The sequence below is a fragment of the Python bivittatus genome, unplaced genomic scaffold (assembly GCF_059951505.1).
Source record: "Python bivittatus isolate LINGU-HERP-01145 unplaced genomic scaffold, Pbiv_v1 ctg000580_np1212, whole genome shotgun sequence".
NCBI classification, from domain to species: Eukaryota; Metazoa; Chordata; class Lepidosauria; order Squamata; family Pythonidae; genus Python; species Python bivittatus.
Genome location: NW_028277087.1, coordinates 16,634,179 through 16,778,357, shown reverse-complemented (window position 1 = coordinate 16,778,357; position 144,179 = coordinate 16,634,179). Strand labels below are relative to the sequence as shown.

General features: G+C 40.9%; 1 protein-coding gene across 1 annotated transcript; it reads left to right on the top strand.

Moving 5' to 3' along the window:
* Positions 1-50,641: 50,641 nt before the first annotated feature.
* On the top strand, positions 50,642-116,937 carry MROH2B (maestro heat like repeat family member 2B). Its single transcript, XM_025168946.2, has 43 exons — positions 50,642-50,684; positions 57,104-57,240; positions 57,881-58,043; positions 58,973-59,071; positions 63,467-63,618; positions 65,010-65,150; positions 65,326-65,418; positions 65,897-66,025; positions 67,200-67,269; positions 68,313-68,429; positions 69,390-69,463; positions 70,706-70,828; positions 72,333-72,443; positions 73,305-73,443; positions 75,449-75,489; positions 76,547-76,679; positions 78,202-78,248; positions 79,587-79,694; positions 80,170-80,289; positions 83,050-83,175; positions 84,214-84,366; positions 85,008-85,034; positions 86,575-86,697; positions 87,748-87,827; positions 89,669-89,804; positions 90,598-90,693; positions 92,712-92,813; positions 94,411-94,534; positions 95,157-95,266; positions 95,951-96,103; positions 97,474-97,628; positions 98,244-98,406; positions 100,822-101,012; positions 101,220-101,357; positions 102,381-102,492; positions 103,681-103,827; positions 105,021-105,194; positions 105,934-106,089; positions 109,460-109,591; positions 111,108-111,213; positions 111,558-111,623; positions 112,878-113,050; positions 116,866-116,937. Exons 1-43 carry the CDS (start codon positions 50,642-50,644, stop codon positions 116,935-116,937), a joined length of 5,055 nt encoding a protein of 1,684 aa, XP_025024714.2.
* The last annotated feature ends 27,242 nt before the right edge of the window (positions 116,938-144,179 follow it).

Below are 144,179 nucleotides of genomic sequence, written 5' to 3'. Positions count from 1 at the left end.
AGGAAAAGCATTTTTCTTTATATCATCCAAAGAGTTTACCACTAATTTTTACAGCTGTCGTGCTTTTATCTTGCTATTTCAATGAATCTGTTGTTGGAGCGTTTATTATATTTTTATCCTTAAACTCCTCGTATCATTGTATAAAATAAAACTCCATTAGATCAAGGCGGGAGAGCCAGTTTGGAGCACTGGTTAAGGCACCAGGCTAGAAACCTGGAGACCGGGAGTTCTAGTCCCACCTTAGGCATGAAGCCGGCTGAGTGACCTTGGGCCAGTCGCTCTCTCTCAACTCTAGGAAGGAGGCAATGGCAAACCACTTCCGAAAAATCTTGCCAAGAAAACTGCAGGGGCTTGTCCAGCCAGCAGTCAAGACTGTCTTGAAGGCACCAAAAAAAAAAAAAAGGACAGCCAAGAGTCTCATGCAGCTTCAGCCAACTTTCAAAACCCCAATGCAAAACCCCAGGGCTGATTGGGAGGGAACCTTGGAAGTGTCAGAAAAAGTGCAGTGTCAGAGAGAATGAATATTCCTACCCACTTTTGGCTCTGGCTACCCCACTTTTTGCTTTGCACTTTTTCCTGGGCATCAGGAACCCTAACCTGGGCATCAACCCTAACCCTTTCCTGGGCATCAACCCTAACCCTAACCCTCAACAGATTACCTGAACAGAAAAAAAATGTGCATAGTGCATCTATGAGTGACAAAATGACTAAGATTCTGAGGAGCATTTACGCCCTTTTCCTGGTACGCCCCTAATCTCTGCCTTCTTTGAACTCTGTTGATGACTCTTGGATCCTTGATTTAAAAGAGCAATATTTTATCGCAGAAGGTGTACATATTGCAATTTCCAACCTGCAGAACCAAAGGAGAGGAAGAAGCATGTTGGTAAGCGATGGTGGGGGCTGTAGTCCAGCAGCATAACTGAACAGCTCCAGCTTGGAAAAAGGCTGTTGTAACCGTTTAACCTTCAAAATAACGGGGTCCCTCCCCTAACAAGTTGTAGCCACTGGTTTTCAGCCACAACACACCCAGGGACCCAGGTGGCTGCAATGCACCTGCTTGCAACTCAGATCCTTGTTGAGCAATCTTTTCCACCTGCCAGAAGAGGGCGAGTGGGAATAGCATGCCATGCCAGCCACAAATGCTTCTGTGCAAGTTCTTCAGCCTCTTAACTACTGCACGGTGTTTTCCTGTCTCCACCTGCTGGCTGGTCAGGCATATTACATGCACCACCTGGGCCGTGAGACTCTTCACGTGTGGCGTCTCTGCCAAAACTGTTGTTTTTATTGTTGTTTCTTTACAGTGTTTCTACTGTTGCAGAAGAATTCTGGGGAATTCAAAAGTTAGCTCACTTCTGGCTTATTTTTACTGGTTTACACCAATAAAGGCTGGCTATGATTCAAGATTTGCATTTACGGATTGTTTCTGATGGAGAGAAACGATTTTCTGTTTTGGGGATGGTTTTTTTTTTAAATTACCAGTTATCTCTAAAGCCCTTCATGGCATAGGGCCTGGTTCTCTGGGGAACTGCCTATCTCCAATTGTTTCTGCCTCTTCGGTGCATTTGGGCAGTGTGTGTGTGTGTGTGTGTTCCTGGTCCCCTCAATTAAACATTGTTATCTTGAGGGACCGAGGAAGCGTATCTTCTCTGTCACAGTCCCTGCCCTCTGGAATAGCATCCCCCCCAGAGACACATTTGGTGCCCTTAAGATCTGGCTGTGTGCCCAGGCCTGGGGTTAATCTCTTTGTGGAGCCCCCATCATGTTTTTGACTCTTATGACTGTTTTTTGTCCAGGCTATTATGTTGTGCTGCTATGTTTTTACCTGTTTTAATTGTACGTTTTGATATGTCGTGAGCTGTCCTGAGACCTTTGGAGTAAGTGGCCATAATAAATTTAATAATATAAATAAATAAAGCAGACGCCCCGTTGCCAGTTCCTGAGCTAGCCCGTGAGAAGTGCTTGCTTCTTTTCTATCTATCTAAAGCGTGGGCTTGCTTGAGCTAATGGCCAGTATCATCCCGGCCTGCTCAGTGAATTAATGGACTTGGCCACCTGGCCCTTGTCATCTGCCAATAGGCTTTTCTCTGATAGTGTTGCAATATCAGTATTGGGAATGAGCTCTGTATGGTTTCCCGGTGAACGGTGCCCTGGGATGTTTTCACAATTGTAGGTCCTGAACTGTAGCATGTGGGCATTGCACAATGATCAGCATCTGCGCGGCTTTATTTTCCAGCTGGCAAAATCCTCCAGAAAGCAGGCCCAGAAAGTTGTTGTAGATTCCTTCGAAATGCTTAGCAAAATGCTCTCGGCCACCTCAGCAATTTGATCCAAGACCTAACGAGAAATTAGTCTAAGCTGTTAATATTTCTGCCTCGCTGAATTAGCCAAAATCACCCCTGGAGGCTGGGCTGTTCAGCTGTTGTTGTTCTAGTCAGGATTTCTTCACACCGGATAAATGGAAGATGATTGCCACCCGTATCAGCTAAAATGGGGAAAGAGTGCATGTGATTCAAGTCTGTGTTAATGTGGGTCATGGCAGATAGTAATGTCTTTAATTTCAGGTTGCAATCCTTTCTTTTGGACAGGGTGAATTTGGGGTGGGGCAGGGAGGGGGGACACAACATGCTATTCTTATGCGTACTGCAAATCAGAGTGGCCTCTGGATTCTTCATTGCACAATTAATTTGTATTCTAATTAGTATTATTACTAGAAAGGAATAGTGTGAAGGTACTGTTAAGACCCAGAGTTACCACATGAGCAAATTGTGACGAGAGTCTGTAGGAAGGCTGGGGCAGGAATGGAGGGGAGAGTAGACATCAGCAATCAAGAGATAGAAGGTGAGTCTGATGGTAGCTTATTTTGTAAGTGGAACTCCATTCTGGTGGCAAGAAACCTAGGGAGAAACATTTGAACTCATTCCAAGAGACTCTCCCTTGTAAACTCACTATAAACAAAAGTTGGAAATTCCTCTTAGAGTTTCCAAGACGCTATAGTTACTCCAGACGAACGTTAGTGATATCTGTGTCATTCTTGCTTCCTTGAACTTGCCCAGCTGAGTATTATTTTATTCGTTTATTTTAAACATTTATATGGCCGCCCATCTTAAACCAAACTCTGGGCAGTTTGCAACCCAAGGATAGAAACTATATATATATATATATATATATATATATATATATATATATATATATAAACAATAAAAGAAAAAGAGTAGAGCTTGATGGCTGCCTAACCCCATTGCATCTAGCCATGGCATAAGGCCTGGTTACTTGAGGGACTGCCTGTCCCCCATAGAATCTGCCAAATTGGTTCAATCTAGCAGGGTTGGCACGCCCCGGGTTCCACTGATTAAACGATGCCACCTATCGGGACCCTGGAAGCGCATCTTCTCTGCAGCAGCGCCTGCCCTCTGAAATGAGGCTCCCCAAAATCTGAATGGCCCCCACCCTACTGGTGTTTCGAAGGGCCCTGAAGACCTGGCTCTTTGCCCAGGCCTTTGGAGAGGACAATGGATGCCCCTGTTTTCCTCTCTGTTCTCCTCTGGGTTTATTTTCTTTGCCATCGTTGTCCCTTTGTCTTGTGCTGTTTTGTGTTTGTTGTATTGTTCTCTGTTTTTTAAAGGTTTTAACAACTGTAAACTGCCCAGAGTGCTGGGACCAGAAATTCTCACACACTGCATTACAATGGGTGCAATCATGGCCACCACGGAAATGGCTGCCCACCCAGATACCAGGGCCTACCTTAATAATTTTAGACTCTAAATGTAATGTGGGAGGCCCATTAGGCGGCCAAGCATCTTTCTGGAGGAATAAGCAGTTTTCTTTTATGAAAGAATAACAAAAGTAAAAACATAATAAAAGCCCTTAGTACAAGAAGGCAAATATGATTTAATAGGTATAACAGCGAAATGGTGGTGCTTTGGCTGAGTATGGCAATTAAAGGATACAACTTGTACAAAAGGAACAGAAGATGTAGAAAGGGAGGAGGAGTTGCAGTGGTTGTTAAAAATGTCTATTCCTGTTCAGAAATCCAAGTGAATCCATTTATCAATGCTATAAAGAGCATCTGTATTAAAATAAGTGGGTTGTCTGTTCTTGCCAACCCACAGAAGGAGAAGATCTGGGCATTCCTTCAAAAAGCCAACTGCAGATCTTTCAAAGCGTGAAAGATCAAAGTATGAAGGAATAGTGGTAGGAGAGCTTTGTTATCCTGACATCTGTTGGGAGGCAAACTCTGTCAAGCCCGGTCCTTCCAGAAAGTTCCTGACTTCCTCTGCTGGCAGTTTTATCCCTCAGATGGTGGGAGAAGGCACAACAGGATCACTTGGCCTTGAAGTGATACTAGTCAGAAGGAAGACTTAGTTGAGAGGACACGGAAGTAAGCAGGAACGCTGGGGGGAAATGACCGGATCATGCTGCAGCTTTGCATTTAAGGGAAACTAAAACTGAGCATAGTTAATAATGCATCTTGGACTTCAAAATGAGGATTTTTATAAATTCAGAGCAATGTCAAGTAGGTTTCCATGGCAGGAGAAGCTAATGGGAAAAGGAGTTCAAAATGAAGAGAAACTCCTCAAAATGACACTAAAAGCACAGTTGCAAACAAATCCAAGGAGTGGGGGGTGGGGTGGAGAAATCAGCAGAAAATTGTGGTTAAAAAGTTAAAGGAAGATCTGAAAACAGGACACAAAACTGCCCAGAGTCACTGGAAGTCAGGTGGCACATAAATTGTCGTCATCATTATTATTGGCAGAAAGTGATTGGGATTCACCGAAAGTAGCATGGAACTGTAAAGATGGTCTTAGGAAAATTAAAGTTCAGAATGAACTAAGGTTGGCTATGGATGCTAAGTATAACAACAGGAGTTTAGATATTTTCAAAATAAAAAGAATAACAAAAAATGAAGATAGCAAAATGCTAACAGAGAAAAGGCAGGGCTACTCAGCCACTGTTTTGGTCCAGTCTTTTTCAAGGAAGTATACCTCCCAGCAGGAAATTGTGAAAAACAGGACAAAAGGGCAGGGTTGAAGCTTGATGGAAACATGGACAGGGAATACCTGATTACTTCAGATGACTTTAAATCTTAAGGACCAAACTGATTGCATTGTAAGGTACTGAAGGAACTAGTCAATGGTCTGGCTAGATTTTTATGTATAATCTTTCCAAAATCCTGGTGAAGTGCTAGGCAGTTGGAGGAGAGCAAATGTCTTTATCTTCAGAAAAGGGGAAAATGATGTTCCAGAAAACTACAGATTAATCAGTGTGACACTGATAGCTGAAAAGATTCTACTTGAGATCATAAAGGGACTGATCTGTCAGGAACCCGAAGACAATGCAGTACAGGTAGTCCTCAGTTAACAACAGCAGTTGGGACCAGAATTGCCATTGCTAAGCAATGCAGTCATAAAGCACAACATCACGTGACTTGCCCCTTGGCAATGGCAATTCCAGCACTTCTGGTTGCCATCGTTAAGCAAATCCCATGCCATCGTTAAGTGAGGACATCATGTCACATTTGCAACCTCCTGCCAGCTTCACCACTGACTTTGCTTGTTGGAAGCTGGCAAAGAAGGTTGCAGATGGTGACCACATGACTGCGGGATGCTGCGACAGCCAAAACTTCAAGGACCAGTCTGTTCAGTGCCGTTGCAAGTTTGAATGGTTGCTGAACAAGTGGTTGTTAAGCGAAGACCACCTGTAATCATTAAAAGTCAGTGTAGACTGTCAAGAACATCTTGAAGGCTAACCTGATCACAATTATTATTATGTTTGGGTAATCTACAGATAGATTCACAGTCTAAGACTGGTGGAAACTTAATAATTCAAGTCCTAACCAAGGACCTAAGAATTATTAAGGTAGCATCTAAGAATATAGGCAGTTCCAAGCAGGGTGGTTTTTTGTAAAATTAGGGTGTTCAGATCCAATAAATTCAATATTTCCAGATACCGAGGGAGTCCTTTAGGTATTGCTCCAAGGGCTGCAATCACAATTGGTATAACAGCAGATTTTTTTTCCCCACAAGTGTACAACTTCGATCTGCAAGTCCCGGTATTTTGTAACTTTTTCAGATTGCTTTTCCTCAATCCTAGCATCACCCACTATAGCAACATCAGTGAACCAGACTTTCTTCTTTTCAATGACTGTTATATCAGGCATGTCATGAACAAGATACCTGTCTGTTTGGATCTTAAAGTCCCATAAGATCTTAACCTCTCATTTTCCAAAACCTTCTCAACTTGATGGCCCCAGTATTTTTACTACATTCAAATCCAAACCTCTGGCAAAGTTTCCAATGAATAATTTTGATAACGTGGTCATAACGCTGCTTGTAACTAGTTTGTGAAATTTTGCTGCAGTCACTGATCAAATGGTCAACTGTTTCATCCTTTTCACTACAAAAGCAACATTTGCTGTTGTTTGTTACATGTTGAATTTTCGCTTTCATGAAATTAAAGGGTCTGTTTCTATAGCCTGACTTTTTAATTAATTAATTAATTATAATTTATTAGTTATTTTAATTTAAAAATTAAAATTTTAAAAAATTTAAAATTAATTAATTTAGTTAATTTTAATTAATTAATATGGGTATTTATTTTTTTAACTGTTTGTGAGTTTTACTTTAATTGTGAGCCGCCCAGAGTCACCTGCTGGGGGAGATGGGTAGCATACAAATTTAATAAATAAATAAGTTGGCAAAGCTTGTTTTTCAGCTGCTAAAATAACCTCCAGTTTCTTTCTTTAACACTCCTGATCTTAACCAACTGTGGGGTTTTTATCAGCTTTTCCTTCTATCTCCTTCAAGCAGTGACCATGCATTGGCTTGTTCTTCCAACTAACAGATCAGTTTTCAATTGCTTCTTTTTTATACTCAGCCTTCACCTTTGTTGTTTTCAAGAGCTTTCCTTGATTGACGTCTTTCAGCAAGAGTTCTTGGCTTTTCTTAATGTAGTCATTCAGGCCATGCTTTTCTTCCTCCATAGTTTGTTTCACCTGTAGGAGTCCTCTATCCCCTTCAGCTCTTGGCAAATACAGCCAATCAATATCACTTTTAAGCATGGTGCACTGTCATCAGTTTTCTTGTCTTCTGATCCAAGTTATCAAGTTCCATCTGGATCCAGTCAACTATTTCTACTATACATCGAATAACGAGGACTGCTCAAATATTAATTGCTTTAATGATGTTTCCATGTTTAGCTTGATTTCAACATTTTCCAAACTCATTGGATATATTTGGTAGACATATTTTCTTTGACTTGATTCTTTAATAAATAGAAGTTACCCAAACTCCCAAATATTTGTAGCCTTCTTCAGGTGCTACTGCCTTTATCAAACCTTCATTGTGAAGCTGTATTTCATCATCTTCAGCAATTTTGCCTGCCTTATGGCTATGGTTGCACACTTGTCGATGCCAAATTGCATTTGAATATCTTTACTGAATTCTTGTGTGTTTTTTAATAAGGGATCTAGTTCAGCCTTCATTTTTCCAAATAAATTTAAATCATCCAAGAGAATGCAAAATGTTTACTCCTTTTTTGGCCAAGTCATATCCATAGTTTGTCTTGTTCAAAATTGTTGTCAGTAGGGCCATCGATAGTATAAAGAGTAAAGGTGATAATGAGTCACCCTGGAAAATTCCACATTTGACATACCAGGCAGTACAGCCAAACAGAGTTGGGAGAACAGCTAGAACAGAACAGAACAGAACAGAACAGAATGCTGGAGCTACCTGAAGCCCTTCAGAGCATCTGCCATTTAGAAGACATTCAGCTTCACCTTCCCTCCGTTAGTCCATTAAATCAAGGGTTTATTGTAATGTTGGAGTTTCTATGCAGTGAGTTCCATTTATATAGAATAAGTGTCCAGCGTTAATGATAAGACTTTACCACATTCCCCTGCATTTGGAAAGTTCTCCACAGAGAGGCACAAATTCAGCTTCCTCTTTGACATCAAGTACTATACAGATCTAATCTAGGCAGTGTTTATGAACTGCACAGACAGTTCTTTCTTTGGCATCAAGTGAGAACCTTTTAAATTTGACCAAACTTTCTTACATAAGCTGACATTGGTTTGTAACTATTGTTTTGCTGTTTTCATCACATTGCATTAACCTTCTGTACCTTATTGTTCATGCAGTTTTAACATTCCAACACTGTGGTTAGATTTCTAGTATTACATGGTATTGCTCTGTGAGAAATACTCCTAAGAGTTCATCTTGTTTTAATTGAAGAAAATCATAGAAATAGTCTGAGTAATACATAAAATCAGTTCTGCTTTTGCACTGAAAACAGCCCAAGTTTCCACTGTGATGGGATGAGTACTCCTAGCTTCTCTAAGGCTGAGCAGAACATTTGTAGTTTTGGAGATGGCATGGAATTGAGCCTTAAATAGCAGTTTATTGCAAGGGAAGTAGTAATTTCTGGAAAAACACTTTTGTGCTGCATTAACCATGTGGTTCCCTTTCATGCCCTGTGGTGCCCAGTTCTCTCCAACTACCCTTTCTTTCTCCTTCCTGGATTAGTCACATGGCTGATCACAGCCAATCAAGAATCTTGTAGTGAATAGCGCAACATATCACAATATTATGAAGTCAGATTAAACTGGCAGATGAGAATGAAAAACAAAACGAGGGGCAAACCATAAATAAGTATTGAAAGACAGTCGCTCATGTCCTTCAGAAAAGGTGCTTCCAAATTTGTAGGACTTGCATACATATACAAAGCAACCGTTTTCTAGGGCTACTAGATCTGGGCTGCAAAAATCCAGATGGGAATAGGTCCCAGCAAAGAGTTACAGTTTTCCTTATCATTTTGCTGTCATATAGTGATCATCCAGATTTTTGAAGCCCCAATCTGTAGCTATATCTTTTTTCCACCATTAAAATAGCCAGTTCTTCCAAGTTTGCATGGCTGTTTTGGAGCTGCTCCTGGTTTTGAACTGTTAAAGCAACAATTAAAACTGTAAAGCTCATGAGGCTGCTTCAGAAGATGCTTCCAGCTGCAGCTCCAGAGGCAGCTTCTGAAGCAGCTGTGAGAGTCTAGAAAAAGATATGGCTGCTTGGAGTGTTTCAGCACATTGCAAAGCCTCTCCTTCAAAGGCTTTGCAAAGACCTATGATGAAGTAGTTGTGTTTTAGCTCATACAGTCATAGGAATGTCTAACCCGTTAGTGGGGAGGTCAAAACTTACTAAGAGAAGATGTGTTTTTGAATGCACAAAAGTCTACCTTCAGGTGCCAGCATCTCCAGGCAGGAATGGCAAACACTGTTGACTGAAACACTGAAAAAGTACATGGACCAGCGTGTGGACTCAATATTGGGGAGTTTTCCTGTGTTTCATCACAGAAGGAATGGGATCATTAGTGGTGCCAAGTGACAGCAACATCAGGGCGAAGGAGTATGAGAAGCTGGAGAAGTACCAGGGCCTGAAGCTGGAAAGTAAAAGCCAAAGTGGTCCCAGTGGTGGTAGGAGCACTTGGGGCTGTGACTCCTAAGCTGGGAGAGTGGCTCCAACAGATCCCAGGAAAAACATCAGAGCTCCCTGTCCAGAAGAGTGCAGTGCTAGGAACAGCTAAGATACTGCGCAGAACCCTCAAATTCCCAGTACTCTGGTAGAGGACCTGAGATTGAGGAAGATACATACCACCCATAGGGGTGAGAGGGGAATTTTTTAGATGAAAGTGCCTTCTTTTATTCTTTGTTAACACCTTGGAGAGCTATCTTTGTATTGCTAAAAAAAGGTGGGGAAAAATGTGGAAATAATTACTATTTAAGCAGAAATGCAATTTGGAATAGGGAAGATTGTGAAAGTTTATCTGTGTTCCTGATATTCAGTCTGTTATCCAGATTTTCTGCCATGGGTAGGCAGTTACAAGCTGGCCTCCTTCAATCTCTTTTATAGGTCTTTATTATAAAAGTAGACTTGGAACCGGACCTTGAAACAGAAGGACTTTTCTCTGGTTGGTCTTCAGATGGGACATCTGAGGATAGAGGGACAAAAATTATGGTTACAATGCATGTGCGACACATGTAAAATAGGGGTGGGGCTATGCTTACATGATCATGGCCACCATTTTGACTTTTTGGACTCCTCTACAAATGCTCCTGATACAGGGCCTTAAAGTTGCCACTTTTACTGTATGATTCCCTCAAATTCTGAAAGTCATCTCTGCCCCATGGCAGACAAGCTTTGCTTCAACACAAAGTTTAGATATTTAGAATCACAACATGCTATCCCACAGAGGAGACACAGATCTGAATTGGGACAACTTTCAGCAGAGGCTTATCTAGATGGCATATTTTATTTTGACTTTAAAAAGTGAAAATGTACAGATAGCTATCTCCTGTCAACCAGTCAACTACTACAATGTATCATCTTTTCACTCATTGTCCATTCTAGTAGTTGACTGGTTGACAGGAGATAGCTATCTGTACGTTTTTATTCCAAGTCCATTCATTTGCTAAATAACTTATCCCTCTCTTTTATCATGACTGTACCCAAACTTTAGCAACAATCTTGATTGGAATGAAAGCTTATGAGAAATACCAGAGTCAAGGCCTTCTCTCCTTCTTCTTCTTCTTCTTCTCCTGGACAGTATGCAAAACACTATTCATTTTGGAATGCTTTAAAATAAGTAGAGGAACAGAAATGGTTTAAATAATTAATACCCATCTCTTTTCTGGCCTTAAGGAAGTTTTTAAATACCTCTTTATTACAGATTGTATTTGATTAAACATTAGTATGCTCTGTTTTAAACTAAAATGATATCTATCTAATTTTATTTCTTATTTTAATTATTTACATATTACATTACATTTATTATTTACATATTACATACTTAGTCCCTTTCACACCTAAACACAACACTCATCCATCCAAAAAATTCTGCCACAAAAGTTTTAAAATTCTTTAGCTGAGATGGGCAACCTATGCCTAGTATCCATACTGGTTCAGACCACAGGTAAAGGATTATGTGATGAAATGCGTTCTGTGTAATGTAATGTAGTGCAAATACACACACACACACACACACATATATATATATACATATACACACACACACACACACACACATATATTTTGCTTAGAAAAATGCTTTCTCAAAGAGAAGGATTCAATCTTACCTTTCTCCCTGACAAAGTAGATGGTGTGTATGAAGGATTTTTTTACTTAGACACATTCTATATTTTTAACTCCCACCTGAGGTCTGAAATAATACACACATATACACAGAAACGCTCTAGTAGGACCAGTGTTTCTCCACACTGTGCCCTTCTGATATGTCAGAATACAACTCCCATTAGTCCATTAAGCATAGCAAGGGGATTTTACTCAAGCACCCCTGGGCAACAAATTTTGGGGAGGCTCATTTAGATCTGGGCAGGGTATGCAACTGGAGGGTCACCTGTGGCTTTCATCTGTCATGTTAGGCCCAGACTCCAAAGACTGGCAGAATAAAGGACAAGACTAGTCCTAATTTCATCAAAATTAAGTTGATCAAGTTCAGTTGATATGATTATTCCCCCTGACTTTAACGGTTTCACCTTTCTGTAATATTAAAGAACACAAATCAGAGGCAACTTTAACAAGTCCAAGCAGGGGCACCTTTGTCTTAGTGGAGTACATTGTATGTCCCTACTTCAGACGGTGGGCCGATAGCTGTTCCTAGGTGTAGCTGTATACGCTTGTATGCATGCATGTTTGTGAAGCGCTGAAAGAAAATATTAGACACTGGAGAGATATAAAAAACACCAGCCACACAATGGCAGCAGGGTAAAAGACCTCACGTTCTCGGGCGTCTCTCCTCTGTCTGAGAGACTGGTGAGATTATAACATCAGCCGGCAGGGAATGCCGTGACAGGTCCATTTGCTGTCCAGAGAACACAAATCCAGAGTCAATTAGGTCTTCCTTTCTCTCGCTGTCCACCTCCGTGTTTCCCCTCCCCTTCCCACCCCCAATTAAATGAAAATCCCTGTAATCCAACAGAAAAGGGTCATTACGCCATGGCGGGCGGCCAGGGGAGGAGGAATGAGCCATTGTGAATCCTCTCAGCTTTTGTCTCTCTCTGAAGGGCTATTAAGTGACCTGGGGTGGCTGTAGAGAGATACCTGCAAACAAAAGGATCAAGGCGAGGGAGCACAAAAGCTGCCCCCCAGCACACACACTGCTCCTGCAGGTGCAGGAGACATAGACCAGGTGGCTGAAAAGCTCCTTTTGTCTGAAGCTGTCAGGAAGGAGAAACCGATTCATCTCCTGCCCGATTCCTAGACTCTCTTTCAGCTGTGTCAAGACATCTCTCACTCTTCATCCCCCACTCCACCCACCCCAAATGGCCCAATCAGGAAGTTGGCAATGGCACGCCTATATACTAAGCTCCATTAATGTGGTCCAAGGTTTAAACACTTCACGTTGAAAGTGGATAATTGCTGTTGGTGAGGTTTAAAGGCTGACACAGGTGCCTTTGAGAAAAGGTCAGAAGTCAAGTGTCTCTCTCCTGGAGAGACTCTTTCTGGTTTGGTGCCCCCCCACCCCCATCCTTCATTTTTTCTCTTTTCCTAAAAGAGAACAGCTTTCTTTTTATCATCAAGAGGCCCCTGTGGGGCTTGTAAAAACTGTTATTCATTTGGACGTGCATGTTCTGAATAAAAGGGAAAAATGATACCACATGTACACCCGGTCCCTTGAAGCAACGCCCCTTCCCCAGTGAACTTGCACCATGGTTATATAGATTGTCACCCCAGCACTCTGCAGGCCCTGTTAATTAAGTCATCCACTTTTCAGCCAAAGCAAAGATGGGAGGAGAGTTCATTTCAGGGTAAAAGGGCTCCCCAAAGCAGGGGGTGGAGAAGCAGCACTTTGAAAATCTCTGATGTTTTCTGGCAGGGATAGACCCAAACCAGCAGCTGGTCGATTAAAGTCTGCAACAGGTTGCATCACCCCATGTCTGGTCTTTTATACCAAATGCTTAGATACTGCATGCCAAATTCATCCAGTTCTAGAATTTAGAGTTTGAAGGAGTTGCACAGGACATCTAGGGAAACATCTTGCTCTAGGCAAGAATCCACACCAAAGATAGGTAAGCAAGTGCCCTCTAGACTTTTAGGGATAGATTTCCCACAGTCCCTTGCCTTTGACCATTTTGTCTGGACCTGATGGATGATGCCAACAAAACAATTAGAAAGCTGCTTAGCCCTGACCTAGCGTCTCTGGGAGATAGCTATCCAACCTGTTAACTATTTCCAGCAAAGAACTTCCAAGGCAGTCTGTTCCATTTTCAAGCAACTCTTTGCAGCTCTTAAACAATAACTTCCCAAGTGTCCAGACACTGATTTTAATCTTTCCCTGTGATGCTGTATTAAAGATGTTCTGTATGACTGCCCTTAAGCTATCTGAAGACTGATATCAAATCCTTCTCCTTAATCCTTGGCCAAATCCTTTTTAGTTGGAATTTAGACCCAGGCATGGGATAGAAACAGCATTAGTCACCCTAGTCAAATTACCTTTATCAGGACCTGAGTGGGGGAGAGTGGATCCCCCTGGGTTCTATTGGAGCTTTCAGTGGTAATTTGTCATGATGTCCATCTGGACCATCTCTGGGAGGGGGCTTTGAAGGCCCTTGAGTGGATGGTTCTAACTGGTAGTTGTGGAGGATGGGTGATTGAGCTCATGGCTATTCCAGGGTGGGGTACCATAGGGTTCAAGTTCTCTTCCTAATGCTGTATAATATCTATATAAGGCTACTGGGAAAGGTCATTTCAGGGTGAAGTATCATCAGTATGATGACAATATTTAATTGTATATCACCTCCCCATGTCATGTTGGAGATGCTGTGAAAGTCTTGAGCTAATTAGAGACTGTTAGAGTGTAAATTGGGAGAAACAAATTCAGAATAAATCTGAGCAAGACAGAGTTGCTGGAACATCCATTCCTAGGACATCAGCTTCAGTATTAGCTCTAGATACAACTGGACTCCCCCAAAAGAGGTCCTCCTGCACTCATGTCTGTTGCTAGAAGAAAAGGTGGAGGCAGTGCCCAGTTACATCCCTTTACAGAGCAGGAGACCTTGGCAACAGTGACTCACACCCTTATCTCTACATGTCTGGATTACAGCAACTTGCTCTACTTGGGGCTGCTCTTGAAGACAACTCAGAAGCTACCACTGGTGCAGAATGCAGGGACCAAGGTGCTTGCAAGTTGAACCTGTTATTGCAGAATGACATCTATTTAAGTTTCTGCACTGGTTTCCAGTGGACGTTTAGGCCCAGTTCATGGTGCTGGTTATTACTTATAAAATCTTACATAGCACACTGCCAGGTTACATTAGGGACTGACTTGTCCAGAATGAATTTACCTCTCTTGTCATCTAGAGGGGATCTGCTCAAAGTTTCTCCTACATGAGAAGCAAGAAGCATGTGTGCCTGAAGGCAAGCCTTCTCAGTGATTGCTTCAACACTATGCAATATGTTGTCCCAAAGATACACTTTGTACCCTCACTCTTGGCATTTAGGAAAGCACTCAACACTTTTCATTAAAGCAGGTCTTTGATGTCGAGGCCTAGCTGAAGATGTTAAGAGGCTTCTTATTTACATTATGTTAAGTGGTTGCTTATCAGTGGGTGGAAATATGTGTTTTGGAGGGATTTGTTTTTTAATTATGTATGCTGCCCAGAATCATGTGTTCTGGGTAGTATAAAAATGTTACATATTTATTTATTAGCATGTTTCCCCCCCTTTCCTTAGAATACTGGATTTTCTGATTCTTCACCATTTTTCTGTAGAAGCTTGGTTGCCCCTGCCAATCTATCTGTGAGGTTGATTAGATTTTTTTAACGGCATTGCTTTAACACTTTTTTCCCACAAAGTTTTAAAGGTAATAAAAGAAGAAGGAATATTCTGACCCTGAAATGGACCTATTCCAAACGTTCTGGAACTAGTTCAACAGCCAATTCTAGGGTAGGTCCACATCCAGAACATTCAGAATGTGGTCAAAAACTAGTATTTCTGAAGAATGTTCTACCCTGTAAAGTTTGATCTCTGTAGCAAATAACTTGTGAGTTTGGATAAGGTTATCGCTCTTTGGGGAACTGCAAGAAAGAAAGGAAGCATGTCAGGGGTAGACATTGTCCTTGCCTTCACTGGGATGTGCATCCCACTTCTAAGTTTCCAAGTAGTTTGCTGAGGGCTTTGCATGTACCATCACCAAGGTTTTTCTCCTTCAACAATAAGTAAATTGCATCAAGTCAGACAGAAATAATATTGAGCTGCACCAGCACAGCTACAGCATGAAGGTTAGAAATAATACCAACCAGGTCACGGCAGCATCCTTGCCAGTATTTATGCTAGCTTTCCTCCAAGATCTTTAGAGCTGCTACTCCGCAAAGGCTTGAGGGCTACTCAGGTGCTGAACTTCCGAAAAGTCTGGAGTGGGAGAGATAGAAGAGAGCCATCTTACACATTTTAGAAGCTAAATGCAACCTCTGCCCAACCCTGCTTACAAGTTTTTTGTTTTGATTTGTTTTTTCCTAGGGAACTACAAGTACTAGTTGGACTTTCAACTCACCATGAATCTACTGGTGTAAACAACAGAGATTCACTCTTAGCAGGATCCGGGCTGGAATTCTTTTAATTATCTGAGCATGGAAGCAAATAGCTGTGGCTTACTTTGCCTCCTAAAACTCCTAAATGGCTAAAGCCATTTGATTAATGTTCATATGGTAGCATTCCTCCTAGTGTTTTCCTTAAAGCTTTTGCCCCTCTGCTTCCTGTTATTCACAGTGTAATGGGGACCATCACAGTCCTTAACTTAATTTCATTTCTGGAGGAGCAAAAAGTTGGTCCAGATGGGGTGCTTCTCCACTTGCTGCTGGTCCTGCCCTATGACAGACTGACATTAGCCATGCAGAATCCTGAATAACTTGATGGGCCACAACTTGCCAGACATCTAAACTGCAGGCATATGTTTGTGTGGTACTGAGTTTGTCTGACCCCTTAAATTAGTGCCACCTGGATGAGCCTCAAATGTAGCACTTGGCAGCATGTCAGAGAAACTATCCTATTGTTTATGGTCTCTCTCTTCTAAAAGGGAAGATAAAGTTTTCTGAGTGTAAAGTGTCAAGTTCTGCCTTTAAGAAAGAAAAGAAAGGAGGCTGCCTTTGACAGAATTGATAAGGCTCCCTCTCCAGGTTTCAAAAACATTTGACCGTGTTTTCTGCCAGCACCTCATTTGTCTCATCCTTTTATCATTATCTCACTTGTCCGCTTGCTCATCAGCTCAGCTTGTTTTAACAGTCAAACCTCAGAAAAGCTCTCTGGGTCAGATTCATGAGAGCTGCTATGATGGAAGGTGGGAAACTTCTGCCACCTGAAACGGTTAATTAAAGCAGACAAATTGTACCATGGTGATTATATGGTAGCCTCTGTAGTGCAGAGCTGTGATGTTTTCTAGCTGGAGCTCTGGGCCATGCATAGCCCTCCTTAAAGCCTTGGGCAAAGCCCCAGGGACTCTCCACTAGTTGTCACGATTATAATAGCAAGTGGGACAGAAGGGGATAACTATTAAACCCATGGGGAATATTTATTTATTTGTTTGTTTGTTTGTTTATTTATTTATTTATTTATTTGGTAGATGTATATTCCACATTCCATTCAAGACAGTGCATTTAGTGCTTCTTCTTCCCATTTTTCCCTACAACAAGAACCCTATCAAGTAGGTTGGGCTGAGAGAATGATTGGCCCAAAGTCATTTAGTGAGCTTTTGTGCTTGAGAGTGGACTAGAACCTGGTTCACCCTACTTCTCCTCCAACACCTTAACCCAGTGTTTCTCAACCTTGGCCACTTTAAAATGGGTGGACTTCAATTCCCAGAATGCTGACTGGAGAATTCTGGGAGTTGAAGTCCACCCATCTTAAAGTGGCCAAGGTTGAGAAACACTGGTCTAGAGAGATGGAGCTGTTATAATGTTATGCCTTCATACTGGAGGTTTCATGACTCCCTCACCCCAGTGGAGGAGACTATTTCAGTATGCATTCCTGTGGTTTTATGCACTACTTGACCACCAGGAGGTAGGTTCTGGTTTCATTTTTATTGGGACTCATCAGGTACACACAGTATTATACTGTAGTTAGTATAGATCTTATGTATGAGGTAATAACATAATAACCACTCTCTCTCTCTCTCTAGCTGAGAGCTCATATAAAGGAAGGTATACACTAAATTGTCCATATATCTCCCTTCCTGCCAACCTAGACCACCAAAGCCATTATAGCTCATCGAATTGGTGCACTGAAAAAAGCATAATGGCTTGTAAGTTTCAATTCCCGGAAAGGGATTTGAGGCACATAAGATCCATGTAGCTGTTCCTACACTTTCTCTCCTTACCTAACCCTTTAATTCAGCACAGTTTTCACTCTTGCTACCTGAAGATGAGCAAAAGGTCTTTTACTCCCGGCAAGGGTGTTTTTTGGTATCTCTCTCTTGTGTACAAATGCATCTTGCTTGACCTCACCAAGCACCTACAGCTTGATGGAAAGGAAGGCTGACTTAAGGGACCACATCCTGAATGCTTTTTAATGCCACTGACATTATGGACTGACTTTCCCATCATCCATTGGGCATAATGGGTCAGCGTTCTGGGAGTTGGAATTCAACAATGCTGGAGGACCACACGTTGTGCGTTTTAGCATAAGGATAAGTGGCGTAGGTTCTCTAACTACTTTGTCAAGAAGGAACTGTACACCTCTTGAAGGCCCCCGGTTTTTGTCAGAGCTTGTTTACTTGTTGTTGGTGGTGCTCTTGTTTTGTTTTCTAGTGATGTGTTGATCTCCCCCTCCAACAGTCTGTCTCCCTCTCTCATTTTCTAAGAAAAGGAAACTTTTTTTAAAATACCTTAACAACTGGTAATGAATGAATCATTTCCTTGGGTACTTTTTTTTTCTTCTTGTAAAGAGAAAATATATTTTTAGACTTTATTGACCAAGGAACTGTTCTGACTTACATTAGGTTCTTTGCCTGCTTGTGAGTAATGGCCTCAGAAAACATGATCTCCCTTCATTTCTCAACCAGCGGCACTCAAACCACAGGTCAAACCAACTTTATAAACATCCTTTGGCAGCCAAGATCTTTCTCCAAGAGCAATGGACGAAATGAAATCTCCCTTAAGTTTTTATCTGATGCTTAGCCCCGATTTGTCCCCTTTTATTCCGCACAGAAGATTCTCTCTCTCATCTGCAAAATGATCTCATTTGGCCGATGCGCAAAAATTAGCTAGTGAGGAATGTGGACTGAAATCTCATTCACAAATGTCTGCTGTTCCTCTTTGCACAATACAAGGAGCAAGGATCGCCCAATAAAAAAATTATACCCCAAGAAAAAGAGGATTATGTCTCTTCTTCTTTTAGCTACATAGAGAATACGTGTTAAATGGGAAGGTGTATATCAGAAGTCAGCAGCCATGGCTCTGAAGCTCCCTCCAGCTGTACAACCAGAGAAAATGCTGGTCTTCTCCCTACATACTGTTCAGGGCAGACCCCAGTCCCTAAAAGAATAGCCATCTTTGCCATATAGTTGGGATAAATATGAAGGACAAAGAAATAAACCCACTGATGTTTTTCTCCCCACCCACCATAAAACTAGTAGAGCTTTTCCAAATGACATGACATCCACAGCACCTTCACTATAGCTTAAACCAGTGTTTTTCAAACTTGGCAACTTTAAGATGTGTGGACTTCAACTCCCAGAATTCCCTAGCCACACATCTTAAAGTTGCCAAGTTTGAAAAACACTGATTTAAACCAAACTAAAAAAAAGGGGGGGGGAGGGGACCTAGTCAATTTTAATGAATACATTGTCTTTTCTGTGAGTTACATTCCACGCTAGCCAGTGGACTCAGAACAAAGATGTTCTCCTTGCCACTCCTCTGCCAAATGTTAATTATTCTGCTTATGTTAGTAAATCTGGAGGAATATAAAATCACCCCCCCACCCCCCATGTGTACTATCCTGCAAACATTAATGTCTCTTTTAAGAAAGAAGGAAGGAAGGAGCAGCCAAAATTATCAGTGGTAAGATAAAGACAGTTACAAGTTGGGCGTGACTCCTGGTTACTTGCATGGACACAAGAATGCCATTTTTTCAGCAGCTGTAGAAAACTGATTTATCTCTTCTTCTAAGATGTTCTTTTTTAAGCTTTTAAACTTTCCAGTCTTTCCAGTCTAGTCTACAGCCCTCTCATCCACCAGGAAATTCCAGGCCCAAGCCTGCTTTGCTTCTGAGCCCTAACAAAGTCAACCAAGTTCTACCACTTGTATCACATTGACAGTCAGAAAGAGGGTCTTCAAAACATCTCCAGTGTACCTACTGTTCTTTTTTATTGAGAGATTCAGGACACACAGAAGCCAATGTAAGCTTACAATTTTCACTGTTCCCTTTCGGAATTAAAGGCTCCATTCACTCATACATTCAAGCACTAGTGCACCAGTCAGTCAAAGTCTACCAGAGCAGGCAATGTTTAAATTTCTGAAGAATCAAGGCTGGACTCCCACTGTGCACAGCACCTTGTTCTAAGTAATAGCTCTGAAGTACTACAATTCCCATACACTTTCATAACTCTATTCTTTGTCACCCCCTGTCAAAAGAAACACACCTGGTTGTGTCTTCTTCTAATTCATTCTCCTCCATACACTGAATAAGCTGAAATCCTCCAGAATGAACCCTTTTTGAACTGCTTGGAGTGGGTCACAGGTAGTCTATCCTTCATACATGTCCATTCCCACAAATGCACGGTATAAAGGTGGACAATGCCACTGCTGTATGCATCATTTTATAATGATTGGTATTACATGCTACTGGAAATATATTGGCACTGATATGCATGCATGGTTAATTTATTCTAACACTTGTACCTAGGACCACATGATAAATAAGCTGAATGAAAGATCATTCCTTTTACAGGGAAGCACAGAATAAATGTCTACATATTAAAGAAATGCTACAGGGAAGAGGGAGGGACTATGGGAATGAGGAGAGAGACACACATTTATCATCAATTATGGGAAACATCTCCATTATAAGCTTTTTCCTTCCTTCCTTCCTCCCTCCCTCCCTCCCTTCCTTGTGCCTTTAAGTCAGTGCTGACTCCTGGCAACTACCTGGACAAGTCCCTGCAGTTTTTTTGACAAGATTTCAGGAGTGGTTTGCCATGGCCTTCATCTTCCTAAGGCTGAGAGAGGTCACCCAGCTGGCTTTGTGTCTAAGGCAGGGTTAGAACTCACAGTCTCCTGGTTTCTAGCTTGGTGCCTGAACCACTACACCAAACTGGTAGTATAGGATTAATTATCCATAATGGCTGCTGGAAAAAGACTGTAAAGAAGAGTAGAATACCTTCATATTGACTTATTATGTTATTGTTTAAAATCCTTAAAAGGATTCCTTCATTCTCAAGTTATAAGGTGTGAATTTGATTTGTCCATCCATAAGGACTTTAATCAGAGGACAGATTGGCTGGCTTCATACAACACACTAAATCCTGAGGTCTGGTTAACAAAGCACAATTCCTGTGTTCATGGAATGCTCAGACAAATAAACTAGCTTAGGGATTAATCTGATATCCTGGTTCACTCAACATATTAAGGCAATGGCTGCATTCCCACCACACACTGAGCCACAAACTACCCAACCCTATTTCAGTCTAGTCTAGCATTTGTGCAAACCCAGCCACAAAGTCTTTTAATGAATATGTTTATTTTCATTTAGTACAACATTTTAAAACCCAACTCCCTCCCTTCTCCCATTCCTTTCTTGCCAGTGCAAAAGTGTTAAAATAATGCACATTACTATAAACATGGAGGGCAGCACATTCAACAGACTAGTCAACTGCTGATTCTATTGTGGACACTTGCACAGGTTGTAACCAAAGCAGGCTGACACATCGCCCCAGCAGGAGTTCATGGAAGCCAGTAAGAAGCCAGAAGAAAAGAGAACTGATTGAGCTCTTTCTGCAAATCATTTGCCCTTGGATACTGTTCTGTTTCAATATATTGTTGCAGATGTAAAGTAAGAAAGGGAAATTAATAGGACTGAGTGATGCTTTCCTAGTCTGCTCTCTCTTTTTTTTCCATCAAAGGTTTCAGAGCTGCCCATAGCCAAAAATAATGATAGCACTCATACCTCCACCCCCAAGCCCTGAGATCCTGTCCTCCTCCCCTCTAATGAGGGGAATTTCTAAGATTAATTCTGCAGCTGAAGCTTGCAGTATTTTTGCTGTCATTCATAACTCATTCATTCATATTCATATTTTCTCCCCATCCCATTCTAATGTATTGTTGTATAGGATGTGCACTGATGAGATTCCACCTAAGAAGGTATTTGGATGTGATAGGAATGCCCAAAGATTCTTTCAGCAGACTCGTTTCTTGAGACAGAGTGTGGTTTTTGCACAGTACAAAAACACCACATGAAAATAATCTTAATGCAGTTCCATATATGCAAGCACGCAAAACCTTAGTGAAGCATGGTCCCAAAACAATCTTATAGGGCGTTCACCTTAATTCTCAGAGAAGAATCTTTGAGAAGACGAAGATGAAGGTGCTAATGGGATCATCAGCATTTGTCTCCAGCCCCAGCTGCACCTGCAGAAATCTGCTACCAGCGGCTTCTGGAAATGGTAAAAGGAAAGAGAAAGGCTAAAGTGAGCTAGACCAAGGGATCCATCATTCATCTCCCTGCATGGCCTCTGGATGTCCTAAGTTTTTCTCCTCCTATTGGAACCAACAGAAATATTTAAAAAAAAAAATAGGGTGGGGTTGAGGGTGGGAGAAGTTAATTCCACTGCTTTCCAGCTCCTGCTTTGGCAGAATGAACTGGCTGGGCTTTGGACATATTTACTGGATGCTTCTATTTTCCTTCAACACACTTCAGATTTGGCTATCCAGACAGATGTGTATATGAATGAACATTGTGCTTGTTTAAAACTTTTTTTTCCAACAAAAAGGAACTTCTATTTTTCTACTTTATCTTGGAGCGCTTGAGAATTTCTTGCTAATTTCTCTAATTGGGTTTTTTTTTTCATTGCTGGAGGTGGCAGAGGGTATAACTGCAGTTTTGGTTGACTTCACTGACTCACAACTGAGTGCTAGACCCTCAAATTCAACTTGAGAGAATCTCCCCCAAATACCCTATTTATTTATTTGTCATTAAATTTTATGAAGTTTCAAAACATTATAATTAACTTTTCTTTTTTTAAAAAAAGCTTAATCATTTGTGATATTGTACATAAACTACATAGCAATATAGTTTTTAGCAATATAGTACAGGTAGTCCTCACTTAATGACAGTAATTGGGACCAGCAACTCCATTGCTAAGTGACATGGTCATTAAGTGAAACATCACATGACTGTGCCTGACGTATGTCAGTTCCACTGTGGTTGTTAAACGAATCATGCACAATCATTAAGTGCAACATCATGTGACTGCAACTTGTGACTTATTGCTGGCTTCTCCATTGACTTTGCTTGTTGGAAGCTGGCTATGAATCTCGCAAATGGCAATCACGTGATTGCAGGATGCTGCAACTGTTGTAAATGCGGGTCGGTTGTGAAGTGCTCAAATGGTGATCATGTGACTGCAGGAATGCTGTGACGGTCATAACTTCGAGGACTGGTTATAAAGCTACTTTTTTCAGTGCTGTTGTAAATTTGAACAGTTACCAAACACGGCAGTTGTTAACTGAGGACCACCTATATATTATATAATACAACTAATTTTTAAGAAGAAACCTAACTGGTTACTAAGAGAGAGAAGAAAGAGAGAGTGAAGAGAAAAACAGTTGAAAAACAAAACCCTATAGTAAAAGAACAAGCAGTCAAGAAATATACAACAAACTAGCACTTGGTAAAGCAGCCATGAAGGCCTTGGAAAAGTTATACAATAATAAAAGTTAGATATGTCTATACCTACAAATATCAGGATCATGCAAGCCATGGTATTCCCTGTGACACTCTATGGAAGCAAAACTTGGACTTTGAAGAAGCAGGATAGGAAGAGTATTGACGCTTTTGAACTTTGATGTTGGAGAAGACTCCTGAGAATACAGTGGATAGCCAAGAAAACAAACCAATGGATCATCAAACAAATCAAATCAGAGTTCTCACTCGAGGCACAGATGACCAGACTCAAATTATCCTACTTCAGGCACATCATGCAAAGATCCAGCTCTCTGGAAAAAGGTCTAATGCTGGGAAAGATGGAAGGAAAGAGAAGAAGAGGACGACCAGCAGTAAGGTGGATCAGCTCAATTGCAATGGTGATGAGTACACCACTGGAAGATCTGAAAGACCAGGTTAGGGTCAGATTATCAAGGAGAAATATCTAAGTGGTTTCTAAGAGTTGAAAATGACTTGATGGCACATAATCAATCAATCATAAAAAAAAAAAAACAAGAACAAAAGCTAAAATTCATGTATTAATTGCTCTTATGTATAGATTCTGGGTGGCTTTCCAAATTAAAAGCATCAACGCAAAATCAAAATAATCCCAGACCTAAATCTCACCCTTCCCCAATGGAAATAACCTCAGAATAACCATAAATGGCTACCCATTCACTATTGGATTCATACCCAAATCCCTTGTGAAAAAGTGGATTCAGTGCCTTTCAGAATACTAGGAGCTGGGAGAAGTGGGTTCCATGTCTGCTTAAAATATAATCAGTACGGCAGATTACATTCTGATCATTAGGTGTTATGCTCGCTCTTTCTGAAAAAAAACTGTCAGGCTTTGGGCAGCCAAAGTCACTTTTTTGTTTGGCTTTGAGATTGGCTGGATAGTTAGACTGCTGTTTTATTCTGACTTTATTCTAGATGGATGGTCATTTTTTCTTTTTTAAAAAATCCCTTTGTTTTAGTTTATTATATATTGCCTTATGGAAAGACAGCTGGGAAATGATTAGAAATTGTTCTAATGCATAAATAAATTGCAACTTACAGCATGCAATCATGTGTAAAAATGGGAGAGTGGTTACTTTGCTTAAAACAGATTTCCTTCCCTCTTTCCATCCAGTTCACATGGCAATAAAGGTCACATGGCTTATAAAGAGTGGGTTCATTAAATGTAAACAAATGTAGACTTTTTCATGAAACCACTCTTGGATTCTTCTCTTGCTTTACTATAGGTATGATAATATTTTTGCTTTTCTCAAAACTGTTCCTGCTTCCCTTGAATAATAACTTCAGCAGCTGTTCAAGAATTTGATGCAAAACCTGGATGAATTCAAATGCAGATGTGTGAGATGAAAGATGAGAAGTCGAGGTTGTGTTAGAGAAATCAACTTATATATTATTGGGCTCAGTTTAAAAAAAAAAAATCTAGCACGTCTTCCTCTGTCTTTCCAAGTTATTACTGAGTCCTCAAGAAAAGAGCTTTTTTTATATGCAGATCAAAGCTGGATGGCTCTTCCTACACTGTCAGGTTTCTTCCATCTTCTCTATTTTATTTATATTCTGAAATCAGACTATCACATCTTCTTTTCTACCATTTCCTCCCAAGATTAACTTAGCAGAAATGGCTGTTTCTGTGGGAGATGATGTAACATGAACTTCTTGTGTCAAGCTAAAATTTCAGCTGGATTAATACTAACAGACCACACACTTACACACACATACATACACACAAGCACATTCAATATGCAGTGGACAGGAAGTGGAGAGGTACTAATGTGTCCTCCAGCTCACACCCAAATAGTCATAAGCTTGAATTATACTTTCTTCAACGTAATGTAATATGGGAAAGTGTTTCAAGGGGAACCGCAATGTGTAGAGTGGGAAAACTTTATTCCTCCCCAGTTGCAACTCCCTACCTCAGGTCTGTTTATTGGTTCCAAAAGAAGGCCTTTTCAGCTCTACTGGCCTGCGTAGCATCTACTGGAAGCATCCAGACCCTGACTTGGCAATCTTCTTCTTCCATTCTACCTATTTACCTAAGTATAATTTCCATTGAATGGCGCAGTGGAAATTATTTCTGAGTAGACATACAGTACATAGCACTGCTCTGCAAGACTCATAAAATAACCTGGATTCTGCTAATTGGGGCACATTTGTAGTGTCTCAACATTGGAAAGAAAGACAACTGTCAACAGTAGAAGACTAGTGAAGTATTGCAACAAACTTCTCATAAAAAATGTTGGAGGGGCAAGGAGCAACCGGAATGTGGATACATTTCTACAGTACTAGATTGTGGAAATGAACTATCTAAATTATGCAAAAGAATTATCAGAGGTAACTTAATTAATTGGTTGTAATTTGATGGATGGGATAAATGGTTAAGAATAATAGGATTTAGTTAATGACCGGTTCTGTGTTAATTTATATATTTCTGTATCATTTTTTTGAATTGCTTTTATTCTTTTCGAGAAACCAAAGTTCTGCCAAAGTTCTCAACATGGAAACTCATGTTACTTAAACAAATATGTCCAGTTTATATAGTAGAATTACTATTCTTGTTCATGGGATTCAAAATGATGGACTGAATATTCAGTGGGGGGATAACAGAAACATAGTTGTAGGACCAGACCCCCAATTACCAAATAGCCACAATCTGGTTTGCATTCTCTGAACAATAATAATGTATATTCAAACCCAGATCTGTACACTGAAGTTCTTAAAGATTATTAAAAAGCGGGGAAAAATTAAATTAAATTCTATGGAGCGTTCTACATGGGATGGCTAGCCTGTCAATAATTATCCAGCCAACGTAGGGCTAGGGATTATGGGGTGTGAAGTCCAACCTATTTGGAGTGCACCCACTTGGGAAAGATTAACGTAGGATGTTAAATAAAGAAGCCCAAAATTTGACAGAAACCTGGAAAACGCACAATTATTCAGAGGCGTGTTCTTGAACTCTAATACATCTAAATTTGGCTTCCATGAATTGCAATGAACAGAACTTCATGTGGATAATAATTATTGCTAGTAATTATATAGATGACCCATTTTACCATAAGTGGTATAGCCACAAGGATAACTGATATTGCAGCTATGTAGGTTTACCTTGGAGCCAGTCCCAAGACAGGCTCAACTTCTCACCTTTGTCCTAGGGTTATTTCCAGAATCTGAAGTTTTACTTAAAGGAGTACCGAAGCTGGAAGCTGGAGGACCTTCAGTGCTCTCTCCAAAAAGTCAGAGTCCACCTGGTTTTCTGTTGCACATATGCTTATCTATTTTGCTTGTCAGAACGACATATTTTCCCTTGATCTGCCATGGGAAACTCATTTAGACCAAGCAGGAAGGAAGTTGCATTGCAGGCAAGTGATGAAGGACTTGGCCTAAGACATCTTCCTACTCTTCCAGAGCTTTAATCAGAATTGCACCACCATTGTGAATAATGAAACCTTTTTAGTGCTGAGGTCACTAGCAGCACCCACTGCAGGACTGGATTATCCATTTGTTACAATGGGCACAGTGCCCAGGGTCGATGAAGCTCCCAGGAGTTCATGAAAACGTTTTAGAAACACACCAATTTTTAAAATTATAAATTGCAAAGCCAACACAGTCTGTCAAATACAAATAATTATCTATAGAACTTTCTTGGAGGCTTACGTAAATGAATGACCCAAGGCCTATAAAGAATTTAATCTAGTTGTCACCATAAGATGACATGAATGCCAAGTGGCTGAGATGTTGTTTGTATTTGGGCACAAGCCCAGTGCAGGTAGTCCCCAGTGTAAGAATGAGTTCTGTCCCCAAGGCATGTCCTTAAGTTGAATTTGCATGTAAGCTGGAACAGTATTATTGTATGATACCATATAAGTAGTATTGTGTAATGAACTCAAACCATTGTGTATTTAACTCGAATCATTGTGTATTTAACTCACATTTTGCTACAATAGGCTCCATTCTTAACTATGGATTGTCCTTAAACTGAGCATCCTTAACCCGGGGACTATCTGTTTGTAGACCAGCCATTAATTGTAATCCAAATGCCTGAAGCATTTCAGAGGTCGTACAGCAGAGTTTTTGCTAAGCCCCGTGGTGACGGTGATGGTGATCATGGTGATGATGTTGCTTCTAGGCCTCCCTAAAGGCATTAGCATGCTTACTTAGGTCACATAATCTGTAAGCATGTCTTCAGAATATATTTTCATGTTTGAGGCTCTGATTTTTCTCTTCCAAAGCTCTAGTAGCATATTCTGTATTTGAGTGCAATTTGCATAGTGGCTCGGCTTTGCAAGAGGAAATACAGAATCTTCCCGTCTCACAGAGAACAAGCAAGGAGGGTGTTTTTACTATCCTTAGCCTGGTAATGGAAAATTTAGATTTCACTTATAAATATGATCAGTCAAAGCATGCAACAAATGCTTATGAGTATCTCTCTCCTGGCCTTTGATTGCCTGAACTCTATGTCATTGTCCAATTATTTTGGAGGAGTAGATTACCAGGTCCTTTGCCATACTCAAGAAACACAAGGGCTGTAACCCAGAAGTGTTGTACGGAGTTCTGGAAATCATCTAATTTTCATCCTGAACAGCCAAGCTCTCACCTTGATGAATGAGAATCTCCATAATAGCTCAGTTCTGAATCATTCTGAGAGGTTGTATGTTGCTACAAGTATTGTGGAGCAATGAAACATGGCCAGGTGTTAAGAAAAGTTCAGCTACTTGTAAGAAAGCATGAATAAAGCAGGTAAAAACTTGGTGATTATTCAGAGAAACACCATGCTTGGAACCTGGCAACAATGTGCTGGTGAACCCTAGATAGATCAGCTCCAGATATGAGGGCCTCCCTGGCAAAGCATCCAGTGGTGTAGTCATCAACAGTGTTTCTGATGACCTCTCATGAAAACAGGGATTGGATGAACTTTAGTTTCAACTGTGGGAGGCTGAAGTGTTCTCTACGTGTATGAGAGGGAAAATTCCTAAATCTGGGAATATAACCTGGCCAGAAGTTAGTACCGTACAGCAGATTTTATAACTATAGCAGAGATTTATTTACAAGCAATACATTATACTGATAGGCAAAGCCTACCACTTAGCTACATCCTACCAGAAAGAGCCTCCAAGGCCGTGTTCTCTGTGAATGTGTGCTGGAAGGAAGGCAGAAGAAAGGGACCGCAGATTAGCAATCTCTTAGACCAGTGTTGTCCAAACTTGGCCACTTTAAGATGAGTGGACTTCAACTCCCAGAATTCCCCAGCCAGCCATTCTGGGGAATTCTGGGAGTTGAAGTCCACTCATCTTAAAGTGGCCAAGTTTGGACAACACTGTCTTAGACAAAGAGCAGGCAGAGCAGTAGACAGAGGGGGCACAGAGCATATCCCTAATTCTCTATCTGCCCTGTATTGCTCCTTTGTGGTCAGTAGTTGTTGCCACTGGATTTGGATCTCTAACGCTCCTACTCACTGGCTTGCGCATTGATCTGCAACTCCCCTTATCTCTCTCAAGGTTCTGTATCAATCTCTGGGCAAAGGTTTAGTGGGTTTTTCCACATCTCACCCATAATGATACTTGGTGTCTGTGTACTTTAATCTCTGCTTCTGCAATCTTTCTCCATTTGTCTCCTTCTGACGTCCTTTGGATGTCCTTTCAGGGGCAGGGTTCTTCCGTTTGCTCTCTTTTGGCCATGTAGAAAAGCCTTTCCAGTAGACCCCCTTTGACGGACCTCTTGGAATAATTGGGCCACCATGCCTCACTTTCCCCATCTGACTCTGTCATGTAGTTAACTTTGAGTATGCAATTAGAACTTCTTTTGAAGCTTATGGCGTCCACTTGCTGTTTGTTTGGACATGGGAAACAACATCGCATACTTCATCATTATTTTCTTTTTCCCTTTCATCAAAATAAGCAATGCTGTATATGTCAATGGGTTGTGTTGCAGGACCTGGGATCCTGTATTCCTTGCAGTATTGTGAGCACCCAGTCACTGCTTCTTTCTCACATCTGCAGTTCAGCTTGCTCCTCTTTTCATTTGGCACACATGTGTATCCTTTAGAACCAAATGCCTTTATGTGCCCTAGGCTGGACTACCTTTCATGCCATAGCTCACATGGTCTTGAATCTGTGGCCTGCATTGGGAGCATGTTCTACAAGTCACTGCCTATGTTAATACTGCTTCTCCCCAATCGTTATGGGTCAGTCCTGCATCTCGCAGCATGCGTCTCATCATGTCAGTCCTCTGTACCGCACCATTCTGTTCTGGGGTATAGAGCACTGTGGTTTCATGCATAGTCCTTGCTCTTTTAAATACTTTGCATGTTGCCTTATGTATATTCATTTGCATTGTTTGTGTGCAGTACTTGAGGCTTTCTCCCAAACGTATAGCTTACTAAGGCCACATATTTTTAAAAATTTCTCCAGTATCTGATTTTTTGCATTCACCAAGTAGCAACATGTGAAGGTTGTATTATCATTTATGAACGCGGTATTTACAGTATTTGTTTCCAGGATCTGGGTCTCTGTGCCCCATTCTCTGGTGCCATTTGGTTACCCAATTTTTGTGGTTGTAATTCTTTGCTGCCCTTGTTTTATCTTCTGAATAGTCTAATTTTAAATACTCTGTTTTTCTGGAAGGTGCCTTTCATAATCAATTCCCCGTTCTCAGTTACATAGCAATGGTTGCTTCTAAATCTTACTTCACATCCCTTCTCTGTGATATATTTTATTGAGAGCAGACTCGACTCCCGATCTGGGACATATAAGGCAAATTCAATTGCTAAAGTGATGTCTAATGCACAGCAGGATCTTACAAAGCCTCTCCAGACAGAGGTGATCTTTTGTTTCCTTGCCAAATAAATGGTAGATTAATGCTCATTCAGTCCAATGAATCGCTCTTTCTCTTCAGTGAAATTACAAGTTGGGGCAAAATCAAAATGGACCATTTGGTGGCTCATTTCTCTCCCCCCCCCCCATTATTGCTCTATCTCCCCTCTGGCCTTTTCATATACTGGGCTGAGGTGAGACATCACCTTGGAATCTGGTCTAGCCAGCTGGTCTTTCCTGTTTCCTAGGAAGAGTGGTCTGCAAATGCTTGAGCCATTGCATATTAAACATTTCCTTTCTTTTCTCCTGGCCTTACAAGCAAAGTCTTGATGGAGAATTGCATCTTGCTCTTGAAAATTACACAGATTACAGTCCCACAAGCAAATTATTACAAAATTAATCTCCACTTCCCTTCCCATTTCTGTTACACATATCACAGCTCAGCAACTTGGTGTTGGTTATTACCTTTAAAGCCCTACATGGCATGGGGCCAGGTTACTTGAGGGACCACCCCTTCCCCACGACTTCAACCCGTCCCACCAGATCACACAGAGAGGGCATGCTCCGGACCCCTTCGGCAAAAGAGCTCTGACTGGTGGGGTCCAGAAGGCGGGCCTTCTCTGCTGTAGCCCCCGCCCTTTGGAATATCTTGCCCCCGGAGGTGAGATTGGCCCCCTCACTCCTGGCCTTTCGGAGGGATCTGAAGACCTGGCTCTGCCATCTGGCCTGGGGCGGGGAGGGAAGTCATCAAGTGTGGGGTTGGCTAGCCCCTTAGAGGCCTGGCATTGCTGCCTTGAACCATCAGCCTCCTGGACTTTTTCCTTCATCTTTTATAACTGTGTATATAGGCTTTTAATTGTATATTTATTTATTGTTTTTAATGAGTTCTGAGCCGCCCAGAGTCCCCCACTGGGGGGAGATGGGCAGGGACAAATTTAATAAATTAATAAATTAACTTCAAGGCCATTAATTTAAAATGAAGACCACAACCATTGATTCCTTTATAGGCATGGTTTGCCTTCAAAGCTGATTCACAATATATTTGATTTCATGTAGATTCCTCCCTTTCTCCACGTGCTTGTTGTATAGTTTTCTGAAAAGATGCTGTGGACTTTTTCTCATGAGGGTCTGAGAGGGTTTTCCAAATGTCTTTGGCTTGCTTTAAATCCCTTAAATGCAGAATAATAGAGTGACTCACCACCAGGCAGAGTTATAGCTGCTCCGTCATTTGCAACATCTGAGGCTCTTTGCTCCTGCCCTGCTTCTGTGCATCCCTCTGTTCCCTGAGACTTCAGAAGCATTGTAAGTAATCTTCAATGACCAGAGGGAGAATGCTGGTACTTCCAGCTTCTCCGTGAGATGAAACTTTCCTGACTCTATTTCTGAAAATGTTCAACTTTTCTAATTCTAATCTTTTCTTTAGCTGCTTAGGACACCTCCTCTTTTTCTCTTTTTTAGGGCACTTTTTGCTGGGGGGAATTCTGGGAGTTGAAGTCCACATATCTTAAAGTTGCTAAGGTTGAGAAACACTGGTCAAGGTCATCTGCTTTTCTCTCATCTTTTTCAGTGCACAGATGCTTGTTTCCAAATGAGTGGGTACAAGACACAGCTGACGCTGGAAGCCATGTTCTAAGCCATGCTCTTTTTTGAAAGATGCCACATGTGGTCTGCGTATCTCTAGACTTTGGATTTTCCAAGTGTGACATCTTTCATCCAATTCTTCCCTCTGGCAGAGGGGAGAACATATGGCTTCCAGATTCATTTTCCACCCAAGGACAAAGCTGTGCCTCTTAATGGTCTATTTCCAGTTAAAGCCTATACTTTAAACATTATTCTGGATAGATGCTGTGGGATCTGACAGACCAAATAAATCTAAACAGCAGAGGTAAGCACTGAAAGAACTGAGAAATATGTTTGCTTCATGACCAACTGGTTAAAATGTTGGGTTAGGGAGATCCTTAGTGAAGTTGAATCTGGATCTGATCTCATCCTGCTTACAGGTAGGCAACTGTACAGAATGAGGGAGACGACCTTGAGGGAAACAGACAAATACCATTATGTAAGCAAAGAGGGTTATATAAGGGGAAGAGGAAGTAAAGCACAATCAGGTTTGCAAGATTTTGATATTATAGCCTCTTTCAGTAAAGGTAATATAGAGAGTAAGGAAAATGACCTTGATGGAAATATGCAAGAACCGTTACCTAGCCCAAAGGGGTTGAAGCATTTTTAAATCTAGAGAAATGAGATAACATTCAGAAGAGGCTCAGGCAGACACCACCCTGATTCACTGGAGTATAAGAAGGGGGAGGAGGTGCAGCACAATCAGACTTGCAAGATTCTGTTATTATAGCCAATCTCAATAAAAGTAGTTTTAGCCTTCCTACTGGAGTTGATTTCCTGGTCTGGTGTACCTAGTGGGCTGAGAGTATACTTCAGTTCTTCCAGTGAAGCCTGTTTCCTGATCTGATCTACCCCAAAGGGCTGACATCAATCTTGCAAGCCTGATTGTGCCATCCAACTGTAGAAACTTAGGCTACATCTGCATAGTTGCTTTGCCATGCTCCCTGACTGTCCCAAAGCTAGCAGGAAATTATGCTGCCCCCATGGGACACTCTTACCACATTCCAAGAATCATGATTCATGGTTCCTTTGGTTAAAATTTCATCCTCACCCAACAGCAGCCAGTGCAGGAAAAGTCTCCTCCAGTTGGCATGCATAATGCTATGGTTACTCCTTGCACTGCATTTTTTCTTTTCTTTTTCTTTTCCATGTAACATAGACCTATTGAACTTTAAAAAAAACCAAACCAACCTTGAATACATTGGCTACTCAGTGGAGCAAAGAAATTTCTCATAAAATCATAAGACTAGAAGGGACCTTGGAGTCCAAACCTCTGTCTAGGTCAGAGCATCTCAGCATCTCAGACTATCACAGACAAATGGCTGTCCAACCTTTGTTTGAAAACTTCCAGGGATGGAAACCCCATGACTCCAAGAGGTAGGCTGTTCCATTGCTTAATAGCTTCCACAGTCAGGAAATTCCTCCTTATTCTGAGTTTGGATTCCTTCTGTAAAGCTTCTCATTCTTGTCCTACCCTTGGGCTCTTTGGAGAGTCCACGCCCTGTTCCCTGTGACAGCCCTTCAAGTCTTGGAAGACTGCTACCATGTTTCCCTTGGCCTTCTCTTCTTCAGGTTAAATATATCCAGTTGTTCTCCATATTTGGCCGCCATCTAGTAGTCATCCAGATTTGTGCAGCCTCTGGTTAAGTGCTGCTGAACAGCTGGAATTTCAGAAAGGGGTTTAGCTGTGGGGTTCAGTGTGGGAGCTGTAAACCACTCTGATGTCAAGTCAGGAAACAGCAAGGATTACAGGAATCCCATTTTACTGTTCTGGGCATAAGAACAGAATGTTGAAAGACTGCCAGAGTTTCTATCTGCCAACATAGCCCCCCTCCCCCCCACCCCCATGGCAAAGATTCAAAGCAGGGTTATCTTGAGTTTCTTTCTCATATCTTCTCCTTTCCCTAATTGCATCATTTGTGTGTCGATGTTGCAAGGGTTATACTACCGGGTTGTACCTTGCAATAGATGTCTGAGCACCTATTAAACATTTTTCATTTAAACTAGCCCAGATCACTGTTGCAGAATCGTTTCTTCGGAAGACTAAGCAAGCCATAAATATAGAAACAAGCAGAGAGCAGAGAATGAGAGGTTGAGATCACACTGGGAAATAGGCCTCACTCAGTCTGACGGAGCAGCTAATCTCCTAAATTTTGAGGAAAGAGAAGATCCAAATGTTGGTAAAAGCATATTTGCCAGAAAACAGAGATGAGGACAAGCGTGAGGGTTCTCTGTGTATATGTGTATCTATCTACACACACACACACACACACACACACATTTACTCCAGTGTATAAATAACTTCATAGTCCTAGCAATTCAGAAATTATGGTAGTAATCAGTGCAGATATAGAAATCCAGGCAGACATAACTGAGTACGTGTCATATGAATTTGGTTTCCTTAGGGTCCTTCTAAAAGGTCAAAGCATCCAAAAAGCCCTGGCTTTAGGGGAATAACAGCTAGATTTACAGGTAATCTAATTAAAAGGGATGGAAAATACACTTGCAGGAACCTCTGGCCCCAGATTGCTTTTCATCAGGGAGAGACATTTGTGGATGTCTCCTACCCCTGCCCAGCAGGGTCCCCACCCATTATGTTTTATTTCTACAGAGCTGTAGGGGTGGTAGGATGGCAAAAGTTTCCATTGTTTGGCAGCTGCCACCAAGCTTCACCACCAAGACGTCTTTCCCCCGTTGGAAAGTTACTGGAGTAATTTGCACCCAGCCGCCGCCTGTCAATCCCTGTATCCAGAACAGAGCAAATACTCAGGTCGCTCAGCTAGCAAAAAAAATAGCTTGGTATTTATTTATTTATTAAACTAGCAAACACAAGAACAGTTAACTGGCAAAAATGGGCTAAAAGACAGGCAAAAGAGAGACATGAACAATTGGCAAGATACTGAGATATATTATCTAAATGTCAGTATCAAAAGGCATTGAACTTTCCAGAGCCAGTGGAAATAAGGCTGTGGGTAAGTAGCAGGAACAGTCCCAAGGGTGTGGCCTTTGGTTATTCCAGCTTTAACCCCTTTGTGTACGTAACAACAGCATGATAGAGGTGGAAAGTAGGACACCAGGTGATGCTGTATTCTTCCCTATGACAGAAAAATTTAGTGGATGGGGATGATGTATCCAACCCACAGCAGCAGTGGCTACAATTCTGCTCCTGCTGGTAAAACCCTCAGCAGAAAAAAAGATAAAATAATCTCTATTACATGCTCTTTCCAGGCTTAAAATCATATTTGAAGCAGACATTTAACTAACCCTCCCACCTAGACTACCTGAAAAAGGGTTTTCAGAGAACTTCAGAAAATCATATTAATGTTCATTTTCTGTTCTTTGGTCTGCAAGAAAACCTTGGCCAGGAATACTATTTTCCCTGCTGAGCTGTGGTGAACAAGGAGCTAAGAAGTCTCCTTTGAGGGGAGTGTGACTCCGGTGATTTTATGGATGTGAACGTTTTCTTGGCAGGAGTATGAAAGTAGTTTCCCCTTGATGTCTTCCGGGATTCTGTTTCAACTGCCCAGTGCAGGAGCAGAAGTGTTCTGTGCTTGGATAGGAATCTAACCCGACCAAGTATGAGTGCAGCAGGTTTTATAATTATAACGTTCATTCACAGGAAACACATTGTAAGGATAGGCAAAGCCTAGCACCTAATTAGCCACATCCTACCAGGAAGAGAATCCAAGACCTTGTGCTCTGTGCACATGTGCCTGGGAAGAAAGGCAGAAGAAAATTAGGGTGGTCATGAGGTGTTGAAGAATCAGTGCATTGATTTGGACCACCAACAGGTATTCTCTGGAGGTCTCTTATCCAACTATTAACAGACCCAATATGCTTAACTTCCCAACTCAAAACTTGACAAATGCTTCACCTGTAGCTCAGTGGTAGAAGGCATATTTAACATGCAGAATGTTCCTGGTTCAATCCCCAGCATGCCTTGCAAATGTCTGAAATCTCAGATCATCTCTGCTGTATGTGTAGTAGATCAGCAGCCCTCAAGGTCTCCTTCTGCATCCATGGGGCTCTCTCCAAGATCCACTGGCATAATTACTGAAAAGCAATCAGGATTTCTCCCATTTTGAGAAGGAAAGGGTTCAAAAAATGTAGCATAATCCCTAATTGGAAAGCCAGTTTGGTGTAGTGGTTAAGGCATCAGGCTAGAAACTGGGAGACCCCTTAGGCATGAAGCCAGCTGGGTGATCTTGGGCCAATCACTCTCTCTCAGCCCTAGGAAGCAGGTAATGGCAAACCACTTCCGAAAAACCTTGCCACGAAAACTGCAGGGACTAGTCCAGATACTCACCAGGAGTCAACACTGACTCAAAGGCACACACACACACACACACACACAAAATCCCTAAATTAGCTTTGCAATTTTTTTAAAAAAGAAAAATGCCCTCACCCTTGCCTTTGAAACCTGGAGCCATTTCCTAAGAAATGGGAAATAACAGCTCTGCACACGTGTGTAATGGGACAACACCTGACTTGCATCGTAATGCTACCTGCTCTCCCTGACTTTGGACATGCAAGAGATACCGTGGTGGAAGCTTCAGGGTTTCAATTTGTGACAGAAGAAAGTGGCTTATGAAATGAAGAAACAGTTACATTCCTAAACACAAGAGTTTCACGCAGCAGAAGCTATATTTTACATTTGGTGCCCATACTGAGAGCAGACTAGAAATACAAAGCATTTGGCCTGCAAGTTTAGTCCCATTTAATGGCCTCAATTTCAGTATCATCTCCACAAACACTCCACAAACACTTCATATATGCAGATTTGAAAGATGTAGAATCCTAAATATGTGATTGATTTCAGTCCCTTTAAACGGTATATTTATATCCATTACCTCAGTATTTGTGTCTGGGTCTGGGTATGGCAGAATGAGAGAAAGGAAGGGAGATAGTTTAAATTTTAAAGCACATTTTTAAAATCAGCAGTTGCTTTGGCAATCTGAATAACTCTGAAAATGTCTGCTTAAAATCTGACAGTAAGAATAGGGTTGGCTGTTTACTCATCACCCAAAATGAAAATAAAGGCCATAGATAAAGCACACACACAACACACACACACACACACACACACACACACTTTATATATAATAATTATTCATGGAAAGTATCTCACCATAGCTGGGAAGACAGTGTCAGTCCACCTGGACCAGGACACTTTTCCCATGAAAGTACCGCTGAAATGAACAGAAGGGCGTGGGCACACAAGGCAAAGATTCAGTAGGGTTGTGACATGGCCCATAGGATCAAGGCATAGCTTACCTATTTCCCTTAAATAATGCTTTTGTGACATCAGCCTTCTACCCCTGTTTTCTGTAGTATTGCCTTCAGAGTGCTTCGTAAGTGATGACATAGGAGTGGGTCTTCTCTGAGACAGCACCAGACCTGTGAAATGGCTTCTCCTCCCACAGAGGGTGTCTTCAACTCTGGATTATTTTAACCGTCTTCCACAAACACTTAATTTTGAGTTGACCATCTACAAACTGCCCTCTTGCCCCATAATATTTGATTTTTTTGAACACAGTTTATTTTTTAAAAACCCTAAATAACAAAGTAAATAAAAAGCGTAAGGCTATTTTATAATGACTGCAAACTGATTTTGGACTTTTTTTTAACATGAGAAGCACTATACAAATACCTAGAGTAAGCATGGATATAAATATATAAACACTGCAGCCCTTAATGGCACCCCAAATCCACAGCCCCAAACGGCCTCTTAGACTCACCGTCAAATTTAAAGTAATTGTTGTATGGTTTTCCCTCCACTCCTCTTCATCCTTTTCTTATCTGTAATTGATGTGCGGTATTATCAGGGCTCATCCTTGCATTTCAGTAATCAGTTCTCCTGTAAGAGAAGGAGATACTGTCCAACCTGACAAGCAACTGTTGGATATTGAAAGATGGTAAGTGCTAAAAAACATCTACTAAGAGCCTGCATGGGGTATAAGGTTTGAAATGGAAGCTGAATAGTTCAGTCCCGACCCCCTTCTGAAAGCTGATGATTAGCTGGGAGTGTAATTTCACAGTTCACGCATATGGTTATTGAATGCATTGGCTCTTGAAAGGAACTAAATGGTAAACATTTAATTGCCACAATTTAAAGCACATGCATGAAGACAAACACCCTAACCTGGCTTCTAGCATCTGCTCGCTGTCACAGTAAGAGTTTCAGCGCCACCTACCAAGATGTGCCCATCTCGTTCTTCTCTACTAGCAGGCAGGCGATGGTCTAAGTTCAGCATGTCTTCCTGTGCCTTGTTGATGTGATGGTTAAATAAACATTTGCACTAACATCTGATTAAGCATTGTCCTTGAAAGCCCATGTAATGTAATGGGTATTTAATTTGGACTGTGAAGACCTGGGTTCAAATCCTGACTCAACCATGGAGTTTCCTGGGTAACTGTCATTCTCTCTCAGCTGAAGCTACCTCCCATGGTTCTTGCTGTCGGGATGAAATGAGGGACCTTCGACTTAAACTAGCAGAGTTCTTCTTAAGTTGTATGTTGTTAATGCAAGATTAACAATGTAAGGCAAGTGGTACTAGTAGGGAGAAAAGATTTTTCCTAGTATCTTTAAGATAACATTGGTAGAACCCAAGGTCACAGGCATATGCAGGAGATTCTACAATGTGATTGTCACAGCTAAGGCCCTTGTTCTGATAGCCATGGATTCATGGCTGTACATAGAGCAGTGTTTCTCAACCTTGGCAACTTTAAGATGCGTGGACTTCAACTCCCAGAATTCCCCAGCCAGCATGCCTCCAAAACCTATTCTAATTGCTGGGCAGGTCATCTTTCAACACTCGTTGTCCATGCTTCTCTATCCTACAAAACCTAATGAACTATTTTGCTTTATAGAGCATGGCTGATACCATTACAACTTTCTTAACACTGGCCCTGGATTTGGCTGACAGGTTTTTGAAAACCATTGGATGAACAAGAGAAATGAGATTTGGGTGGGGCTCCCTTTCAAGGTTTTCCAGGGACAAACCTCGCTCGTGGAACATGTGAAATGGGTCAAAAAACAACCGGGTTCTGTTTTTCATTTAACTGGCATTTGCAGTTATTTTGTGTTATTCTTTGCAAGTGTTTTTTTCAGAATCAAATGTTTGCAGTCCCTGATCATTTTTTTCAAAGCACCCTGAACTTCGCTTTCTTTTTAAAAGACAAATTCATTTAATAATCGTAACAATTGTAGTTGCCTCGAGTATGCAATCTGAGAGGAAATGTGGCACATAAATCAAAGAAGGAAGGAAGGAAGGAAGGAAGGAAGGAAGGAAGGAAGGAAGGAAGGAAGGAAGGAAGGAAGGAAGGAAGGAAGGAAGGAAGGGCATTTTTAACGTCAAAATCCAAGCAAGACTTTCTTCTGGAAATAATAATTTGTTCCCAAGAGCTCAGAGGCCAGGAAAGGACCAGCAAAATGCTCTTCCTCTATGTGACCTTTGGGGAGATGCCAGTAGGTTGTCGCCTCTTCTGTGAAAAGAAGGCACAGAAGGAGGAAGGAGGAAGGAGACAGTCCTTTTCTGCGTGCCTTTTTTGGTAGCCAACAATGCTCCGAGCTAGCATTTAGCTCAAGGACCACCACAGTAGACAGTGGTGGCCGCAGGTACCAGCCAGAAGAAACCCAGATGTTCTCTGCTGGAAAAAATAACTAATGGATCTGGCATCTGAACCCAGCAGCTGCCAATAGGCAACTCATCTGCAGATGTTACTGTTGTAGCTGGCACGCTCCGGGGAAGGCAAGGAGTGTAGAGCAAACCTGACACCCTGAGAGGATGTGTTTTCGGCTTAGCGCAGCACATGTTTCATATGCCCTCCCAAATGCAGGGGCTGCTTAGAGGAATCCCAGATGTTTCTCAGCCCCTTAAACACGGGCCTGCTGAAAGAATTCGCTTTGTAGTGGGTTTGAAATCTGTGGCTCTTACCATGAAGCTTAGCTTACTCTACTTTTGGCTAACTCCTCTCGTCCTTCTGATTTGATTTTAAGGACTGGATAGTTGCACCTTTGCTGTGACGCTTAGTATTAATTCACTGGAGCATTTACATGCTGCTTTCCCCTTCTGAAATTGTGATATCCAAACCAGTTGGCATAATATTAAATGAAAAGGCTGGCAAGAATGAGAGTATTAACAATATTGACAATTGCACAAAAGCAGCAAAATTGGAAAGCCCAAAAGCCAGCAGACTGAAAAAGGACACTGGAAAAATGTAAGCAATAGGAAACATTAAAAGCTTGCTATATTTCTTCATGCGCATCGTTATTATTATTAATAAAGGGGGACTTGGGGAGGGGGTCATAATCCAAAATCCTTTGAATGCCACCAAAATAGAGAATGCTGACTAGTCCAATCCTTTGCAAGTTTCTCTACAATCCAATTTCATCCTAGAACTTGCAGAACTGCAGCCTGGGGGCATAACAGCATTCATCTAAATCAGTGTTTCTCAACCTTGGCAATTTTAAGATGTGTGGACTTCAACTCCCAGAATTGCTGCCTGGGGAATTCTGGGAGTTGAAGTCCACATATCCTAAAGTGGCCAAGGTTGAGAAACACTCATCTAAATGTTAGTTGAAGTGGAAGTGTCATGGTATTAGGCTGAGATCTAACTGGATGAGTTACCAGAGGGAGCTATTTGAAACACACAGTAGGCAAGATCTGTCTCCATGTGGGCAGGCCAGATGTAGACTCTGGATTTGAGATGGGTAAGAATTTCATCTGGTTCATTTTTAGAAAAGTACTTCCTCAAACTCGCAGAGTTCTTCTAAAACAGGGTGGGAAAAACACAAGAGGGAAAAAAAAGGCAAGGAGTGGGAGGGAGAGTAGAAACACATGTAAGAGAAAATAAAACTGACAGATGTGTCCATCCAGGCAAAATGCATTGAGTTTTTAACTCCTGCAAATAAAGGTTTGATTCCCAAAACATTCTGATGTGGTTTTTCCCCCCCCTCCTGGTGCCGATTTAGTGTTGCTACTTCGTACCTGCACCCAGGATCCATCTCTTCAACTTTATCAGCTGCATGCAATTCTGTGAAAAAGTATTCACAGCATACAGTATTCTGAATGTTTGCATATCTTTGCCACTGAATGTTATTTTAAATAGAAATGTTTACTGTCAACATAAAGGTGAATATTATTAAATATACAAGAAGCAACATTTTTAATCGTATTTAATTTACTTAATTTGATTTGCATGAAATTAAATTCCTTTGTCCTTCCCCCTTTCTTCTTTCTTTTGGCCTGGCATGAATTTTTAGCATGTTGCCCTTCCAAAAAGTTAAACGCAGCCTATGGCCTGAAATAGCTGTGAGGAACCTGATATAAACGACTTCTGCTTTTGCCTCACAAAAAAACCATCACCCTATTCCAAGTCATCTTAAAAAATGTCCTAAAAAACAGGTTTTGGTGAATATAGCCTCTAATTCGAAAACCCTACCTGGTGTATATATGCATTCAAAGATTTTTGCAACATGCATCAATGCACCCAATGATATCTTTCTCAGACTGTTCCAAAAAAAAAAAAAAAATCTAAATTGAGGATTAAAATCCAACACCTCCCCCTGCTGGTTCCTTTTAACGGTGACAAGAGTGAGACTTCTGAGCTCAATCTGTTCTGTAGATTTAGGAGATTAAGGAATAAATGTTCTCATTAATGATGACCAGGAGAAAAAGGGTTTGTGTGATTTGGGGCATCTCCAAAGGTCTCCTACCCCAGGGGATCCTTTGGGGGCAAGCATTAAATGCTTTGGCAAACTCAGATCTTGGTCATGTTCAGGCTATCTCCGGTGTTAGGGCGGTCATCTTTTCTTCATTCCTGCAAGGTAAATGAAGGGTTGCAGCTGGGAAATAGCCTTTATGAAATGCCTGATCTAGAAAGTTCCGCTATGAATTGAAAGCAGAAGGACATCTTGGATCAGAGATTTTAGGGGGGCAATTTAGCCTCTCCCCCAACTCTGCCATTACAAGAGGTCTCAGTTAAGTAGGCCTAACAAGAGGCCAGACAGAAAAATCAGGGCAAAAATCTATCCAGTGTCGGAAATCTTCTATTTCACTTCTTGTGACATTTATATGTGTCTCCTTTTCTGTACCAGCTAGGAATGGTTTTACTTAAAAAAAACGGATACAGAATTTTGACACCTTTTCATATATGGAAGCATTCATATACATGTTTGCCTGAATTTACTTCTTCCATAAACATTTTCCTTACATAAGCATTATTCCCAAGGAATTTTCCCCACATACTTTTAAAATGTCATTTTCCTTGATTCTAGGACCTTTTTTAATGTTGGGAACTATATTGTAAAATATGGAAAAGTATGGAAGCTGGAGTATTTGAATTCTACTGCAGGAAACGTGGATTTGGTCAATATATATTAAAATAATTGTTTTCTTTGCTCCTTATTGTGCACCTTTTTTCATCTCTGCAGTATCCTGGGATGCAGGGCGGTGGTCAGAATGTGTCAGCCCTTCAAGGTTGGCCAGTTCTAGAAAAAGACCCAGCAGGGATTCTAGGAATGTCTTTCATTGTTGTGCGGTAGTATAGCAGAATGTTAAAAGCCTATCAGGGTTTCTCTCTCCCCCATCTTATAGCAAGCAAAAGCAAAGCAGGGTTGTTCTGAATTTCTTTTTCACCCTTTCTTCTTTCTCAGAACTAATTTTCTTCTGAAAGTCCCCCCCCCCCAAGTTCTCTCATTCCATCTCCATTCCCAAGGCCAGTTCTACATTCCTTCACACCCCTCCCATGTGCAAAGACAGGCCAGGCAATTTGTAAAGGGCAATGGACATAGAATCAGTCCCCCTCCCCCTCCCCAGCAGCTCATCAAAGACAATGGACAGGTCAGGCCAAGAAGAGCTAGACCCAGCTGGAAGATGTCCTCATTCATTAATTCATTCATTCATTCATTTGACTTAGATGGGCACCCATCTTATATGTAGTACCCCTGGGTGGCCCACAACAAGAGCAATAAAAACTTAAAAAATAAAATGGTAGTAAAAAACATCAAACTTTGCCCCATACGTCGTAACAACACCATTCCAGCTACATGTTTGCTGGATTCATCTCTCATCCTAGCCCAGCGCTTGGGGGAAGAGCCAGCCCCAAAGACTCAAAGGGTAGGGTATTCTCTGGATCTCCAGTGGGGGGATGTTCCATAGGGCTGGGGCCACTACAGAGAAGGCATATCTTCTGGGCTGCCAGATGATAACATTTAAGCGAAGGAACCTAAAGCATGCCAGCCTTATCTAGCCTGGTAGGATGGGCAGATACCCTCAGGGAAAGGCAGCACTGCAAATAACCTGTGCCACTCAGAGCTTTAAAGGACTGAGGAAGGGTGCCTTCTCTCTTGCAGCCCCTGCCCTCTGGAGCAGCATCCCCCTCCCAGAGATACACACAGGTCCCACTCTCCAAGGGGGGAGGGGGAAGTCTCTTAAGATGTGGCTCTACTCCCAGGCCTGGGTTTAGGGTGTCCATTATACACATGTTGTTTAGTAGTATCTTTAACTTAAGTATTGGATGTATTGTAAGCTGCCTAGAGTCTTTCTGGAGTCAGGTGGCCTTAACAAATCTAATAATAAATAAATAAATAACCAACCTTGAGTTGCACCCAGATAGAAACTGGGATCCAGTGCAGCTCATGCAGCAGCAGTATAACATGGGCAAATTGTGAGGTGCCTAGAACCGCACACAGCACTGCATTCTGAATCAGTTGCAGCTTCTGGGTGGTCTTCAAGGGCAGCCCTATGTAGAGCCCATTAAAGTAATCTAATCAGGTAGTAACCAAGGCATGAGTGACTGTGAGCAAAGCCTCCTGGTCCAGGAATGGATACAGTTGGCCCACAAGATAGAATTGTGGGGAAAAGCCCTTGCCACAGCTGCCACCTTCTCCTAGAGGACCCTCAAATTAGACACTATCTCTGTCTAGGGGAGTGTTACCCCATCAAGAGTCAAAGATGACAACTCTCTGGATCCAGGAGGCCCAAAAACTCAGAGCCACTCCATCTTGCTAAAGTTGACTTGCAGCTGGTTCTTTCCCATCCAGACCTTCACAGCCTCCAGACACTGGGTCAGCACCTGAATGGTATCGCCGGACCAGCCAAAGGTGGAGATATGTAACTGAGTAGCATCAACATAGTAAGGATACTGCACCCCATGCCACCAAATGATCTTGCACATTTCATGTAGATGTTAAATAGGAGTGGTAAGGAACCCGAGCCCAGAGGCATCCCAGAGAGGGCCCTAGGGCTAGATCTCTTTCCCCTACCAACATTGACTGGAACTGACCCTGGAGGAAAAGGAGAACCAGCATATCACTGTGCCCTCAACTTCCAACTCCTGAAGCCTGCCCAGATACCATGGCTGATCATATCGAAAACTGTTGAGTTTAACCTGGGTCTCTCCACTCCTATAAAAATCATACATATTTGTATATCTATATCCATCTCCATATCTATACCTACATCAATTATCCAAAGGAAATACCTGCCTTCCCCCTTTTCCTCCTGCCAACCTTAGCCAGAATTGGGGGGAAGGAAGAGAAAAAATATTTGGTGGATTGAAGACTGATGGGGACATGGGGGGGGGAACAGAAAGAGTTAGTAGGAGCAGAGGTGACATGCATGAGCTCAAGAATTGCCTGATATCCTTCTCTCCCCTTTTCCATCTCTCTCTCTCTCTCTTTTTCTCTCTGTCTCCAACATGCACAGCCACACATTCTCTGCTGTTGAGCTACAGTGCTTGCTAAGCTACAGCTCTTCCTCATCCCTGGGAAAAGTTTTTCTATTTCCCTACATCATTATCTACACTAATCATAGACAAGGGTCTTTCACTAATGCTATGCTGAAATCGGGCCTTCATTTTCTCAAAAGTTTTCTTGTAATGCAAAAGAGGCTTCTGTTTTTCTATCTTTTTCTCAAAGTGGTTGAAAATTTCTTTCAGATTTTTTTCTTGATGGTGTTATGAAGCTTATTTTATTGATGGAGCACATAGAGGGTTATTTATGTGCTTACACATATCTTCATCACTATGAAGCCCCTCGGTTGCCCAAATTGAAAAACTGAAAGGGCCTAGTAGGAAGAGTTCCTTTATGCTGCCTTTCCTTGGGGTATAATGGATGTGTGACAAGCCAGGGATGCTATAGACCAGTGTTTCTCAACTGTGGCAACCTGAAGAAGTGTGAACTTCAACTCCCAGAATTCCCTAGGCAGCATACTGGCTAGAGAATTCTGGGAGTTGAAGTCCATACTTCTTCAAGTTGCCATAGTTGAGAAATACTGTTGTAGATTGTTGGAGAGATATTGTACATGGAAAGACAAGGGCCCCTTAACAATCTCATAACGGAGTAAATTTCTTTTTTATTTATTTATTTATTTATTCATTCATTCATTCATTCATTCATTCATTCATTCATTCATTCATTTATTCATTCAATTTATATAGCTGTCCATCTCACATTCGTGACTCTGCATGGCTTACAATTAAAACATAAACACGTTCCATGTATAAATTCAAGAGCACCATGTTTCATCCAGGCAAATTGCACTTAAATTCTCTTCTTCTTTGAAAGAATTTGAAAGCAAAGGTTCTTTCATCAAATTAAATAAAGAACAGTAAAGGGAAAATGCAGGAAAATTTTTCTTTGGGGCAACAGCTTTAAACACAGGGAAACCAAGTATTGTATGTGAGCTGTGATTTAAAGCACAAAGAATTCATTCAGGTGAATCAGTATTAAACCCTGTATCTACCTGTTCCTCCATAGCAATCTTCAGCTGGAAGAAAAAGATCTTTTCTACTTTTTAGCTTGAAACGTTGTGTCTTCCAGGAATTTGCAGAAATGGCAAAATCCCTGTTTGATCAGGGATAAAACAATAAGTACTTTTATAAATGATGGGAAATCCTTTGTGGACTTTTTGATGAAAATGGAAAAAAATGAGCTGGTGATTTTTGGATTTGCTGATTAAAAAGGGTTGAATATAGAAAGAAGGGAATTATCTAATGCAGTCCTAAAGGGAGAGAAGAGACAATACGTTTGTCTGTAACTGCTGTAAAGAAGAGCAGAAGTCATTTCTTTAAATATCTTTTTCTTCTTTCTTTTTCTATCTGTGCTGTTTCTTGCACTTTTGTCTTTTTTTCTTTTTCTTAATTTTCTTAATATTTTTTCATGTTTATCTTTTATTCATGTAAAAATCTTTAATAAAAATTATATCTACAAAAAAGACACTTTGTGTCTTCCAGTGCTTTTGATCCAATAACCCCAATCTTCTGAAGAGAATATATATTTATACGATAGTATTATTATTAATATTTATTTATATTCCAAGCCTATTTCCAGATCACACAGCAAATAGCATTTCTTTATGTGACAGTGATACCTTTGGATAAAGCCATTTCTTCACACTTTTTTCTCTTCCCAACCACACGGCAAAGCCCAGCACACATGAGTAATGCAAGATTCAGTGACCAACTGCTTCTCTCTAAAGACAGAGAAAAACCCATCATCTAAACTTGGAGCTCAGAACGATGACATCTGGAGAGCAGGCTAGCTCTCTGTTCAGAAGATCCACATCAAAGAATCTCAAATAACTTGCAAATACATCCCGGAGGGGACTCTGGCCTTGCAGTTCATGTGCCAGGAGACTCGTGATTCAAATGAAAGATAAGGCAGCCGCCATCTGTCTGTGAAGCTGACAAGGAGGCCCTTTGGAGAACGTTAATAGAGAATTAACACTCTGAGTCAAATGCAAAATGAAGCATTTCTCCTCGTTTGATATATCAGTCTGGGCAATTACAATCCAAGGGGGGGCATGGATCAACTTCGGGGAGTATTTCAGGCCAAAAAAAAATATACCCAGTGTTCAATTCCCCTACTAGAGGGTGCACGGTGATTAGTTGTCTCTTTCTGGCTCTTAAAACTCACAACCATGGCTCTTTTTTCCCCACAGACTACAAGCAGGATCAGGCTTGACTTTCCATACTCTTGGATAGGGATGGACAACTACAGGCCACGATCACATGGGCTGCCAATCTCATTTCAAGCATGCAGTTGGAATGCCCCAGCAAATTCCAAAATACAAAAGCTATGTTATACCAGCCTTCCTCTTCCCCTTCCTCCTCCTCTCCTTCTCCTTTTCCTTCAGCTCCTTTGAGTCAGTCCTGACTTGACTACATGGATAGGTCCCTGCAGTTTTCTTGGCAACATTTTCAGAAGTGGTTTGCCCTTGCCTTCTTCTCCCTGGGGCAGAGAGGTGATTGGCCCAAAGGCATCTAGCTGCCTTGTGCCAAAGGCGGGACTAGAACTCACAGTCTTCTGGTTTCTAGCTTGGTGCTTTTAACCACTACCTGAACCTGTCTGTCATAGACAGTTGTTAAAGATAAAGAGTTATCTACAAAAAAAAAAAAAAAATTAGGTGGCAAATCTAAGTCAGCACCACAAACATGGTTGAATATATAGAGTATCAAACCTTTCACAAAGAGGCAAGATCCTTTGCCTAAATCAGTCAGTTTCATTCTCTCATACATTTAATATGTTTAAAATGTGTAAAGTCTAAATTATTTTTCTCCCTTTTGTCAACAAACTTGCAAAATTTTGTAAGATCTTATCCAATAAAATTCTGACCCATGTATTATCTGGGAGCCATCTATAGGTCAGAATAAACTCTGGGGATCAAGTACAGTATAGGTGCTTGTCCTCTTACCTGAGAGTCTGAGCTTCAGGGAAGTGTGTGGGTGGATAGTGTCATAATATGTTCACTCATTGGGTGGCACAAGACCTGGCTTTTATACTTTTCTGCTTAGTAAACTATCCACATGCATTTGGAATCCTAATTATACATTCAGCTATCTTTCTAGGTATCATTTACATATAATGAGATATTTGTAGTCCACTTGCATTTGCATAAAAGTTATAAATTCCAATGATATTACGACCAAATAAGCATTAGCCACAGCTGTACACTCATATATAAGATAATAAATCCTGATTTTAATTTCAATGGGATCTCTATTATCATCTTAGATTAGATGCTAGTGATAATCAAATATGACTTCTTTGTTAAAATGCAGGCACTAAAATAGAGACACCTTAAACATGTTTCTTTTTTTCATAATGTGTACTGTGCCATATCATCTGTGCTTTTGAGCCTTCAAAACTGATTCCTAATGTCTTACATTAAAATGAGCAGCTTTGACAGTTTTTTATGGGATAATTTATGCATGAGTCACCCTTACTGGGCGCCACACAATATTATATGGTACAGCTGCACCGCAAATTCAATATATGGACTGTGCTGGTTATTTGGTCCTCTACTTGAGATCTAATTTTCATTCCATTATATAATCAGTGGGAGAAAAAATGTCAGTGTCACAAGATGACAGCCTGGAAGTGGAATATGGCAATTTATGAAGTAGACAGTAATCCATGAAAAAATTAATTTATAAATCTTTAATATATCTCAAGAGTCGTTGTTGTTTACACAATAATTCTACATCGCTTCCTATCTCTGGGATACATCAAAAGTCAATGAGTTGAACCCAGTGTTAGTCAGAGTAGAGGTGATGAAATCTGTAGATTTAAGTCCCTCTCATTTCAATATTTCTACTCATTATGCAGTCAGGTACAGAACCACCACACGCATATGAAATAGTTCTTAGATCAGAGTTCAGCTGTGTGAAATTTAAGCCATATGAGCTATCAACTTCTTTAATCTCTTTTGGCCTACCCACGACTTTCTGAAGGCTTACTTTGCTCAGGCATCAGGGCAACATGGCAGCTGGAGATGAAGAAGCCTGAAAGAAGGAATAGTCAAAATGCTAAATTTTACACAGGTTTGTTGGAACTAGTCCTGACAATTCAGTGGGATCTTTTCCCATATTTACATCCTGTGTAAAAAAATCATTTTAAACATCAAGTCCTAATTCCTATGAATGAATTAGTCCAAGGACGATTTCACTCAATAAAAGTTTGTAAAGGGAAATGGCATATACCACAAAACAATAAACAACATGATGATGCTGCAGGAGGCCAATAAATAACATTATTTGGATCAACAACCAATTTCATTTAGGTGTGGAATGCCTTCACTGAAGTCAAAGGATGCAAAAGGGAACATGTTCGTAAGAAATATCAAAAATCATACCCACAAGAGTGGGAAGGGTTTTAGGAGCCTTGCTAAAAATGCTCAGCTAACGCTTGATAGTGAACATATCTTTTAACAAACCTTCCTCTCCTTCAACATCAGGCTGCAGATGTGGCCTCAGTGCTTTCTTTGCTCTTTCCCATCTGCTTTATTTCCCTTTGTCCAGGAGCACACATGCAGCCCCCCCCCCCAGCTGTGCTTTCTAAAATGTGGCACTGAGCCGATGTCTTCTTTTTTGCATCTCACTTCCAATTTTCATCTTACTAAAGACATGTCCTAACTTTTAATGTGTGTAACATAAACAGTATCACAAAGGGGAAGAATGAAAACACTCTGGGGGTGAGTGTAGCTGTGAGGGCTGGGGAGTTGAGGCAAGGGGAAGGAGAAGGTGAAGGAATTTTACTGCATATTTATTTCTTTGGAGGGGGTGGTCTGATGTTCAAGAAGAACTACCACATGATTCCATTCTCTGGGATGCTTCCTGGCCCCTGGGGCTGAGCTGTGGGGAATTTTCACTTTTGTTATTCTTCTTATAAAGTTTTTAGTATTTGTCACCACCACCCCAGGCACGCATGTACGTATCTTTCTTGCCAAGCCTGCCTTGCCCATCAAAAAAGGAAGTTGGAATAGAGCTGTGGCAGAGATCTGGAGAAAGTTCACTCAGTTAAAACTTGAAACTTCTCTCCTTAACGGACCCAGACAAACCACCCCTAAGAAAGGGTTGATGGACCCCATGTTTCTGTAAACTCTCTCCAGGAAGACCACATTTCCCATGTGTTGTCAATAATGAAGCTATGAGATGGTGCAGCATTTATGAAATATTCACCCACTTCATAGGGTTCAAATCTACCCAGTTTTGGGCCACCTGTGAGCATGTGGCTCACTGAGGTATTCATGTGCTTTCAAAAACTTGTGGCATATGTGACTGATAAGCTTAATCCATTTTTGGCTTGTTTGACAGAAATAACTCCTAGCCATAGTACTAGGAATCTGGGAAGTGGGGAGTGGGGTTGGGTCTAATGTGAACTTTGGAGTACATGACTTCATTTTTAAGATTCAAAGAGTATCAGATCATGGATGTTATTAAATTTACTGTCCTTGACTTCTAAAAGGTCTTATTATTTATTCATTGAGCAGGGACCAGAAATGACTAAAATTTCCTGGTGTTTGAATTAGATCATGTTGGCCTTTGCCAATAAAAACAGCAACATGATGTTTTAATATAATGATTTAATTTGTACATTGATAGCGGAAGGCAGATGAAAAGACCCCTACAAAAATTCTTCACTCAGAACTGGCTTTTTTCCTTCTGAGTCTAGCTAGTTTCTTAGTTTTAACTGTCCCTGGGCATTCTCTGGGGCTCCTCCTCCAGCAATTCTCCAGCCAAAGCCACCCTCACCCAGCTGTTGCTGCTGATGACAACTGCTGACACACTGTCACCCATGCGGGTCCCAGTATCACCAAGGCTCTCCAACTTCATTCTTTCCTTCATGGGCCACTCACCACACCAAGGCTCTCTGTACTGCTCTTTCCTGGCAGTGGTGCAGATAGCTTCACCCCATGTAGAGGGATGGAGTGGTTTAAAGGGGAAGGATGCAACATAGGCATTTCCCTTGGTTCTGTGTCTCCTCCTGCCACACCCCACTGCCAAGTTAAAGATCTCACTGCCCATCCTCAGTGACTTGGGCTATATGTTTTTGATATATTTTTGGGTTTCTTGCTGTAAGCCACTCAGAGTCATTTGGGAGTCAGGTAGCCTATAAATAATAAAACAAGCAAGCAAGCAAGCTGCAGCCCAGCTCATTTGAAAGGCACCAGGTTAGGAAGGATTGCAATCACGCCTTGATGGTGTCAACAGTCCCAAGCTGCCTGAAGTGTCCTCATTGGCCAGTGCAAGGAGCTTTAATAAAGGATGACACCATCACCCATATCACAATAACACAACTGTTGGGTTGTTATTATCATTTTGTTTTAACTTAAGCTGTAATCTTGTATATCTTTACTTTGGAGTAAGCCCCACTGAGCTCAGCAAGATTTACATCCAAGAAAATATGCCCTGGAGTGGTTTACTAAAGTGATTAGCCAGACAGGCCAACTGTAGTTAATTCAACGGCACTGCTAGCCTGTGAAATGAGAGCGTTCCTTGGCAATGTTCATAACCGATCCATCTTTCGATTTAAAGATAAGGAAAGGTAAGTGGGACAAAGAGGTGCCAGGCCATTTTCTTGGGAGACACAGAACAAAAAAAAACTTCACCATCCCAGGAGCACAGAAAATATCTAGCTGTAGGTATTCAGGGCTGAGGGATCTCTTTTCAGCTTATGTTCAGGAACCATGTCAGTACAGAGTGGAGTGGTATTGTAGGAGACTTCAGAAATGAAGGTCATACCAAAATGCTTTCTTTTAAAAATATTTGTATAATGATTCAATAAAACAATAAGAACTTTTAATTATTATAAAAATGTCACCCAGGAATCCTTCAATCTACAATCAGTACCTGACACAGTTTTACAAATATTTTTATTAACAAAAAGACACAGAAACTCAAGGTTCTAATGAAACAAAAGAAGGAGAAAGGGGAGAATTTTCAAAGAGGCTGTAAACAAGGGAGAAAATAAAGTCATCTGCAAAAGCCTTTAACTTATACATTTCTTTTTTAATCTTTACTCCCACAATCCTCTCATCTTGTCTTATATCTCTGTTCAATATTTCAAGGACTAAAATAAACAAGAGAGGGGATAGTCGGTATCCCTGTCTTATTCCTGTTTGTATCTCACAAGGCTTTGTTAGATCTCCATTAACAGTTATTTGTGCTTTTGGCGAAGTATAAATCAATCTTACCCATTTTATAAAGTTCTCTCCAAAGTTCGTATCTTCCAAAACTTTGAACAAAAAAGCCCAGTTCAAATTGTCAAAGGCCTTCTCTGCATCTAAGAAAAACAATGTGGCTTGTTTTTCATTAAGTTGCTCCAAATATTCCAAAGTATCCAACACATTTCTAATATTGTCATTTAACTGTCTTTTAGGTAAAAACCCATATTGATCCTCATGAATAATTTCTTGCAAAATTATTTTCAGTCTATTAGCCAGAATCATTGTAAATAACTTGTAGCCATTATTCAATAATGATATCGGCCTATAGTTTCTTGTTAAAGTCAGATCTTGTCCTTCTTTAAGTATTAATGCTATATTGGCCTCTTTCCAACTCTCTGGCATCTTTCTTCCCTATAAAATAAAATTCATCGTATTTTGTAAAGGTTGTAAGTTCATCCTCAAAACATTTACAATAAGAACCTGGTAATCTGTCTGGTCCAGGCACCTTTCCTGTTTTAATCTTTTTTATAGCTTCACAAACTTCCCATATTGTTATAGGTCCATTCATAATCTGTTTCTGTTCCTCTATAATCCTCAGTAAATTTTGTTTTTTTAAGGTATTCATCTATTTTCTCCAGAGAAATGTCTTGCCCTTTACCGGTAGTCTTTGCTTAGTGGCCACAACTGGGACCAGAATTTAGGTCACTAAGCGATGTGGTTGTTAAGAGAATCATCACATGACCAGACCCAATTTTACAACCTTTTTTGTGGTGGTTGTTAAGCAAATCGCTGTGCTCATTAAGTGAATCACATGGTCATTAAGTAAATCATGCAGTTGATGATTGGTGTGGGTCTTCCGGGCTGTGTGGCCATGTTCTGGAAGTTTTGTTTCCTAACGTTTTGCCAGCACCTGTGACCGGCATCTTCAGAGTGCAGGAGCACAGACAGGAGCAGTTCTCTCTGTGCCCAGGGTGATGTGACCCTTTTGTGGGTATTTATAGAGATCTGAGGGGGGGGAGGAAATGGGGGATTGGGGGTGTGTGGGGAGGGTTGGGTTACTGAGTGGCTGCTTGTTTTGGTGTCAGAATCTGTGTGTATCTTCCTGGGGATTAGGCAGGGTTTTTTCTTCTATTGAATTGTTAACGAGGGGCTGCTGGGGGTGATTAGCAAGTTCATTGTGTGAACTGTTCACATGTCCTGGTGGTTGAGCTGACTTCGTTGACCTTTTGCAGGCTGTATTTTTCAGGATTGGTAGCCAGGTTTTGTTGATTTTTAGACTCTCCTCTTTTTTATTGAACCTGTGCTGGTGTTTGTGAATCTCAATGGCTTCTTGGTATAGCCTGGTATAGTGGCTGTTGGTGTTGTCCAGTATCTCTGTTTTCAAATAGGATTTTGTGTCCAGTGTGCTTGAGAGCATGTTCAGCTACTGCAGATTTTTCTGGTTGCTGTAGTCTGCAGTGTCTTTCGTGTTCTTTTATCCTGGTATGGATGCTGCGTTTTGTGGTCCCGATGTATACTTGCCCGCAATTGCATGGTATGCGGTATACTCCTGCGGCGGTGAGGGGATCCCTTTTGTCTTTTGCTGATTTTAGCACTTCTTTTACTTTTCTGGTGGGTCTGAAGATTGTTTGGAAATTGTGTTTTTCCATCAGTTTTCCCATGCGGTCTGTGACCCCTTTGATGTAGGGCAGAAATACTTTGTTGGTGGGTGGCTGTTTTTCTTCTTCAGTCGCATGTTGTTTTCTTGGTTTGATGGCTCTTTTTATTTCATTCTTGGAGTAGCCATTCGGTTTTAGGACCCAATTAAGGTGGTTAAGTTCAGAGTTTAGGAATTGGGTTTCGCAGATCCGATTGGCACGATCCATGAGGGTTTTGATAATGCCTCTTTTCTGACGTGGGTGGTGGTTGGAGTTTTTGTGTAGGTACCGGTCTGTGTGGGTGGGTTTTCTGTAGACTTTGTGTCCTAATTTGAGGTCTGGTTTGCGTATGACCAACGTGTCTAGAAATGGAAGTTGGCCGTCCACTTCTTTTTCCATGGTGAATTGTATATTGGGGTGGACGCTGTTTAGGTGGTTCAGGAACTTCTCTAGGTCTTCTTCATCCTGACTCCAAATTGTGTAGGTGTCATCCACAAATCGGAACCAGACTGTTGGGGTAACGGGTGTGGTTTCTAAAGCCTGTTTTTCAAAATGTTCCATGTAGAAATTTGCTACGACTGGGCTCAGGGGGCTTCCCATGGCGACATCTTCCATCTGTTCGTAGTACTCATTATCCCATAGGAAGTAACTGGTTGTTAGGCAGTGCTGAAATAAGGCTGTGATGTCTTCTGGGAAGATCTGTTTGATGAGTGCCAGGGTGTCCCTCACTGGTACCTTGGTGAACAGGGAGACCACGTCAAAGCTGACCAGTTTGTCCGTGGGGTTGAGTTTCAGGGTGCTGATTTTGTCGATGAAATGTCCTGAGTCTCTGATGTGGGCTGGAGTCTGTCCAACGTGGGTCTGTAGAAGGGTGGCCAGATGTTTGGATAATTCATATGTCGGGGAGCCAATGGCGCTTACGATGGGTCTGAGTGGGATCGAGTCTTTGTAGATTTTGGGGAGTCCGTATAGTCTGGGTGTAAGGGCCTCTGTCTTGCATACGCGTTGAAGTACGTTGGGGTGAAGGGAGGAGCTCCTCGTCAGAGTGTTGGTTTGTTTCATGATTTTGCTGGTCGGATCCCGTTTTAGTTTTCTGTATGTGGTGGGGTCTAGTAGTTCTCTAACTTTGTCTTTGTATTCATCTGTTTTCATAATTACCGTGGCGTTGCCCTTGTCAGCCAGCAGGATGATGATGTCGGGGTCTGAATTGAGGGTTTCTATGGCATTTCTCTCTTTCTTCGTTATGTTGCTGGTGGGGGGCTTTGCTCTCTGTAGGTTCCTTGCTATTTCGCCCCTTATTTCCTCTGCTTCCTCTTCAGGATGGTGGCGGATGGCTGATTCCACATTGGCGATGATATCTTCCACAGGAACTCTGGGGGGTGTGATTGTGAAGTTTCCTCCCTTGGCTAGGATGGCAGTTTCTTCTGGCGCGAGTTGGTGTTCCGTCAAATTGATGACAATGCGGGCGGGATCCAGCATTGGTTTTGGTTGACTGTTTTGGCATTTGTTAAACTTTTGCTTTTGCCTGGTTGTGTGGTCAATGATATTCTTTTCTATTTTCCTGTAGGTTAGGGTGTCAATTTTGTCCCAGTCCTGGCTTCTCATTTTCTGACTGATGCTGATGTGTGTATCAAATCATGCAGTCATTAAGTGAATCACGCCATTCCCCATTGACTTTGCTTGCCAGAAGCTGGCTGGGAAGGTTGCAAATGGTGATCATGTGACCCTGAGATGTTACAACCATCATAAGTGTGAGCTGGTTGCCAAGCACCCGGATTGTGATCACATGACTATGGGGTGCTGCAATGGTTGTAACTTCAGGCACCGGTTGTAATTCACTTTTTTCGGCATAATGTTGAACAGTCACTAAACAAATGGTCATTAAGTGAGGACAACCTGTATACAAATTGGAATATTACTGATTAAATGCTTTTTGCATGGCCCCATTATCCATTAATTATCTTCCTCTTGTAGTTTCAATATCATTATCTTTTTTTTCTTTTTGTAATTTATATGCCAACCATTTCCCTGGTTTGTTTGCAAACTCAAAGGTTTTTTGCTTTATATAGTTCATTTTTATTTCCATTTCTCTTACTGTTAATATAGATAGCTGTTGTTGTAAAAGCTTAATTTGTTGAGAAATACTTCTCTGGAAATTTCTTTAATTATTCTTCTATTCTTTTTATCTCATCCAAAATAGCTTGTGTTTTCTCTTGCCTCTTAAATTCACTATTGTGTTGTATAAAATAACCTCTGGTAAAAGTTTTGCTTGCATCCCAAACCATTCTTCAAGCAGCACCTTCATCTAAATTATTTTCAAAGAATTCTTTTAACTTCTTTTTACAATCCTCCACTATTGCTTCCTTGTGTAGCAACATTTTGTTTAGACTCCATCTAAAAGAACTGGATTTCCTTTTATAAACCAAACCCACAGGATTATGATCTGAAAAAATCTTTGGTAATATCTCTACTTTATGAACCTTGGTCGCCAAATTCTTCGAAATCCAAATTATATATATTCTTGAAAAGGATCTATGTCTTTCAGAACAATATGTATACTCTCTTGAATTGCCATTTTTTTGTCTCCATATATCAACAAGCCCTAAATTGTCCATCAAACAAATAAACAAACAAAATCTTTTGGTAATTGGCCTTCTGTAATTTGAATATTTTTCTCAGAAGTTCTATCTAGTTGTGTGGAGACCACTCCGTTCCAATCCCCCATCAAACACCAATTTTCATAAGAAAAGCCCATTAGTCTCTCTGTAGAGAGAGCAATACTTTGTCCTAATTTGGGACATAAATTCCCAATATCAGTCTTAGCCTCATGCAAATTAACTTCCACCCAACACATCTACCATGCTCATCAGTCAATACAAGTTCTGGTTTTAGTTGGGGGTTTATAAAATTACAAAATGTTCACCGTGACATCACAATGCAAGCTTACATAGTTGCATGAAATGTTGCAATGCAAGTACAAAATGGGAAGAGTTTGCATGACAATATTACAGCATGCATTTCAGTTGCCCCCTCTTGCCTGCCACCGTGCTTCCAATCAGAGGAAGGCAGAACAGGAATAAAGCAAAGAACAAAGAGGGAGTTTCTTATTGCTGTCCCTGAGGATAGATGAATCCACGCAAAAACACAACATGACCGATTTCTCCCCCAAGAACTTTTCCAAGCACTAATAGGATTTTCTGAGGCGCTATTGAAAGTGTACCTTACTTGCTACCTTCTGTAATAATGCAGGTGGTAGTGAGAAATGATCTTTTTTGGCAGTCCTGTTTGCATCCTCTGTTGGCCAATGGGCCATCTTTCTGGAAGATTACTGGAGTTAATTTACTCTGACATTACTTAGCAAGATTGCCTCTGCTGATTAAACCAGTGTTTCTCAACCGTGGCAACTTTAAGATACGTGAACTCCAACTCCCAGAATTCTCTAGCCAGCCATGCTGGCTGGGGAATTCTGGGAGCTGAAGTCCACGTATCTTAAAGTTGCTAAGGTTGAGAAACACTGGATTAAACTGAGGATGGTGCTCATGATATTTTCCTTCTCTGCTGTAATCCTGAGGAAAATCCTTGTTTTTTCTCCTTAAACTAGTATTTGGAGGTGGCATTTCAGGGGGGAATAAAATTCCATACTAAGAACAATGGAGAATTCACCCCAACGCAAATAGCATCTTGGGATATGCTTTTTATTTAACCTTACAGTAAAAGGCAAAAATATCAATATTTTATATCAACCTTCCTCAACATGAAACCCTCTGGATGTGGGTTTGAACTGAAAGCCCATTTAAATATCCCTGCAGGCTCTGACTGTGTGTCAAGATGCCAAATTAGAAAAACAAGGGTTAGTGAAAAGATACTGGCTCCGGTGGACTTACAGAAACATTGCATTATAAATGGCATCTGTAAGTCAGTTCACCATGTTCTGAAGTGAGTCATAATTCTAACAATATAAGAGAAACTGTCTAACACAGTGTTTCTCAACCATACTGGCTGGGGAATTCTGGGAGCTGAAGTCCACGCATCTTAAAATTGTCAAGGTTGAGAAACATTGGTCTGAAGCTTAAGTAGTAATACCATTATGGATCTTTGTCACAGGCAAATCAGGCCCTCATCAAGGGTGACACTCCAAATTCTTCTTTGCTACCTTTCAGAGATTTACGATTACATCTATTCCTATTTGGAATGCCTGCAGAATGCTGAACAAGCTGTTCAAGACATCAGCAAGATGGTTGGGAAGCTTAATGTCAAGTTGGCCATCAATATTTTGGCCCAGGAGATGGTAAATGAGGTAGGGCCTGTTGCATAAAATCAACACTATGGTGAGTCAAAGGCTTTATAGCACACTTTATCTGGAAAACTGTTTTCATCACCTTTGGACTGACCTTGTGCTAAAAATGCCCATGCTATACAAGATGCTTCTTCTTAGACTACAGAAAGGGTAATGGATTGCCACTGAAAATGGTAGTCCTATGTTTAGCTGCATCTTTTCTCCCACCTAGTTCATGCTGAACACACGCTCCCCATTTATTGAGAGCTAACCTCATTTTAATAGTACAGTAGAGTCTCGCTTATCCGATATAAACGGGCCAGCAGAATGTTGGATAAGCGAAAATGTCGGATAACACACAGTAACGATTGAGTGCGGTAAAAAAACCCAACAACAACCAATCCGCTGCGCCTGTTGCAATCAATTTTTGCGTTGCGGCGCCGCACCGTCAGGAGCAACAAGAAAGAGTACACTCACGCTTGCAAACAAGCGGCACACTTTTCTCGTCGCCGATTTATGCGTGTTGTTGTGTTTTTTTTAGGGGCGTCGGATAAGACAGAATGTCGGATAGGCGAAGGTCGGTTAAACGAGACTCTACTGTATTTAAGAACTAAGTGGCTGACAATAATTCCTTACTTTTTTTTTTTTTTTGCCTTCGTAGGAAGCTCCTATGAAAATCAGTGCCCATGCCAGCATGATCCTTCTAGCTCTGGCCAACTCTCATTTCAATGACGTCATGTACGAACTTCAGAGGAATATGAAGACTGGGATGCTCCCACACCACATGGTACTGATGACTCTGGGGAACCTGGCATCTCATTATGGTATAGCATTCTCCAGCAGTTCTTCCTTCATGGTTGGGTGTTTTGTTTCAAGCAGGAACTGCTCCTTTCTCTGTAAGACTAGAGGGTTAGTGATCTAATATGCTGTGCAAACTGATTCCAAGGAATGATCTGACCAAATCCTATGAGATGCAACCTAGGATGAGCCACATTTCAATAGTAACATTGAAATTTCACCTACAAAAAAAAAAAAGACTTAGCCGAATTCAGAACTACAGTATATGAAACAAATGGTTGCTCAAAGTGTAGGCAATAACAGAATTAAAATTATTTTGATTAAAATGTATTGCTACAACTAAATGTATTGATCACACATTGAAGGCAAACATGCAATGTACCAAATCAGGAGAGAAATTCTTCCACTGGTCTTTGTAATTCTTAGTGTGTTTTTCCGCTGCTGATTGCTAGAACGTTGACATCTCTTTAGTCATTTCTCTGTAGTCTTTTTATTACTTTCTATAGCCTTTTTTCCCTACAATCATTATTTTAAAAGCATTGATTCCTGGTATTTCCAGGTACTTAGTTAATTTTTTAAAAGGGATGCCAGGTAGCAACATTTGGGGAATGACCAAGAGCATCGTCAGGTTTGAGGGAGCTCTAGGCAAGGTGACACTGAGGCCTTCCAGCTCCTTTCTCCTGTTTCAGAGCAGCAAGATCACTGCTGCTGCTGCTTCTCATCTTCACTGTCACCTGTCAGCATAAAAAGAAAAGGCCATGGAACTATATATCAGTTTAAAATATACTGTATTTATGTAGCCTAGTAGTTGGCTGAATCAATTAGCAAATGTCTTGGGATGGGCAATTAGTTGGAAGGAGCTAACTGAACAAGGAGAGGCCTGCCCCACATTCCCCATGGTTGCTTCACTCATTAGTATTTAACACACATATGTGTTTTTTTTTCACTCCTGCAGCACTTAAGTGTATCCCATTTTTGTCTTTAACTTGTGTGTATATAAGAATGATTCTAAAGATGCCCATGATCAGCCATATGAAGGAAGCAGTGTGTTTTGGTAAGTGAGAAAATATTATCTTTTTTCATTTAGCCTATTAGCCAATTCTTCCTCAAAGGTTAAAGCATATCCTTTCAGATTTGGGATTCATCATTAGTGTTAATTCTCCATTTTAGTCTATTCACTCCACCAGTTTGGAAAAATAATTAATAATTTCAGTCCATGGACTCCTTCAGACTTATAGGTAAGACTGTTTTGAGTAGCAGGAGTAGAATTTGCAGAATTTAAGGAAACTAGTCTGGAAGAGAGTCTATTAGGAGGCAAGATTAAGAGTTAGGCGGGCCCATTGACGGAGGAGGATTGTTTGGTGTTGGAGGAGCAGCGGACAGGGGAGCAGCCGGACAGCATACGACGCCAACAGCCCCTGGTTCTAAGACCAGCGAACTGGGGATTAAGAATCTAGCCACCCCCATTAAGCCCCACCCCCAGGGCCAGTGGAGAACCGCAGGGTCCCTCCGGTGTGAGTCTGGGACTCCCTCCTGGGAGTGAGAGTCTGGGAGGGAGTCTGGGAGTGTGTCAGGATACTAGGATCCACCTTCTGGGTGGGAGACAGGAGGTGTGAGGGAGTGAGTCGGGTGTCCACCCTGCCGACTAGTGAGAGAGGTCGTGCAGGGTGGCAGAGGGTGTGGGGGTATGTATGGTTTGGTGGGGGTGGGTCCTGGCGGTGCCAAGAGCGTGAGCTGGTGTGCCGGGGTGACCCTCCCTCACTGGTGAGCGTTTGGGTGTGAATGAGGATGACTGATTGGAAGGAGGCACCCTTGCCTCGGATTGGGGGCCCGGGAGGTCCAGGCAGGGAGGTATTTGGGCCCAGAACCCCCGGGGGCTATGCGGTGGGCTACACCATCAAGGTGGTGACGGGCAGGGGATGTTATGGCGGGAGCTGGAGGGCAGGCCATATTCGGGGAAGACGCCCCTGGTATGTCTCACCAGTGGCGTGTTCTGGCCCTCCTGGATCATTCCCAGGTCCTGGTTAGCAGGTTCGTAGGGGCCCTGGCTTTCAGCTGCTGCTGCTTAATGCCAGGTTGGTTAACAACAAGGCCCCCCTGATATGTGACTTGATCACTGAGGAGGGGGCAGACTGGGCATGTATTACTGAGACCAGGCTGGGCCCCAAGGGGGGGTGACCCTCTCAGAAATGTGCCCAGCTGGGTTCATGGTGTGGCACCAGCCAAGATGCCAGGGCAGGGGAGGAGGGGTGGCTATTGTGATCCGGGAATCTCTAGTTCCCTTCAGGGGCATTGCTCCACAAGTTTCTGGCTGTGAGACACTGTTCATTAGGTTGGGCTCCTGCGAACAGTGGGGAGTTCTGCTATTGTACCAGCCTCCCTGCTGCGTGGCAGCCTCCCTGCCTGAGCTGCTGGAGGCCATCGCGGGGCTGGCAGTGGAGTTCCCCAGGCTTATGGTTCTGGGGGACTTCAACCTGCCATCCCTGGGGCAGTCCTCGGATGTGGCTCGGGAGTTCATGGCTACCATGGCAGCCATGGGCCTGTCGCAAATGGTGCAGGACCCAACCCGAGACAGTGGCCAAATGCCGGATTTGGTTTTCTTGTCGGAGCAATGGCAAAGTGATCTGAGGGGAGATTTACAGCTTTCCCTGTTGTCATGGTCAGATCACGTCCTGGTGACCCTGAGTTTCTCCTATGCCACCCCCCTCCACAGGGAGGCAGGACCCATGTGATTGGTCCGCCCCCCCCCCCCCCGGCGCCTGATGGACCTGTCAGGGTTTCAGAGGGAGCTGGGGGATATTCCTGTGGACTTGCTGCACGGTCCAGCAGAGGCCTTGGCTGCTGCTTGGAATAGGAAGGCGACTGGGGCCTTGGACAGGATCGCGCCCATGCAACCTCTCTTGCCACATCAGCCCCGACACTCCCCGTGGTTTACGGAGGAGTTGAGGGTGCTGAAGAGGGTCAAGAGACATCTAGAGTGCCGCTGGAGGAAAACAAAGACTGAATCCGACCGAACACAGGTTAGAGCCGCTGTTAAGGCCTACATTGTGGCAATAAGGGTGGTGAAGCATCAATACTTCTCCACCCTTATCGCGTCTGCAGAATGCCGCCCGGTGGCCCTGTTTAGGATCAGTAGGTCCCTCCTTGGCAAGGGGGATGTGGAGGTTCATTTGCAGGGCCATGCAGAGGAATTTTCAGAGCATCTGCAGGACAAAGTCGCTTGGACTCATTCCAAGTTAGACTCCGAGTGTGGGGCAGGGTCTGGGGAGATACCGGGGGACCGTTCTTACCCAGTTATCTGGGAACAGTTTTATCCTGTTGCTCCTGAGGAAGTGGACAGGGTCCTAGGGACTGTGAAGGCCACCACTTGCCATCTTGACCCATGCCTCTCCTGGCTGGTGAAAGCAGCTCAGGAGGTGACGTGGTTGGATCCAGGCGATGGTTACTACATCCTTGCAGGAGGGAGTGTTTCCGGCCGCCTTCAAGGAGGCGTTGGTGCTTCAAGAAACCCTCCCTGGATCCTACTATACTGGACAACTTTCATCCAGTCTCCCACCTCCCCTTTTTGGGGAAGGGGGTTGAGAAAGTGGGGGCTTCACAGATCCAAAGGGTTCTGGAGGAAACAGATTATCTGGACCCTTTCCAGTCAGGTTTCAGGCCCGGTTATGGAACGGAAACAGCATTGGTTGTGCTTATGGATGATCTCTGGCGGGAGCGGGATGGTGGAAGTGTGACCATCCTTGCTCTCCTTGATCTCTCAGCGGCTTTCAATACCATCAACCACTGTATCCTATTGGGACGGCTCAGGGACTTGCGGGTGGGCAGCACAGTCTTGTGCTGGTTCACCTCCTTTCTTCAGGGCCAATCCCAATCAGTGTTGATAGGGAGCGAGAGGTCCCATCCTCGGCCCCTCCTTTGTGGGGTGCCGCAGGATTCTGGGTGAGATCATCCGCCACCATGGGATGAGGTATCATCAGTACGCTGATGTTACACAATTATACATCTCCATCCCAGGTGAAGTAAGTGATGCTGTGACTGCCCTTTCTCGGTGCCTGGAGGCTGTAAGGGTCTGGATGGGGAACAACAGGCTTTGGCTGAACTCTGGTAAGACGGAGTGGCTGTGGGTTAATGGCTTCTCTGTATCCGGGACTTTGTCATCTTTGGTGCTCGATGGGGTGGCACTACCCCTGACAGACCCAGTGCGTAATCTGGGGGTCCTCCTAGACTCATGGCTCCTGCTTGAAGAGCAGGTGGCAGCCGTGGCAAGGAGGGCCTTTGCACAGCTTCGGGTTGTGCATCAGTTACGCCCTTTCCTGGATTGGGATGCCCTTCGAACAGTCACTCATGCCCTTGTTATCTCCCAGATAGACTACTGCAATGCGCTCTACATGGGGCTACCCTTGAAGAGTATCTGGAACCTACAGCTGGTCCAGAATGCGGCCACGCAGGCTATTTTTGGAGCCCCAAGAAGGGCCCATGTAACACCATTGCTCCGCGAGCTGCATTGGGTACCAGTTTGCTTCCAGGTCCAATTCAAGGTGTTGGTTATTACCTTTAAAGCCCTACATGGCATGGGGCCAGGTTACCTAAGGGACTGCCTCTCCCCTATGTCTTCAACCTGTCCCACCCAATCGCACAGAGAGGGCATGCTTCGGACCCCCTCAGTAAAAGAACTCCGATTAGCGGGGTCCAGAAGGCGGGCCTTCTCTGCGGTAGCCCCCACTCTTTGGAACATTCTGCCCCCGGAAGTGCGATTGGCCCCCTCACTCCTGGCCTTCCGAAGGGCCTTGAAGACCTGGTTCTGCCACTTGGCCTGGGGTGGGGAGGGAATACTTCAAGGAGGGGGATGGCTAGCCCCATAGTGGCCAGCTGTCCACAGCCTGATTTTCCATCTTCTTGGATTTTCCTTTTTTAGTATTGTTTTAATTCTGGATGTATTATGTGTTTTAGATATATTTATAGTTTTAATGTTTTTTGTAAGTCACCCAGAGTCCCCTATTGTGGGGGAGATGGGCGGGGGAGAAATCCAACAAATAAAAATAAAAGTAAATACCAGCATTGAACATCCATTAGCAATAGGTCCCCTGCCATTGTAGGAGCACTCCAGCAGGTTGCCCACCAGGCCAACCACTGATATACAAACAAAACACAAGGTGTTTAATTTGTGCATATGGAAATCAGAACAACAAAGATCAAAAGGTAAAATGCAAATCAGAATAAAGATATTGGAGAAAAAGAACCTTTCTGCAAGAGAAGGCAAATAGATAGTTAATAATTTAGCAGTGACATTTAATATAATTAGATTAGGAATATAAATGCAAATGTTGCAAATTACAACTAACATTTCCCTGGTCATCCTATTTTGAATGAACTACTGTACAACATAAAACTGATTTATTCCAAGATAATTGCTTCTCAGGCATTTTGCCTCTTTCTGTTTCTTTCACAGTTATGGAAACTTTCTGCACTGCCATAAACTTTTACTATAAAAACTGGAGAATGTGCTCATTCCCAAGAGAGACTGAAGCCCAGCTCTGTGCTCCTGTCATTCCCATCTATCAACATCTGGTTAGTGATTGGATGAACGACGAGGAAACAAAAGTGAGTATTATCTTTAGTTCTCACTCATTTTTTAAAATGTGCTTTAATATGCAGAGATAAAGAAAGGAAGGATAAAAAAGGAAAACAAAAGCAAAAATGAACGGGGGGAAAAGGGAAAAATGAAAAGGACCAAATAGAAAAGGCCAAAAATGTATTAGCACACATCCAGAAAAATGGCTGTTTCTAAACACAATCTTTGACTATGCAGAGTAATAAATCTTTCCTTTATATTGACTGAAAGCAAGCTCATAAACAGAGAGCAAGCACATATCAATCCAAATCTATAATTTCATAGCAGCACTGACTTTCCATTGTAATAACTCAAATGATTGTAGCACTGTACATGCATGAGAATTACATTTAGATCTAATCTAGAATCTAAAATTTGATGAAAATTTCTGGCCATAATTGTCTGATCCACAGCTACACTTAAAAGATATTCAAAATATATCCTTCTGGCCAGGATAATATACCCATTGAACTCCTTAAACAAAATTAAGCATTACCAATTGGCTTTTTTGGGGGGTGCCCTTGAGTCAGGATTGACTCCTGGCAACTACCTGTACAAGTCCCTGCAGTTTTCTTGGCAAGATTTCAGAAGTGTCTTGCCATTGCCTCCTTCCTAGGGCTGAGAGAAAGTGACTGACCCAAGGTCACCCAGCTGGCTTTGTGCCTAGGTGGGACTAGAACTCATGGTTTCTTGGTTTCTAGCCTGATGCCTTGACCACTATACCAAACTGGCTGTCTATATAGGCAATTATTTAGCTTAATTATTTAATACATCCTTAAATCCACAAGACTGGCTCATTGTACTGGATTATAGTGAAAAGGACTGATGGCTACATAGAAGAAACTTGAAATTGGAGTCATCAAGACAAACTGTGAAAATATTCCTCAACCCCAATATATGTTGTTGTTTTTTCATGCCTGTTTATTATTGGCATTTATAACTCCACTCAGCAACTGATCTTCCCCCTTGTTTCTCCTTGGGTCTGAATCTCTGATCCTAACCAATCAGAGAACAAGTTGTGACTATCAAGACCATCTGGTAGCCAGCCACAGATGGATGCATGACAATATCACAATCATGAATTAAAAATAAAGGGAGGAAGTATCGCTGTTGTTCTAAACAGATGCCAGGAGGAAGATGGACTGGGAACATTTCTGTCCCTTTATGTAGATTCAACTACTGCCCAAAAGAGGGTATACATGGATAAGGTGTAAAAAAATCATAATAGAGATTCTCACATGTATTTTGGTACACTTTTAAGTATTGTGATGAGTATAAAGTGACAGCCTGATTATGTTTTTCCAGATCTCTATGCAACAGCTCTTGCTATGATGTTCTTATTAAGATTCATGATTAGGGAATCTGTTTGTCTTTTCTGCAGGTGAAGGAGGCATCAGTGAAAGCTCAGTGGCCAATGCTAGGGGTACTGGTTCGTCGTACAGAGCAGCAAGATGAAATTATACGGAACATTCCAAAAATCCTTATGGACAGCAGAGTTCTCGACTCTTTCTACATAGCCAAAGTAAGCACTTCCAGCCGTGAGGTGACCAGGGCATGAGTGACTATCTGAAGGGCCCCCTGATCTAGGAAAGAGCACAGCTGGTGCTCCAGATGAAGCTATTAATTTTATTTTAATGGTAAAGCAATGTATCATTGTTCCATGTACGTTACTAATAGATATGGCTTCCTGTTTTTAGAGGCTTAACCTTTTTTTGGATGTCTGTGAAGAGTGTAAACCCCCCATACCAAAGAAGATATTCCAGGCCCTTTGTGACTTTGTATTCAAGCAGGTAAGAAAATGTCCTTTGACAAGGGCATTTTTTGGAATAAGGAGATATTAATCGTTATGCCCTGTCATCAGATCCAGACCATGTGGTTGGCCTTCCATGCAGCAAATGATGATGTCACCATCAAAAAAGCCAAACCAAATAGCTGGTATTCCATGCAAAGTGGCTCCCGTAAGTTTTAAATTAATTTTCCATGAGCCTTTCAGAAACATTCAGCTTGACCCACTGAATGACAAGCTAGCTTTTCATCAGCTAGACACTTCCCAGCCCTCTTTTTTTTTTCCCAGTCTTAATATTGAAGCTACTTGATCAAATTAAATTCTAAGACCCTAAAGTGAATACAGGCTGCCCAACAGAAATAACAACAACAACAACTCAATAGGTGGATAAAAATGCCAAATCCAGTCTAAACATCTGGCTAACTGTGCGACTCACAATAATAATAATGTTTTTCCTATTGATATGTCTTCCTCTGTTCTAGGTTCTACCACTCAATCTTCCACTACAGAAGAAACCCCAGATGTTTTCACGCCAGGACTGGAAACCCAACATCCAAATGACTACTATGGAAAGGCAGGATTTTGAAGGGGAATCAGCTATGTGTGATCTGGTAGGTAGTACACTGCTTTGTGGCCTGTTGAATCCGTACAAGTAGCCTGATTAAACAATTCAACCTATGTGGCCACCTCCAATTGAAAAGACTGTAATAAGCTGTATGAAAAAAAATGTTTCATAGAGAAAACCAGTTTGCGATATTTCTTCTTCTTTCCTTCTGCCACCACCTCAGAGTTCAGTGTAGATCATAAGGGAGGAGAACTCTAAATTGCACTTGGGACAGAAATAACCCCAAGCGTGCTTTTCAGATCATTCCTGAGTGTAGCCTGCTTTGCTCCAACTTCCTCTTTGTCAAAATGTGTAGCATGAACTATCAGTTGGGTGCACGGGGAAGGATTCTGGGGCAGGCTCTATCATTAAGTAAGGTCAGTCCACTGGCTAAGATGGTAGGTATTAAGGAGCAGGAACACATGGGATAGGCCACATCATTATCATGAGGCGCATCTGGGGGTAAAAACACATTTTCCCTCAATGTGGAACCTGCTGAGGAAAAAGTCATCTGCCAACTGTTGATAATCCTGAAATCACCACCAGCAGTTCAGTTAACACATCTTCTTCCCAGAAGGGTGAAGCCCTCTACCACATGTAAAAAGCGTGGCAAAACTGAGGGATGTATTTGATCTCAACCCCCACAGAAGTTGCATAAATGTACAGGGCCCCAAGAAGTCACATTGTAAAACTAGCATCTTTCTTTTCTGCAATTTGAAACCCTCTTTCACGGGGCTATGAGAGGAAAAGAAAACAGTTGGCTTTGCGGGCAGCCAGATAGCCACCTCTGAGGTCTATGGTAGAAAAAATGAACCATCAGAGGCATCTACAGGGGAGATAAAAAAAAAAAAAAAAGGTTGAGATAGTGCTTGCAACCATGTGATCAAAGCCTGAGCCCATTTGGCATGCATTGCACGCATGCATGTCAAAAAGGGATAGGCTTTGACTGCATGACCATGACTGCCATCTTGGCTACCACCCATGTCCCTGAGAACTACCTTTGTGAGGACAAATGGCAAATGCAACTGAAACAAGCAGTGGATCAAGTCAGAGTCAAATTGGTGCCTTTCAGATATCATAGACTAGAATTCTTACCGTTGCCCAGCCAGTACAGCATTTGGGACCAAACTGAATTAAATAAATAAAATAAATAAAGGCTTCTTTTTTCTTTTTTCTTACAGTCCTGTTATGAACATCAGGAGATTTGCAAAGATCATCGCTCTATGCTGATGGATGCTTTTGGTCACCTTGGTGAGGATCAAAATCATGGAAACTGTTTCTAGAAGTAGTATTTTTTTCCTGGTTTTCATCAAAGTGCCATACCTCACCTAAATGCATGGTCAGTAGTTTTCTCCAAGTGACACAATCGTTCCATGGTTACGGAGCATGTTCCGTCCTCATTGTGCTAATTCAAACATTTATTTTCTTCCCCTCTCCGCCACCACCAATAACTTGGAGACCTTTTTTTCCTTAAAATTGAACTTTTGCAAGCTTTGAGGGGGGAGGGTTTGCTCTCCTGTTATGCATGAATAATGCATTTTGACCACAAATTGTTCAGAATACAGTGGTACCTCGGTTCACGAACTTAATTCGTTCCGCGACTCTAGTCGCGACCCGAATTGGTCGTGACCCGAATCAAATTTTCCCATAAGGTTCAATGTAAATATGGTTAATCCGTTCTGACCCCTCTGAATTTGGTCGCGACCCGATTTTGGTCGCGTCCCAAATCAAATTTTCCCATAAGGTTCAATGTAATTACGGTTAATCCGTTCTGAACCATATGTTGTTGTTTTTTTAAACCACAAAAATATGACACAAAATACAGTACGAAGAGAGAGAACGCTAACCTTGCTCGACGTGACTTCTGGCGTGGAGGACAGGAAGGCGGGTGGGGAGGCGGTTATTGCTTGGAGGGAGAGTCCCCCTCCCTACAGGAAGCCACGACCATGTGTCACGGGAGGGAAAATGGCCGCGGATCCTGTTCATCACCCGATCCGGCTTTCGCAAACGGAAGCAAAATTTTGCAAACGGTGCTGTTCGTGATCTGAATTGGTCGTGAACAGAAGCGTTCATGATCCGAGGTACCACTATACTGTGTTGAAGAATTGAGTATATGTATGTTTGTATGTGTATGCATGTATCTATCGATCATCTATCTATATCTATCTATCTATCTATCTATCTATCTATCTATCTATCTATCTATCTATGAATGATGGTCAGGAGAAATTTCAAGAAGAGAGAAATGTGCATTCCCTAAAGGCCTCTCTCATTCTCTCTCTCTCATTCTTCAGTCTCCTGCTGTCCTATTGATGCACAAGACTTCTTGCAGACTCAGATGAAGGATGCTGCTGAAGATATTCGTGTTGGATTCTTGAGTAATTTAAAAATGATTGTGAGCCATGATGAGAGTAAGTAATAAGGGCTACTCTCCAAATAATTTCTTAGATATCTAAAAGAGAATGCATCACATTTATGCCAAGCCCTTTACTTTATGCATAAACAATCACTGGCCTCCAAATACAGGTAGTCCTCAACTTATGACCACAATTGGGACAGAACTTCTATCACCAAGCAATGCAATCATTAAATGAGTCACGCCTGATTTTACAACCTTTTTTGCTGCAGTCATTAAGTGAATCATCATGGTTGTTAAGTGAATCACATGGCTGTTAAGCAAAACTGGCTTCCCCCATTGACTTTACTTGTTGGAAGCTCCCTGGGAAGGTTGCAAATGGTGATCACATGACCCCGGGATGCTGCAAACATCATAAATACATGCTGGTTGCCAAGTGCCTGAATTTTGATCATGTGACCGTGGGGATGCTGCTACGGTCATAAGTGCGAGGACCAGTCGTAAGTAACTTTTCTCAGCGCTGTCATAACTTTGAACGGTCATTAAATGAATGGTCATAAGTTGAGGACTACCTGTATTGTGAGATTATTCCCAGGAGCTCTGCCAGTGTGAACAATAATGAGGGATGGTGTGAACCGTAAATCAGTAACATCTTAAAGGCCAAATCCCCAATTCTGCTTTAGAAGAAAAAGTGGACAGATGTGAAGATTTACTTGTTTTGATATCATCACCATATCAAGATCCACCAAGGAATGTAATCAGTACCTCAGAAGTTCAGCTCCAGTTATGGAACAAAATGTCTCTGCACATTAAGGTTTAACTAGGAAGTAACTGAACTAAACATATACACATTAACTGCTGCTTATCCTCCAAGCTTCCTTTATTTCTACAATTGAATGTTTGTGTGTTGTGAGTTTAGACCCTTTTGTTGCCACTGTGATTTAAACAACTGGGAGTCAAACTGCTCATGGTAAAATCTCACTTAAATTCATGGTGAATCTTTGGTAATTTTCAGTATATGAAGCAAGAAGCAGAAAACGTCCAGTTGTGGAAGCTGTTAAATGCCTTCTGGATGACCATCGTGAAACAGTAAGAAACCTATGAAAAACTATACAAGTTCAGACCAAAAGCCTATAGGAAATCACAGCTATTCATGGCAGTGTAATTCAGAAAACTGTCTTAAGTTGGTACTCTTTCTGGAAGGAAATTCCAGAGTTTACTATGTACTGTGTGAAGGTAGGACTTCCTTGGTGGTGTCCTAAATCTCTCACTGTTTAGCTATACAGGTAGTCCTCATTTAGCGACTGCCTTTTTTAGTGATTGTTTACAGTTCGGACAGTGATGAAAAAGTAACTTTGCAACTAGTCCTCGCATTTACGACCTATGCAGGTCTGTAAAGCAAAGAAAAGCTGAAGTGAGATTGTAAAATCATAATGTTTCACTTACCAACTGCTTCGCTTAATGACCGAGTTGCTGGTCCCAATTGTGGCTTGTAAACAAGGACTGCCTGTATTGATAAATACTGAGGAGGAATGGATTAATTAGGAATGGTTTATTAAGTTTACATATACTGTAGTCTTGTTTAAAAATGGGACTTTAGTGTATTTAGATGTTTTGCCAATTTTTTTGTAATTTGTATTTTGAATATATATACAGTTTATATATATATTCAGTGTGTGTGTGTGTGTGTGTGTTTGTGTATAACTTTCCCAGCATGCACAAGCACCCAGTCTGTGACCCAGGATTTCTTGTATTCTTCAAACTCTTGGCCACAGTTGAATTATAATTTTTGCCAAATTGTAATTTTTAATTTGATAGAAGGGCAAATTATTAAATTGTGGCTGGGTGATCGTACTAACTGCATTTAATTCTAATTAAGTGAAAATTAAAATTAATTAAAATGTTGTCCTTGTCCTACCCATTTCTTTTGTCCAAATCTTGCCTTCTTTTCTGAGTGTGGCCCTTGATATGCTAATCGAATGTGGCTCTTGACCCTCAAAAAATTATGTTCCCCTCATCCAAAAGAGACATTCTAGCAGTCTTCTTCCTGGTGTCCTATTATTTCTCCAGGGCAGGGAATTGCTTTACACAAGTCCTTGGTGTCCTGACTTGCATTTTGAGCTGGTTCAACCCAGACTGGTAGTCAAGGCACCTTTTGCTAACCCAGTCTTCTCAAACTACTACTCCCATTATCCCTAGTTAACATGGCTATAAACTCATCATTTGCAAAAGTTTTAGGCTACTTATGGGGGACTATAAAGATTCTGCAGCATACAAATGTAATAATTATCATCATCATCTGCATCATCATCTTCTTTCATTCTATGACAGGTGAGAAAAGCTATTCTGTGCTTTATTAAGGAACTTCTTCGCTCTCAAAGTGTTGAGGGCTGTGCAGTGTGGGAGATGGTTGACTACATCTTCAAGCAGTTTACCATGTCAGTCAGCCTGTCAGTGAGTTGAGCATTAGATAGCCAAAATATTTTTAATCTGGCAGCTACACAGCATGAGGGGGGAGGCTGTTGACTTTTTTCAGCTCTAACTTGAACCATCTAGGGACCTATTTATGGAGTTGCAAGCGCACACCTGGATCCTTCTCAGTTGCTAGGAATGGCCTGGCCCAGCTAGAACAGCCATCAACCTGCACATGACAATAAAAGCAAAGGATAATTCACAGTTTTCTATGTGAAAAACTCTTAAACAGAGACTCTCCTAAGAAATTTTCAGAGCAGTTGGAGCAGTCTATTTCTGGGATATATACTCATCCATTTTAACCATGCCAGGGTGGTCCATTTTTCACAAATTCTATTTATTACCTTTAATAAGCTGAATCAAACATGTCTGTCCCAGTGTTCCACTTTGAGCATGTTTTGTTATATATCAGTATCAGCTTCTTTTTCTCTAACATATATAGTTTGAAATCCTTGGAGGAAGCAGGACTTTTGGCTTTTTCCTTGGGATCCCTTTAGTGTTCATTGTAAAAAAACTAACCATTCCAGTTTTCGTTAGCTGAATGCAGACTTAAAGACAAGGCGACCCAGGACATTTGCTTCCTCGAGAGAGAGACAAGGTGGCATCTCCCATGTTCTTAATTCCAAAAGCTGACTAGCCTGGTAACTGAATCCGAGTGCAACACTGTCAGTTGCACTGCCACAGTTACCAACTGCCACACTGTCACTGAGGCTTCATCTTGCCCATTTAAAGAATGGTTGCCGTACAGTACTGCCAGTATGCTTAATGTAAGCAAGGAGCACAGTAATATGCACAATGCATGCTGGAGTGCATGGCCAGGGCTGGCTGCTTCCTTGGCTGCTTGCTCATTCAGTGGGCTTTCCTAGCAACAACGGGAATCATTCCTGCTCCCCTTAGAATCCACCACCTGAGCTGGCCACCTCATTCTGCCTAATGGAAGGGTCTAAATCCAGTGAAATTTTTACCCTTGCAAAGTAGTCCAGACAAGAAGCACAACCAGGAGTACTAGCTCTATCTTTATTGTAAGGTTACATTTACTGAATCTTGCAAATCTGAAAGTACCCCTACCATCCCTCACTTTTACTCTCCCCAAAACTATGGGAGGATCCCTTCTGTGACACTTTTGCCACCCCTCCTCCCTCAGACTCAATTTTCATTTATTAGACTGTTGTCTAGGCTGAGGGTCTTCCTAGCCGGGTAATGAAACGTTTGCAAGAAAAGAACCAAGCTCAGAGAACCCCAAGGACTCCACAGTTCAACCCTGAGCTACACATATTTGCCACCATTGAGGCTCTTCCTCCTGTCTCCCAAGATCATTCCCACATACTATTACAGTAATCCAGTGGCTCCAGTGTAATATATCCCAGATTAGATCCGTTTGCATCTTTCTTTAAAGCAATGGGAAGCTAATATTTGAGTTGACTTCAGGAGTCTATTAATGCATCTTCTTTGTCAAACTATTCTCTCATGCTTCTTGATATCACAGGGGAAAGACCCTGTTGCGACTCAGAAAGAAAAATTAAGAGAGGAGCATATTCAAGATATGTGCATTGATGCCTTGGAGCATGTGAACACTTCTGCAGAAGGAATGAGCAAAGTGAGTACCTTGTATGTAAATGTTCTAAGAACAAATATTCCATCTAGTTCATCCATCATGCTCTTGTAATCATTCTTAGATTATCTGCAAAATGTAGAGAAAGCAACAAGTCCCTCCTGTTCTATTTTGGATGTCTCTGCACCTTCCTGATACTTTTATATTCCAGCCTGAGCAGAGTGATTAAAATATGATCTTAACAAAATAAAAATATCACAGATGCGATTTTATTAAATTAATGAAGTTTTTAATAATATAAATGAATAGAATAGTATAAAAACATTCTTCTACATGTTTCCATATGAGCCACTCCCCTTAAGTAAGATCTTATGGAAAGGCTTTGCTTCTTGTTTAGGAGATTAATGTTGGGTCTCCAAAAAGGACCTTTTTTACACAGTAGTACCATAGCATTGGAATGCTCTTCTTCAATAGCTGCACTAAATTTGCTGACTTTTCAGTGTTAAGTATAGCTCCTGCTGTTGTTGCATTATAAATAAATAATTCTGCCAGATATGTGGGAGGTTTAGCTGCAGGGTTAATTTTATAATTTAAATCTGTTAATATTAAATGTGTACAACAGCAGAGTGAGGTCAGAATTACTGACTTCATTGAAAGTCAGCTCAGTTTTTGCTGTCTGGTGATGTTCGAAAACCAGATCAAAATGAAGGCAGCATTTCCTTCCTCACTCTGCATCTATCAGAGGAAAAATGGGCAAAACAGCCTTTGGTAAAGCATTGTCCATCCTGCCCCTTTTTGTCCAAGAATATTTGCTTTAGAATATTCAGTTTAATCCCAGAAGTCTGGTAAAACAGAACCAAGTGTGAACAGAATAAATACTGAATCCCATCTCTCTTCTTTCTGCAGGCTCTGTGGCCAAAACTCCTAGTCTTTGTGGTGCCAGCTCCTTACACTCGCACTCTGATCCCCCTCTGCAGATGTTTGAAAGAGCTGGCCATCCTTCGGCCAGACGAATCAACTCTTTTCCTTGGATCATGTAAAGGAGGTGGGTGGATGGCGGATGCTATTCTGTGTGTTTAAATTAAAATGTTGCACCAAAAGGCTGATTCTGTGCAAAGCAATGTGAAACTGCACCCTCTCCATTAGAAGGCTGCATCTGTAGGGATTAGGGTAGGAAGAACTGCCAAACAATGGCGGATGCGATGTCTCGTGTGGTGGAATAAGGATGTGACGCTCAAGGTGTAGAGGAAGCCACCAGGTAAAGAGAAAAAATTATTCAGTAACCATCACTGGATCTGCCCATAGGAGCAAATACCAACATGGGAATGCTTACAATAGATATAAACATGCACAGCACAATGTATCCATTACTCATTGGTTTATTGTATGTTTTTGCCTTACTTGGTTAAGGTTAACTTTTTTTTTTTTTTTTTGGCATATACCAAGGGACTTTGTTCAATATATGGTATTTTAAAATGCTAACTGGTCACTTCTGCATCCTGACGTGCATACTAATTTACTTCTTGGCTTCCCTGCATGCAACCTGTCCATTTAAAAACAATGGAGGAGGAGCTTTATTTCTCCCTACACTCACAACTGTAAATATCCAGATGTCCCTATCGGAATGATGTTTATGGGTGCAGGGCTTTTCCCCCCCATGGATAAGCATTTCATTTGGGGAGACATCTTGAAGGAACCTCATTCATGTAAATCAGAAGAGATATGGTGAAAGATAGGCTTACCTTCTCAGTGAGACTTAGGCTTTTGAACAACGTATTATCACTTTGTGCCTTAAATTTAAACGATAGGAGATATGGGAGATCTACCAAGACCTCACTCAGTCACTGCACTGTCAATATCAAATGGAGTCCATTAGCTTTTGTCTTCTCCAGTCAGAACTCCATATGCTAAAAGATTACATCAGAGAAAGGAAATCGCCCTGGGAAGGCTTATGCTGGGGGAAACTCCCATTTTAAAAATCATGACTTTATGAACAGGGAGAGTAATAATGAGTGATGTTTGGCAGCAAAGTTCTAGGAGGGAAAGAGTGGCTAGACCAGCTGTGTGCTGAGCTTTCTGTGTTGAAAATGTGTCTTGAATAAATATTGATTGCAAGTGATGGGTCTTGAGAGCTGCTTAGGTGCTCACTGTGTATGACTGAATGATTGGTTCCTGCTGAGAAAGCAGAGATTGCCTCAGGCAGTTTAGAAGGTATATAAGATTTGGATATGCATCAAGTGCAGCTCACTGCAATGTCTAACGAAAAAGTAGGAGGACTGGAACAATAAGTCCTGTTTGAGAAGCACTAATCTAGACTCATAGGGGAGGAGAAAAAATTCTTGTTCAGGATGGTGGAGATACTATAGCAAAAGTGAACAAAGGAGTACTTCTTAACAAGGAAGAGAGCTAAATGGAACAGCAAATATAATGAACAGATCTGATTGTGGGAGAAAGGAATTGTGAAAGATATTCTGCAGCACTAGAGCTGAAATTGTTCAGGACTTTGCAGAAGAAACTGGTATAAAAAGAGATTTTGCTGAATAGGAAGCAGGAAACTAGCCCTGAAGAGCAGATGGAATGTAAAAATCTTTTCTTAACTTTGCTACTTTGCAATTCCCTACAGCAAGAAGAAGAAACTTTATTTCAGTCATTGACCAATAAAAATACAGCAAGGAACAGAAACAAAGCACACTAATGAATCTAGTGGCTCATAAAAGGTGCTGTTCCTCATGGGCATCAATGAGTGGTGTGATAGAAAAAGCTTGCTGGTTGGGGAATTTTTGGAATTGAAGCCCACACATCTTAAAGATGCCAAGTTTGGGAAACAATGATCTAGACTCAAAGTCTGTGAATAGTGATCCCATCCTATTTATCCATATAGGTACAAACTGCTATATCACTTCAGACTTGGAAACAATTAGAAGGAAATTCATCCTTCCTGAAAGCTATCTTGGAAAGCAAACTTGGGAATTATATGAAATGAATAGCAAAACATGATTGCATTCTTTCAAAACTGCTATAACACATATTTGTTGCTGTTCTCCTTTTAGTAAACCTTCCAAGTGCCCAAGGATTGGTAGCAAGGCTTCTGGTGAGCAATGCTTACAAAAAACATATTTTCCTTTTCAAAGTTAAGTATAAATATTCATAATATACTCAATATATTAGATAAACAATATGCTACTTACAATAGTAACTTCAAAAGAGGTTTGTTATATTATTTCTTGTGTCAGACCAGACAGAAATTTTGGAAACCTGGATATTCATTTCAAATGTAAAGGGATACATAGCAAACTGAGATCAAACTGCTTCCTCTTACAAAGACTATTTCTTCATTATTGATTTCTGGTTTCATTGAATTACCCAGCCATTTTTGAAGTGATACAAATCCTGTCTTGATTACTATTATTTTGTCACAGTAAGGGCTAGATGACTCAAGAATCACTATAATCAGTCACTAGTGGGGAAATAATTGAAACATATTTGTGGAAGTATGATTTTTTAAATTTTCTTTTACGTTCATCATATTCTGGGAAGTTCTACCCTTACCCAGTCAAACATCATTCTGAAAGACAATCTTCTAAAGCAGTGTTTTTCAAACATGGCAGTTTTAAGATGTGTAGACTTCAACTCCCATGCTGGCTGGGGAATTCTGGAACTTGGTCCTCACATCTTAAAGTTGAAAAACACTGTTCTAAAGTGACATCTTATTGTTTTCAGATTATACCATCAAACACCAGAACACAAGAAAGCAATGGTGGCATTTGTATGATGACTTCATCACCGTATGTCATCATTTTGGGGGTCATCATGGTTTGCTGCAGATGCCATTGTCCTCTTTTGTATTTCAGATACTGAGGATAGGAGATTGAAATCTGACTGCTGATCTCCCAACACTTAATTCTGCTTTCTGTAATATTTATATCACCACCAAGTTCTTTGGGCAGTATGAAGGTCTACCATCATGGGAAACATTCAGATGTTTGGAGATTATGCATGAAACTCTGCTTAGTCTTAATAGGGCTTTAGTTCCAGCCCCTGTTTAAGATTTCAGTCTTCAGTCTTCATAAACCATATATTTGTGTTTTATGTTTAAAGATGACTCTGGGATTCTAATCCTGTTGCTTTGCTCCATTTTCCACCAAAAGGTCTTGGCCTCAAATCCTAATCAAAGAGGAGGTTGGGCCCTTCAACTTTTACATGTCCTCCATAGCAACATCCACCCAGCAGTCAGGAAACTGTGGGCAAAACAAGTTCCTTTTCTTTGGGAATCCTTCCAAGGTTAGTAGATGATAAAAATAAAATAAAATAAAATCTGAATGTTCCATTCTGACTGTCACCCATCCTAATCTGTTTAAATCTTACTTGTTTCACTAAAGTTCTTAGTCCCTATGGCAGGGACACAAACAGCATGGCTGAAGGCCACATGTAACTCGTCAGTAGTCCCCAGAACCCAAAGTGGGTACAACTAAAAATTCAGTCCTTCTTTGTATGGGGAGTGGGGTTAAGAGGCATAGTGGTGTCTTAAGACTTGCAGATGCATAAGACATCCATGTCATTGAAAATCCTTGAAGCCTCTACCCAAAATAGCAAGAAAATCATCTTCATCAGCAGCAGCAGCAGTAAGAAGTCATTGGGAAGATGGGGTTGGAGTGGGGGCAGCAGGCAGGCAGGCAGCACTATTATGGCAGCTATGAAAAAACTAATAGCAAGATTAGGTAGGCTCATGTAAATCAGTTTTTGCCTGATTTAAATAATACTCCTGGGAAGGCTTGATGACTACATTGTGGCCTTTGGGGTTGCATGCTGAAGACTTTAATTTCCCAGGGTTTTCAAATTTTCCAAACAGCATTTGAAATTCTTTCTACTGATTTTTTCCTATTATTAGAGTTATAACAAGAGTGATGTATTTTATATTTTATTTTATTTCTTTAAATGGCTTAAAGTTCTTAGAATGGACTTCCCCAAATTATTATAGTATGTATGTATGTATGAATATAAAATACATTTCTAGGGTGACCCAACTCCAGAATGACTCTGAGCAGCTTACAGATTTAAAAAGGATAGGATCAAAAAGACTGCAGTTGCCCAGAGGGAACAAAAAAGGCTTCTTTCCCATATAACGCCCGACCTATTGGGGCCCAACAACCACCTTAGCCCAGGGCCTGTAGGAAGAGGCCAGTTTTCAAGGCTCATTTAAAGGCAGCCCTGGAAGGGGCAATTCAAAATCCCCAACGACTATCAGCCTCAGGGTTCCCGCCACCAACCCAGCAATGGAAACAAGTCGCTCAGGCAGGGATGTTATTGCGCATCAGGGAGGGAGACTCAGCAGCAAAAACCCAACTGCTCCCTAGAGCCCAACTGCAACCACAAGGTCTCCCATTATGTAGGAATATTGTAAGCAAAGAAATAATTTGTATCTTCAAGTTATTCTTGACTCTTGGCGGCTGCATGGACAAGTCCCTGCAGTTTTCTTGGCAAGACTTTGTAAGTGGTTTGCCATTGCCTCCTTTCTAGGGCTGAGGGACTGGCCCAAGGTCACCCAGCTGCCTTTGTGTCTAAGGCAGAACTAGAACCCACGGTCTCCCAGTTGCTAGCTTGATGCCTTACCCACTACACCAAACTGGCTTTCATAAACAAATAGTACATTACTATCTATTAAAAATAAAAATAGGTATGCTGTCAGTTTCATGGTTAAAATGAAGTAATGGGTATTTCTTTTTAACTTTTGGAAGGCACACACAGAGATTATATTCAGTTGTCATAATCTGAGTGGAACAATCATTCTTATCTTTTTTTGCAGGAAGAACAGAGACCAGCAGAGACCAATGGGAGCGGAAGTTGCTGCAGGTAAGTTGCTGCTAAGTTTTCATCTGGCACAGGCCTGGGATGGAGACCTCTGGCAGCTAAACTGAAGACCTGGTTATTGGGCTGTTACCCTTTGAAGAGCTGTGAAACACTCTCCATCGTAAATGAGGAATAGCAAGCAGAATGGTGGTGGTGGTGGTGGTGGTGGAGGAGGAGGAGGAGGAGGAGGAGGAACTATATAATATCCCACAAGTTTGTTGCAGGAAAAAAATTGAATGAAGGAGTACTATGTATGTTGCCCTGGGCTCTAGAAGGAAAGACAGGATGAAAATCTAACAAACATCTTTCCTGGAGTTGTTCTGTAAGCAAAGGCAATATCTAAGATCCTAAGGGCCAATATGACATTTTTCTCAGAAAGAAAAGGTATTCTAGCTTCCATCTACTTGACCGTTATGGCTATTAAGGCAATAACCCCTTGGTCATTGGCCACTTCTAGAGAATGGCCAGGCCATTCCTGATTTTCAGATATGCTTCCTTCTAATGCTAGAAAAAATAAGTTACAAGGGAGTTTCTGGTGCCTGGACTGTAATGACTGAAGTTTTGTATACTTAGCAGTTTTTGCATTGGGATTTCCATGTTTTGGGGCCAATGGTTGGGACATGTGTTATCTGCTTTGAAGGAATAAAAGGAGAAACTGATCCTGAAACTTGAGGAAAAACATTGATCTCTAATTGTTTTTCTTTTCTTTTTTTCCTGTTAGGTAATTTATCTTTAAATAATAAAATAATGGAGATATTGGCATTCATATCAGAGATGTAAAAAGCCCTTTAAAATTATTTTCCTTTTTCTTAAAAATAACCTATTTTGTTTTTCATGTTAATCCTTCATCAACAATATACTGAGCACTAACTGTATAACTTTTGCAACTTCTCTGTCCTCTTCCTGATACTATATCTTTGTGTTATTTATTTCTTTTTCTTTCACTTGTCTGTTCTCTTTTTTAAAAAAATGATTGATTAAAAAGAAAGAAATTGGCAAAGAAGCACTCTTTCACTGGGCTTTCCATTGTCAAATGATTTTGCGACATTTTTAGTTTATGTTTTTAACTTTTCGTAGTCTGTTTTTGTTTTTTAAATTCTCTTAGCTCCTTGAGTGTTCTCCAGAGTAGAAAGGTGTGGTATAAATCTAATTAATTGTGTGATTGATGATACTGGTTAGTCAGGAATAGGTTTTTCTGCTAACTTCTAGATGCAGTAATTCCAGTGAATCTGCAAGTATTCAGGCAAAGGTAATCCAGTAACAGTACTAGATCACAGGGTTGCTTAGTCAGTCAATAACAACAATAATTCAAGTCACTTAATTGTTTGTTTTTGTCCATAGTTTCTGAGAAGATCTCTGGAAACCATTGATGATAGCATGTGGACCCAGAATCTGAGTAGAGAATTAGAAAGTCAGATGAGCAGTTATTCCGATGAGTCAACTGAAAAGGTCAGTTCCTCTCTGAAAGCAGCATTTCTAATTAATTTGTTCAGGACTTACAGATGACTTGAAGCCTTGGTTCTCAAATATGAACCAGTCACCTTTTACCAGCTACTAGTAACACAGAGGTGAAGGATTTTGCCTAGAAGTAGACATCTTTTGCCTTTTGTGGTTGTTGTTCTGTGTGACTGCTGCATGTGTTTTGTGTTTCTTACTGTTATAAAATAGGCAATGATCATACTCATGTATTTAATTAACACTAATTTTAATTTTAAATGCAGATTAATTTTAATGTTGTCCAGCCTTTTCAGAGTATGGCCCTTTGGGCTGCTCTTTGAAGGTTATGTGCAGTCCTTGGCCTGAAGAAAGTTATGCTCTTGTGCTCAAAGTGACTTGGTCCATTGTCAAACTCCACATTCCGTCAAGAAGTTTCTCACTGCGTTCAGTGAAATGTACTCTCTTTTTTCACTTCTTTTTCTTTCAGAGTTTCCTTTGTAAGTCTTTGGGAGTTTCCCTGACAAGTTGTGAGGATTTAAATTTTGTTCAGAGCAAGATGCAGAACTTGATAGAAAATGCTGATTATATGAAAGCATCTGAGAGAGATGTAAGCTACTAGTTCCAATTTTTACCTCTTCTCTACTGTTGAAATAATGTGTCTTTGTTTGACCTGGTGGTTGCACACCTGCTTGTCAGCCAAGAAAGGAAGTTTTATGGCTGAGCAGGGGCTAGAGCCCAGCTCCTTCCAAATCTAGAATCTTATCTGCAACCCACACAGCTTTCTAAAGCTGATCGAAATGACCAGCTTGTCCTAGTGCAAGAACAGCCCACTGACCATTTCTTGAGAAGAATAATGTCTGAGACTTCCAGGGGAGGTATGGCTAGCTGAAGGTGGCTCTGCTTTTGTCGATGACCACAGCAAAGACCAAGGAGCCAGTCAATAGACCGGTCCCTTGGAACTTCTCCATCTAAGTAGAGGACAAGAGATTGCCTGCAGGTGTTCTGGATGGCTGCTCCTTGCGAGGAGACCACAGGACAGTGGTTTTCCACAGGTCTGAGCACCAGGAGATAATGGGATCAGCCATCTTGCTCGCAACTATGGCAGAGACTTTTAAAGGACACTAACTTCGCAAATTTCACTTTCTAATCACTTTCAGAACTTGCTCATTAACTATTTTGAAGTTATTAGAGGCCTTCAGAATGACAAGTTTGAAAACGCCAGGTGTTTCAATCCTGAATCATAAGCTTAAGAATATAAAGAATCTGAAATTAACAGTAAAAAGCCAAATAAGATTTTGATCTTAGAAAATTATAAATGGACTAAGGGTGCATATAAAATTGGAACACTTAAACTTTTACAATAAGATTTTGAAATTAATTATGAAAAACAAACAGCTTCTAGTGGGAAATAGGTTCTGTTTTTGTTTTTACAAGGCACAACAAAGATAAGCAATTTCATGATTTCAAAAACTGGACACTGGAGGGGACTACATTTTTAGGTAGAGGAAAGATTTACAAGCCTGTAAAATGTTGCAGAACATTATAACAATGAAAATACTGAAGGAGATTTTTGAAGTATGGAGTCAGAAATTACTAGCCACAATATCAACAATGTCAGTAATGATATCTGCTTCTATGGATAGACTATGTCCAAAAGATGTTATTGAAGAAATGACAGATGTAGAACAAATTTTATCTGACAAAATAGAAATGGTATCGAAATCAGATTTACAACTGACAGGCCAAGAGAATGACTTAGAAAGGATGTTTCACTGGATTTACAAAAGAAACTGGCTGAGGTTTTAAAATTTAAAAGGGAAAGACAAATGATAAACCAAGAGAGTGACCTGCATAATTTTTTCCTGTTGGATTTACAACAGAGCTTGTTAAAGGCTTGAAGAACTCTGTGTGATGGGACAAAAAAGAAATGAAGAGAAATAAATCCTACAATAATATTTGAATGAACGAACTAAAGATTAAGACTGTTAGAAGTAAAAGGAAGGAATATAAAGTTGGTTTATCTGATCAAGGTTAAAACAAGATATGTTGTTACTTCTGGCAACCCTTTATGGACTTTCTACTGACACCAGGACTGAAAAGATGATGTTTTATGGATTTGTTTATAGATAAGAGATGGAACATGGGATGAAGAGTAAATGTTTGTAACCTCAGAGGGGGCAAAGAGTCACTAAATTTGTTTATACTTTTGTGATGAAGGTTGGAAGTCATTTCTTTATATATTTCTTTTCTCTTTATTATATTCTTACTTTTCTCTTACTTTTCTCTTTTTTTCTTTTTTCTTGCACATTTTACTTCTTTCTATTCTCTTTTCCTTATGTTTAGTCTGTATTAGATTTTACTGTTATAATCAACATTCTTAATACAATATATCATCCTCTAATTTCACCTAGCCAGGCAATGAAAAAACATTTTTTTTTCTGACTTGTGTCAGCTCAAATGATGTTGTCCAATTCACCTGCGGTGCTTCATTTCCTTGTAGCCAAAGTCCTCCATTCCAAAAGGCTATTGAGCATTGTAGTAGGATCACTCCTTCCCACCTCCAGTCACTGCTCCTTCCCTTTACAGCCATTTTTTTACAAGTTTACCAATGGAGTGGAAAAAATTAGGGGGGTTTTTTGCACAAGTTCACAGAAGAAACAGTGAAACAATAAACATGTCCTCTTTTTTTTTCACAAGTTCATTGATGAAGCAATGAAACTGGACCTTATCTTTTTTTTAAAAAATGACAGGTCAAATAGACAAGAGTCCTGCCACTTTCCTCTTTTATAGACCAGGTAACCAAAAAAAAACCAAGGTAAAACTATAATGCTTGCTTGCTTGTTTTCTCCAGTAAAGAAGTAGGAGAATCCATCAATCAGGGGCCATGCTGAACATAGTCCAGAAAGGGCATTAGGACAACACTGTAGTCAAAGCAGTGTTAATTCCAGTGTTAATTTCTGTTAATTCCAGTTCCACATCGTTCCTCCTTTCTCTGAAATCTCTCTGTATCCCCAAATGCATTTCCATGACTGTCAAACCCATTGTCCAAGTCCTCATTCAGTCATATTTTTTGGTCTCTTACACTGGCTCAGTGCAAAGCCCACCTAAAATCTGGATTTTTTCAAAAACCTAAGGGTTCAAATGGAGACTGATCTGAAAATTTGAACCTTTGGCTTCAAAGAATCACTTTCTCTTTGGGAGGATGACATGTTCCACTAAAGCAGTCTTCTCTAACTTGATGTCTACCAGATGCATTGGAGCTAGAACTTCCAGAATTCCCTGCCAGTACATTCTCAACATATGAACTCCCAGGGAAAGCTATAGGAACCATCATATTGGTCAATATTTTTTTTTTCTCCCTTTACAGAAAGTCATCCAGATTCTGTCCTTTTCTGCCGTGGGTCATTTGGATCTAACATTGGCCATACTGCATGAATTTGGAGCTGGGATGCACCTGAAAATTAAGATGTCAATGATTATCAGTCGCTATAAGGTAAATAAGCTGGCAGTTCAGCTCTAGTACATGACTATTCAATAGTAAGTCATACTGAATTTAATATCTACTCTTCTACTTCCACTTTCTAATATATGGACAACATTCTTCTTTTAGCCAAAACCCTTTTTTATTTTTATCAGAATTTAAGACCTGTGGAGGGAAAGGAAACCAAAGATTCACTAATTGAATGGTTCACCTCCATTGATTCACTAATTATTTTCAGTGATAGGTGCTGCTTTCTACCCCTAAAATGCATGAGCTGGATTCATACATTATATTAAGCCATGATTGTTTAACCATGGTTTATTGAATAAACTATAAATGGCTGGGTTTGCACATGTTAAACCATAAACCGTGGTTAGGTTCACACAGTGTGTTAAGCCAATGCCAAATAAACTGCATTGTGGCTTATGTGTAAGTCCAGCCAAAGAGCCTGAAATCTACCAGGAATAGGAAATTGAACTTGCCAGATCCTTGAGATAAAATGTAATATGTTATTAAAAAGAAGAAATCAATAGGGCTATGCAATGCTTTGCACAATCCTGAAACAGACATAGCTGCTTTAACAAGTCAGCAAGTGGTACTGTATTTTCTCTCTCACATACTCTGAAGATGTTTCTTAGAAACTGAAGCCAAAGTGTTGCACAGCCACCATCATGATTGCCACAAACATATTAAGGTAAAAGGAAATGGATCATTAAGAAGCCTGAGAGGAAACAGCAGATAATAAGAGGGTTAGAAGCACAAGGAGAAAACTACAAATTAAAACTAAAGTTGGCTTCACAGTAACTCTGTAAGCTGTAATAATGCTTTGCCAATCCACATTGATAGGCTGAATATTTTATACAGAAAAAAATCTGCATATTTTCTACAGAAAACCAAAAGGCCAACAAAGAAAATATTAAAGGGGGTGGACAATAGTTGTCTGAAATCTATGCAAAAAGGGGAAAAGGATGTTAATTCTAGGTTAAAGGTAAAACATGAACCAAACTAGAGAAAAACCTGCTCTGCCTCTTAATTCTTTATGTTGCTCAGGACTACCACAAAGGTAGGCGAAGCCACATCCATCAGACCCTGATGCTTGCCTATGGCAAAGTGGCACTGCGAGCCCCAAAAGAGCTCCTGCTCCCAAGGGTGGAGACCAGCATAATGAAAAAAGTCCTCTACCATTACCGGAGGAGCTGTCAGGCAAGTGCAAGACCTTTGATTCTACCGTTGAGAAACTGATTCTTCATTTCCTTCTTGCAATCTTTCTTTTCTTTCCAGCAGACTCTGTAGTCTTTATGTTTGACTAAAAGGGAGGGCTTGTGGATCAGTGACTGAACCTGGAAAGCTAATCCAGAATAGAGAGTACTGGGCTGGATAGACCTTATGTTGTCAATCAACTTTCTATATCCCTACCCTGTTGCAAAATGTTTGACATGGACTAACTCTGAGATGGAGCTGGAAATATCACAATCTTCTTTGTTCGGGGGGTGGGGGTGAGGGTGGGATGATCAAGACCCATCTACTTACAGAGTGAAATCCCTGCAAGTCTTTGTTAATTGCAGCAGCGTACAAAACTAATCAATAAATAAATAAATAGCCTGATGGTCTGATGGTCAAGGAATGGCACTACAGCTTACTGCTTGCCAGGGTTCAGGTGTCATAACTGAATTGGGTAGCAGTGGAACCTCATCTGCATATTATTAACTATAGCAAGCTGAACGGGGGAAGAGGGAAGAATATACACTTTGCTTTCTTTCTTTTAAAAAATGCATTACTTCTACCGTTTAATTTGTTGTTTGGCAAGTCATCCAATTCTCCTTGGATTCTTGTTTCATTTTCAGGTGCTGGGTCTCAGCATTGAAAACAAGGTAAGTCATAAAAGATCTGACCTTTGCTGACACGACCAGGTCAAAGTCGGTTATGTCCTTGTTCTCTTCAAGTTAAAGGGGAGGATAGGAAGAGTATTAGCTAGTGTGATGGAATGGAATTATGAAGGCCAAGCTCAGGGAGACAAACATTTTGGGAAGATTGATGTCAGGCCTAGCCCAAGAAACTCCAAGAGACAATGCTAATTCAGTTCAGCTATGTTTATTAGCTACAACCTCTAGCAAGAATCTTCCCAGACTAAAACCTCAGTTCCCAAAGTCCTCCAGCCACAACAGTGTGAATTCCTCAGGGAGGTGGCAGGCTCATCCTCTTGATCCTCCCACGCAGTTCTGGCGAGCTAAGAAAATGTTTGTCTCCCTGAGCTTGGCCTTCATAATTCCATTCCATCAGAGCTAGGGCCTGTTAGCCCTACAAGGTAGACCATACTAAGAAATCAATGCCATATAGGTCAGGACTATTTTTATTGTAACAGCTATAATAACAGAATATATCAGTATTAATTTATAAATTTATAAATTAAATTTATATGCTGCCCAACTCCCAGTGACAAGTCTGAATGTGCCTCTCCCTCCCTCACTTTATTTTTGTGTGAACTAGGGAGGGGCCTGTCTGAGACGCTTTCTCAAACTAGTTTCTTGGAACAAGCCCCACTTATCTGACTGCTGTCTTGGTAGCAGCTCTTCCTCCTGTCTTTCAAGGCCATTCCCTATGTCCTCTACAGTACCAGACAAAAAAATTATCATGCCTTTTTTTTTAACCAGTCCTTATTCAATCTTATGAAAGAAAATTGGATTAGATTTTTTTTTTTTTTAAGAGAAGAGAATTTCCGAAAAATTATCCTGGGTGGAATGTAGTTTTCATTTAGTTATGAGGTAACCATGGGCTGTGTGTGAATGTCCGGTTGTCACTTCCTTTTTTATTACAAAGGGGCTAAGAGGTATGTGCAAATGTTCTGCCTTTCATTGTACAACTATCTCTCCAGTGATCCCCAGGTCCCTGGCTTCCCATACATTACAGTAATTCAGTTCAGAGGAAAGATATCATAAGAAAATTTGCCCATTGGTTTTGGGGTGGGGGATGGTGCCAGTAGTGTGTTGCTGTCACTATAAAAAGAACATTCTCCTTTCCTTGCAGAAATTCAGAAAAATCGTCAATTTCTTTGCCCACAAATTTGGTGAATTTTGAAAGGCTGCTTGTATCTAATTCTAGTGTTAGTTCGGTGTTGGTATGTGGGAATTAGTGAGTGGTTAGTGATTCTTCTGTTTCCATGTAATATCTAGTTTCCTGGTTTCTTATGAGCCTTACTGATTAAATTTACATTCTGTCTTTCCCCTGAGGAGGTTAAGACAGCTCACACAGTTTTACCTTCCTATAATTTGTTATCTTCACAACAAATATCTTTGTGTTTGTATGAGGCAGGTTCACAGCCACTTATAAAATTTTATGTGTGAGGATTTGAACCTCAGTTCCTAGTCTAGAGCTCTAACCACACTATCACACTGGCTCTTCTGTTAATTGAAGGACATGAATCTCAAACTAGCCCTTGTTCAGAGCACAGCTGATATCTGCCAAGCTATCCATGAGACTTGGAGCTTTCAGAACTTCACTTTAAGTTGCAAGAAAGAACTTCTTGATATCCTGTTGGTGAGTAAAGACAAAAATAGAGAGATGGAGATATCCTTCCTATTGCCTCTTTTTAAAAAAGAATATATTAGTTGTAATAATGCCATCGTTTAAGGCTATTAGTCTAAACCTGTTCTTAAAATGACAAAGAAAATCACATTATGAGAATCCACATTTCTTCAATCTGACTTCTTTCCTGTGATTGTGGCAGCACTGGTGTTGTTGTGAAACTGCTCTAGACTTCACTAGATCATTACTGAGGCCCCAGGATGATGATGATGATGATGATGATGATGGTGATGGTGATGATCATCATCCTATACACTTCATATACTTTCAGCATTTGACCACTTTTGATGTTTAGACACTTGATCATATCCATGAAGATATGCCTGATATAAATTCAAAGCTCACAGCAAGTTCTTCAGATAGGTCATGATACTAGTTCCTTCCCAGGTTTGCAAGCCAATTGTAGACATGAGTTGCAACAAATAATGCTGGTTGTACTATGCACTTTTATTCCTTCCACAAGCTTTAAGTAAATCTACAAAATATTTATTGATATCTGCTCATCCATTGCCTTACTAATTACTTTACTTTAAAAAAAAAATCCTAGTGCAAAGATTATAGGGTTTATTTCTGTATGAAATCATAGGGCATTAACCAGAACTGAGCACAACCAGATTTTATTTGAACTGGCAGAATTGTGCTCTTATTCCAGAATTTGTCATGATGATTGAAAGATATATTTAGACAAATGCAGTTAGCTCATTTCTAAGAGCCTTGTTGCTCTAAAATGCCACATGTATCTTCCTTCTTCATCCTTGCTTTGAATGTTTATAGTATTCATAGTCCTCCATGGCTGGATTTATGAAGTGTAACCTCTGGCAGTTCCAGGTGTGGGGACTTCAATTCCCAGAATTTTCCAACTAACATTTTCGTTGCTGCAGAAGTCTGCCCAAAGGCCATTCAAGTGGAGGAAAACTGCCATAATTTATCAGTTTGGCAAACCCCTTTGCCCATGATGTATTTTTCATTTTTTCTGTCATATGTGTGCTCTTGTACACTCAGGATTTCATTAGAGAGGAGCCACTTGATTCTTTGGCAATACCACTTCGTCCCAAAGCCATCACTGCCATTGCATTCTTGAGGTAGATATTTCCAGTCCTTGGGAGGACTATACGGTTGTACAGTAAATACTTTATTTCATGGCATCTTCCAGGTTTGTGTTTTATGAAATTTCATATCAAAAAAAGCATAGGTCAGCCTTGCCTAACTGGGGTTCAAGCACATTGGGATTGCAACTTGTAGAATTCCCAGCTGGCAAATGGGTGGGAATTCAGGAGTTATGGTTACAACTCATCTGGGGTGCCATGTTAAAGAAGGCTGGTCTAGTGTTTGGTTCATTAAAAGTTTTGTGACAGAGAGTCCATGGAAATATTAAGGGGATAACAACAAATCAAAACCAGACATTTGTCTTGACCAACCTCAAACAATCCACAATTTTTTACAGTTCAGCCTCACACACGCCCCTTCAGCAATCACTTGCAAATCTACAATTATCTCTGAAAAACTACTCCCTTTCCAATGCCCAGAAAATCCCTAGAATGCTAACTAATTCATTTTCATGCAATGCCTTCCCAAGTTCCATCACTACCCATTATTTTCTCTTGGACCATGTAAGGAGGCAATACAGTTCTCCCATCTTTCCATAAAATGTTTTGATTATCTCCCAACATCTCCTCAGTCCCAGCAAAACACCATTTCCACAAAAAGTCATAAGGACTTGAAACAAATTGGGCTGCAGTGACCTCAAGTGGAAATGGCCTTCACCTGTTGGCAAGTCTTCTAGTTCTAAAGCAAAGGGATAATTGAGAGGGGGCAATTCAAGCTGGATTGACCAGACCAATTGAATGGTAAGGTTTTTTGCCCCTTTCTTTGGAGACTTAGGACCTTATCAAAGATACATGATGTAAGGGACATCACCACTTCAATGGGTGATGGTGGTTTTCAGGATCTCAAAGATATAACTAGAGACTGATGACATTTTTGTGATACAAGGATTATTCACACAGATATACAGACTAAAGCAGAGGATAAGGATTCACCTTATATGAGCTCTCTAACAAATTCCTATTGTAACACTTATTGCATAAGATAGATTGCAGACAGCAAAGTCAACCATGCACTTATTTCTAAGCCAACTGGTAGCCCATGTTTTCTTCGTGCTACATACCCGGCCATCAGTTGCTCCCTCCCCCTTGTGCATGGAAGAGAATGAGCATCTCACCCTATTCTCTGTGCTTTTAGAGGCCAGTGAAGGGCAAATGAAGGCTACTATCTGTCTTTTGTCAGAAATATCCCAGAGCATGGGAACTAATAGCTCTGCTCAGGGAAGTCTTGACTCAAGAATTATGGAACTGGAAGGGATCCTGCTGTGACATCTTAGCTGGTCCCAAATCCAGAACGATATCTACTCATGTATAAGTGGAACATTGGCTGTGCCCCAAAATTCCCATATTGTCCCATCCACTTTCTCAGTCAATCTTTGCCACTGGTTTGAGTGGCACATCTGAAAGAGGCCTATGCACAGATAGAGCTTTCCAGAAGCAGGGTGTGACATAGCATCACCAGAGAGAGCAGGGCAGAATTATGGGTCTGTTTTCTGCTGTTTTGAAGGAGAATTTCAGATAAGAGTTTTGCACATACCACATCTATTTCCTGTTGCAAGTCACTGAAAATCAGCAGGAGCGTACTGCTGATTTTCAGCATTTGGCAGCCAATTTTCAGTGGCATAATCTTAGCTACAGATCAGAGCACAGAAAAAACAAAAGGAGAAGGATATGGAACTCTTGCATGCTGTGCACTGCAAATTCCCAACTTTTGTCCTATTTATCATTCAGATTACAGTTCAAGTTACCATTCTATTAAGGGCTGATTTTTAGCCTTCAGCTTTAATATATGACTTCTCAGTCCATCTTTCTATGGGCAGCAAACTGAAGCCATCTTTGAACATGGAGGACATTCGCAATCTTCTTGATCAAAGCATCAAAAGTTTGTTCCCCCTCCATCCCCTGGAGCAACTGAAAGAAAAAGAGGAGACAGAAAGGGATGCTCTATATGTTGAGGTAACTAGAGGGAGTTTTTTTCTAGATCCTTTTCTTTTTCTAGTCTGCTTGCGGGTTTTATAAAAAATCTCCACTTGCCCATTGCCTGATACAGGATGCTGGATTAATTAAACCATCTGCTTTGAGATCAAGTAAAATTATTTATCTGCTTCTTACCATGAACAATATCTAATGTCCAGTCCACTCATCCCCATGCATTTCTAACTTGTATCATTGCTAATCAGCTGGCTAGGGTATTGGAGATATCTAACACATCTGGGGATGGCATCAAAGGGGAAAAACTAATATAGATTATCTTTTCAAAACTGCCTTTCTACTCCAGGGTTTGACTAATCCTATATTTTTTCAAAAACTCTGAAAAAAATAGATAGATGGATGGATGGGCATATGGGTAGAGAGAAAGTGTGTATGTGCAAGTTTAGGTTTGTACAGAACAGATTCCAATGCAGGTTCACACATAACCTTGCCCAGGCTGATGCATTTTCCTACAGGAGAGGAGATTCAATGTCTTTTCTTCTGCAGAAGAAACCATGGGGACAGAATTCTGAGTGGAAAAAACACTCAACAAGAAAATAATTAACACCTGCAGGACAAATATATAGGAACTTTGAAAAGGGGCCTAAAGATAAGACCAGGTCCCTCCCCTAGGCTGAGATCCCCTACAACCATTAATAAAGTTTAAAAACAAATACTGAGGTAATGACCACTCCATTGGATGGTGATCTTCTGATGGATGTCCTAATGTTATATCTAGTTTGGCTCCTAGGCCTCACCACTTGCATTGTGTTTTTAGTCACTCTACAATGATTCTATGGATGCCTTTGGGAAACTTGTGAAGAGCACAGTGGAGGAACACCCAACATCTGAACTGATGGATGAAATGTTCCAGGTGAGTAATGTCTGTTTGTTGACATTCGGTAATCTGGAATATGCAGCCATTTTAGTAGCTCAGCCATTTCATGGTTTCTGATTTATTGTATTCCATCTGGGATATCATCCAATTCTGTGTACAAAACGTTGATCCTATTGCAGATGGGCACTGAAATGCAGCTCTGTGATAGCATAATAAAAGGGATAAAATAATTTGGGCAAGACTACATCCATGAAAAGGTCTAGCTGGCTATCAGCATACCTCACAATGAGTCACTGGAAGTTTGATGTATTCATTATAATTTTTTTTGTAGCCACTTTGAACACTTTCTAACAGGAAAGCATGGTATGAACATTTGAAATAAAAATAAGAAATAGTTCCTGCATTTCTCAATCTATTAGGGCCATCAAAGTGACTAGTATCTATCTTATATCCAATTTAAAAAATACAAATGGTATAAAAATAGCAGTTTGATGTAATCCCAATAAACACAAAATTTTCAGTTGTGCCAAAATTGTATATGGGCAGACAGATGTTAGTCCTGAAGCATGGTATGTTTCATGAAATGTAATCATATTGCCAAGAGATGAATATTTCTTCACCCAATCCTCTCTAAAACTATAAACCAGCCTCTTAAAAATTCACTGTACTAGATTTTTTTGGGTACTAGATTCATGAACATTGAACTGCCAGTTAAATTTTGCTTTATTCATGCAATTTACTAGGAAATATGAATGGATGAATAGCAGAGCCCCTTAATCCCAATCTTGCTTGCACTATGCTGTCTACACAATCTCATAATCTACATCAGTATGCTTTCCAGATGTGTTGGGGCTTCAAGTACCAAAATTCTCAGCCAAGAGAGAGTTCCAAAGAATCTATAGGGTACCGGGCTGGACAAGCTGCTGCTTGTTTGGACAGGGCTCTATTGTTTGAGGAGTTTGGTAAAATTGAGCTTGGCATCTTATAGAACTTTTTTTTTTCATCCAAGGATAATTTTCCCTTATGGCTAATTTCCAGAGACTATGCCATCTGTAAGCAATCCTAAACCAAAGTTATGCATAACCATCTTTCTTTGTGTACATGCATAAGTGTGTGTGTGTGTGTGTGTATACATACATGCACACTCACACATACACAGAGACTGTGCAGATTGTGTTGTTTAGAGAGAATACTTAATGTGATTACTAAATTAACCCATTTTGAGGATTCACACAATACATTGAACCATCCGTTAACCAAATGGGGCTGGGTCCTTACATCATGTTAAACAAACAAAGGTTACCCAAGGTTAACTCCATCCAAGCTTTTCCCCATGCAAATGAGTATTTGTCTCAATGTTTATAATCTATCCAATGCAATTATTTGATATGAAAAAAAATAAAACCTAGTCTTTTCTATGAGGTTTCAACATTGCATTTTAAAAAAAGTAAAAGCACTGATATGTGGAGAAAAATATTTGTATTGGTATATTGTTGGGCAATAGGCAATAAAATAATATGCAGGTTAATTTTCATGTAGCTTCTTACATTTTTAGAACAACTGCTTGAAAAGCAAATATCACCGAAAAGCAAATATCATACAACTTTGAAGCTTCCAAGCTTTCCTGAAGTGAAAAATTTTGACGCAGAAATTTTTCTAGCCTATATCTCTGCATGCATCTACCAAGCCTTTACCTAACCTGCCTAAGCATGTTACACAAAAACATAAACTCAGATCTATATCCCTAACGTCTACCCCTTCATGAAAACATGTGTTCCCATAGCCAGGGTGGGAGAAACATTAGAAAGCTTGGGGGAAGCCTTCTATTGCCTCTGGTGGGACGTCTCATATCACGCAGGGTATCTAGCACAAGCAAGGGAATTCTTTCTTCACTTACCAGACATGACCCTTCCTCTCAAAAGGTCTGCCTCTGAATAGCAACTGGAGAAAACCTGATTTCAAAATGGAATGAAGCAATTAATAGAACTATTGGAGAAAGTTTTTTTTTTCCTAACCTGTGAGGGATTCTGATATCATCCTTGCTTTGTCAACAGCTCATAGACCCTTGGTTCACCGAAACAGAATGCAGCAGAGAGCGGGCATTGCAGGCTACTTTCCATGCCCTTGTTGCCTTTCAGGAGAAGGTCCATCTCCCTGTGAGTTTTCCACTCTTCTCCTTGCTGGCAAACTGTGAGGGGCTAAGAGACCTCTGGATAGCATGGAACAGTCTTGCAGTGGGATAATTCATCTGGAGCATGGGCTGGAGTCCAATGGATCTGTTGAGCATCAGGATAGGGCATGCTGGTTTATTCTTTCAGCCTTTGGGTGTTTATCTTAAAAGGGTTTGAGCTTTAACCAGGATGGGAGGAACATTAGAAAGCTTATGCTTAGAGTAAAAGATTGGTTAAGTGATATATAGTATATGCACATAGGTACTACTTTATACTATGTGTGTGAAGAAAAGTGGCATTGTTTATGTAAGTTAAATTGATGGGCAAACCTGCCTAAGGGCATGGGGTCAGCTGTCAGTCTCTCTTGGCTGAGAATCAGTTGTCATGCTCTGACTGGGGAGGGGGAAATTTCAGGGGCAAAAAAAAATCCAGTCAAGTCAAAGAAGAAAGAAATTAGTGTGTGCTAATCTCAAGCAATACCAAGGGTTAAAAGTGACTTCATATAGCCAAATCTCCAATCAAAGTGTGCTGCTTACTATTTTAATTTTTATTTCTTTGGTTTGTTAAAAAAATATATATGTCAGTTTGCTCTGTTTTGCAAAGTCACTTGCTGTAGATAATGACAAATGAAATTCAGCAATAAATCAAAACAATCCCATTAGATCAACAGCAGAGTCACAAGCAAGTAAAATTAACCAATAAAACCAAGTCCACCAAAGCTCACAGCTTATTTCAAAAAGTCTTGATAAAATGTGTGATTTCACATGGCTTCTAAATGGTGGCAGCACAGGTATCTCCTTTGCTTTTCTAGGAAGGGCATTTCATAAGCTGGGCAAAAGGTAAGGATTCTCTTGAGTCAAACTTGACTCCTGGTGACTTTGTAAGTGTACCCATCTTTTTCTGGCAACAGTATAGAAGTTAAGTATATCAGGATGTGAGAGAGAATTTCGTGTAGTGGATAAAGGCACCAGGCTAGAAAGCAGAAGACTGTGAGTTCTAGTAGTCCCACCTGAGGCACAGAGCCAGCTGTGTGACCTTGGGCCAGTCACGCTCTCTCAGCCCTAGGAAGGAGGCAATGGCAAACCACTTCTGAAATCTTGCCAAGAAAACTGCAGGGACTTGTCCAGGCAGTCGCCAGGAGTCAAGACTGACTCAAAGGTGCTTGTACATGCAAATCAGAAAAAAACATAAAAGTAAGATAATGTGGTGGGAATGGGATACTTTGGAAGACAAGGAAGCATGATTGGACAGAACCAAAAAGAGTGATAAGAAGTTTAAAGAACAAAAGACGATGCATGAAGCAGTGTATGGATGTGGAAGAAGCAAGGATGCTTCTCGAGAATGGAAGGGTATGGAGAGGCATAGTGAATGGGGTTGGTTTAGTTACAGAATATTTATCTCACACTTCTAATTTGGCTTGCTATTTCTTACTCCTCTTCTGCTTTCCCTGAAAGGGAAAAGCATGATGGGTATGAATGTAGGTCATTTGGGAGAAGGTCAATTCTTCAAATATTCCAATTGTTTTTCCAGTTCATTTTAAAATAATCTTTCTCTTTTCCTTCTTCTCCTCCTACTTTGGCAGGAGGGAGAAAATTTTCAACAGTTTGGGTCCCGAGTTGCATTCCTAGCTCCATACACCTGTGACAATTCCATGCAATGCCGGCAGTGGGCAGCCCAATGCATCAGTTGCCTTATTCATATACAAGGTAAGGACATTAAATGAATATAGCCCCCCCTCCCATCTTTGTTCTCCTTCCCAAGAATTGAAGGCCAATGAGCCAAAGGCATATGGTTGATCACTTTCCCTAGCAACACAACTCTAAAGGCAGCAGGATCAGGACTGTTGGCTGAGAAGATATGGGAGGCTTAGAACTTTCATATTTGCTTAATTTATGTATTACTAAGCAAAGGAGGAGGAGGAGGAGGAGGAGGAGGATCCAAGGGGCCTGCAAGCAAACAGATCAGATCAGATCTTCAGTAGTAGAGACTTTGCCTCCTCAAGGCACCTTAAGTGTCAGTTATGTCTCTCTCTATGTGAGTCTTACAAAAATTCAACAAGACTTTAGACAAAATGGTTCTGACACAAGGTTCTTCCTTTCATCTGGGAGGCTGGGACATTCTATCAGATCTCTCCTGAATATCTCATTCTGATACAAAAGAAAATACCACCTATAACTCCTGAAGGAATGTTAACTTACCATTCTGCCTAGCATGTGATGGTCAGCTCAAAACGAAGACAATATTTAGCCTTCTTTTTAGCAACATATATCTAGCAGGAGCTACACCGGTCAGAAAATGATTCAACGATTCTTCTCTTCCTTCTTTCAGCTAGGTCACAAGCTACATATGCGGAAGACAAAGAAATGGAATCTGCTCGTGCTAATCTACAGACAGAGGTTTGGGGGGATCTTTTCAGGGCATCTTCCAAAATGGCCAAGGTGATTGTGGTTTGGACTGCCAGGATTGGGGGGGGGGGGGACTGAGTAAAATGCTGTCTGGAACCCACACACATTCCTGGGTACTTCCATTCTTCCATCTATCTCCCACTTTCTTCCTTCCTCCGTCCCTTCCTTTCAGGAGTTTGGGTACATTGTAAATCAAAACAGCACTCAAAGCTGGAGTCTTTGTTCCTGAAGAAGGCATCTTGGAGAGGGAAAGATGGGAAGCAGGAAAGGCCCTCCAAGCTACATTTGTGACACAACCTATTTGATCATTTTGGGAAAAACAGCTCTTTGGACTCCATTTTAGGGAAGTAAAAGAAGCTGAGGCCAGAAGCTGCTTCTCAGTAGCCAGCTCTCACTGTAGAGATCATATTGGTCTGCTACCTGATTGCATTCAGGAAGATGCTGAAGACTGAAATGTTTCATAGAACTTTCTCAAGAATTAGACTTCACCCTCTTTTTATGTTTTATTGATTAATTGGATGGGGGGTTGATTTTAATTGGTTTAATTTTTATTTTAATGTATACCGTGAATGTTTAATTTTGTCTATAGCATATAAAGAGAGTCATTTCCAACTGTGGCAAGATGTAAATTAAATAAACAAGCAAATAAGCAAAGCTTGAGTCAACCAGTCAGCTACACATTCCCCATAACCTCATCTATTTCTGGTACATTGACAGGTGGTCAGTACCTATTTTCCACCAGATCAAGCCCTTGATTTCGTTCAGGCCATCCTGGAAGATTTAGTCTCTGGGAACAAAATGTGTGCCATTGCTGCTGGTCACTGGCTCCTAACCATCCTTCAAGATTGTGGTGCTGCTATGGAAGGACAGGTAATTCTTTGCCACAAGATGGACCTTTTAAAACTTTGCTTCACATAGAGTAGGGTGGACATCTTTTGGTGGCCAAGAGCTGGTTGTAACACATTTTGGAAGGCCAAGTGCCCAGTGGATAGAGCTGCATCATACAGATGGGTGAAGTGCATAATTTTCCTCCCCTCCCCAGATGTGGGAAGGAGATCTGCCCCCCCCCCCCCGCTTTTCCCTTTTTAACACATTAAGCCTATTTGGAGGCATACAGCTTATTTTTTGTGCTTCCCCACTCAACATGAAAGGAAATCACATTGTTGATTTTCAGGAATTGGTGGCACAGGAGCTTTGGCCATGAGAAGACATGCTGGGGACCATTAAGTAGATTCCTAAATACAGCTATGGCATTTTATTTCTAAGAAAGTTGGAAGGAATAACTTAACCAATTTGCAGGTAATACAAAACAGAGTGGGATAGGTAATATCCCAGAAAGGCAGAAATAAAATTCAAAATGAGTTTGCTATGATAAAGAAGTGGGTTGAAAACAGGAAAAAGAAATATAATAGAGAAAAATGCAAACTTCTTCCTTTAGGAAATAGAAATCAAACAACCAGGGATAGATGGAGAACACCTGACTTACTAATAGTACTTGTGAAATGGATTTTAGATTTGTAGTTAACAAAAAGCTGAATATGAGTCAGCAGTATGACCTGGCTGTTTAAAAGGCAAATGCAGTTTTAGTGTGCATCAGTAAAAATATTGTTTCCAAATTATAGGAAGTAATAATTTCACTATTTCCTGCATTGGCCAGATCCTACCACAAGTTCTGTGTCCAGCTCTGGGCATCACATTTGAGAAAGATTCAGAGAAACTGAACAGGTACAGAGAAGGGCAACGAAGATGATCAGGGCAGCAGAAACTAAGCATTATGAGAAGAAATTAAGGGAACCTATGAGAAAAGAAGAGTGATGGTGAGCGAAATAGGATAGCTCTGTTCAAATTCCAGAGAGGGTATCATACAGTAGAAGGTGTAGACATATTCTCTGTTGTCCCATTGTGCAGGACACAGAATAATAATCTAAACTACAGAAGGGCAGATTCTGACATACCTATTTAGGTGTCACCAAGTATTCCCTATTAAGGATGGTTAAGACAGCCACTCTTAGATTTATATAAACTTTCTTAAAATTGCATGGTTAATCTAGTTATAGAAGAAGTAGGTTCTAGAGCTGTACACAACCTTCAGACTACTTTAGAAATTCCTACACAAGAGATCAAATATCCAATAATAGTCACTTGTTAAATTTGGTGGGACGACCCAAGCTCCTTATGTGCAATTATTATTTGATTTGCTTAACAAATGGGAGTGCAGGTATCTATGTTGCCCCTTCTAGATCTCAGCAATCCTAGATATATTCTACAGCCATTTGCCTATCATCAAGCAGGATGACTTGCGACAGTTTCTCATGGATGCCGTGTCCATTGTAGCTCATTTTCACCTGGATACTGTATTTAGCAGCCTGTTATGCCGGCGCCTTCCAATGGATAGGTATGTGGCCAAGTTTAAATCAAGACCTGTAGTTGTTTGAGAAGGCGATTTCTTTATGTCAACTCTTCAGGCCCAGGGAACCTTTGGATTTAAACTAGTGGAACTTAAAGAGGTGAATGGCCAGCCCCATAGCACCTGCATTATGCTGTTGAACACTGCCATCTTTGACCTTGCATATCTCTTTGTAACTGGATTCCCAGGGGAGAGAAAATACTGGGGAAATGTAATCACTGTTTTTGAATATTTATATGACTTTAGCCTATCAGGTAATGCCATTCATGTTCAGCCTCTTGTCCCACAACTTCTGTTTGACTTTTACTTTTTCTAAGTAGATGAAAGTTTGCAGGGGAGGGAATCTGCTTGTTGCATACATGCCATAACTCATGTGTTTAAGACAGAGATATGTATTTTGTGTCAGGGGTAGCTGTCAATCTTGTAAATGTTGGGTGGCATCAGAACTGAAAGATGGAATAAGCAAATAAGTGTCACCTCCCCTGTACATTCTGCCTTAAATTAGCTTGTTACCCCATATAGGTGTTGACAATGTCTATTGCATTCATTCTGTTAGTGCAAAGCTTATCAGATGATGCTTTCCTTTTGCACTGCTAAATTTAGTGAGACAGGTGAACTCTGGAGATCTCTGGGTAGAGATGCATCCCTGGCCTTGCTGATCCTTCAAAAGCTAGCAAGAAGAATAACAAAGCCTACAAGCTCAGAAACCATTTTGCACTTGACAAGTGAAGACATTGTGGAACTTGCTGATGAAGACCCTCTCAAAGTAAGTGAAGAAGAACCAAATTCAGCTTTTTTGTGATTTTTTTTCAAAAAAACATTGGGAAGATAGGTTGAATTATTTTCTGGGCATTCTGATCTGAACAGCATAAGCATTAGATAACTGGAGTCTTTTGTAATAGAGGTTCTTTTATTCTGAGTGATGCCCAGAAAAATGGAGATAGATGATGTGACTGTTAAAGGATGTCGAGTCATCACAGCTGTCCATTGACTCCCTCTAGGTAGTCAGCTTACTAACACTCTCAAACTCTACAGAATAGTGTTAAAACAAAAATACTTTTGTTGGTTAGTTATCCATAATCAATGCTTTTGAGCTTAACAAATTTCTTCAGGCAAGGATATGGGAAGACATGTATGGAAGACACATGATAGAAGTCCTTTTCTGTAGATTACACCAGTTTTAAAAAGGGTCCAGTATGGTGCTTTATCTAGAAATGCGTCCTAACTCTTAATCTAAAAAGTCTAACGTGTCCATAACTCTTAGCATTCTGCATTTTCCCTGATCATTCTCCTTCAGTTCAATAATTAACATTTAATCATTTGTTTCTAAAAATATGAGATAAGTTTGTTTCTGTGGCAGAGTCATGAATTTTGTGGAACTCTCTTCTCCCAAGAAGTGTGGCTCACACAGCTTTTATGATATTTTGTCACTAGGCTTCTCATCTGTTTTATTGGGCATCTATCAGTGATAAAAAATGCTTCTGCTTTTCTATGCTGTATTGTTTTTATTGATGTCTTTGTTCTTCATTAAAGTTTTACTCTTGTTTGTTATTCTTGCCTATCTTTGAAAGTTTTCATTTTATTGAAAGGGAGGATATAAATGGAATAAATACATGAATAAATCAAAGTGTTTTTAAAAATCTAAAGTGCCCCGAGAATGGAGAGAAACCTCAGCACAGTTCCAGCGTTACTGGGCCTGATCACACTGCAACCCTTTGGGACAAAAGTTATCCCTTAACTGCCAATCCAGTGCACTGTTTCCACTTCTTGCCTTTTGGAATCTGTGGACTTAGAAGGTAGGGGTTGTAGTTTAGGGTGAATCCCCCAGTTCAGAGGCTTTCCTCCCAATGTCCATCCTGTATTGCCTATGGGAACTTTTGGTAAAGCCACAATTTAATAAACCATATGGGGGGGAGGGGGTTCATTAAGCCCAAATGTCCATTATATCCAAAGACTTCCTCTCCTTTTCTCCTTTTCCCTTCCTGGAGATTGGCTATAGTTTATAAAGAGAACCCTCTAAGGGTTGTCATTCTTGATGCCTGCCTTCAAGATTGTTGAAGGGCCCTCTTTTCTCCAACTGCTCTGATGGTAAGGAATTGTTCATCAGGCAGGAGACAGAGCAAGACATAGGAATTGCCACTGCTATCACTATCCCAGCACATATCTACTGGCTTGCCCACCAACTCAACTGATCAATTTTTAGAGCACCTTCTGTTCTTCCTCCTGTATCCTGAGTTGCCACTCCAGAATGCTACTGACCTGCCCATCTTCCCAGCACCTTCCTTCTTTGACTCATCTGACATTGCCCCAGCACCCTGTCTTTTTCAGCACCTCCCTCACCAGGAACTCAGATATAAAGAGTGTACATATACTGCCAGTCAACCCAATCTTTCTAACACCTTCTTTTACCTATCCAGAATCCAGGCATGAAGTATGCAAAGAAACATACCCATTTTTTTTTTTACAAGGAGCAGCAAGCTTAAGCTACTTCTCCAAACCATAAATAAGTTCATTATTTCAGGGTATTGCCCAGATGGACAATTTTTTTGGTCCAAAATCCACTAAGCTGCTATAATTTAATTTAATTTATATTAAATTAAAGGTTTATTATATTTCTAGAGGTTGCAGAATGAGCTGAAGTTTTTTGGTCTACCACTAGATTTTGTGAGGAGGCATGAGACTACCAGATCAATTGCACAACTTTTCCTGCATATGGTTACCCTGAGCAATAGCACTGATTGCCAGAGACTCAACTGAATTTGTTTTCCAAACTCTATTTATTTATTTATTTGTTTACTTATTTAATTTATTAAATTTGTATGCTGCCCAGCTCCCAATGACTCTGGGCAGCTCACAAATAAAAACATTTAAAAATACAATATGAAAGAAAAATAAGGAAAAAAAGATAGCAAGATGACAGAAACTGGACTAGAATGGGGGGGGGGGGCGGAAACACCCACACACCCACACAATCCAAGGGGGCTTCACTCCCACTTGCTAAAGTTGTGGAAAAAGAGATAGGTCCTCAAGCTCCTTCAAAATACCATTTCTGAAGCTTAACATGGGGAGATCACCCCACTGGCATTCCACTATCTGTTTTGCTTTCTCAAGTATAGGAAAGAAAATTCCAGATTTCAGTATCCTCTCTAATGTGGTAGCTTGATCTTCTTTCTCTCCCTAGGCCACTTGTGCCATCTATGAAATCCTTTCTGTGCTGCAAGTAAAAAAAGTCCTCCAACAGGTGTTCCCAGAGCTCTTTTGTGCTCTACTATGGCAGGTCAGCAAAACCTTGGGGCAAAAGATGCCTTTATCTGAGGGCCGCCGGAGGCTATTTCTAAGAGAACACCATCTATCTGAAGGAAACCCATGCAGGTAAATCTTCCTCCCTCAACAGCTGGCTTTTCTTGTAACAGTGGAAAGAGCCCTCCTTAAGAAGTAAATTTGCTTTCATCAAGGATTCCCTAGTTAGCATGAACATGGCAGACATAAACTGCCATTGTTAAAGATCCCTCTTTAACATATAAGCAGAGTTGGCTGGAGGTTTTGATCTCCTATGCTGATGTTCTTTTTCCTGGACAGACTTTCTGTGTCAAGCCTGAAGGCTCTAGTATTAAAGCTCACCTGTGACCCATCCTTGGCAGAAATCAAAGAAGTGAATATCTGGGCATTACTCAGGGATCCTAGAACTCATCAGGATGGTGTCTGTCTGCTTATTCGGTAAGAGATTTACCAGTGACTACTTATCATGATGGCATTCTTTTAAGTACAGGGGCAACATGGCTCTTCGTATCAGTTTTGGAAAACACAGCTGAAAGAGAGTGTTAATTCATTTGTGCTCTACTTCTGAATATTGGCAAACTGGTGCTGAATTAGACATGCTTTGGTCTGGCCCAATAGCATAACTTCTCTTGTGTTCTTAAGCTTTACTCAAGCCTTCACTCACCATTGTTTCCCCAACATTTAAAGCAAAACATTAGATTCAACAAAAATCTTTAAATTAAAAACCTTGAGTTGTTTTAAATATAATCCTACTATGAGAGAGAAAGAGAATGAGAGAGAGAGAGAGAGAGAGTGTCAGTCAGTCCGTCCGTCTGTCCATAGTGCTCTGTGAGCTTGTTTCCTTGCAGACGTTTAATTACCTGACCAGGTAACATCATCAGTGCTAGTGAGTGTTGGGTTTGCTCCCTGTTTATATACAGTAGCTTGCCCTGGATATATTCAGCAAGCTGCATATTGTGCAGTATCAAGAAAAAAAATGCATTATGCAAGTAAATTAAACAACTCCTTCCCCAACCACCATGATCCCCTTCCTTCCACTACAATGAAAGAAAAGCAAAGAGGACAACCACAACACCATCCAATTCTGGTTGTCCCTCTTCTCACCAATTGCTCTTCATTCTGTCCCTGTATTGGAGAATATAAAAGGAATACAACACACACATACCAGTTGCATGGAATCCTGGGAAACGGAGTTCCGCAGGACTCTTCCTGAGTCTAAACAACACTCTGACTGATGGAGAAGAAGAACTTGCTGCTAGCTCTGCAAGTAGTAAATAAGTTTGACAGAAAGGAAGGGAAGCTGCAAGGCAGGAGACATGCAGCATAATAGAAAGGAGTACTAGCCTAATTCTTCCAGGGAGACGTCTTGTCACATATGATGCTGCTTTGGACTAAATGAATTCCTGTTTTGAACTTGGCCAAAATCACTAAATCAGTCTTCCATGTGTCTTTATCTTCCAGTTGTTTGTTTCAGAATAGACTTCTTGACCACAAAACCATCCAGAATATCCTTCCATGGATAAACTCAGACTCCCAAAAGCTTCGACTCACAGGAACTGCCTTCTTGACAGAAGTAAGGCTTAGGGCCTAGGGTGCCACCAGCCTTAAGGGGTTGAAGACAAGGTGCCTCTTACACCCCTTTGCCTCTTCCCTGCCCTGCCACTACTGTCACTTGCTGCTTTTCCTTTTCTCCTTTCCTTTTTTATTTTATTTAGTGGATTTATATGGCCGCCCACCCTACACACGTCTTTTTGTTATTCCTGCTCTGATTCCATCTCAATACCGCCTTTCCTCCTCTTCTTCACTTGCTAGTCAGCAAAGAAAGCACTGCACTGGCCAATCTGAAGTAGCAACTATTTAAAACATATTGTGGCTTTTTAGGTTCATTTTAGGCAGGGATACGTGCTAGGCTTTTGAAATAGCCTGGGTGTGGCTGTACTATTTTGCTGAGCAGTGCATTGCTTTCTTAGCAAAAGGTTCATTGGCAGCCCCTACTTGAGTTTGGGTCCTGGGCCTACCTAAGGCCTAGTAGGACCTCCAACAAGACTTTTGCTAAAACAAAAACAAAAAAACCTGCTCTGGCAAGCAAGAAGGTGCAGCCACACACAGGCTGCTTCAGAAATAGTGTCCCAAAGCTTGGAATATTCTTCGGCCATTTTGAACACCTTTGTTTTTAAACTCTTCCCCCTGCCCCCAACTTATCCTTTTGGAATGCATCTGTATCAACCTGTAAAGGAAAGTTTACTGTATTTTCTTCCTTTCCTTCTACATCTGAATATGTTCCAGGCATAGTGCTTTCCCAGAGTTTGGGGGCCCAACTTTCTCCCCAGCTTTGAAGGCCCACAGAAAAGGGTCAGGCCATTTTTTAAAAAGTAATTTCTCACCATTTTTAAGGATGGAAACGAGAGCAGGAAGCCTGTAGGAAACAAACTGCTTCTTTTCCACCATCAAAAGACCCTAATCCTTCCAAACTTCACCTAAAATCAGCCTGCCAAATTCAGCAGGAAACTGACCAAAACTTTGATTGTGCTCAGCCCCTATATGTTCTGCTTCTAGGAAAGGAGTTCAGATTTTCCCCTTCAGCTAAATCTATAGTTATACTATTAAAAATGTTAGTGGGTTTTATCAGTTTTTATTTATTTACACTTCATCCTATCCTGTTAGTTACTTTAAATGCCCTATGGATAGATAAACTGGGGGGGGGGGGAAATGAAATAACATGATGTTGGAGCATAATATGAAACACATTGACTCACTGCAGGTGATTCAAAATCCCATCTTGGTAGAAAAAGTGCAGCTAAAAACTCTCCTTCCAACCATGATGCTGAGGGCAGGAGACTGGGATCCTGGCACCCGTCAGATGGCAATCCGAGGTCTTGGGAACCTCCTCCTTGTGGCTCCTGAAAAGGTCAGCTCTTGACTACTGAGGTTGCAGAAAATGTGTGAAATAAGTTGAAGGCAGGCATCCCCACCTTCAGTGAAGTAGGCCTGGAATCAGACTGTTGGCTAAAGATGAGCACGCGAGGAGTTCATTCAGTGTTATTGCCTACATGATGAAGAGGGTTAACACTACATAGATTGCAGAGTTGATGACTTAGCACGTGGTTAAAATCCAACCACTGTGGTTTGGAAATCACAGCTTGGAACAATGAACTCAGACAACTGTAGTTGTTCAACCAACTAGTTAAACAAATCATGGCTTAGTGTGATATATCAACCCAATCATGGTGTCTGCCTCGAAAGCCACTGCTTTCTGTAACTTGCAGAAGATCTTTTTCTACAGCCATATGGGTAGTCCTCAACTTAAGACCACAATTGGGACCGGAATTTCCATTGCTAAGTGATGCGGTCGTTAGGCAAAGCATCACATGACTACACTGTTTAGCGATGGTGGTTTTGGTAGTCCCAGTTGCAGATGTTAGGCCAGGACCTGACATTTCTCCTGCCCTGCCACACTTGCCTTCGCTTCAACTCCCCCAACCCAGCGCCGGCAGCATGCGTGGCAGTACCTGGGTTCCTTTGTGAATGGACATCCCCGCAGGCCCGTTTTCCAAGAGCGCTTCCAACACAATCCAGCATCCCTCCGCTCCCTCTAGTTCTGCCACCATCCCAAACAGCGCCTCCCACACAGCCTCCACCTTTGCCTGGGGAGCCGCCGCCAGCTCTCCTGCCTCGCCTGGCGATGGAGAGCACCACACACTGCCGTCCCACTGCCTCCTCTCTGGCCGGACCTGGCAAAATCCCTTCGGCAGATGCCTGGATCCCGGGCCAGCAGCAGGAGGAAGAAGACGTGAAGGTCAGTTGCGGGCAGCAAGGGGCAGCAGGGGTATGCAGCAGAGTGCAGGGCAGCCAAAAGGGCAGAGATGGGGGGGAAGATAGGTGGTGGGGGGAGCTGAAGCACCCCTGTGGTCATAACTGTGGGCGTGCTGGCGAGGGCCCGAATTTTGATCACGTGACCACGAGGGCGCTGCAATGGCCATAACTTTGGGGACCAGCTACGCATCCATTTTTTCAGCAACGTAACTTCGAACAGTTGCTGAATGAGTGGTCATAAGTCAAGGACTATCTGTGTTCACAGTTGCCTTACCTGTGTCCTTACAGGTGAAAGAACAGAAGAGGACCATTGTAGCTGTCCTCATTGGAGCTTTGTATGATGAAAAGTTGGTGCTGGAGAGTCTCAGGTTGCTTGCTCTGATTTTTCCACACCTGAAGGGGAAAGATGTGGGCTTCCTATTTAAAGACATCTCCCTGAAGACCACATCATACCTGGCAGATGTAAGCAAAGGATAGAGCTCCCCATTTAGGAATTGCTGAGAGGGCCAAGGCCTTCCCTCAGAATCGGGGAATTTGCATATCACTAGGTATGGTCCTAAGGAGGTGGTTTCTTCACTCTTAACAAATAACAGGCTTAAAAGTTACTGAAAATTGTTTCTTGCAAATTGCTCAGCATACATAAGATAAAGTCCAGGCAGCAGTGCCATCTGGGTAGGAATTCGGGGCAAATATCTAGGGCCCTACTCAGCCTAATTAATGTTCCACGCCTCTACACAACAGAATAAAATAACAAAATAAAGTTCATTATCATTTAAAAAGGAGGCTATTAAGACTGCTAAATTCAAATTAAAATCACATAATTGCACAATTGATAGTTTTACCCTTCATGAATGGGTCTTATTCCATTTAAAGCCTTCTGTTATCAGCTGTTACTATGGTAGCAAATGCCACAGTTTTTTAAGATTTTTCAGGCTTGAATGTGAACCTCCATATGGTTTTCAACCTGAGCCTGATGCTGTATTTTCTACTGCAGTACTGTATTACAAACCAGTGCCTAGACCAGTGTTTCTCAACCTTGGCAACTTTAAGATGTGTGGGCTTTAGCTCCCAGAATTCCCCAGCCAATTCTGGGAATTGAAGCCCACACATCTTAAAGTTGCCAAGGTTGAGAAACACTGGCCTAGGAAGTCTAAGTCTATGGGAAAAATATGTTTGTTTGTTTGTTTTTTCCTGCCTATAGGATAATGCTGACCTTCGTGAGGCTGCACTATGTCTCTTTGGCGTTTTGGCTGCTTGGACAAAGTTTAGATACAAAAGGTTTTTTACCAACCAAGCCAGAGGGAATTTGGTGTCCCTTCTAATACACCAGCGTGACTCTAATCCCAGAGTATCTGAGGTAAGTTACAGAGCAAATTTTCTATTGGATAATCCAGAAGGCTGCGTAGGCTTTGATTGTAGCTTACCTCAGCTTGGCTCAATATCAGGCCTCTTTCTTACACATAACAGCCATAGTAATATCCTGCTGATTCAGGACAGGAGCTGTCTTAGACCCGCATTTTGATTCTACAGCAGTGTTGTCCAATTCCGGGAGTTGAAGTCCACTCATCTTAAAGTGGCCAAGTTTGGACAACACTGTTCTACAGTGAACAACCACCTGCTCCTGGAGTGCACTCGAGCAGCCCATGGAAATATAACCCTGTCTCACCATTGTTCCCCTGCCACTGGTATTTGTTTTTTTTTAATTACAATTGCAAAGATACAAACTAAAAAAAAGAACAGAAAGAAAAATAGAAGGTGCAGAAAAGAAAAAAATAGAAAGAAAAATAGAAAAGAAAGAAAAAATATGAATATAATAAAGAAAAAGAAAATCTGTAAAGAAATGACTTCTCCCCTTCTCCCTTCATCACAAGTATAAACAATTTTAGTAACTTGTTACCTTCTCTTAAAATACAACAAATGATCTCTTCTTCCCATATCTCATCTCTTATCTATGAACAAATCTTCATCCTTCAAGTCCTGATGTCAGCAAAAGTCCATTAAGGGTTACCAGAAATAGCAACATATCTATTTTAACTTTGTCAAAGGCTTTTTGAAAGCTACACATCAATGAGGTCACTTCCAGCCACATGCCTGTTGACCCTCTCAAAAAACTCCAAATTGGTGAAGCAAGAATGACGTTTGCAGAATTCATAATGATTTTTATTCAGCAAGGATTGTTCTTCTATGTCCTTATTTATTCTTTTCTTTCATTACTGTTTCAACCAATTTGCCTAAAACAAGGAAGCTGACCAACCTACAATTTCCCAGACCTCCACCCGTCACTTTTTCAAAATTGGTTTTACATTGGCTACTTTTTAGTCATTTGGCACTGAGCCTGCTTTGAAGAACAAGTTGCATTTATTTTTGCTAAGAGGTCAGCAATACTTAAGTCCTTATAGATGCCATAAGGACCCAGTCATTTGTTTCTGTGAAGTGTCTCAAGATGCCCTTGGATATTTTTTCATTGCCTCAATTTACTTTACTTGTTCTACAGGTGTCTATCTTCTACAATAAATGCAAATAATTCACCAGTTTCTCTGCGGTCTCCATATCCTCTTGACCATCCATTTTATTTCTCAATCCAACTGCTTCATTGGCCAGTTTTCTGCTTCAAATGCATTTTAAGGAGTTTTAAGGAGTCTTAATGTTTTTTGCCATATGCTCTTCAAATTCTTTTTTTGTTGTTGTTTTTGCATCCCATATTCCTTACACTTTTGCTGCCACAGTTTGTGCTCCTTTTTGTTCTCATCATTTGGATAAGCTTTCTATTTCCTGAAGAAAACCTTAAATTTATAGCTTCCTGGACATTAGGAATGAGTGGGCCTCTTCCTGTATTTAGCTGACCCTATCTTACTTTGTGGAATACAATCTTGATGAACATCAATTATTGTGATTTTAAATAACTTCTGAGCATTTCAAGAGATGTGGTCCTCTTGAGCTTTTCTTTCAGTCTCTTTTTCATCAGTCCTGTCGTTTTTTAGACATTTTCCTTTTGTAGTAAAATGTGACATTGATGTCAGTTTATCAGTTCATTAATTGCTAAATGTAATAGCATCATGGTCATTATTTCCTACTGATTCCACAGCATTTGTCTCTCACATCAGATCATAGTTACTATTTAGGATCAAATCTAAGGTTCCCTCTAGTTGATTCTAAGACCAAATAATTTAAGGTACTACCATATAGGTGTCCAAGAATTTAATGCATGAGAATGAATGCATTTCATCTTTCTGAAGGTAATTAAAATCCTCATTACAAAAAATTCTTCTTTACCTCCCTCCTTAGTTTATTTCATCATCTCAAATTCATTGTCAGTACTGTGTTTTGTGAATCAGATTCTTTTCAGTGTAGGCTCTCATCTCAAGAGCGCTAAATAGAATGTTCCATCAAAAGCAGATAACCTAAGCTGAAAAAAAAATACATACATATATACATCTGTCATACTTCTTTCAATGAAAGAACATAATGATGGAGTTTCCAATCTACCTGTACTAACCTCATTTTGTACTTTCTAACTAAACCTTCCCCAGTTTCATGTTTCCAGATGCATTGGGACTATTTCTCCCAGAATTCTTTTGGCCATACTAGGTAGAAATTTTGGGAATTGCAGTCTTATCACATCAAGAGAGCAGGAAGTTGGGAGAAGCTATCCTAGAAAATATGCAGTCAGAAACCATTGGTTTTTGCATTTCTCAATATTCAGATCACATTGTCAGATCAAAAATGATACTGAAATGTGCTTTAAAAGAGTAATTTCCACTTTTTCTTTATGTGTGCCACTATCATTGAAACTTCTCAAGATCAATGCATAAGCCAGTGGTTGGCATCTTGGTGCCACATGGGGGGCAGGAAGGTCAACATTTTATGAGTTTCCAAGTGAGAATAGGAAATTGTGGTCTCAGATCATAGGCTGGGAACCAGTGCTTTAAAACATTATTTTAGAATAAAATATTAACTGTAGCTCATGTCTTATAAAGGGGCCATTGTTGGACTGGCCTAGATTAAAGTACTCACTTGACAATGGATTTGTCATTTTCTCAGCCCAATCTACTTCACAAGGTTGTTGTAGTGTGGATAACTTGGAAATGAAACAGATCAGCTACCTGACTGAATACAGAGGCTGAAGGAACAGACGCTGAAGAAAACTAAGTCACCCATCCAGCCTTTTCTCTTTAAAAGCAGTGCTACAGTTTTAAAATCTATTTAGCTCAAGTGACTTGTCCTTGTTGGAACTTTTTGTTTAGCACCCTTAAAATGAGAGCCTTTACTAACAAAGTCCTGATTCACAGAAGACATGAAACCATAATGTGGTTTATTTAGTTTTGGATTATCTTCTCATGCAAACCCAGCAATTGGGGTTTGTACATCATATTTTATGGCTTACCTTGTTGTGCAAATCCAGCCAGTTTTAGTTTGTCAGTAAATCATGGTTAAGCAAATCATGATTTATGAACAGTGATTAAGCTGTGCTCTCCAAGCCTCATGAAGGCTTGGAAATATTTGGGTCAAAAGGAAGGTAGTCCTGGGATTTCTCAGTTTTCTCAAAAGCAAGCAACACTCAGTCTTCCCTGACTTGGGGGAACATATTCTGAAACTGTTGGGCTAGATTGAGGAGAACTAGTGAGTTGGATAAAGATAAGGAATTACTCATGATTTAAAATGCTTGCTACTATTATACATGACTTTGTGTCTGTCTTCTTTACCAACAGTACCATTCTCTTTTTCAGGTGTGCAGGACTGCTTTTCTGCAATGCATTACATTTTTAGTGAGAAGGAAACTAAGAATCTATATAGAGGAAGTTTACCATACCACTAATTTAACTCTTCCAAATCTACATGCTCATGTGTGCAGGCAGTTGGTAAGAGAAAGATCCTCGAATTTAACAGACTATAAATGCAGGATCATTTTAGGAGGATATTTAAGTTGGTATGGTCAGTCAGCAAACCTGTACATAAAGCAGTCTCTTTGTTTCCAAACCTTTGCCAACATTTTGAGGAATTGCAAAATATTGTCTCACTTTATCCACTTAGAAGAAAAAGAAGCATTTACCAGTACTATACAACAAGGGTGGACAACCCAAACAAGGCTACATTCAGCCTCTTTCAGCATCTCGGTGGTGACTTTGGAAACCTGATTTTTCATGACAGGATGTGGAAATAAGAAGCAAAACAGATGTATTAAGTCTTTCTCATAGATTAAACACACATTTTTACTGGTTAGATAAGTTTATCAAATTTAGAAATGTCACAAAGGCTGGAGGATAGCAAACACCATAGAGTCTCAGTGTCAAGATTCAGGAGAACTTAACAAGCTGAAACAATGAGTAGAAACTAGTGAAATGAACTCAACAGGGGCAAATGCTAGCTCCTCCATTTTGCTAGGAAAAATCAACAGCATGAATTGAGGATGGGGGGGATCATACCAATGAGCAATATATATCCAAAGGGTTATGTCTAAGTGATTCACACTCTGAACATGAACCAAGAATGTAATGTAGCTACAAAAAAAAACCAAATTCAATCCCAGGTTGCATAAACAGAAATTATCAGTTGGAGCTGTTGGATATCTTTAACCTGAAGCATAGAAGACTTCAGGGAGACATAATAGCTGTCTTCAAGTATCTGAAACTGTTGATTAGATTTTCAAAATTGACTGGGAGAAAAACAGCTTTTGCCCATCACAAAAGTATTCAAAATTGTCTAGTGGATTCATTTTGCATCTAATCTGGAGATTCAATCAGATCATGTTCAAATCAAATCTCAAAAAAAAATTCTTTGCACAGCCCTATTAACTGTACTTGTTGATGATGGATCTCCAGAATTTGAGATGGCACTTTTTATTTTTACCCTATTGCCGAATGGAGCAATAGAATTCTTCATTGAAGTGGATTTGCCAGAAATGCAAATACAGCAATCCGGTGTGGGACAATCTGGTCCACAGTAGGGTGTAAGTCACCCCAGGGCTCTTTAATGGGAAAATGGGAAAAGTCTGAACTAGACTACTATCTGAAAAATGAAAGGTCCTGGAGAATATAGCAGTTGGCTAGCCTTGGCCTAGATAGTTCTACATCAGATCCTATCAATTAATATAAGTATATATGTTATATTATATAATATATATCATTTTATAGAAAGATAGATCCCATTCCAGGGAGAAAGTAGGTGGAAAATCTTTATTTTAAAAAAATGTGTTTTATAGAATATACCTATAAAAAATTACAGGAATAAAATAATTAGGAAAAATGTGGTAACACCATAGTGAGATATGTCTAGCCATGGCTTCAGTGAAGAAAAAATAGACTTCATGTTTTAGCTTTATCTTGGCCTTTGTTGCTGCAATAAATTAAATGCAATATTGTCCTTGGTAAAATTTAGGTTGAAAATATCAACCCAGAAATGAGGAGAGAACTGCTGAAAAAGACAATGGCCTATTTCCAAAGCAGCTGGGAAGAAATCCAACTTAGAGCTCTTGAATTAACAGGTAAGAGACAAGGCCTGGTAAGAAGATCTAGGGTGCTTTAGCAAATTCCATAAAATCAGTAGAAGGAGAAATCGAGTGAAAAGAAAGATGTGCCACAGTCTGAGAACTTCTAGGGGACCACATTTTTGCTATTTATGCTATCAAGTTATGCTATTGGCTTATTTCAACAATTCTTCCGCACAGGTTTCTCATTAAGATCCTAAAGGGGGAAAAAAAGGGTCCCAGTGATTGGTGGCATGATTGCCCTGACCATAGTACTTCTTACATGTTTTAAAAGAATAAAATGTAGTCAACTTTTCCTTCCCTTCCCTTCCCTTTTCCCTTTTCCCTCCCCTTCCCTTCAGAAATCATTCTGGAAAGCATGCAGATAGCAGAGCTGGATGAGCCTCTTAAGCAAGTTCTGCTGACTGGTAAGCAATATCAGTAAATACATCTACATCTTGAATAAATGAATAAATAAATGTACACCTGAATGTACAGTTTCCAAGGAGAGCAGCATTAGATCTGTTAAAGGAAGTTTTCCCCATGTTTATTGGCAGTTTTAATTTAATTTCTAGGCGAAGAGAATTGCCTAGAAAAGTGGCACAGACCTGAATCGTAGGAGATCTTCACACACATGGCTCTTCAAGCATGTCTGCTTTTTCTCAGACATGAACAGTGATTATTAGCATCAGTGCAATGCTCAAAACTGCTCAGAATCACTGGGAGTCGGGCAGTATGCAAATTCAATAAACTCAGTTCAGCTCAATAAAATTCAATAAGTTAAAAGCTCAAGATATTATTTTGAGCCAGATGCAATTATTCTTTGTGATATGGGCATGGTGAAAGCAAATCTGGAACCTTGCAAGAAAGTGCAAGAATTCAGAGTAGACTTGCCTAATGTTGCCACCATGAGGACAAAATTGGCCCAGGTCCACTCAGAATTAAACTATGATCTCTACCAAGTGGTTGGAGTAGCAAAATGGTACAATCAATATATTAGAGCAGGGGTCACTCTAATTTTGTGGAGTTCTCAAACAAAGAATGAGGGAAAGGTGAGGTTAAAAAAAGAAAAAGAAAGGAAGATGTATGCAAAACAGAAGATGGATGGTCCCACCCATTTTTAGGTCTGCCCTGTCCACTATCTGCTTAGGTTTCACTTATCACCAATATTCAGTCCCCAGCAGAATACTTCCTAGATGGATTTGATTCAGACTGGATAGATTGGAGTCATTCATTATCTATTATGTTAATTCATTTCACTAGGATGCTGCACAATATATGGAGGATGAGACCACATAAATAACCCTCTGTTATCCTCAGTCAAAGATTAGATAAACATACTATAAAATGTGGTTGCTCTCTTAAGACTGAGCAAATGTTTTTTGGCATCCCATCTCATGACTGATATAAGTTATAAACTTCAACCTGACTGCCTAAACAATTGTATGTGTACATGTGTAGGTGTCTATGTAAATAAAACAGGTGCCTAAATTTTCGTCAAGCCAGCAGAAGGCTCCCTGTCACAAAATAGTTCTTTCAATCTTAAATGTTCAGTGTCTGCTTTCAGGATCATGATGGAGGAGTTTTGACATGTCAGCTTAAGATAAAACAAATATCTGCCATATTTCTTACATTGTTGAAGATCTGCTCCATTGATGCAATTCACCTGTTTCTTCCTTCAGCTCTTGTGAGGCTTCAGAAAAACACTAGCTATAGTTTGAATCAACATTTTGATGTGCCCCAGGCAAGTGCTGCTATGGAAGCTTATATCATCCAAAAGTGGGGAGAAGATCTGCCTAGAAAAGAAGCCTCCATCAGTGGAAGCAATGGAACCCAAAAATCTGACCCATCTTGTGTAAGTCAACTTGGAGCAACTTTAGATGCTGCACCAGTCTAGGACTTGTATGAATAACTTATCTCCTGTGAGTATGGTCATCACATCAAGATGAATAAATTACTCCCTTTTACTTAATCATTTTGTATATACTAAGTACTTTCTCTGTCTCTTTATCACTCATCATCTCTCCCTGGGTCTGTGAAATAGAATAGTTTTCTGATTCTTGTGATAAATACAATGAAAGAAGCTATGTTAGAAATGCTGATTTGTGCTTTGATTTAACTCTGCAAAATTGGTTTAGGCCTCCTTTTATTTGCTTTCCCTCCTTCCATACATTATTTTAAACTCTACAGGAAAAGTTGGTACGAATCACTGAGTTGTCAAAAGAAGCAAGAAACAGAAGGTTGGAATTTACAACAAGCTAAAATAGTTAAAGCAGTCTGACCGTGCACTGGCATGAAAGGCAAGAAGCAGAACCAAAATGCCTGCACAGCTGGCCAGCTGCAGTCACTTATGTATGCAGGTGGATAACACTAAAATAGAGGGCAAGGGAGTAACATCAGACCTTCGTATATATGGAGAAGTGTGGTAAAGAACCAATGGGACTTGAAGTAAGAAGATGGTGTCACATCCTAAAGGTTTGACGGGGAGATGAGCTCAGAAGAAACGTAGACTCCTGGCTTCTTAGGGTTCCATCAACCCATGGGCTCCCTTCTTATTCAACACCCTTTCTTCACCCAACACTGCCCTGAAGAGATCAATAAAGTACTACGAATCAGTAAAGGATGGTGAGAATCAAACAACCACCTTTATTAGCAACTCCCAGGAAGATTTCTAAGAACTGGCCCTCATCCCTGTGTTCTTTTCTCTCCTTTTCCATTCCCCATCTTAGATTACCATGCTGAATTTTGCAAATGTATGCAAATTTGAGAGCCAGTTTTGGTGTAGTGATTAAGGCATCAAGCTAGAAACTAGGAGACTATGAGCTGTAGTCCCACCTTAGGCACAAAGCCAGTTGCGTGACCTTGGGCCAGTCACCCTCTCTCAACCCTAGGAAGGAGACAATGGCAAACCACTTCTGAAATCTTGCCAACAAAACTGCCAGAAATCAACACTGACTCAAAGGCACCCCCCCCCCAAAAGCCTATTTGAAATGCTTAATTTTGTAATTTTTTTTAATTAAGAATTTTTTAAAAAGAGTTTAATCCAGACTGTTTTTTAAGCCTCCTGCATGTAGCCTACTCAAAGAACATAAAAGAAGTGTGATGTGGATGTGTGAGTGCCATGACCAAGCAGACAGAATGGAACGTGCATGTATTTGAGTAGGAGGTATATCCAACCGGCATGAAACCATTCCAAAGGCAGAAGACTATTAGTTCATTAGTGGCAATGATAAATCCAACAGGCATGAAACTGACGCTCTCCAGTCAAAGGGCAGAAGATCATCAGTCCCGCTTTGATAAGAGTTATTCTAGAGAGCATGAAACTGAAAGGCATGAAAGTCTCCAGCAGGGCAAAGGACTTTCCCTTAGAAAGTGGCATGGTTAGGAAGGAGTGACAACTGATGAAAGTGCACAGGATATACCCTGAGTTACATTCAACACAACACTTGTTTGTCTGAAGTGTTGCATGACTTCTGGGCTATATGCAGTCATGTCTATTGCCAGCTAATCTTCATCTACCCATGCCCAAACTGAATCCTAGTTCCAACCACTCCTAGATTCAAAACAAAGCCAGTCCCACATGCTAAGGACATAGAACAATGTTGCCACCTATTCTATTAGGAACCAGTGTGATATTCCATTTTTGCTAGTCTTCACAGCAGCACAAAAGCTAATATCAAATAAAGCCAAGTAGCATTCATACTTCTCCAATCAAAAATTTAAACCTTCTTGCATTTGAAAAGCTGATAAAATAGATGTACTAACTGGGAGTTTTCAAAAAGATTTAAATTGGGCAAAGTTAATATAAAAATCTTCACTTGGGACATGTAGATGCGAAAAGAAAAGCAGGGTGATTTACATTTAAAATAAAAGATATTTGGGCAATTTGCTTTAACAACTGGATCAGGGTCTCCTACTTTGGGGCCAGTGGGTACATTTGAAAAATATTTTGTAAACCAGTATTTCTCAATCTTGGCAACTTTAAGTTGTGTGGACTTCAACTTCCAGAATTCCTCAGCCAAAATTCTTAAAACTGCCAAGGTTGAGAAACACTGCTGTAAACTAATACAGTCCCATCAGGCTTTCATCATATAGTTTTCATTCCCAGATTCATAGTTCTCCTAATCATAGAATCCTAGGGTTGGAAGGGACCATGGAGGCCTTCTAGTCCAACCTCCTGCCCTGGGCAGGAATCCTCACATCTTCCCAAGTGGCTGTCCAACCTTAGCTTGAAAATCTTCAGTGATGAAGCCCCCATGACTCCAGGAGATGGGCTGTTCCACTACTGACTGACTATCCTGGTCTGGAAATTCCTCTTTATTTCAACTGTAAATATATCTCTGTAAAGCTGCTTATTCTTGTCCTACTTTCAGGTGCTATGGAGAATCAATCCACACCCTCTTCCCTGTGACAGCATTTCAAGTTTTGGAAGACTGCTATTGTGTCTCCCCTCAGACTTCTCTTCTTTAGGCTGAACAATTTGTTTAACCATTCTTGATAGGATTTAGCCGCCAAGCCCCATAGTGGGGAATTTACTGTATGGTCCTCCAGAAGTTGTTGGACCCTGTTTCCCTTCTTTTCTGGCATACGTGGTCAGGGACTCTGTGAGTTTGAATCTAAAATACAGAGGAACCTAACTATGTCCCATCTGGAATTCTTCCCAGCTTAAGTGGCAGCTTCTGGAATTAAGATGACATGTGCCTCCGATACTTTTTAGTGCTGCCAGAGCCACAGCAGTGTGGGTGGAGCCCAAATGTTTTGCCTTGTTTTTATTTTTATTTGGGGATTTGGAATAGTTATCTTAACCCTTGAATTTTATCATTTTAAAACCCTGGGGGGAAAAAATCAAACACTGGAGTCCTGGCTCATCCACTTTTGGAGTGTTACCTTGGCAGGCTGCTACAGTCCTTGGGCCTATGGAAGTTCTGCAACTTGTGAGTTGTCACAAATGTTTCTGTCTTCTTTTGAAAATCTCACAGAGGTTTCTAGTTGTCTAAGAACACTTTAGGAAGGAGGAAAAAGCCCCACCCAGGGCAAAAAAAAATGCCAAAGCAGCAGGAGAGAGGTTGAACAATAGCAGTAACTAGCAGTGGACAAGCTTGAAAGAAATTAAACTTTAAAGCCCTTTATTCTTCATTAGGGTTTCATATTGGACATTCTCTTATCCCCTCAGTTGAATGTAGGCAAGACAGAGATTGTTGTGTTTTGCATGATCATTTTTTATTATTCTCCACTGTGTTCTCCCCCGCCCCAACATTTGTCTCCAGGATTCCTGGAGTATCCCATTCCCCACCACTCACAGTCTCAGGGCCTTGACTGATGATCAGCTGACTTTGCACTCATTTATTGATCTTAGAAGGATGGTCACAATTTTTCATTTGATGAAGGGATGGTTTGACAAGGGAGACTGCAGTTTGCTTTGGTTATTTCATGCTCAGATTACTACAAAATTATCCTGGCAATATTCCAAATTTGTCTCTCCATCCCCTGACCCTAATTCCCATTTGGGCTGTTGTTGACCCTTTACACAATTCCCATGTTTGTTATATTGCAGGGCTCCTCACTGGCTTCCCATTCTAGTGAGAGCCCAGTTCAAAGCACTGGTCTTTGTATTCAGAGTCTCTGGTCACAAATCTCCCAGTGTCTGATTCTTCTTGCTTCTTATTCCAGAATCACAGGCTTCAGGTTCCAGACTTTGGGATCAGCTCCTTCCTTTCCTTCCTCACCCTTGCAAAAGTTTGATGGTTTCAAGACTAGTAGGTTTGATGGTTTCAAGACTAGTGGGTTACTGCTATTTTATTATATTTTCATTAAGTTGGGTTTGTATTTGTTTTATATTAATGTATGTGTGTGTTTGGAGTGTCATAGGGTGTTCCCTAAAATATGTAGGGTGGTTGGGTATGATTTCTTTTAGATAGAATGGTTTAACTCTTGTGTTTTTCTTTTGATCTGTACCATATACCATAGATGATGATGATGATGATGATGTTGATGATGAAAAACACTTTTTGCTATCCCGAATTCAGAATAGGCATAGTAATCTTTAATGTATCATAGGATGCAAGAACCAGAAGATGGCAGCAGAGGGCTTGTGAACATAGAACCAGATAATTCCTTGATTGGTTCTCTGCAGGTGGGCATATCAATTCCATAAAGTGTTCACATTTATGCTGGTCTATGACTGTAATAAAGATTTGATTGATAAGTGTTCACATAAGAGCATCTTGAAACAGTATCTTGTAAATGAAGGAGTCTGAACCGAATATCATGTCTTGTGCAAATACTTTTTTTTTCCTTTGTAGCTACCTCACCAAAGAAGAATTTGCCTTACCCCCTACATCTCTTAGCATTACTCAAGGTCCTCTGACCTTGTGTCGAGGTAAAACTAACTTTGGAAAATGAGAGAATTCATCATTCTATATATTGATATAAAATTCAGCTTTCCAAGTACACCGCTCTTTTAGTCAAAATGGCACCATATGCAAGAGGGGAAAGCAGCAAGTGTGGGATAATCCCAGTATTTATGGAAGCATATCTGAACATAGTTTAAGAAAGCAGAAGCCCAGTGAACAAAGAATATGCCCAGTGGCCATGGAAACCTAAGTGATTGTTAAGGGTGGGCAATGGAGTATCCTGGAAGAAGTCGGGACTCCAGCAGACATTGATTAACAAACTGTTGCTTAGTACCATTTACATACATAATATTTTTAACTATTTTTATTAGTGAAAGTTAACAATCAAAGGTAAAATGATGCAATAATGATAACATTCCATGTAGTATTCATAGTCTTTTAACATATTATTAAATCTAGATCATACAGAGAGCCAGTTGGTTTAGTAGTTAAGGTGCTGGATTGGGGAGACCTGAGTTCTAGTCCTGCCTTAAGCACAGAAACCAACTGGATGACTTTGGGCCCGTCATTCCCTCTCAGCCCAAGAAGGAAGGCAATAGCAAATCACTTTCAAAAACCATTGCTAAGAAAACTGCATGGAAGTGTCTGTAATTATCAGGAGTCCAATCTGACTTGAAGGCTCACCCACTCAAAACAGAAGCATACATAGTATCATAATAGCTGGTCCTACATGTGCTTTATTAGATTCTGAAAACACAGAAATCTGCTATGATAATCCAAATTTGAAAATACCCTAACCCAAGAAAGACTAAGCATGTTCATTGGACATGAAACGCAGATTGGCTGTTTAAGTTGGGGAAAGAGAAAATATAAAGAAATGGAGATTTATTTATTTTTTATTTATTATTAAATTTGTATGCCACCCATCTCCCCCCAACGGGTGACTCTAATGAAATGGAGCATCCTGGAAGAGAGCATGACTTGATGGGAGCACTCAATAGGCCAACATTCTGTTGCAGGTTCCACTCAGGAAGCATCTATCGATGAAATCTCAGCTCCAAATTCATCTTCTCTTGGAAAATGGAAGCTCTCACTTTTTCATTCATTAGCATTATTAATGAATAAATAAGGGAGGAGATGCATCTAGTGGAAACATTTGAGGATTAGGTGGTGGAAATGGAACCTCCTTTTGTTGCCTTACCTCTTGTGGCCTTCTGCACAAAAAGTCCATCCTTTCCTCACCTCTAGCTTAATACCAGATCTGCCCTTTAGTACCAAAATCTTGTGGGGGATGAAATAAATATGCCATAGAGAGCGAGACAATTTTCCTCTCCATCTGTGTGCCCTTTGATGTTAAAACTGACTCACTCTCACCATATCCATAAATAGGGTAGATATGTACTCTAATAAAAATAAATAAAATGGGGCTGACACATAATCAGATAGATGCAGCTGTTCTCCAGTTTTGATTCAAGAGTAGGAACAGCATCGCTGGATCAAACCAAAAGCCCATCTCATTTTAATTTTCATTGTCCTTTTGGTGGAATGACCAACCAGATATTTCTGGGAAGACTACAATCTGGAACAAAAAGGCAGTCATCTTCCCCCATTCAAAAATGTAATCTGCCAGTTTGTACTTGAAGAGCTTGGAATATTGCAACATTGCTTTATGTAAATCTTCTTGTAATAATAAGACTTGTTGAATACTGTCTTCTATAAGTCAATTAACAGTCACATGAGATGTTTAAAATCCTGCAGGGAGTGTCTGTTATAGGGTTAGAAATTAGACAGAAATGAAATGCAGATATACACAGAGATGGGAGAGACCATTTGAAATTAGATTTTTAAAAAGAAAAAAAGAAAGTTTATATATTTTATCCTATCGGTAGAAATGTAAGTCTCCTATGCCAGAATCTTATAGTCTTGCTCAAGCCCACCTATTAGCCTGTAATTATAACACCTGCTTTTCATTATCTTCCTAGCATTTCAAATAATGATTGAATGTGTTTCAGGCCAGTGTGAATTTTTAGCATTACAAGTTCCCTTCCATAAAGAGAGATCAACTATGTCACATAGTAGCAAATCAAATCCCCAAAATACTTTGTTAAGCTTTAGAGATTTCCTAGGCTATTCTGGATAACACCCTCTAACTGCTTCAAGTGACCCTATATGGGTGTTAGCAAAAGAAACCAAATAAAGCGGGCTAAATCCAGTGAGATGAAGTTCCACAAATGTTGTTGAATTGTAAGCAGCTAGACTGAGCTAATCCAAACAGCAGAGCAGATCAAGCTAAGCTCCTTTGCGAAAGGGAACACTATTGCTGAACATGCTAGAACTTTTGTCTTTATTTTTCAGCAACTCAGGCTAGAAACTCATCTCCACCTGACTGCTATGCAACATGCATCCAGAGCTGTTTAACTGGCTCTGAACTCTGAAACTGCAATTTTGAATATTTTATGGGCACTCTTTTAGTGAAACCCCTTGCCATCTCTATTCCAACAAAGGGTAGGGATGGGTAGACCACGGTTAACACAATGGGTTTGTGTAGAGGACTCTAGCTCTTAAGAAAAAGAATCTGATCAGCGGATGAAAAAACTAATTTAATTAGGCATTGTGGGTCCAAGAGAAAAGGCTGTGAAAGAGTTAATGCATCTCCTCGCTCAACCATTTGTATTGAAACAATAAATGTTGTGAAATAAAATTTGCAACACCACAAGCATATTTTGTAGGAATCTGATGCGTAGGAATAGGTTCAGCACAGTAAATCAGCAACTATGCCTGGAAGTGATTCTCTTTTTATTGTTACTGAACTTACTAATGTAATATCTGTTCTTAACAAGCTAATAAATTAACTTCATTATGGAAAATGAAATTACAAACTTGCCTCTCTCTTTCTCTTCTCCGACCAAATGCCATGACTTATGTATTTACATTAAAAATCAGACTGCAAGTACAGTATGTAATGGTGGAAATTACATGATGATGTCATTGCATCTGTGGCATCTTTTAAATGTCATCATGGTTTACTGTGGATGCTACTGCCCCCTCTCCATATTAAGAAATCTTAAGGAATAAATTTGGTGGGAAAAACTCTGGTAAATCTTTTAGATATTATACCTGTTTATTGGTACCTACTGTAAGCTTCAATATGAAATGATTAGCAAAATAATTCCTAAAATGTTGTATCTTTCAGGAACAATAAGACTACATCTGAATCAAGTTTAGTTTCACAGTTTAGAAGTACATATTTCTAGGCAGATTACATTTACCCAGTTACAAATTTCAGAAGCAAAACTAGGTTGGCTTCTTTTTTTAATTTGCAAATATACAGATAGAACATAAGCAAAGACTACTAGTAGGACTTCTTTAGGCAGCAGAAGTCCTACTTTAACTTTAACTTCTTGGAGAAGTATAATCTAACCTGAAGGACAGGACTCTCACCACTAACTATGAGAATATAATGGAGCCTCCAATTTCAGATGAAGGATGTTATTGAATTCCATTTGGCAGAGACCAGGGAGAATGATTCGTGCCTTCCTACTTTTCCTCAAAAAGCTTTAAAGAGTTGGAATCAACCTGCGTAGGTAACATTTCATAACATCCAAAACTACTGTACACACCTTTCCTTACTGTGAAGTTGTGAACAGAAATTCCCCGAGAAACCTTTTTAAAATGTGAATATCCCTAATATTATTCTTTATTGTATCAGCTTCCTTGATGCACAAAAATCCTAACATAAACTCTTTTTTATAGAACTATCCTTTTTTATATATAATTTTTTTTAAGTATATGCTTTTTAGCCACATATCTAATAAAACAACAGCATGCCCCCAGAGGTGAGATTGGCCCCCTCACTCCTGGCCTTCCAGAGGGATTTGAAGACCTGGCTCTGCCATCTAGCCTGGGGTGGGGAGGGAAGCCATCAGATGTGGGGTTGGCTAGCCCCTGGCGTTTGCTGCTCTGAACCATTGGCCTCCTGGACTCTTTCTTTTTTAGTAATTGTTTTCTATAGTTTTTAGGTTTTATGCAATTGTATTTTTATTTATTGTTTTAATCAGTTGTAAGCCGCCCAGAGTCCCCCATTAGGGGGAGATGGGCGAGGATAAATTTAATAAATAATAAATAATAATAATGTGCATGCTTGGATTTTTGGATACAGAGACATATTGGCAGATTTATGAAGTGCTGATGTTTTTTCCAAGCCAGGGTTATGAAGCTACTTCTGTAGAAAGCCATTGTTTCCAGGATCACTACATTGAACTGAAATTTGCTCCTTCTGTACTTCCATTCATAAAAAAAGTATTTTCATGTTCTGTTAGAACTGTTTCTATATATCTAGTAGCCTCAAGGAATCTATTGCTTCATCTCTGTCTTTCAAATACTGCATATGAGAAATTACAGTATGTTCTCCTCCCCCTCCTTCTTAAATGGTATGGCCACATGAAAATGCTACCCATCAGTCCTTAAGTTGGAAGAAAAACATGCCAATATAATATGTGCTGCCCTGATTGCCAAATCTTAATCAGTCATATTAAGGAGGGCAGCAACTGGCGCTGTCCTTACTATTTTATTGCAGGGCAAGTTAAGGAATTTGATGATTTCCTTAACTGAATCCATCAAATTGATTGATGGATTCCCTGGCATGGTTTCTCTCCTGCCCCCCAAGCATTGCCTACTGATGGGAAACAATTACCATTCACTCTCCTTAACATGAATGTGGTTGTATAAGTATAGGCAATTGCTTGGGAATGTGTTTAACCACCTGGTAAATTATCCAGCTAACAGGCTGCAAGTATGAAGGAAGATGGTGCCTCTCCCAAACTTCTTACAGCAGAAAACTTGGTGACAGAACTAGCAACATTGAGATTACCAAACTCCAGTCTCTTCTTGGGTTTAAATTGACCCTCTGCTCAGCATAGAACTACTGCTCTCTCAAAAGAGTGCTGAACCAAAGTTTGAAAAACAAGACTGGTGCTCTTTGAAATGATTGCAAAACCTGTGTTTGTAAGGGGACCAAGTAAGACCTGACAAGTTCTTTGGGAGGTGCTGGTTAGGGATAGATGGTTCTGCAGAAGCCAGGTGTCCAGCCTCAAGCAAGTGGAAGAGAGAAGAGGTGCCCACAGCCTAAACTGGCTAAAAAGAGCCAAGCATATCCTATCCCCAAGCTCACCATGGATGAAACATCCTGGATTCTGTCTATGGCGAAAACTGTGTCAGGAAAAGAGAGAACATTTTAAAACTAGAACAGCTAAAGACAACTTTAACTGGTCTCAGCTGTCTGCTAGAGATGGAACAAAGACAACTTCATATGGATGTGTCTTTAAGAAATGGTTACTGGGGTATGTTTGTACCATAATTAGAGGTATATGAAAAAGAACCCAAAGTATATTTATCTCTGTAACAATTTCTCTGCCCAGGCTTCCTAAATGCTGGCTGGGGAATTCTGGGAGTTGAAGTCCACACATTTTAAAGTTGCCAAGTTTGAAAAACACTGGTCTAAATCCTCACAACTGGGTCATTATCAACCAGCCTCACCACCAGTTCTGCTCTTCCCAAGCTATTCTCCCTTGTAGAAGGGGTAGATAATAGGAACCACTAGCAGGGCTATGATGGGTCAATAGATGCCAAGCACATCACTTGTGCTATTTCTTTCTTTCCTTTTCTTAGAAAAAACTAAGGAGATTATTATAGATTTCAAGAAGAACCGGTGTAGTCACACTCCACTTTTAATAATATAGCTGTGGAGTCACTCAGTAGCATTAGATTCCTAGGGGTGCAGTTAACTAATAGTCTGACCTGGTCCCTTAACACTGCATTTTTGGTAAAACAAGCACAGCAACGTTTACATTGTTTGCGCCGGATGAGGAAAGTACATCTCCTGTCTTCCATTCTCCTTACTTTCCATAGGGGCACTAATAGTGTACTTACTAACTGTATTTCCATCTGGTTTGGAGGCCATAGTACCTCAGACAGAAAGTCTGTGCAGAGGGTAGTAAGGGCAGCAGAGAAGATAATTGGGATCCCTCTGCCTCTCATCCAAGATCTAGCATATGCATGCTGTCTGTCTAGAGCTTGAAAGATCATCAGTGACGCCTCCCATCCTCATCATGGCCTGTTTTTTTTTTTGTTACCCTCTGGGAAGAGGTTTCGCTGTATCTGATGTAGAACAGCCAGATTGGGAAACAGCTTTGTCCCCCAGGCTATTAGATTCTTGAATGGTTAATAAGTTAATGTTAAATGTGTATAGAATGTATATTTTATAGTAATTATGGTATCTTGATTGTACTTTTAGTGTCTGATTGTAATTGTGAGCCAACTGCAATGGAATTTCATTTTATTATGCACTTGGTGTATAGTGAAATGACACTAAAGTTATTATTCTATTCTATTTCTGCTTCTATTTACAAACAACTCACCCTGCAATGGTGAGGTGACCACTCAATAATCCATAGACAGGCAGTCATTTTAAACAGTGGAAATGAGAAAGTGGGACCCTTTGCACTGCAAGAAGGTATATGGGGGGGGAGGGGGGCTACTTTGAAGGGAAAAATAGACTTTTCTTCCATTATATTTATTTTTTTAATCCTTGTAATCTTTAATTCCAAGCAGCCCTTTCACACACCCAAGTGCCAGGAAGACTTTCATAGCTCCCAACGCCATTTTACATCTTTTTTTCATTCTGTTTACAACAATCCCCTGATCAAGCAATGGTCAGGAAATAATGCAGGATTTCATTAGAAAAGAACAAAAAATATGGGAGCAATAGGATAACTGGGGATAAGGTAGTGATTGCCCCCCCCCCCACACACACACACACACATCAGAATTCTTTTAAAATCTGTTTCTCTTTTCAATGGAGTAAAAACTCCCATAAATGACTGGCCCCAGAGTTAACCTAGCATTAATTAGGATGTGGATTCCTCTTCAGAATGCAGAGCATGTATATTCTTCTGAATTATGCAACACATTTCCTAACATTTAGGTTTGCAAAGCTAAAAAAAAATTAAAAAGATATAAAAGGAAAAGAAATTATATATACAAAGCAAGGTTAATGTGTTGAACTTGCATGTTTGCCAAAAGAAACCAGAAAATATTTGTAATGGATAAGGGTACTTAGATTACAGATAAGAGAAATTTTTACAGGAGAAACATTAAAGTAGCTGAATGTAGTAGAAATGGGTTACTTAGGAAATGTGTACAAGAAGAGATTGTGTCAAGAATGAATGAAGGCTGAATGAATGTGAACTGAATACAAAAGTGAGTAACCACTAAGAAAGAAATATGTTGAGGTGGTGGTTTGATGATAGAGACAGAATGAATGAGCTTGAATTGCAAAACAAATGCATGAAAGAAGAGTTTATGGGATGAAAGGAAAAGAAAGATGGAGAAAATCTTGTTTGGATGAAGCTGATGAGATCCTCAAAAAGAGAAAGGTGAGAACTTTAAAGAATAAATGTATGTACAAAGCAGTGTACAGTTTAGATAAAAGCAAGGATAGTTTGCAAAATAGAAAAATATGGAAAGATAAATTGAGTAGTGCTGGGGTAAACAAGATGTAGTTGTATTTCCTTTTCTTAACTTGTGCCTTAATTTCTGTTACTTACTGCTTTTCCATGCTTTGGATAATGTTGATTATCCTGAAAGAATAACCTGAAGAGTATGTTGCAGCCTCTGGAATGATATCCCCCCAAGAGATCCTGATGGCTCTCACCCTGATGAAGTTCAGGAAGCTATTAAAGACCTGACTATTCTCCCAGGCTTTGGGGCAGAGTGAAAGTTGACCCTGCTGAAATGGGGTGGAGGGTGGAGGTTATATATTGTCTTTGAGCCACTCATGTTCCCTGTTTTGTCTTATCCTTTTTTTTTTTTTAACTTATGATTGTAAGCCACCTAGAGTTCTGGGAGTTGGGCAGCCTATAAATTCTATGTGAGATGATAGATAGATAGATAGATAGATAGATAGATAGATAGATAGATAGATAGATAGATAGATAGATAGACAGACAGACAGACAGACAGACAGACAGACAGACAGACAGACAGACATGTATGTGTACATGTAAGAGAGTGCTTTGGAATAACCATCTGATTATACAAAAACACTTTAAGGCAACTAATGTTTTCAGCCAATTAAAGGACTTCATATCTCCCTGCAGCTTTAAGAGGGCTGGCCTAGAATGGTAAAATCAGCCAAGTTAGTTTCCACCATTCCATTGCCACTGTAACTGTGTCCACCCACCTTGCTGCTGGTTGTCCTGTTTTCTTTCCTTCCACTTTTCCCAGCATGAGAACCTTCTCCTGAGAGCTAGGTCTTCACATAACATGTCCAATGTATGATAATTTGAGCCTGGTCATTTGTGTCTCAAGTGAGAACTCTGGGTTGATTTGTTCAATGATCCATTTGTTTGTTTTCTAAGCTATCCGTGTATTCTCAGGAGGTTTCTCCAACACAAAAGTTAAAAAGTGTGAATACTCTTTCTATCCTGGTTCTTCAAAGTCCTTTCATTTCCATAGAGAGTCATACTGGCTTGAGAGAATTCCATGAGATCTCTCTCTCATATACTGGGCCTTTCCCCACTGCTGAGTTAGTGTCATCTACTCATCCTTCAGTTGGCAGAAAACTAAACTGTCATGAAATTGTTTGTACTCATTGCTAGTCCCTGGTGATTCCTATATTCTACTTTCAGCACTTTTCATCTAGAATTTCCTGCAGTGTTAGTGTTGTGGGGACATATCAGAATGACCATACTATGTGATGGAAGTAATTTAAAATTTTCTCAGAAATTTCTATAGCATGTCAAGTTCCTTCCTCTGTAAAGTGCTCTGCACACATTTTCTTAATTTATTAATAATGTGGAAGTATTTTAAATAAACACCCAAATAGCTCATCCTTTGTACAGGCAAGTGACTAGGTCAACAGGGCAAACAAGTCTGGGCTAACTAAGAGTGCATGATTCATCCAGTGTCATCTTCTCTCTGAACAAATGCTTCTTATGGAAGTTCACCTACACAGGATTGAACATGCTCTCTATAAAACAAAAGTGACAACACAAGGAGTGGTTCAGTTGACCTGGGTTGTAAACTGGTTCAAATCTCTCAACACATTCAACCCATTGGAGAAAAAGCCTGGCAGTCAAGTCCTGCCTCTCATTCCTTTGGTTAACATATTTGCCAGTGGCTACCTAGCATGGCTTTCAACAGCACATGAACAGAGCTGGGTTTATGAAGAAGTCAGAGAAGAATGTCACAAGCCAACTAACCATTTTTTTTTAATATCAGATTGGCTAACTATCTTCAAACTAGGGCTAGACTGAAAAGATTCCCCTAGATCAAGCCCCAATTAGATACTCTTAAATGACAGGCAAGAAGGAGACAGTAAACGCTCACTAACTAAGGAGAGGGCGAGCAATCACTGATAAGAGCAATGAGCCCAGCTAACCTAATGTTCTCATTAACAGAATGCTCTTTGGAACATCCTGCCCCCGGAGGTGCGATTGGCCCCCTCACTCCTGGCCTTCCAAAGGGCCTTGAAGACCTGGTTCTGCCACTTGGCCTGGGGTGGGGAGGGAATACCAAGCAGGGGGATGGCTAGCCCCGTAGTGGCCAGCTCTCTGCAGCCTGATTTGCCATCTGCTTGGATCTTCCTTTCTTTAGTACAGTATTGTTTTAAATTTTGGATGTTTTATGTGTTTTAGATGTATTTATAGTTTTAATGTTTTTTGTAAGTCGCCCAGAGTCCCCTATTGTGGGGGAGATGGGCGGCGGAGAAATCCAATAAAATAAATAAATAAGAATCAATGTTTTCTTATAGATCTATAATTAATTGGTTTTATATAGCCATCCTACTCAGCACATGGTTCAGGGTGGTATACACCATCAATAACAGAATAATCAATAACAACCACATAATAAAGTACAATTTTAAAAACAAAACCCAAATGAGCAATGTACAAACACATGTTGGAAAAAAAAAACATCCAGCAGATCATACCATTCCCAGACCCAATGGCTGGGGGGGGAACTAGGTTTTTAATGCCTTCCAAAAGCAGGCAGGGTTGGGGCTAGCCCAAATCGCAATGAGGATGCAGTTCCAAATGGCAGGAGTAACAACAGAGAAAGCATGCTTCCTGGGCTCCACTAGATGGCGTTGCCTGCGTGGTGGAACCTGAAGCACGCTAAACCTGTTAGGTATTGCTGCCCTACTGGATGGGCAGGTGTAAGTGGAGATCAACAATTTCACAAATATCCAGACTTTGGCCTAGGAAGGAATAGGGAAGAACCAGCACCTTGAATCATACCCAGAAGTGCACTAGTAACCAGTGCCACGTGTTAGAGTAGGGGTATTATATGTGGGCGTACTGAGGCGCACTCATAATTACTCAAGCTGCTGCATTCTGGACCAGTGGTAGCTTCCAAGTGGTCACCAAGGGCAGCTTCGTGTAGATCACATTGCAGTAATCCAAACAGGAGATCATTAAGGCATGAATGACTGTGGGCAAGGCCTCACAATCCAGGAGTAGGCACAACTGACACACAAGATGGAGCTGTGTAAACACTCTCTGTGCTACCACTGCTACCTGCTCTTTCAGCAGGAGCTGTATGAGCAGGAAGACCCCCAAATTGGAAGTCCATGATAGTTTGGGGCAGTGCAACTCCATCCAGAACCAAACCCAGGGGATCCCCCCAACTCCATAGCCACTCAATCTTATGAGGGTTGAATCTAAACACCCTTCAGGCAGTTACTTCCCAATTAAGGGATTCAGATCCCAAAACTCTCTTGAGTTTAAATCAAGTATGCCCTCCCCTATAAGGGAGTGTGTACCTCATTATATTTCCAAAGGTATCTAGATGGCCACTATAAGGACCAAATGCAGGACTAAATATACATTTGATCTGATGAAGCAGAGGTTTTATTATGTTCTTATGTGATGAAAAGTTCCCATTTCCTAAATTAGCAACCCAGTTGAAGGAGGCACTGGAAAAGTCTGCAATGTGATGACTTTCCAGGAGACATCATGGCATCTGTGACCAGTGAGATAGCTTCTGTTTAATAATTAATTAAATAAGAGCAACCCAAATATAGATGAGTTCATTTGGCTCTGACCTGGATTAGATTAAACTGCTTTGCACTTCTCAGCATCATGATGTGGACTGAAATGTTCTTTGCTCCATCACCACCACCTCACTGGAGCAAGAAGACCCTTTCCTCTTATGGCTGAAAAGCAAAGATGCCTCCTTAGCCCTCCTGCTGGGCTTCAGGATTAACAGCTACCACCAAAGCTCTTTCAAAGACAAATCCTGGATCCCTTTCCAGGGAAACCATGTAATCATGAATATTAGCCATACAGGAGATCTGTCACTGAACTCTTGATGAATGGCTGTTTTTCTCCTCTTTGGCCCCAACTTATTGTACAGTGGAAAGTGTAGGGTTCTCCATAGAAAGGCTCTGTTTACAGATTCCAGCATAATGATGTTACTGCAGTACACACCCACCCTCCACCAGGGTTATAATAAGAATGGCCAGAGGATGTTTACTTAAGGACTTGTGCTCATCAGGAAAAAATGAAGGCTTCTCTCTAGTTGAGAAAGGTGGAGGAAGCCTTGATTAACTTTCCCAGCACAATTCAGCATGTTAAATTTCTTTGGATCCAGCAGAGACATCCAATCCCATTCCTGTATTCTCCTCTCCTCCCTACCTGTTTCCTTCTTCTTCCCCACTAAAAAAAAAAAAAATCTCTGGCCCTCATAGTGGAAACATGTCTTTCTCAAACCAAAAGAGCTGGGCACATGAACTTTTAAAGGCTTTTAAAGGCACATGAACTTTTAAACAACAGAAGGACCAAAGCCATAACAGGGCACCTAAATGGAAATGAATGTGAGGCATATGCAGACGCATACTTGGGGGATTAATTCAGACTGACATATGAAATTTAATATTCTTCCTCCCTATTTCTGCTCGCTGAAGACGGCACTGCTCCCAAAGAAAATGAGAACATGTGCTACGCTGCTGGCCCATGAAGACTGCAAGTTCATGTGCTGCCATGACAATAAAGTAACACATACCAGAATTCTCCATTCTGGGCTACAGAAGGATCTACAGTGGGAGGGGTCAAAAATGTCAAGGTGCCAGCCATGATCATGCAATCCAACCCCTCCCTCTTTTTGATATATGTCACACAGGCAGCACGCATAAAAAGGAGTGGGCTTCAGTCACACAATTGTGGCTATTACCTTGATGGTTTTGACCTCTCCCTGCAGGCATCCTGCCATACTACTTAGAAGACCACACAAGGTCTAAAGGCAAACCTAGTACCCTTTCTGGTTACACAGTATGACCATTTACTTCAAATCTTCATCTTCCCTTCTGTTTTTTTTCCCCTGAGATGTGTTTCTATGTGTGTTTGTCTGCTGTGTGCTCTGTCTCTGTTCTACTAGATTCTTAGGCTCCTGGTTGCATAGAGTATCTTTTCTTAAACTTAGCCTCCCAACAACTCCTTTCTTAGGATTTGTATGATGTTTTAATCTCAGCAAGACAATAATCTTCTAGAGCAGTATTTCTCAACCTTGGCAACTTTAAGATATGTGGACTTCAACTCCCAGAATTACCCAGCCAGCCATGCTGGCTGGGGAATTCTGGGAGTTGAAGTCCACATATCTTAAAGTTGCCAAGGTTGAGAAATACTGCTCTAGAAAATCAAGATGCTGAACCTTTATTGTTTTGTTCCCTGAGAAGTTTGGATGTTTATGAACATTCTATGCTGACACACTTAGCTGATTGATACTAGAGTTTCTTTGACTGCAGATACAATACCATATAAATTGGACTCCTGTCAACTCCTGCAGCCACACCAAAGCGTGCACAGCAGCTGTGTGGTTTAGGCATCTTAGCCAAGAGGAAATGCTCTGTCCGCTTATTTCTGATAAGGAAGCAGATACTTCCGAGGTCTGTGTCCTGTTCAGCAATTTGGGGATTCTTTCTCCTAGAATATCCAACCCTTCTTAACATGTCTAACTTCCCTTCTGAGGTCAAGCCATCAGGGCTTCACTATTATCACCAAGAGTGTGATTCAGGCCATTGAAACAAAGGTACTAAAAAGTTATTCACACAATCCAGCTGTCATGTCTGAATTTTGTAGAATTATATATGAAAGTCATCTGTTCAAAACACCTCTTGGCTTCCCCTTCTCTTAAGGAGATGAAGGTTATTGGGAGATTGCATCCTTGTCTCAGAAATAATGCTGGTAAAAAAAAAAAAAACCCTCCCTTTTTCAATCAGCTCTCTTGCAGTGTGAAGAAAGAGTGTTTGATCTCAACATTTATTCACAGGAGGAATTTCTCAAAACTTTTCTTCCCTATGAAAAATGTTTCTGATTTCCCATCTTATTGATAGGATGCCTGAGAATCTCTTTAGAATTTCTCTTGCTGTAGTGTTGAGTAACTTTATGATGGCACAGTGGTGTTTGCTGTTTTTGGTCACACACCTTTCCATTACACCAGTGTTTTTCAATCTTGGCAACTTTAAGATGTGTGGATTTCAACTCCCAGAATTCCCCAGCCACCATGAGGACAAGCACAAGGAGAGGAGATCATATCTGCCATCTTTCCTTGGAAATGAACTGAAGCCTGGGGAGTCCAGGGGGCTGTGAGTTGCTGGAGAGATTACTGGACCAAAAAAAGGGGGCATTCCCATTCATCCATTCTCTCTCTCTCTCTTTCTGTCCCTCTCTCTCTGTCTGTCTCCTTAGCTAGCCTATAGATAAATAAACACAAGAACACCCCACCCTCCAGTGTAAAATCCACCAAAATTATTTTCTCTTTCAATGAAGTTTCAAAAGCAAATTTTCCTTCATCAAGTTGAATATGAACTACAGTAAATGCTCGTCCTGACCCTAGCTGAAGCAATGTGGGAGGGATTACAGGAGTTATAGCCTAACAGCTCTGGAAAGAGCATCAGGTTTGGGCTGAAGTTTCCTGAGCTCATCCATATTGGGAAAACGAGGGTTCATTTCCTCCTTAAGGCAGACGGAAACAGCATCTTGAGAAATGCCACCATCAAGCTGATTGCGCAGAGCTCAGAGCAACAGCTAGAAGCTGGTTGGCAGAAGGCTGCTCTTCTGCAGATGGGTCACAACATCTCTGAGCACTATGGCTTTTACTCCTATCCTTCTGGGGAGAGCAGGATTTTGCAGCTGTTTTCAAGATGACAAGGGCCATTATGGAACATTAGAGCCTATCTAGAGATCTCTTTTCCTGGTGTTGCTTGTTCAGCAACAAACAGGAATCTCTATGCTTTTCAGAGTCAGGAAACAACTGCAATATTGGTGGGGAGGATATGCACTTAGGCCAAACTGGAATTTACAGAGGAGATGTGTCTGTGAATTATCTGTCATTAGCTGAAAAGTAGCCAAAAGAGGCTGTTAGTTTTAAACAGAAGCATTGCAGGAAAAAACTGCTTGAACCTTTTCCTTTTTCTCCGCTCAATACTGCCAATCCTGCTTTTTCACCAACTTCTTCTGGAAACAGCTAGAGTGCCATCCACTGTCTTTTCCCTTCCAGAAGGAAAGCAACTCAGGGAGAGGAATATTGAGCTGAAAATTAGAGAAAATGATCAACCAGCTGATCCATATTGTCTTCGTCTAATAAAACTGAAAGTCTCAGGAAGTTCCTTTCGAGCTTAATTTAACATAGAGCCTATTTATACCTTTCTTGCACTAAGTCCAGCTTGCTTCTCAAAAGATGGAGTTAGAATCATTTTTTTTTCCAAAATGTTAAGGGTTATGGCTTGCAATGCAGACACTCATTACTGTTTACCCTTGAGTAAAATGTTGATTGTCTCCAAAAGCTGTAACACCTATTTGTCCGGAAGTGACACCAAGACCCTAAAATAAGCATGCCCACCATGAAACACAATTACCCTCTCAGCCCATCTCCATAAATTCCAATCCTAATTTAATATCACTTGCCTCCATCTCTCTTCTTTCACCAATGAAACATAAAAGTGTAGTCACACTCATTCGACTTTAGATATAAAATTGCAATGAAGGTAACAAGGGGCCATTGTGAAAAAATATTGCTTGACACACTAGACTGTGCTTTAATTGGGATAATGTCATGTTATGCTTTACCTGTTCCCTCCCAGGTCAAGGCAATACACCTCCAGCTGAATAGCAATTGCTAGGAAACAAGGATTGTGTCCATCATTCAAGTTGGCCGTGGTAAGAAGAAGGATGCAGCATGGGAAGTCTCAATGGATCTTTTGAGTCTCATCATCAGTCTTAGATCCCTTTGGGAAAAAGAGGGAGAAAGAGGTGAGGTTAGAGGGGGAAGCGTGAAGTGATACCTGACTAGTCAGGTGTGGGTAATCTGTAGCCCTTGGGCTAATTTCAAAAACCCTTTTGCAAGCAACCCCTCAAGTCTTCAGCAGGAGCAATGGGTCCATCCATTAGCCCAGAGAGAAGGAGGGAGGAGGAGGAGGGAAAGAGAAGTGTCTTGTCACACATCTAGCTCTGGCCCTATTTAACTCTGGCTTTGGCCCCATTTGCAGCAAGTGCCTTCAACAGAAACATAAATTTCCTCCATCACCTTCTAAGTAGTTTTGAGCAGATTCTCTTTTTCCAGCACCCTGAAATCCTGCAGTCCACAGGGCCAATACTTTTTGCCTTTGAGGGTCTGGTACATTTGAAAGAGGGAGTGAGGGGCAAAAAGGATTCTTTAATCCAGGAGGGGAAGACTGGGAAAAGGGTGCCCTGAGTTGGAAGGGAAAAGAAAGGGGAAACAAAGCTGAATAGATAGGAAACAAGGGAAAGGGGAAGGGAGTTGAAAAGGAAGCCTTTTGCCTTCCATGTGGAAATGCATATGGGGTCCTTTGGTGGAGAAACTCTCCATCCATTTTTCTAGAGTCCTCATTCCCATTGAGGCAAAAGCAACCTCCCTTTTTCAATATGTTGTCTCTATCTTAACAACACACAAAAACCAACAATTTCAAAGATAATTGGAGAAAATACCATCTTTCTTTTATATTTCTCTCAGCTAGATTATTGCAATGTGCTCTACATGGGGCTCCCTTTGAAGAGCATCTGGAAGCTACAGCTGGTTCAGAATATGGCTGTGCGGGCAATCTTGGGTGCCCCAAGAACGGCACATATAACACCTTTATTGCACGAGCTGTGTTGGGTCCCAGTCTGCTTCCGGGTCCAATTGAAAGTGTTGGTAATCACCTTTAAAGCCCTACATGGCATGGTCCAGGTTACCTGAGGGACCATCTCACCCCCGTCACATCAACCCATCCCACCCGGTCAGGCAGAGGGGGCATGTTGTGGACCCCATCAGCAAGAGAATGTCGGCTGGCAGGGCCCAGGAGGAGAGTCTTCTCTGCTATTGCCCCACCCTTTGGAATATTCTCTCCCCAGACGTGCAGCAGGCCCCTACCCTCCCGGCCTTCTGGAAAGGATTAAAGACCTGGCCCTGCCAGCTTGCGTGGGGTGATAACAATCTTACCCAATCCTGGGGGTGGCTGGCACCTTGATGACGCTCCCTGAGTGACTGCCAATTTTAACATCTATCCTTGGATCTATTTATTCTCTATTTATTAAGAGTATTGTATATTGCAATTTTAATTGATTTTAACTGTTTTGTAAACCTCCCAGAGTCGTTTCAACGAGATGGGCGGTGACAAATTTGACATATAAAGAAAGAAAGAAAGAAAGAAAGAAAGAAAGAAAGAAAGAAAGAAAGAAAGAAAGAAAGAAAGAAAGAAAGAAAGAAAGCAAATGGAGGGGGGACTGCAAATATTGTGTGTTTTTTGCTCCTGAATTTCTTTCAACTGTACACCACCAATACTGTATACAAAGTATGAATTTTAATGTTAATAAATGGTGTGGGTCTTTCTGATAGAATCATCTGGGTGCAAGAAGACCATGCAGCTGGTCTGCCTATAGGGCACTTGTTCCTGTTGACTGCCTTGTTTTATTATTTTTAAAGTTGTATACTTTAAATACTATCTACAAAATGTTATTTTGTGGTTTTGCAAGTCAACCTGGAAAAATCTGGTTTTGAAATTGGCACCACAATTTTTTTTAAAAATGGAATGGAAGAGAAGAGAAGAATAGGAAGCTGCATGTTTGAAGTAGGAGAAAAAGTGTTTACTTTGAAATGAGGTGCTTTAAAACCCTGACTCCATCAGATACAATTAAGTCCCATACCATCTGGTAACTAAATTGCATCATGGATTGTCTATGTGGCAGTAAAGATGTTTTTGTTTTTTGTTTCTTTTTCTTCACAACACAGCTCATCCTTGTTCAAGTCTTCCAACAGAAACAAGATAGGAGATTTCACAGGAAAGGAAAGTGGTGCTCAATATTCTTGTAGAGAGAAGGAACAGTTCTAGTTTATGAGCAGAAAGAGGAGAATCACACTAAAAAAAAATGCTTTTCTCTTTGGGGATTTCTATTCCTTTACAAGAGCTACTCATATGTGCAACTATTAAAAGCTTCTTATCAGCACTGCAGGTTTAAATATTAATAAGAAACACTGAGGCCGCTTTGCTGGGCAAAACAGTCCCCCAACCTTTTGAACATTCCCCAAATGTCATTGGTATGGTTGGCAGGGCATTCAGTCATTGTTTCCTTTCTCAAATAAAATGTCCAAACATCCAGGAAAGGGACATTCCACTAGAACTGAGTATTCTACCCCGGGACTCATGCAAATAGCTTTCTTCCGATAAATATCTCCTTATACCAACATTTCTCTTCCTAGAAATGTTGAAATTGTTTTGCCAAAAAGTTGTCGTGGGCGAAGCATGCTTTCAGTTGGAGGTCAGTATGGAACAGTAACTTTGACTGGGTGGTTGCTAATTTGGTGAGTTGGAAGCTTAAGGGAATCCTTGTGTGCAGAACAAATGTACCTTGTTGGAACAAGCAAAGCTGCTGCTGGTGGTGGTCTTCGAATTCAACTAAATATAAAATAATTGAATTCTAACACCAAAGTGGCTAATGGATGCATGAATTAAGACCTGGTCTAAAAAGTCACAGGTGATTCTGGTGCATCAAGGAAAAGGACACTTCAGAATAGTAAAAGCAGGACCATCTAGTCAAGATGCTTCAATTCAATCACTTAATGCTTTTTAAGCCAGAAAAAGCATCCAAATAATATGGAAATTTCAACCCCAACACTTTTCTTTCCAGATAATGAGTTTGCCAGAGCTCCACTTCAGACCTTGGTTGTCTCAAGCAGTAAAACAAACAATCCTATGCATTCTTGCAGCTTCTGTGGGATTCTATGTGCACTGTTGTTATTATTTCTTATTTTTATCCTGCTTTTCCTCCAGTCACTCCCACCTGCCTCTAGTGTTCTCCTACAACAACCATTGTGTGAGATAGGTGGAGCTAACAATGAGTGACTGGCTCAAAGGGCAAAGGTCTGTGAGATTAATTCCCAGTAGAGGGCTTGAATCCCATAGAATAATATCTGGTTACCCATGTCTAAAGAGTCCCCAAAAAGGACAAAACTGGTCACAAAATGCCTCCTGGTGGTCAAGGTAACTCAGTTCTGTGATGGAAGGTACACTTGCAACTGGGTCTCCCTGGTCCCAGTCCAACACAGTATAGGTAGTCCTTGTTTGGCGACCACAGTTGGGGCCAGCAATCTGGTGGTTAAGTGAAGTGGTGACAAAGTGAAACCACAATTGTGCTAATTATCTTACTTCAGCTTTCCTTTGCTTTACAGACCTGCAAAGGTTGTAAATGCAAGGATTGGTTGTAAAGTTACTTTTTCATCACCATCATAACTGTGAACAGTCATTAAATGAGGCAGTTGCTGAACAAGAACTACCTGTAGCCACTACACCATGCTGGTTCTCTGGACAAAGAATTTAATAATATCACTGCATGAAATCCTAGTGTTCAATCATGCACCTTTGGAAATAGGCTTGCCTGAATCTTTGTAGTTGTGACTGATATAAAAGGCTGAGGTCACCTTGGATTGGTCTCTAATGTAGTTAGTATTTTAAGAGGTTTGTGAAAGGTAGAGATTTAAATGTCCACCAGTGCAACTATTACTCTTTTGGGCAGTAGTTCAACCAGGATGGGAAAGACTGAGGTTCAAATCACCACTCAACTGGGTGACTTTAACCCATTCCAGTTTGGACCCCCCATTGTCCCTCTATCTAGCTTATCCCTCAGGTTGCTATGAGGGTCAATTGCAGAAGAAAGGAGACAGAGGCACATACCATGCCATAACTTCCTGGAGGAGTTGGAGGAAAAGGGAGATAAAAATGCCACTAACAACAAAAGAGGAAGCCTATCCCAAGGCACTCAGTTAAGGGACTTGGTTTTTGACAATGACAATAAAGGTTCAGGTACCTTAAATCCAAAGGACTCGTTCAGTTTTCTACAGAGCAAAAGCAAAGATCTTGATGGGCAGGTTGGAGTGCCTTGAGTCCCAGACATACATATTTCTATTTATAAGAGCTGCATTTGTAAAACAAATGAGTTGGCTCACCCTCTCAACCTCCCTGAAAATCTGTTGGGCATCTGTGTCATCAAGCTGTCTCCCCTGAGAATTGTGAATAAGCCTTACCTCACTTCCAGCTACATGATCAGGACTGGCATGTCTGTTCCAGGCCTTAAAGGCACTTCTGGTTATTCACAGAAGGCAATGCTTCAAAAAATAAGAGTTCTGTGCATAAAACGTCAGCACTAGAGCCCAACAGCGCTGGTCCTGGAGTACTTACTCAACAGGAGCAAAAGACAAATTAAGCATGGTGAAGGAAAATGCTAAATCATTTCATTAAGACAGAAAGTGAATGGCTGAACTGAGAAAACTCTTGAAGCTAGAAAATACTCAGCCCGGCTGGGTTGGTTGATTTGTTGGACATTGCTGGTGTGTGTGTGCATGTGCGCACACACACACGTGCAGAGGGGTTATGCAAATGAAGCACATGAAACAAGAGGGGGAAGGATAGGCCCCTCCCTCAAGAATTCTACCCTTTTAATATTAGTTGTTCTAACCTATCCAATTTTTGCATGGATGTTACAAAATCTGTAACATCATTTTATTGTTCACATTTTTCTCTAATATACTGAGGTTCTCTACTGTATGTGACCTTCCCTAATAAACATAGTTAATATAAATTTTACTAATTTACCTTTAATGCAAATTTCCCCAATGTTTCCCAATCTAACCTATATTTCCCCATTTTGGGAATGTTTCCCAATCTAACCTAAACTTTGGTCAGTGAATGCTATTTGAAAATAAATGTTCTTATGTATACAGTACATTTTTTTTAAAAAGCAGCATTCCTTTGAATATACGTGTGTTAACATAAAGCTGGTTATTTATATCTTCTGGTATAGGTTTTCCGGTGTATACACTTTTTTTTTTAAACATTTTTTCACAATGTGATTTAGAGTAGATTTTGACCCGAGAATGACGAATGAAGAATCTGTTCTGCTGGATTGCACTGGTCTGCATAGATGTCTGTGATGAGTTTTTTTAAAACATCCCACGTTGAGCTCTGCCACATTACGACACTTCAAGCTGTCTGCATGGAAAGCAAATGCATTCTGCTTTTCCTCCCAAATAATCTCACCTAGTAGGACTTCAAAAGTGCTCTCTGGATCTCACAGGAAGACAGGGAGTGGAGCAGGAAGGCATCCTTCCCTTTTGAAGTTCAACAACAACACACAAAGAGCCACAGGACTTCCAACTGTGAAGCAAAGGGGACAAAATTCTCAGGAGGGTCATTTACAACCCTTAGAGATACACCACAGTTGCTCTGCTACTGCCCCTCCTCAGTTATCTTTGCCCATTCTCTATGATCCAACAGGGCTGGAGTGCTTTGGGTCCCATCAGTCCAACCATGCCAGCTGATCGATCCAGGAGATGTAGCTGCTGTGTCATAGTGCCCGCCCTATGGAACAACGTCCTCCCCCCAAATTTATTTTGCCCTGTTCCAAACAGTGTTTAAGAAACCAGCAAGTTTTACTCTTTTATGTTTTATTATTTTTATCATTTTCCTTGTACTGAATATTTTTAACTCCGGTGAGCTGCTCAGAGTGCCCTGCGAGTGGCCAGACTTATAAATTTATGAAATAAAATAAATAAAAATGTCAGACTGGCCTTCCTGTAAGACTGTGAGTCCTTTCCCCACAGTTGAATTCAAGGGTCACCCATCTGTTCTTAAGTTAGTAGGAAACTATACCAGCATAATATTTGCCATCCCTGTTGTGGATCTGGATCTTGCATTTCTCTCCACTGTTTTCATCTGTAGGCAAAGTGATGCTCCCCGAGTTCACACGTGCAGGACATGTTGAGCAAAGCGACTGGTTAAAACTTCAGCTTTGCTGCCCTTCTATTTTCTGAATAGCCAAGGGGAAACATCTAGCCAATAGCCAAGGGGAAACATCTACCAATCCCAACAGTGATGCAAGGATGGGGCAAGGATGGGGAGGGGAAAAAAGAATAGGTGCCCACACCAACCCAAAGAGGCCAATAGGAACCAGCTTGATCCTGACCATGGGTATCACCCTACAGGGTATGGGTTCAGGTTATTTCAGGGACTGCCTCTTGCCAATCACATCTACCCCTCCCATTGGGTCCAGCAGGAGGGGTATGTTGCAGGTCCCGTCTGCTAAAGAGCTTCATCTCATGGGATCCAGACAACGTGCATTTTCTGCTGTGCCTCCTGCCCTCTGGAACATCATCTCCCCCGAGGTGAGGTTAGCCCCGTCCCTGTTAGTCTTTCAGAAGGCTCTGAAAACATGGCTCCTCCAGCAACTTTGGGGATCCCATGGGGACCCTGCGTGATGATTGTATTGTGTTTAGATGGGTGTTCTCCTGCAATCTTGTTTTTATTATCTTATATATCTTGTTTTAATGGTTGTGATATTTTTTAAACTATTGGTTGCATGCCATCCAGATGGGCAACTATATAAATGTGTTAAACAAACAAACAAACCAATCAATCAATCAATCAATCACCTGATGGGTGGTGTAATCTTAGATAAGCCACTATTCTTTCCTCAGCTTTATACTCAATAAACTATCAACAATATGGGAATAATAACACAACCATGTTTACCAAGATAATTCACAATTCTTTGAACTCCCCCCAAACAATGACATGTATTATTATTACATTGGCTGGCTGTGTAGAACTATTTATATAGCAAAAAAAAAAAAAGGTTTCCTATGCTGAATTAAGCAATTTCTTGCAAATCCTTGACTTTTAAAAAGATTCCTAAGATTCCTCAGAAACCAAATATGAGCCATTCTTCCTCTCCATCTCTGCTCACCCCTTCTGGATCAGAGCTCTATTTGTGATCCAGAAGTATTCTTGTGGATCGGGAATGAGCATAATGGCATCATAAGGAGCAGTGGATTTAAATTACAGGAAAGTAGATTCCAACTGAGTGTTAGAAGAAGAAAAAAATTAAATAATAACAGCTCAGCTATGGAACCAGGGTGTGGTTATTTGCAGGATCACCTGTGTCCAATGACTTCTGCCCATCTGATAGGATCTGACAGGGTTGGCACGTTTCAGGTCCCATCACTTGAGCAGCAGCATCTGGTGGTACCCAGGAGATGTGCCTTCTCTGTTGCTGTGACTGCCCTATGGAACAGCATTCCTCCTGAGAGCTGGATGGCCTGACCCTGCCTGCCTTCCTAACGTCTCTGAAGAGCTGGCTTTTCTCCAGGCATCAGAGAGGGAGGTTGTGTGAGCCCATCTTGATTGATTGTTTCTGGTGGTTTGAGCTGCCTCTGGAATAAGATGTTTTATTATATTGTATTCTTTTGCTGGTTGCTATTTGCTGTTTGTGTACACTGCCCTGAGTTGCACATCAGGTGGGTGGCTATATAAATGGAATAAATAAAGAAATAATAAAACCAATTACCCAAGGAGTGGTGCACTTCCCTTCCCTTGAGGTGTTCGAATGGGGACTAGACAGCCATCTGTTGGGAAAGCTTTAATTTGGATTCCTGAATGGAACAAGGTGTTGGACTAAATGGATTAAATATCCCTTCCCACTCTATGATTTTATGTTTCTATGATCCTGGGTTTTGCAGTAAAGGAAGTTCCCCAGAGGGACTGTAGCCAGTGGTCCGACCATTTATAAATAAAAGTGACTCATTCATAATTGAAGGACCAGATGGCCTTCTGTTCTGAATTATTTATATAGTTAATGGCATATGGCTGTGAGGTCCCAGTAGGATATCAAAGCCAGAAGGTGCTAGTCTCTCTGTAGACCAGTGTTTCTCAACCTTGGCAGCTTTCAGATGTGTGGACTTTAACTTCCAGAATTCTGGGAGTTGAAGTCCACACATCTTCAAGTTGCCAAGGTTGAGAAACACTGCCGTAGACACACAAAGAAACAGAGAGGCATTCCTTTTCAAGTTAGCTACACCCCACATACAGTAGATAAGAATTGTGTAGCAGCAGCATGGAAGGAAGGTGAATACCACTTTCCAAAGCTCATGTGATTGCATTTCATTGATCCTGCAGTTTTAACATCCATGTAAATAAAGCCCCTTTTGATGTATGCATGTCACCGTGTCACTTTTTCTACATTGCTGGGCAAGGCACATGGAGTGAAGCCAGACAAGTATGGGAATACAGGATAGTATTGAGCAACCAGAATTAGTGATTCCTTTTTCTTTTTGTGGCAAGACAGAGGTAGAAATTCAAAAACTACTGAACATTTGTCTATGATGTTTTTCAGTTCCGCTTTCAGGAGACTGAAACATCTCCTTGATTCCATCCAAACAATGAGCATACTTACCTCTTTGTGTTCCTTTTCAATCGCAATTTTCCTATGTTTAGGCTACTTTATTTCTATTTTTCCATGATTTTTCTTCATCTCAGGAACAAGCAGTTCCAGGCAATCAATGCAGGGAACTTCATGGCCTCTCCAGTGCTGGCTATGTCACAGCATTATATAGACCAGTGTTCCTCAAACTCGGCAATTTTAAGACATGTAGACTTCAACTCCATGCTGGCTGGGGAATTCTGGGAGTTGAAGTCCACATGTCTTAAAATTGCCAAATTTGAGGAACATTGATATAGACCATCAAATTGGGCTTTGTGCATGTGTCCCAAAATGGCTGCCCAGGGCAGCGACCAGCTCCTGGAGAGGAGGCAGAATTGCTGGGCATTGCAGCCGGTCAGCTGGAGCTGCTACTAGAACAGAACAAATCAGGAGGCACCATCTGCTCTGAAGGGCTAAAGGTGGCTTGAGTCAGAAAACAACAGTGCAGAACTGGAAAAGAAAGAATGGGGTGCGTTTGCAGGGAGCTGGGTGCAGAAGGAAGGCAACATCGTCCGTTGCTGCAGTCAGGAAGCAGTGAAGACCAAGCAGAAAGGGCAGACCTGCCCAGAGTAGAGAATATTGATGAGTTGGACATCTGATTAAGAGGCCAAGTTTACCTAACACAATAGACTTAAGGGTTCTTCTGCATGATCCCCACTAACTGTCCTTAAAGAACACATCATGATATAATCTTTGCCTTATGCACAGACCACCATGAAGGCAGCCTAAATTTGTCCTTAGCTTCCAGTTTTAAAGTAGTGTTTTCCATCTTCTCCCAGCACAAATGGTGTACAAATGGTCTGTGAAGCCTCCTTCACACTCTTGGTAATGACACTATCAGGAGCTGGCATCCGCTGAGCTTCTATTGGCTGGCTGAGGCTGCTCTAGGCATGTCTTCTCCCTTACATACTGGTTTAGTGGCCTTCTCAGAGACCCCCCAGACCTCTTTATTAAGAACATGATGAATAATCTTTGATCAGTCTGTTAAAAAAACAGTCCATCCAGCAATTTAAATTAGAAAACAGGTGTATTGTTGATTTAACCCAAATGAGTGCGCTAAAAGTTTTCTGCAACGGTTATCACTTTGGGATATTTGAAGCTGTATGAAAGTGACAAGACTTCTAACAGTTCCCCTTTTAGTTCATGCAACAGGGAGATCAGTAAATCTGTCTACCAGTAAAAATAGCCTGGTCATTACGGTAGAGTATAGATGGGATGAAGTGGGACAGAGCATTTCCAAAGTGCTACGTGAGCTCCCTCCCGCTTCAGCCCGCATACTTTCACAGCTCCACTGGCATGTCAGCTGGGCTACTTCTGGACATATTCTACCGGTCTTCCAAAAGTTCAGTAGACCTGTATTCAGAAATAGGTTGATTGACAGGTTGCCGACATGGAGTGTTTTAGCAACCTCTTACTCAGGCTAAAGGCCCCAAGCCCACCCTGCCACAATGGATGGTGTTTTTCCTGTCAGCTGCTGATGCTGGGTGTGAGAGGGAAACAAAGCCAGGGGAATCTACCAACTGATGCCCTTAAATTACCCCAGATTAAAGCAGTAACAACAGGCCACTTGCAAGCCTTGTTCTTGAGACAGATTACAGCTCAGTCATTGAGGCAGCTCAGCTTATGCTGGTATGTTTTCCTTCTGTTCAAAGATTGGAAGAATGCCTGCTGACTCAGCCAAGAGGAAGAGTCCTAACCTAGAAAGGAGTTGGGTGGCTTGCAGTTCAGGGTGTAGTAGAAAAGCTAGCCATTGTCTCAACATACTGTGTGAAACAGACCATCATGCTCAGTCATGACATGAGTTCTTTAAACATCACATGATGTGAACATCGCAATTGTGTTTTCTTACACTGGGAGTCAGGACACTTAGTGATTAGAAATGTGGAGAATGAAACCAGGCAACTGCTATTAACACTTCATGTGAGAAACAGAAGATGAGAAGACTGATGCACAGTTACAGACCTGGGAAAAGAGGGTGCTGTATTGGAATTAGGAGCAACTTTAAGTTCTGGTTCAGACTCATGCCACTCAGGGACTGTCAACTGTTGCAACAGCTACAGGTCCTGAGCTACAATAAGGCTTTTGTTCCTAGCCGTATTGTTTTCTCGCAATGAGCATCAACCATGTTTGTGACTGCCTTAGGGGACTCTGACACCAAGCTTATGGTACGAAAAAGCCATAGATCTGGAAGATCCAAGTTCTTGCCAACTCAGGAAAACAGCATACAGCAGCCTCTCTGGTAGCCTAATCTTATATAAAACATGTTCTTATTCTACATTTAGTTTGGACTTCAGCTAAAGAGGACAAGGTCTAAAGCCTTTAGTTTCGTTTTTGGAATGTTATCTTGAACCCTTGTTTACCATGAAAAGTTGCTGTGTGGAGTACCTGGTGAAGAGCAGTATACAGGAGAATTAAAAAAACAAAGCTTAAACCTTGTTTGATCTGCTTATGCTGTTCCAGTCAGCCAAAGAAAAGCAATTACCCTACAGCCTGAAGCAGATATACAGGCATTGCAACAGTTAAGAAGAGATGCATATATAATACGTGTTGATTTCACACATGCTCATTCATAAATCCTGTTCCACCTACTGCAGTTATGTGCATTTTTTAATAAAAACACCAGCAAATTCATATTTAAATTTCTGGATGCATTTGCTTGGAAAAGACTCATGCATACGCAATTTCTCACAAAATGTTTCAGATGTATTGCATCCTTGAATACACATTTTACATGCCATAAGTCTGGTTCGGAACTCAGAAGTGCATCACAAACATTCAGAGAATTTCTGCAAAATTCAAGGGGTCACTGCATTCGAATTCATGCATT

Excerpts from the sequence above, each read along its gene's own strand:
- MROH2B (XM_025168946.2), top strand. The coding sequence starts at position 50,642 with ATGTTCATAACCGATCCATCTTTCGATTTAAAGATAAGGAAAG. Across the intron at positions 67,270-68,312 it reads GGATGCTTTTGGTCACCTTG|TCTCCTGCTGTCCTATTGAT; the intron begins GTGAGGATCAAA and ends CTCATTCTTCAG. Across the intron at positions 106,090-109,459 it reads CTAATCCCAGAGTATCTGAG|GTGTGCAGGACTGCTTTTCT; the intron begins GTAAGTTACAGA and ends TCTCTTTTTCAG.